The following is a 144,179-nucleotide window of genomic DNA, read 5'->3' on the forward strand; positions in this document are numbered from 1 at the left end:
AAAGGTTAAAAACCAGAATAACTACTGGTTTGAATTGGAGATCTAAATTATTAAATATGTATTAATGGGTTTTTTATGGTACATTCTCATTTGTTATAATTATTTTAGATAGTGAGTGACTAATTACCGTAGATAAAAAATATGTTTTCTGCATTTGGATATTTGCTGCATATTGTGTCATTTGGCTATGAATATTATGTCTTTGCCATTGGCATTTGTTTTTAACTAGCTTGCATTATTTGATGTAAAGGGTTATGGCCATTTTCTTTAGAGTTGTTCTGTAATAGTCACTGGTGGCTGTGATAGTTGATCAGCCCATGTCTATGCTTTATAGAGCTTAGGATGTGTTAACAGTCTATGATTAAGAGCGCTAATGCTCAAAATGCATATGATGGACTTGCCTTGTTTTTAAAAAATGATTAAGTAAATTTGATTTTATTGAGTGCTGGACTTTGCACTGACGAGGGCCAACAGCCCGAAACACCGTGTCTGCAAATTGAGATTCTGATTTGGCTTTTATCCTAAGTCATATTGTACGACTTGTTAAAGGGTTGATTGTGACTTGTAGGACTGCTACTTCCAATAGGTGGCGCTATAGAGTACAAGTCCTCTTTTTCTCTGAAGAGGCAAGTTGCATATGGACTTTTGAAAGAAATTTATAGCGCTTTTATGTTTTTCCTGTTAAAATGGGTTTCCTCCCACAATCTCACTACATTATGACAGGGAATTTAGATTGTGGAACATGTTGGTGATACATAAGCATGCATAATAAATGAATAGAGACCCAATTTCCAACTAATATTTTGATGTCAGATGGGTCCTTGACATTGACCACCCCATTTATGGCTCTTCAGAAAATCACTCACCGTTGCAAGAATCCAGTAGTAATTGTGAGGCACGGCCGGATTGACCATTGCCCTTTGTATTATTTAAACAGTAAGCAGCATTGACCTTGGTAATATATTGCTTCTAGTCATTCAACAGTAGAAATCCAGCGTGGAGGAGTAATTCACCCAGCAATAAAATAATAACTTGAGCAATCTTCCAGTACATTCCACTGGGGTATGAAGCAGAGGCGTACATAGAAATCATGGGGCCCCGTAGCAGAAGTTCTAATTGAGCCCCCCCCAAAAAAAGAAAACAAAATTGTAATAATTGTCGGAGTCACAGAAAAGCATATTTCATAACTTTCCAGCCTTTACATAGTAATTTTCCTCCTGCTGAAGTTCTAGATTCCTCTTTCATTGCCCCCATAAAGTATGATGCCAGCAAAAGTGCCTCCCAAACCAAACACAGTATGATACCCCCATAGTGAATTCCTCCACATTAGCCTCCACATGCACAGTATATTGACCCTACTTTACCCCACCTCAACTCCCGACCAAAGGTATGGTGACCCCAATAGAGTATTCTCCTCCAACTGTGACCCCCACACAGCCCTCCAAACAGTATAATGGCCCCCACACAGTATGATAGACCCACACAAACCTTAACACTGTATAATTGCTTGCATACAGTATAATGGCCCCACATAACCCTCCAAATATTATAATGGCCCCACATAGCCTTGCATATGGTATAATGTGTCCCCATGGTCCTCCATAGAGTATAATGTGCCCCCATGGTCCTCCATACAATATAGTGCACCCCCATGGTCCTCCATACAATATAATGCACCCCCCATTGTCCTCCATACAATATAATGCACCCCCCATGGTCCTCCACGTAATATAATGCACCCACCATGGTCCTCCATGCAATATAATGTACCCCCCATGTTCCTCCACACAGTATAATGCAACCCCCATGGTCCTCCATACAGTATAATGCAGCCCCCATAGAGTATAATACGGCCTCTATAGGGCATAATGCAGCCTCCATAGGGCATAGTGCAGCCCCCATAGGGTATAGTGCAGCCCCCATAAGAAATAGTGCAGCCTCCATAGGGCTTAGTGAAGCCCCCATAGGGCATGGTGCAGCCCCCATAGGGAATAGTGCAGTTCCCATAGGGCATAGTGCAGCCCCTATAGGGCATATGTCACGCAAGGTGTGTGCAACACAAAGGGAAGGGAGAAAGAGAACCCAGACTCTAGGGAAAGGGGGGAGTGAAGACCTCCTAGCCTGATCTGATGTCACCCTGTCTCCACTAACGTCCTATATTGGTTCCTCACCAATCGCCGAATGCGAACCTAAACCCTATATTTCACTAGCGCTTGGCCCGGGATGAACACTAGTAGATCCCCACTAACGACTAAAGACAACAAGGGAGACAAGCCCGGGGGAAAGTAGCTTAGCTTTAGCCGACTTTAGAGAGCTAACATCAAGCGATCTCCTAGCACCACAGTGGAAGATAGCAGTCTGAGAGCTCCAAGAATTCACAAGGAAACATGTGAGTATCACCGGCACCCTTCTGCTGCAAAGTGAAAGTATTTAAATACCCAGGCCAGGGTGTCAATTAGCAGGCAGGAGCTAGCCGCTGGGTCCTAGAGTGAAACAGCTAAGAAGGTGTCTGTAATGCCAAAAGAAGAGATCTTCTGCAACCAACTGCAAGGCGACTGTCTGTCACATCTGATACACCCGTGACAGCATAGTGCAGCCCCCATAGGGCATAGTGCAGTTCCCATAGGGCATAGTGCAGCCCCCATATGGCATAGTGCAGCTCCCATAGGGCATAGTGCAGCCCTCATAGGGCTTAGTGCAGCCCCCATAGGGTATAGTGCAGCCCCCATAGGGTATAGTGCAGCCCCCATAGGGTATAGTGCAGCCTCCATAGGGTATAGTGCAGCCCCCATAGGGCTTAGTGCAGCCCCCATGGGGCACAGTGCAGCCCCCATAGGGTATAGTGCAGCCCCCATAGGGCATAGTGCAGCTACCATAAGGCATAGTGCAGCCTCCATAGGGCATAGTGCAGCCCTCATAGGGCTTAGTGTAGCCCCCATAGGGCTTAGTGCAGCCCCCATAGGGTATAGTGCAGCCCCCATAGGGTATAGTGCAGCCTCCATAGGGCTTAGTGCAGCCACCATAGGGCATAGTGCAGCCCCTCATAGGCCATAGTGCAGCCCCCATAGGCCATAGTGCAGCCCCCATAGGGTATAGTGCATCCCCCATAGGGTATAGTGCAGCCCCCAGAGGGTATAGTGGATCCCCCATAGGGCAAAATGCAGCCACAGTCCTCCATTAATATGGGCACCACATACTCATTGATCTAAAAAAAATAATACATACTTACCGCTCCTCATTACCCCACTGCTTCGGTCTCGGCAACACGTCTCTCTCAGTAGCTCCACAGCCTGACCCAGTGTGGAGAGCGATGAAGTGACGTCATCGTGCCACTGAGTCAGATGCAGAGGAGGAATGATGGGAGAGGGAGTGTCACATCACGCTCCGTACTCCATCATTGCTTTCAACTGTATCGGCATCTGCCAATACAATTGAGTGCGGGTCGGGGGGCGGCGCTGGCTGTCCAGAGGGGGCAAGATGCGGAGACCCCATAGCAGTCGTGTGGCCTGCCGCCATTGGCGGTACACCACTAGTATGAAGCATACCATATGGATGAGTTCTCCTTGTCCAGGTAGAAGACAATTGGTCTTTTTGTCCCCAAAAATACAATTTTTCCCTTTTTTATTTGGTACATGACTTAAAGGGGTTGTCCGGGACTTTAGCATTGATGACCTAATATTATAATAGGTCATCAATGTCTTATCAGTGAGTGGGCGACACCCGGCATCTCCACCGATCAGCTGTTCCTGGTGTCGGTGGCAGAAGTAAGTGCTCAGTTATGGAGCTGCCCAGCACAGCTCCGTCAACGGAATAGAGGCTGCGGCCGGGTACTGCACATTCATCCCCATTCAAATCAATAAGGGGTATATATGTAGTACCGGGCAGTGGCCATAATTCCGTTGACAAATCTGTGCTATGTAGCTCCATAACTAAGCACTTCCGGCTGCCACTGACACCAGGAACAGCTGATCGGCGGAGGTGCCAGGTGCTGCACCCCCACCGATCAGACAGTGATGACTTATCCATTGGTATAGGCCATCTATGTTAAAATCCAGAATAACCCCTTTAAATGTATTTTCTACATCCTAAAACATGGTGTGAAGGCATCACAGGTAAGTGTATGGCATGACAGGAAAAACAATTCATTGTCTCTTATGGTATTGATTTGTGTTATACCTACACTTGGTTTTAGGCTTGGCACCACAGAGCTGTAGGGCTCTATTACTTAAACTTTTCCCTAGAAACAGTTCTAGGAGAGAAATGCTCAGTAGTATGACACCAAATTATTCATGCTAATCAATGTATGGCAAATAGTGGTACAATAGGGAGCCACAGAAGTCTACGTGAGCCATAAGAAATTTGTGAGTATGAGGCCTTAAATGCAATAAGGAAGATTTATTAAAGGAGTTTTCAGAGTTTATGGAATTGTCCACAACTGGACAAACCCCTATTAGTGGGCCCAAGATAGAGAAAAAAAAGGACTGCAGAGGACTGGGGTAAAGTTATTTTCTCTGATGAAGCCCCCTTCAGATTATATGGGACATCTGGAAAAATGATTAGAAGAAGAAAAGATGAGTGCCACCATGAGTCCTTTGTAATGCCAGCAGTAAAGTATCCTGAGACCATTCAGGTGTCATCCATGCAGTGGGGTCACTCACAATTTTGCCTAAGAACATTGTCAGGAATAAAGAATGGGATCTAAACATCCTCCAAGAGCAATTTCTTCCAACGATTCAGGAGTAATTTGGTGATGAACGATGCTTTCACGAGCATAATGAAGACCATGTCACAAGACAAAGTGATATCTAAGCGGCTCAGTGAAGAAAACATTGACATTTTAAGTCTATAGCCCCCGTCTCACATAGCGAGATCGCTAGCGAGATCGCTGCTGTGTCACGGTTTTGGTGACGCAACAGCGACCTCACCAGCGATGTCGCTATGTGTGACACTTTGCAGTGATCAGGCCCCTGCTGTGAGGTTGCTGATCGCTGCAGAATGTCCTGGACCTTTTTTTGGTCGTTGCCCTCCCGCTAGTCAGCACACATCGCTGTGTGTGACCAGCGGGAGCAGCGATCAGGCTGGTAACTATAGTAAACATCGGGTTACTAGGGGCACACGCGCACCTAGTAACTCGTTGTTTATCATGGTTACGAGCCTGCTAAAGTGAGCGGTAACCTCCCGCTCACTGTAGCAGAGTGGTAACCATGATAAACGGGTTACTAGGAGCGCGTGTGCCCCTAGTAACCCGATGTTTACCATAGTTACCAGTCTGCTCCTGCTTCAGCGGGCTGGCAACCGGAGCAGGACATCGTGGAAAGATTCTTTCCACGATGTCGCTGCTCCCCTGATCGTTGGTGAGCCTGCCTGTTTGACAGCTCACCAGCGACCACATAGCGACGCAGCAACGATCCCTGACAGGTCATATCGTTGTCGGGATCATTGCAGCGTCGCTAAGTGTGACGAGGCCTTATGGCCAGAAAACTCCCCAGATCTCAATCCCATTGAGAACCTGTGGTCACTTCTCAAAAAGCAGGAGGACAAACAAAAACACAGAAATTGTGATAACATCCAAACAGTGATTAGACAACAATGGGCTGTCGTCAGTCAGGATTCGGCTCAGAGCCCGATATCCAGCTGTCTGGGCAAATTGCAGAAGTCTTAAAAATAAGGGACAACACTGTAAATACTCAGTCTTTGTACAAATCTGATGTATTTGACAATAAAAGTGTAAAAACTTCTGAAATACTGATAATTGTACTTTAGTGACCATAGAAACATCTGACTACAAATCTAACAACACTGAAGCAGCAAATGTGAAAGACAAAATTTGTGTCAAGTCTCAAAATTTTTGTCCAGGACTGTACATTGGAGTGGTAGTGCTGAAGTGGTGGGGGATTACCAGGCATCACATATATATATATAGATAATCTATATATCTACAGTACAGACCAAAAGTTTGGAAAACCATTTCCGGTGACTACCTCTTGAAGCTCATCAAGAGAATGCCAGGAGTGTGCAAAGCAGTCATCAAAGCAAAAGGTGGCTACTTTGAAGAACCTAGAATATAAGACATATTTTCAGTTGTTTCACACTTTTTTGTTAAGTATATAATTCCACATGTGTTAATTCATAGTTTTGATGCCTTCAGTGTGAATGTACAATTTTCATAGTCATGAAAATACAGAAAGATCTTTAAATAAGGTGTGTCCGAACTTTTGGTCTGTACTGTATAAAATAAATATATATATAATCTATCTATATTTATGTGATGCCTGGTATATATATATATATATATATATATATATATATATATATATATAACTGATGTCCCTAATTAATTAATTTTCACTCGATTATTTTTCTTGCACTGAGCCATAGCCCGAGGTTCACACTTTTCCCTGCTTTGAAGCTTGGCAATAACATAGTCTGATTCCATGCTCTTACACCAGTGCAATGAATGCATTGGGGACTCTGGTGGTCCTAGAGCAGTGAGGTGGGATCATTTCACCACATGCACTTTACAGTATTCCAGCACTGCTACTACAAAGTAACTAGCCCTAGCCGGGCCTACTACTGGGGCTGCTGGCAGAAATACAAGAGCACACACAAACGGACACTCTCCCGCACGCTAGCACTTCTCAACAAAAGAAATCCACGCCGTGTTTAGCTTCTCCCTAGCGTTGACGCCAGTCACAAGATGGCGGTTGGCGAGCATGCGTGTACATTGTGGTTGGCAACTTGAATTAGGATTCCGGAAATCCTGCCTGATGCTCCGAGGCAATATGGCTGCTCCCAGTAACTAGCAACGTGGTTTTGCTGCAGACGAGAAAGTGGACTATAATATATAGTGATACAGCTTCCTACCTCTCATCAGCCATGAAGGGGAAGTCATCTCACCATAAGGCCGAGAACACCTATAAGGTAAGTCAGTGACCGAGCAATGGCTGCCGGGGCTCACGTGAGAGACCATGTATACATGGTGGAGTGGGGCTGAAGATTCAGTGCTGCAGCGCTAGGGGTCCCCGCCTGTTCTAATGGGGGTGCCCGGCTGCGCTAATGGGGGTGCCAGGCTGCTCTAATGGGGGTGCCAGCCTGCGCTCCATTCTGGACAAGCCTTGTGTTTGTGCTGTTAGTAAGCACAGTGCACGGCCAGTGTGTGCACAGCTAGCTGGGGGGTTGTGCTGGATATTACCATGGGGTATGGCCCCTATTACGGTGTCCCCAGTGTTTTTGTACAGCTCCATAGTCACCAAGATGAGGGATGTCCATAGGCTTCTATGGATATTTCACTGCTCTTGTAATGAACAGCACAATTTGTGGACTCCTTATGAGTGCTGCTCTTGGGGAGCAGACTTCTGCAGAAGCTACAGTTAAGGCTGTGTGCCCATGATGCGTTTTTCAAGCGTTTATGCTGTGGAATTTCCGCAGCGTAAACGCTTGGTAAACCTTCCCCCATGGTCTCCAATACAATTCCGCACTTTCAATGCCAATGCTGCGGATTTTTCCGCAGCGTTTATGCTGCGCTCAAAAATCCGCAGCATGTCCATTAATTTTGCGGAAGCGCTGCGTTTTCGCCGCCATTGACTTGAATTAGAACGCGCCAATTCCGCAAGACTGCATCTGTACTTGCGTAATTGGCGCGTTCTAATGTGCGCATGGTACCCGGGTGTGGAGGACAGGAGACTCTCCTCCACACACAGGTACCATTAAAAGCTGTAAAAAAAAATAAATAAATAAATAAAGATTATATTCACCTTCCGACGGCCCCCAGACTCCTTCTCTGTGCTTGCGGGCAGATCTGTAGGACCTGCGGTGATGTCAGTCATGTGACGGCAGGTCCTTCAGTACAGAGCACCGTGAGCTGCCGGCAGCCAGCACAGGAGCGCAGCAAGACTCGGGGGCCATCAGAAGGTAAGTATAGGTTTATTTTTTTATTTTTAACCATTCTCTCGGGTCACACTATATAAATCCATGCCGGTTGCATGGATTTATATAGTGTGACCAAGTTGTCAAGCACTTTCCAAGTGATGCTAAAATCTCCTGGAAAGCGCTTGACAACCCGCATGCGGAAATGCCAGTGAAGAACGCTTCACATCTGCATTCCCTGGCAGGAAAACGCATGTACAATCCGCATGCGTGATGATTGTTTTCTCTTATGGAGAAATTGAATGTTGGGTATAGGTACAGAATGTATATGAAAGTTTCTCTGTATAAGTGATTATAGGGATGGTACACTGAAGACAAGTCATCTATTCTTGAGATAGGTGATAACTTGCTGAGGGGTGTGGGTCCAGGCAATGGGATGTGCACTGATAAAGCAGAACAGGGAACTTTTAGTCCCATTACAAAATGTAGCGACAAGTTGGACTCCCAACTGCCGCTCCATTCATTTTCTATGGAGCTGCAGGAATAAGTGCAACGTTCAGCAGCTCCATAGGATGTGAATGCAGCGCAGGCCACACATGTGCACTACTGCTCCATTCCAATGATTATAACAATATCCTGCTGTCGGACCTCCATCAGTCAATAACTTATCACCTATACACAGAATATGTGATAACTTATTGATCCCCTGTCCCATGGATAATAACTTGTTTTAACTGGACACCCCTTTTGATGTTTGATCTGTAGTGCTCCGACCTCTGGCACTCTGGCTACTCGCTAGAGCATGTACGCTGCTTACTAATACCCTACTGCAGGCATAAAAACTTCCATAACGTCTGGATTGAGCGTCCATGCATAGTCACTCATTCATACATATTTTCACAACGGTTTTGGTGTGTGCAAAGGAAAAGGCTTTGTTCTAATAATCATTGGGGGTTCCTGCAGTTTGACCTTTGCTGATCCAACATTTATCACTTCTGGATAGGTGATTCATGGTTGTGATTTGAAAATCCCTCAAATAAAAAATTAATTGTATTTAAGGGGTTGTCCAGTTGGAAGAAATTATCACCCATCCACAAGATAGATTAGCGGAGATCTGACCACTGCGATCTCCATTGCTTGCCAGAACGGGGCACCTTTATCCCCATTAGAATGGAGCGGCAGTGGGCGTACCGACCTCAACTCCATTCATTCCCTATTGAGCTGCTGAGCGCTGCGCTCTTCTTTTCCATCAGCTCCATAGTGAATAAATGCAGCTGTGTTTGAGCATGAGCACTATTTTTATATTCTAAAAGTGAATGGCCATGTTCTGATGATTGTGGGGAACTCTGCGCTTGGTCCTCTAATGATCTAGAAGTTATCATCTTCCATTTATTATTTCATCATTCAATAAATGATATACTTGCTTGTAAATTAAGGTGAAACCTCTGCCCAAGACCTACTGGCTGAGAAGACCAACCCCTTATCCAGACCAGATTTCCTGGGGCACATTTTCAGTTCCATCACATATTCAACCTCTTGGCCAGAAGACCACTTCTCAATGCCACTTTAGGTGGTCATCTCAAAGAGGTTTCACTGTATTCTGCTGATGAGCTTCTGATGTGATGAAAAGTTTCATTCTCATGTAAGATTGTCAATTCCGTAGACCTGTGTCATATAGCAAAACAACGAAATTAACGGCACTGCTGGAGCCACCACGTGACTGACGTCAGCGGTGCTCTTATGAGCGAATGGACTATAATGGGGTCTGTTGGGTTCCACCATGGGATCCATTTTACTGTATAAAATAGTGCAGCATGTTGTACAATTTTGTCTGGTATTTTTTGGAAGAATCACCAATTCAATGCAGATGTGAACAGAGCCTTATCTGTTTTGATATTATGTATGTCCAGTTTTGGTATCATATATTGTTTTCTGCTTTTTATCTTTTAGTTTCTGACGTTTTCAGAAAGATTAGCAAATGTGAACATTGACATCATACATCGCATTGACAGGACTGAAAGCTTTTCAGAGGTAAGATATACATTTGTGATATACATCTGTCTTAACTTTAAGCAGATAAAATGGTTTTTATGTAGTGTGATATGTCATCAAATTATTTATATGTTTATCACACCATATCGCTGTATTGTGTGTAAACTAATTGTGCTATATACAAGCTACTTGTACTCCTATAGACAGGGCCCTAACTACTCTGCTCAAAAAAATAAAGGGAACACTAAAATACCACATCCTAGATATCACTGAATGAAATATTCCAGTTGCAAACACAGTGGAATGCGTTGAGAACAATAAAACATAAAAATGGTCAATGTAAATCAAAATTAATATCCCATGGAGGTCTGGATTTGGAATGATAATCAAATTACAGGCTGATCCAAGTTCAGTGGAAATTCCTCAAGACAAGGAAATGAGGCTCAGTATTGTGTGTGGCCTCCACGTGCCTGTATGACCTCCCTACAACGCCTGGGCATGCTGCTGATGAGGTTGTGGATGGTCTCCTGAGGGATCTCCTCCCAGACCTGGACTAAAGCATCCGCCAACTCCTGGACAGTCTGTAGTACAACGTGGCGTTGGTGACGAGGACATGATGAAACGAGACATGATGTCCCAGATGTTCTCGATTGGATTCAGGTCTGGGGAATGGGCAGGCCAGTCCATAGCTTCAATGCCTTCATCTTGCAGGAACTGCTGACACACTTTAGCCACATGAGGTCTGGCATTATCATGCATCAGAAGGAACCCAGGGCCCATTGCATCTGCATATGGTCTCACAATGGGTCTGGGGATCTCATCCCAGTACCTAATGGCAGTCAGGGTACCTCTGGCTAGCACATGGAGGACTGTGCTGCCCTCCAAAGAAATGCCACCCCACACCATTACTGACCCACTGCCAAACCCCGATTATGCTGGAGGATGTTGCAGGCAGCAGTACGTTCTCCATAGCGTCTCCAGACTCTGTCACTTCTGTCACATGTGCTCAGTGTGAACTGTTCTCATCTGTGAAGAGCACAGGGTGCCAATGTCGAATCTGCCAATCTTGGTGTTCTCTGGAAAATACCAATTGCCCTGCACATTGTTGGGTTGTAAGTACAACACCCACTTGTGGACATTGCGCCCTCATACCACTGTCATGGAGTCTGTTTCTGACATTTTGAGCAGACACATGGATGTTAGTGGTCTGTTGGAGGTCATTTTGCAGGGCTCTGGCTCTGTTCCTCCTGTTCCTCCTTGCACAAAGGAAGAGGTAGCAGCTCTGCTGCTGGGTTGTTGCCCTCCTACGGCCCCCTCCACGTCTCCTGGTGTACTGGCCTGCCTACTGGTATCTGCTCCATGCTACTGAGATAATGACTTTTGTGTTTTCATTGGCTGTAAGCCATACTCATCAACATTAACAGAAATAAACACTTGAAATAGATCACTCTGTTTGTAATAACTCTATATAATATATGAGTTTCACTTTTTGTATTGATGAACTAAAATAAATTAACTTTTTGATGATATTCTAATTTAGTGAGATGCACCTGTATGTAGAAGAGCTGTGATGTATTGCAGTGCTGTGTTTGTATTTATGCAGGAGATCTGTGTGTGCATTTAAGTTCCTTCTATAAATGTATTGGATTCAGGTCAGGTGGTGATTTGCTGGGTCATTCTTACAGCTTAATTTTCTTTTTCTGAAACCAATTGAGAGTATCCTTGGCTGTATGTTTGGGATCATTGTCTTGCTGAAATGTCTACCCTCGTTTCATCTTCATCATCATCATCCTTGTGGATGGCAGCAGATTTTTATCAAGAATATTTCAGTACATTTGTCTATTCATCCTCCTTATATGAAGTTTGCCAGTGCCGTATGCTGATAAACAGCCCAACACCGTGATGTTCCCACCTGCAAACTTCACTGTTGGTATGGTGTTTTTGGGGTGATACGCAGTACCTTTTGGCCTCCAAACGTGTATTATGGCATCCAAAGAGTTAAATTTTGGTCTCATCTGACCAGACTATATTCTCACAGTATTTCACAGGCTTGTCTAAATGTTGTTGAGCAAACTTTAAACGCGCTTGAACATGCTTTATGTTCAGCAATGGAGTCTTGTGTGGTGAGCGAGCATACAGGCCGTGGAGGTTGAGTGCATTATTTCCCATGATCAGGAACCATCAGCGCTTTGGATGCAGTGTATTTTCACTGCGTTCTAATCACGCAGGTAAATCCGCATGTGTGCACTGGCTCCCCACATCTGTTTGAATCTGTGTGTTTTGGCTGTAGCGGTGACGTCACATCAACAGCAGATATCACCTCTGTAGCCAATCACGGAGCTCAGCTGCTGTATTGAGTAGATGTCACCAGTGGCTGAGCTCAGTGATAGATTACAGTAATGCATGATGTCAAAGTGACGTCACCACTAGTGTTGAGCATTACGATACTGAAATATTGGGTATCGACCGATATTCGCGGTATCAGAGTTCCGATACTGAGTTCCGATACTTTTACAATATCGAATACCGGAATCGGAAGTTCCCATAATGCCTGCGCTCTGCAGTGTCTCTGAAGGATGACAAGCTGGATGGCAGCGCTCAGCTTACTGTACTTGTCATTTAGTGTAAAGGATTTATTTAAAAAAATATTAGTGTTTTCATGCACCGTCTCTTTAAAAAAGCCGGCCGGCAATTCAGCAGCGGTACCTGACAATTTAGAATAGAAAGAATAGAGCATCACACATAGATTAGATACATAGAAACATGTCAGTCACATATATAAGAAGTACACAGATAGTGTTGATCACTGTACTTGTCATTTAGTGTTAAAATAAAGGATTTATTTAAAAAAAAATTGGCTTGGGGTTCCCCTTAATTTTAGTCTCTAGCGGAGGTTAAGCAGACAGCTGGGGCAGATGTTTGAAGCCTGGGAAGGGGGTAATACCCACTGAGCTTCCCAGGCTACTAATATCAGCCCCCAGCTGAATACCTAGCCTTTACTAGCTATTAAAATGGGGGACCCCCCCCCCCAAAAAAAAATGACGTGGGGTCCCCCCTATTTTAATAGCTAGCAAAGGCTAGGCAGACAGCTGGGGGCTGATATTAATAGCTCAGGAAGGGTGCCATGAATATTGGCCCCCTCCCTGGCTAGAAACACCAACTGTCAGCCACCCCAGAAATGGCGCATCCATAGGATGCGCCAATTCTGGCACTTAGCCTCGCTCTTCCCACTGCCCTGTAGCGGTGGCAGTGGGGTAATAGGGCTGGGGTTGATGTCAGCTTATAATGCCAGCTGACATCAAGCCCAGGTTAGTAATGGAGAGGCGTCTATAAGACACCCCCATTACTAACCCCATAGTCAAAGTTAAAAAAAAAAAAACACAAACACCCAGAATAAAGTCCTTTAATTGAAATAAAGACACAATTCTTTATTGTTCTAAATTAAACCATACTTACCATCACGCCCATTACAGCTGAAGCCAACAATCTCCTGCAATAAAAGTAAAATAATAAAGCAACATCATCCTTACCTTTCCATGGTTCCCACGACAGCTTCAGCTCTGCTACATTCACATGACAGGCTGCATCGCTGCAGAAAGCTGCCATCCAGCTTGACATGCCGCAGACACTGAGAAGCGCAGGCATGCTTGCGCTCCTCAGTGTCTCGCTGTGACGGCATCCAGATGAGCCGAGTTCATGTCCAATGAACTCAGCTCACCTCATGCACGTCACTGACAGCGTGGGAGAATTCTCCTGCACTCAGCGCTTCAGCGTGAGAATTTTCCAACGCTGTCAGTGACGTGCATGAGGTGAGTTCATGTCCAATGAACTCAGCTCACCACATGCACGTCACTGACAGCGTGGGAAAATTCTCCTGCACTCAGCGCTTCAGCAGGAGAATTTTCCCACGCTGTCAGTGACGTGCATGAGGTGAGCTGAGTTCATTGGACATGAACTCGGCTCATCTGGATGCCGTCACAGCCAGACACTGAGGAGCGCAAGCATGCCTGTGCTTCTCAGTGTCTGCGGCATGGCAAGCTGGATGGCAGCTTTCTGCAGCGATCCAGCCTGTCATGTGAATGTAGCAGAGCTGAAGCTGTCGTGGGAACCATGGGAAGGTAAGGATGATGTTGCTTTATTTTTCTTTTATTGAAGGAGATCTTTGGCTTCAGCTGGAATGGGCGTGATGGTAAGTATGGTTTAATTTAGAACAATAAAGAATTGTGTGTTTATTTCAATTAAAGGACTTAATTCTGGGTGTTGCGTTTTTTTAAATACTTTACTAGAAATTCATGGCGGTCATGTCAAATATTGGCGTGACCCCATGAATTTCGGGCTTAGGGCCAGCTGATAATACCAAGCTGGCCCTAACCCCTTTATTACCCAGTGAGCCACCGCACCAGGGCCCTGGATGAGCTGGATACAGCGCCAGAAGATGGCGCTTCTATGAACGCGCCATTTTCCGGGGTGGCTGCGGACTGCAATTTGCAGCAGGGGGGGGCCCAGAAAGCTTGGGCCTCCCTGCGCTGCAGATTCCAGCCCCCAGCTGCCTAGTTGTACCTGGCTGGACACAAAAATAGGGCGAAGCCCCACGGATTTTTTTTTTAATGATTTCATGAAATTCATGAAATAATTAAGAAAAAAAAGGGCTTCCCTATATTGTTGTGTCCGGCCAGGTACAAATAGGCAGCTGGTGGTTGGGGGCAGCCCGTTCCTGCCTGCTGTACCTGGCTGGACACAAATATAGTGTGAAGCCCCACGTCAATTTTTTTTAATTATTTCAGGAAATTCATGAAATAATTAAAAAAAAAAAAAAAAATACGTGGGGCTTCGCCCTATTTTTGTGTCCAGCCAGGTACAACTAGGCAGCTGGGGGCTGGAATCCGCAGCACAGGGAGGCCCAAGCTTTCTGGGCCCCCCCCGCTGCGAATTGCAGTCCGCAGCCACTCCGGAAAATGTCGCGTTCATAGAAGCGCCATCTTCTGGCGCTGTACCCAACTCATCCAGGGCCCTGGTGCGGTGGCTCACTGGGTAATGAAGGGGTTAGGGCCAGCTTGGCATTATCAGCTGGCCCTAAGCCCGAAATTCATGGGGTCACGCCAATATTAGACATGACCGCCATGAATTTCTAGTAAAGTATTTAAAAAAAACACAACACCCAGAATAAAGTCTTTAATTGAAATAAACACACAATTCTTTTTTGTTCTAAATTAAACCATACTTGCCATCACGCCCATTCCAGCTGAAGCCAACGATCTCCTGCAATAAAAGTAAAATAATAAAGCAACATCATCCTTACCTTTCCATGGTTCCCACGACAGCTTCAGCTCTGCTACATCGAGATGACAGGCTGGACCGCAGCAGAAAGCTGCCATCCAGCCTGTCATCCCGCAGAGACTGAGAAGCACAGGCATGCTTGCGCTCCTCAGTGTCTCGCTGTGACGGCATCCAGATGAGCCGAGTTCATGTCCAATGAACTCGGCTCACCTCATGCACGTCACTGACAGCGTGGGAAAATTCTCCTGCACTCAGCGCTTAAGCGTGAGAATTTTCCCACGCTGTCAGTGACGTGCATGAGGTGAGCCGAGTTCATTGGACATGAACTCGGCTCATCTGGATGCCGTCACAGCGAGACACTGAGGAGTGCAAGCATGCCTGTGCTTCTCAGTCTCTGCGGGATGACAGCTTTCTTCTGCGGTCCAGCCTGTCATCTCGATGTAGCAGAGCTGGAGCTGTCCTGGGAACCATGGAAAGGTAAGGATGATGTTGCTTTATTATTTTTCTTTTATTGCAGGAGATTGTTGGCTTCAGCTGGAATGGGCGTGACGGTAAGTATGGTTTAATTTAGAACAATAAAGATTTGTGTGTTTATTTCAATTAAAGAACTTTATTCTGGGTGTTTGTGTTTTTTTGTAACTTTGACTATGGGGTTAGTAATGGGGGTGTCTTATAGACGCCTCTCCATTACTAACCTGGGCTTGATGTCAGCTGGCATTATAAGCTGACATCAACCCCAGCCCTATTACCCCACTGCCACCGCTACAGGGCAGTGGGAAGAGCGAGGCTAAGTGCCAGAATTGGCGCATCCTATGGATGCGCCATTTCTGGGGCGGCTGACGGCTGGTGTTTCTAGCCTGGGAGGGGGCCAATATTCATGGCACCCTTCCTGGGCTATTAATATCAGCCCCCAGCTGTCTGCCTAGCCTTTGCTAGCTATTAAAATAGTGGGGACCCCACGTCATTTATTTTGGGGGGTCCCCAATTTTAATAGCTAGTAAAGGCTAGGTATTCAGCTGGGGGCTGATATTAGTAGCCTGGGAAGCTTCGTGGGTATTACCCCCTTCCCAGGCTTCAAACATCTGCCCCAGCCGTCTGCTTAACCTCCGCTAGAGACTAAAATTACGGGGAACCGCACGCCAATTTTTTTTTTAATAAATCCTTTATTTTAACACTAAATGACAAGTACAGTAATCAACACTGTCACTGTACTTATTATATATGTGACTGACATGTTTCTATCTATCTAATCTATGTGTGAAGCTCTATTCTTTCTGTTCTAAATTGTCGGGTACCGGTGTATGACGCTGCTGAATTGCCGGCTTTTCATGTTTCACTGTGAGCACTGTTCCCATCGATTTGGGCAACCACCTCCCCCAATACATTCTACATTATTGTTAGTTGTTTTACTTCATGTAGAATTAGCCTACAAGGAAAGAAAGGGTTTATTTTCATTCCGATATTTGTGTCACATTGACTTGCATTGGTTTCCGGTATCGGAATCGGCGATATCTGATACTTTTTGAGTATCGGCCCGATCCAATCCGATCCGATATTTCCTGATATCGGAAGGTATCGTTCAACACTAGTCACCACTGCAGTCAAGACCCAGAGATCCAAGCAACGGTGGGGGCCTGGCGCTTGATCCAGGGAGGGAAAGTACCTGCTCTGTTTGTTATTTTAGGTATTTTACTGCATTTGGGGTCCACTTTCCTGAAGGTGGGAAAACCCCTTTAATTGCTAGGGTCCAATGGAAGAATCAGCTACTTTTCAGTACATACATTGAGCCCTTTGTAACTGACAAAAAAGAAGACATGTTTAAAATAACTTGTATATGTTTTTTTTCTGGTGGATTTAGGAAGTGGAGACCTATTTCTATGAAGGTTTGCAGAAATGGAGAGATCTCAACCTCACTGAAAATTTTGGTATGTACACATTTATAATACAGTATAGTACTTTGACATGGAAATATTGTTCTGAGTTCAACAAATGCATGTCCCAGTCTTGCTTGCAATATACATGGAAATATTGTTCTGAGTTCAACAAATGCATGTCCCAGTCTTGCTTGCAATATACTTTAGTTGTCTTGGCTTGCTCTATTGGTGTACTCTTTTAGTGACCAAATTTATTGCTAGTGGATACAAATTATTTGTTACATTTGTTTCTTGATGCCAATGGCATTACTGTAGTATGTAAGATGCCCAAGTAAATGTTCAGTAAGATGTTCCTTTTGGAATACCTAGAAATGGATATAATGCAGAGCTTGCCATCGTTATCCTTTTTGTCTTTCTATGGGAAGACAAAGCACTGGAATTACATGTAATCTGAAAGTGGCTGGGTCTGCATTATATTAACTTTAATGTGAAGTGAACGGTACCGCCACCTCTTCTTTTGTCTGACAATGACTGCTCCAGTATTTGTACCAATCAGCAACTACAATGCCTTGATAAAGTATTCATACCCTGTGAACTTTTAAACATTTTTTCATGTTTAAAAAATATAAATCTGAATATTGTGACGTGCATTTGTATTCAGTCCCCCTGAGTCAGTACTTTGTAGGACCACCTTCTGCTGCAATTACCCCAGATGACTTGCAGCAGTATGTCTCTACAAGCCTTGCACATCTAGAGGCTGACATTCTTCTATGTAAACTAGCTCCAGCTCAGTGAGATTGGATGGAGGCGTCTGTGATCAGACATATTCAAGTCTTACCACAGATTCTCAATGGGATTTAGGTCTGGACTATGAATGAGCCATTCACACACATGAATATGCTTTGATATAAACTATTCCATTATAGCTCTGGCATAATGTTTAGGGTCGTTGTCCTGCTGGAAAGTGAACTGAGACCCCAGTCTCAAGTCTTTTGCAGCCTCTAACAGGTTTTCCTACAGGATTTCCCTGTATTTAGCTCCATCTATCTTCCCATCAACTCTGACCAGCTTCCCTATCCCTGCTGAAGAAAAGCCTCCCCACATCATGATGCTGCCACCACCAGTGGGTTTGCAGTTGTCATACTCCTTCCATTTTTGAATGATGTATTGAACAGTGCTCCCTGAGATGTTCAGAGCTTGGGCTGTTTTTTTAAAAACTAACCCTTCTTTACTCTTCTCCACAACTTTATCCCTGACTTGTCTGGTGTGTTCCTTGGTTTTCATGATGCTTTTTGAGCCTTAATTTTCTCAAACAAACCTCTGAGGCTTTCACAGAACAGCTGTAGTTATGCTGAAAATAAATTACACATGTGGACTCAATTTACTAATGATGTGACTTCAGGAGGCAATTAGTCATTCAGCAGTGGTTCCGCAAGTGTTCTAAGCATCCATTAACCTTTGCAATGCAATCGCAGTGTGCCGATTGGTTCCCATGACAGCCATGGGCCTTCTGAAGATCCTCATGCCTGCCATGAAAGGCAGCGCTTTACAGATGTCTTTGGCACTGTCCCCATTGGGGCTCAGAATCGAAATTCCCTATCAGTATGTCTTTGAAGTGTGGGAGGAAACCGGAGAACCCGGAGGAAAACCCATTCAAACACGGGAAGAACATACAAACTCCTTGCAGATGTTGTCCTTGGTGGGATTTTCAGTTGTAACCACTGAGTCACCGTTCCTGTGGCTAGTGTTCATAGGAGACTTAAACCTGCAATCATTCATACTATATGCTGTAATCGCTTTCTTCTAAGGGGAATAAAGTAGTTTAAAGAAAAAAAAAATTGGAATCGCCCCTCTTTTCCTCCCATATTTGGTATCTAAAAGTCCATTTTTTTTTTTTTTGTTTTTTTTTCAAAATATAAAATGAATCAACCCGATTAATAATGGTAAAGAAAAATAATAAGAAAATGTTCAAAACTCCAGAATTGCGGGTTTTTTTTGCTTCACAATGAAATTGCATCTTTTTGCACAATTTCTCCACCCTTGGAATTTTTTTTTTCACTGTACGTTGAATGGTAAAATTAATTTTGCCATTCAAAATTAAAACTCGTCCTGCATAAAACCAACTCTCATACAGCTATGCGAATGGAAAAAGTAAAAAATTTTATGGTTCTTGCAAAAATGAGAAGGGAGAAAAAACTAAAATGCAAGAATGGAAAATCATCCTGCTGGGAAGGGGTTAAGCTGAATGCATCCAATGTAAATTGCTTCTGTCAACTTTTTCTTCAAGTATCCACAGACCTGCATTATCTAAAAAGGGTCACTTCAATCTGTCTTAGTAATGTGAAAGGCCTAATAGACTAATTTTTTGTTTTTCAGTCACATTCTACAGGGAAGTGTGCAGCAAATGCCAGTCATTCCACCTGCTCGTTTACCACCAGAATACCATAGTGCAAAGTTTAAAGACGCACCTACAAGTGAAGAATAGCCTTGCCTACCAGCCTCTGCTTGAGTACGTACAGGTCATCATATGATGTTCTATAACTGTGGGATCCAATCTTCTACTTTATCTAACATATTTATATGGCACTGATCTCTTAAGGGGAATCTGTCAGCAGGATTTCACACCCCAAACTATTTATATATGTATGTAGCTTTTTCAAAGCCAAGTCCAGCAATACCTTCACATGGCCAGTCCTTTCCTCCCTTATTGGGAAATCATCTTTTTCATTGATATGTAGCTCTGAAGCCTCTGTCACTACAGCTCAATTCCCTTCCCAGTACAGCTGCCCCTTGCTTGGCCTATTAGTCTTTGGTGTGTTACTTCAGGTAAAGGAGCCATCAGTCAGGCAGGAAGAGGCGGCACTGTGCAGAAAATAGAGCTGGAGTGACAGGGGCTTCAAATCTGTTAAAATGCTGATTTATCAATAACTGAGGAATGTATTGACCATGTAAAGATATTGCTGGACTTATCTTTGTAAGAGCTACATGAACATATAAACAGTTTGGGGTATGAAATCCTGCTGACTGTCTTACATATAAGTTAAAGCAAAATCGAATGATAGAGATGCTACTCTGCTAATGGATTCAGTATGAATCCCCTCCTTCCTTCCTCGTGGCCTCCTCTGGGACCAGAAGTGATGATGTTGCATCCATACAGTCATCTGACCACTGACGTCACTGATTGGATGCAGGGTCCAGTGACTGATGGACGGTTGTCATTATATCTGTTTCTGGTGGTGGAGCTGGATTGGTGGGGTTTGGGCTGGTAAATAACAGTTCTTCCTTTATTTGAAAGGAATCATTTCATTCAGTTAAAAAAATGGTTTGAAAACGATTTTGTGATTTTAATCCACTGAATTGTTATACATCCCCCTACACAACTTTGGGGTGAGAATAATCACCTGAAAATGTGCCCATTTATGGCCATTCCTTTTCGTAAAAGCACTCATTGCTTTGTTGTCTCAAATCATCCCCTACCACTCCTTTATATACAGTGGGAGAAATAATTATTTGATCCCTTGCTGTTTTTGTAAGTTTGCCCACTGACAAAGACATGAACAATCTATAATTTTAAGGGTAGGTTAATTTTAACATTGAGAAATAGAATATCCCCCCCAAAAAAATCAAAATCACATTGTATAAATTTAGATAAATTTATTTGCAGTGAGAAATAAGTATTTGATCCCCTACAAACCATTAAGTTCTGGCTCCTACAGACCAGTTGGACGCTCCTAATCAACTCATTACCTGCATTAAAGACAGCTGTCTTACATAGTCACCTATATAAAAGACACCTGTCCACAGACTCAATTAATCAGTCAGACTCTAACCTCTACAACATGGGAAAGACCAAAGAGCTTTCTAAGGATATCACGGACAAGATCATAGACCCGCACAAAGCTGGAATGGGCTACAAAACCATAAGTAAGACGCTGGGTGAGAAGTAGACAACTATTGGTGCAATAGTAAGAAAATGGAAGAAATACAAAATGACTGTCAATCGACATCGATCTGGGGCACCATGCAAAATCTCACATTGTGGGGAATGCTTGATCATGAGGAAGGTGAGACATCAACCTAAAACTACACGGGTGGGGGGGAGGGTGAGGGGGGACTTGTTAATGATCTTAAGGCAGCTGGGACCACAGTCACCAAGAAAACCATTGGTAACACATTACACCTTAACCCTCCGTCAGGGGCAATATGTTTCATAACGAGTTTAGGGGCATTGCGCCTGTCAGGCACAGGCTACAAAATTGGCTATATTTTCCTTTTTTTTAAATTTCAATGCTCTAAAAGTTATCAGTTACCTTAATAGGAATGTAATAAATGGCTTCTCAGGTTTCACACAGCCTTTAAAGTTAGGAAGGTACTGGGAGGAAGGTGTTTCCCAGACAAACCACTGAAAATAGAGAAATGAAACTAAGTGAGCTGCCCCTGTCAGATCAGTTGCCCCTGACGGAGGGTTAAAGGTTTAAAATACTGCAGTGCCCGCAAGGTCCCCCTGCTCAAGAAGGCACATGTGCAGGCCCATCTGAAGTTTGCCAATGAACACCTGGATGATTCTGAGAGTTATTCGGAGAAGGTGCTGTGGTCAGATGAGACAAAAATTAAGCTCTTTGGCATTAACTCAACTAGCCGTGTTTGGAGGAAGAAGGATGAGTACAACCCTAAAAACATCATCCCAACCGTGAAGCATGGTCAGGGAAATATTATACTTTGGGGGTGCTTTTCTGCAAAGGGGAAATGACGACTGCACTGTACTAAAGGGAAGATGGATGGCGTCATGTATCGTGAGATTTTGGCCAACAACCTCCTTACCTCAGTAGGAGCATTGAAGATGGGTCGTGGCTGGGTCTTTCAGCAAGACAATGACCCAAAACATACAGCCAAGGCAGCAAAGAAGTGTCTCAAAAAAAAGCACATTAAGGTCATGGAGTGGCCTAGCCAGTCTCCAGACCTTAATCCCATAGAAAACTTATGGAGGGAGTTGAAGCTCTGAGTTGCCAAACGACAACCTCAAAATCTGAATGATTTAGAGATGATCTGCAAAGACGAGTGGACCAAAATTTCTCCTGACATGTGCGCAACCCTCATCATCAACTACACAAAACGTCTGACTGCTGTGCTTGCCAACAAGGGTTTTGCCACCAAGTATTAAGTGTTGTTTGTCAGAGGAATGAAATACTTATTTCTCACTGTAAAATGCAAAAAAATGTATCTAATTTATACAATGTGATTTTCTTGATTTTTTTTTTTTTTTTGGGGGATATTCTATCTCTCAATGTTAAAATTAACCTACCCTTAAAATTATAGACTGTTCATGTCTTTATCAGTGAGCAAACTTACAAAAACAGCAAGGGATCCAATACTTATTTCTCCCACTGTACTGTATACTTATACTATTCATCTTGGTTGTAGTCTTCATTGTATTATTTCTGCTTTCATTTAGTCTGGTGGTTCAGCTGGCTCGAGATCTTCAGGCTGACTTCTACCCTCATTTTCAAGATTTCTTTAAAGCTATTTCTTCCTTGCTTGATACGAAAGATACTGAACAAATAGAATGGGCGTTTACATCCTTGTCTTACCTGTACAAGTACTTGTGGAGAATGATGGTGAAGGACATGCCAGTAATATACAGGTATTTACCAATGACTATTGCCACTTTTCGTAATGTGATCTTCTAAATAGCAGGGCTGTGGAGTCAGTCTGTATAAAATGGACAGACTTCTAAAAATATATAATGAATTGGATTCATTAGTACAATGCAGGATGTGCTGTAAATGTTTTCATAAGAATTTGGGAAAGTTGTGAAATGTCTTATAAATGTCTGTTCTGTTCCTGATCTAAGGATCTCGGCTTTTAGTTGAGATGAATCTGTGCTGCACTTTATGTACACGCTCAGTAGTGAGGCAGGGCTGTGGAGTCGGAGTTGGAAGTCAGGGAAATTGAGGAGTCGGAGTCAGTGGTTTGGCTTACCGACTCCACAGCCCTGCTAAATAGGGCGATATGGTAGTTAATTTAATTTTCCTTGTGACATTACTTTTTTACTAATCTATTTTAACCCATCATTTCTTCCTTTCAGATAGAGAATTGATGGGTTTATATTAGTGATATGCGAACGTGCTTGGATAAAGGGGTTAACCGAGCATGCTCAGGTGTTATCCGAGTATCTTCGCCGTGCTCGTATATTATGTTCGAGGCCCTGCGTCTGCATGATTTGCAGCTGATAGGCAGCCTCAACACATGCAGGGATTGCCTGTTTGTTAGGGAATCCTCACATAATATACGAACACGCCGAGGATACTCAGATAACACCCGAGCATACTCGGTTAACCCCTTATCTGAGCACGTTAGCTCATCACTAGTTTATATGTATTCCTTGCTTCATCTAGTCAGTAGTTTGAGTAGATAGTAAAAAAGTCAACTTGAGATAATGCACTGATGGCAAAAACTATACCTGCAGTGATCTAGTTTGATAGAATTGATAGTTTTATTAGAAACGTGGCTTAGTGTCATTAATATTCTCCATCCAGAACCGACCGGTTGTTCTGAGAGACAGAGCGGGTTGGACAGTAGAGTTGCCAGTGCAATTCTTTATGGCACAGAACTCTGGGCATCTTATTCTGTGTCTTTCCATGACTAATGCTAGGTCCAGTGACAGGGCAGAGCTAGACTTTAATTTTAACATAACATTATTGGCACTTGTGTCATGATGAAAAATGTTGAAAGTGTAGAAATATTAACACATCTTTCTTTTAGCTTATACAGTGCATTGTTGGCTCATCAGAAAGAGCATATCCGGAACTTTGCAGCAGAGAGCTTTTCATTTTTAATGCGGAAGGTAAGGACCAGAACGTTTGGTTTTAATGCATTGTATACTATAATGCTGCTCGGCATATCAGGAGTTATGTCTCCTTATGTTCCAGATCACCTGTTACTCACCTGATTGCCTATCACACTCTGCACTTCTTTTATATTGTACTTCCTAAAACTCAGCCTCATCTTTTTTTCCCATTTTATTTTATTTTCTGCTATCAGTCCCATGATGCATCAAATGGGCATCTAGAAGCCAGTACCATCTTTTCCTGCTGTGTAGACAGTGTGAATATTCTTATTTACTCTCCTAAATAACCTAATAAATTAGAAATATATAGTCAGGGAGGCTGAATTGTTATCCCCTACATTATAACTGACAGGCCCTTTCTAGGCATCATCAGTAACTGTGATAGGAATTTCTCGCTCCGCGGAAAACTTCAGTGGTACACAGGGACGGACACTGACCACTTGAGGCCCCTGTGCAAGAAATTTGTTTGAGCCCCCCTCCTTTTATGGCAACCAAGTTATAAATATATATGTCTATTACATAGTCTCCTCTCATTATGAATATCGCCGCCCATTATTACACAATGCCCTCTCATGTACAGCACTGTCCCTTACATAACAGATTCTCGTTATTTTTGTTGTTTATAGTGGCCTGTTCTTTATTACATGCCGTTCTTCATTATATATGAACTGAAATGGCGGCTGATGGGGCATGGGAAAGCTTCTTTTCTGATGGACTGGTCTTCTCGTCACTGGCTGCTCCATCAGCAGTTATTTTATATCTAACAAGAGAAGACTATGTAATAGAGAGGGTGCTGTGACTGACCAAAAAAACAAAAATAATGAGAATACGCTATGTAAGGGACTGTGCTATATATAACAAGACATGATACTATGTAATAATGGGACAGCACTGTATAGAACAGAGGAAGGGCGTTACAAAATACGGGACTGCCGCTTGCATAACCAGAGAGGATAATGTGTAATAAGAGGTGCCCCTTCCAGTAATAATGTCCCCCTTCTTGGTATAATGTCTACCATGCTTGTCTCCATCCTGGTATAATGTTCCCAACTCCAGCATCATGTGTGCCCCATCCTATGCCAATGCTGGTATATCCACCATCAAGGAATATATGCGTTCCCCATCCAGGTATGTATGTGTCCTCCGCACTGCCATGCGCCCCCAGTCATGGGCCCCCTCTCCACGTCCGGTACCCAGTGCAGTTGTACCGGCAATATGTCTGCTCCTGGTGGTACAGTCTATGGAATTTCTGTTGTCTGAGATGTCAACCCCAATTCATAGAAGTAGATTATAACTCCAAGGGACATAAAGTGTTCCAAAACCTTGTCATCTATGGTGCCAACCCCTGCTGCTAGGCAGGGCATCTAGACATTGGTCTCAGAGATGTCGACCCCTTCAGATAACATAGACGTGTAATCGCATAGGGGTTGGAGTTATCACCATAAGATTATGTCCCAATAGAAGATAAGCACACATTGAATTTTCAGAATTAAAGGAATGAGTAAAGTCAAATTTTATTTATTTATATATGGAAACGAAGTGACAGGATGACGGGATGCTGGAGTGCTGCTTAACAGATTTGAGTATTGTCATTTGGCATCCTAAGGCTGTGTGCCCACGTAGCATTTTTCAAGCGTATATGCTGCGGAATTTCCGCAGCGTAAACGCTTGAAAAACGCATGTATATCCGCACCCCATGGTCCCCAATGGGATTCCGCAAGTTCTATGCACATGCTGCGGATTTTTCCGCAGCGTTTATGCCGCGTTCAAAAATCCGCAGCATGTCATTTAATTTTGCGTTTCCGCAAGCGGAATTGCCTTTGTCCAATGCATAAAAAACGCAAGGCAATTCCGCATGTGGAAAACGCGTGATAAACGCGCAAAAAATGCGCGATAAACGCGTGCGGAATTCCGCATGCGTTTTTCCGGGAGAGGACTTGCATTTATGCAGCAGAAATTTTCTGCTTCATAAATGCAACGTGGGCACATAGCCTAAGGCTATGTGCCCACGTAGCAGATTTGATGCAGAGCGTTTTTGCCTCTCTCTGGCAGAAAAAAACGCATGCAGATTTACATGCGTTTTTTCTGCCAGAGAGAAGCGTTTTTTCAGCGTTTTTACATGCGTTTTCGCATGCGTTTTTTCAAGCGATTTTGAGCATCACTTGGAAAGTGCTTGACAAGTTGATCACACAATATAAATCCATGCAACCGGCATGGATTTATAATGTGTGAACAACTTAGATGCTTTAAATGCAGCATCTATAGTAAAAAAACAAACAAACAAAAAAAAAAAACAACTGTATATTCAACTCTCCGGTCTCCTCCGGTCTGCTCCCGGTTGCGTCTTCTCTCTTCAGCGTCCCACAGTGTACTGTCAGAACCTGCGGTGACGTCATTCAGTCAGCTGATGGTCACGTGACCATCACCTGACCGCCGACGTCAGCGGTCGCGTGACCATCAGGTGACTAAATGATGTCACCGCAGGTCCTGACAGTACACTACGGGACGCTGAAGAGAGAAGACGCGGCCGGGAGCAGACTGGAGGAGACCGGGGGCCGCCGGAGAGGTGAATGTACAGGTTTTGTTTATTTTTAACCTTTTTATTTCTTTTTTTCACCGCGTGGTAGCCGGGATGAAGAGGAGTTGTAGTCTCCTCTTCATCCCAGGTACCACACGTACTGCGATTACGCTGCAAATTCGCGGCCATTGAATTTAATTGAAACGCAGCAAATCCACATATACCTGCGGGTTTGCTGCGTTTCAATGTTCCTCAATGGCCGCGAATTTGCAGCGTAATCGCGGTAGAAATGGTCATGCTGCGTTTTGCAATGCGAATTCGGCGCGCTAATTAGTGCATCATGTGCACAGCACATCCGAATTCGCATTGCTTTGCATGGCAGACGGTTTTACAAGCGTTTTCGCGGCCGTAAAAACGCTACGTGGGCACATAGCCTAATAAATAAATCTTTCAGTACAATGTGTATAAATAGCATAAGCATATTAAACACTAGCAAAATAACATTCATTGTGTTATGCTATGAACTGTTTCTTAGGATAGATGTCAGGCTTCGTGCGTAACCAGTCTAGACAAAGAATGTCTGTGTTCCTATTGCAGTCAATTCATTTTTACTTTCCTAGTGCAGGTTTAAAGGTAAAGGCAGCGATCTAAATGTTAGCAGCATTGACTTTTTTTTTGTATGCCATCATTTTTTCTTTTTCTTCCAAGTAATCTAAAGCTCAAGACCTAAAATATCTTAAATTACTATTAATGTAGACCTCTACCCTTGCTACATTTAGCCTTACTTTGTACAGGTTGAAGTATTCTCAGTAAGCATGATCATATTTTATAGTTTTCAATGTACGTTAGGCCTGTAATTACAAGTACAGTGTTTGTCGACTATTCAGTAGGGCAGCATGACTGCTTCTTATACCCGCAATGCTTAGTTATTCAGGTCTCTGACAAATGGGAGTTCCTCTGGTAATGTGTTATCAGAATTCTATTGTGCTGCACTCAACATTGCTTCTTTTTGATCCTTTTTCTGAAATGTAAACTGGTTTTCCATTTTGTTTTAGGTGCCTGACTTGAGTGGACTATTTAACTTCATGTTCTTAGATCTCAAGGAACATCCCCAGAAAGCTGATGGTTTGGGGAAGCTGCTGTTTGAGACATGTAAAGGCGTCAGAAATATGTTTCACTCTTGTGCCCCAAAGGTAATAAAGTGTGTCCTAAAGAAACAAGTATGATTTGAGTTCCCAATGAGTTCCCATCTGGAGTGTGAAATAAAGACTTGCAATCTTCTTTATCACAGATTTTGCTAATTTTTCTCTATATAGCTAAGAACTTACAGGTGGGTAGTTGCTAGTCACCTGCCTGTGCTGCTAGGTGCCAATCTCTGCTGGCTCAGGGAGGTCACGGACCACTCCTGCCAGCAATTCTGCTACTTTACTGGACTCGCGTCAACAGAGCAGCTCCTCCTCTCCCGACCTGGTCTGCTGCAGTTAGGCCGCGGAGAGCCGGCCATCAATCAGCATAGCATCGGCAGTAACACCCCATCTATGGAGCAGTGGAGAAGAAGCTGTTGTGTTGACCTGATCTCACCGGAAGTAGCAGGATTGCCGGCATAGATCGGCGCTGGGCAGAACAGATAATTTATAACTACCTGCCTGTAAGTTCTTAGCTCCACAGGGTAAAATAAGCAAAGCCCGCTTCAAGTATGTTTTATAAGCTATATACTGGGTATTCCTAGAAAATAAGACCCCAATTTCCCTGGTCAGCTTTCATTGTAACAGAGCCGTGTAATAAATCAATAAGGCCCATCTTATTCTTTCAGTTCCTAGTTCTTTGTGGAGGGTTGCATTTATGTGTGTGTCCAACACTCCACATTCAGTACAGCAAAGACTTGTGTTAGTGGAGTCCTGTTTACCCACTTCCCCATTCACAAAAACACAGGACTGTTTAGCTGGACTTTCCTGTTCCAGCAAAAAAAAAAAGTATACATAAGTGCATTAGTGGCATAACATAAGGCCGTGGACAGTACAAAAGAAAACAATCGTCAGTCCCATGTTCAAGCACTTGTCATAACCACTAAGACACATGTATGTGCATGGCGGTCGTTTATTCTGGACTATGGGATTTACAAAGGCTGTACATTTCACACTTTACAGTTTGCCTGCACCTTTCCTATTGTTTGGTAGGCAATTCAACTCATTCTACAGAAGATGGGACCGATTACCGAGGAAGAAGTCTCTCTTCCCTGGACTTTGGTGGGAAATGTTTTCAAGCAGTTTGTGGATTCGGCTGCATCCTATATCCACAAAGAGCAATTTGAACCACTTTTTAGTAACATTCAGGTATGATCACATATAGAAAAAATTTAAATTCAAAGTGTTAATTATGGGTGAATAATAAACGATGAATTCAACTAAAAATCATATAGAGCCTGACCTCTTCATCGTCATCCTTTGTATGTGTTTTCTTTGAAAGTAGGCATTAGTGTACCATAAGACAATGAGCCTCCATTGTTATGCGAAGACTAGTTTGCATCTGTTTTTTTACTTTGCATCCAAACTGACCTGATATATGTATTGAGTAGTTTTGGCATATATTTAGAGCCCTATGCATTTACAGCTGTTTGGAATAGCACAGCTGGATATTCTGTTTATAAAAAAGAGTCCCCCAAAAGTGTAGACATTCTTGCATATTTTTGCTTTTTTATTCTTAAACCTCTGGGTACTTGCAGTGTAAATAATTACGTATAGCACTGAACAAATGTACTTGAATATAGTAACTATTATTAAATGTGTTTTTTCTTCTTCAAGAACGCACTTATGGAACTGGCGAGGAAAATGACTCCAGATCAGAGTGCGCAATGTTCAGATCAAATAGAACGGGTACTGGATGCACTAAATATCTTGGTAAAACATAGCCAGGGTTCAAAGGTCGCCTATCCGGAGCGTGTATGTACGGTAAGTCCCCCTTGCCCTCTGCTCACCTTGCTAAGCTTTCAATCTAACGGAAAACAGTAAAATCATTTTATTTGGTTTCTTCTCTCCCTAGACCTTGACAAACATGCTGCGAGTGCCACAGATGGCGTCTACTTGCTGTTGTAAACTTCTTTCCATTATTGCGACTTTACTTCTCAATGAAAACATGTCCCTGTCCACCTCCGATATCCAAGATGCTGTTCATAAGGTACATGACATGGTTCAAAGTAAACTTTTTATTTTTGATTCATTATTTTAGTAGTATCAAGCAATACAAAATGGTTTACTGAGAAATAAGGCCTGAAAAAAGAGACAGAGGAGAAAAAGAGAAAAAAAAATATTTAAGAATTAACAAAGTTAGACCATAATGACAACATATCCCATGAAGCTTGATCTAAGTTGCCAGGATTTTCCACTTTCATATAGTTGTAACATGGTCTAAGAATTTGGACCCGAAAATCCGGCAATAACTTACGAGGTGTAGCCTACTATTTTACTTAATGTAACCGTGGCCATTCCATATATCCCTGTGCAAACATTAGTGCTGGCCAGACTCATAGTGGAGTAGTAGTCTTAACACGTTACTGATCCATCCAAGGATCCATCTATCTGGTCCATCAAGCGACACTTTCATCTCATCAGCCAATAAAATCTTTGAAAAATCTGTCTTCTGATATTTCTGGGCCCAGTCTTGACATTTTACCTTCTGTGTCTTGGGGTGATTGGGTTTCCGCCTTCCTTACCTTGGCCATATCTTTGAGCACTGAACACCTTGTACTTCTGGGCCCTTCAGGGAGGTTATAGTTCTAGAATATGAGACTCGGCCATGTCTCTGAGCACTGAACACCTTATACTTCTGGGCCCTCCAGGGAGGTTATAGTTCTAGAATATGAGACTCGGCCATGTCTCTGAGCACTGAACACCTTATACTTCTGGGCCCTCCAGGGAGGTTATAGTTCTAGAATATGAGACTCGGCCATGTCTCTGAGCACTGAACACATTATACTTCTGGACCCTCCAGGGAGGTTATAGTTCTAGAATATGAGACTCGGCCATGTCTCTGAGCACTGAACACCTTATACTTCTGGGCTCTCCAGGGAGGTTATAGTTCTAGAATATGAGACTCGGCCATGTCTCTGAGCACTGAACACCTTATACTTCTGGACCCTCCAGGGAGGTTATAGTTCTAGAATGAGACTCGGCCATGTCTCTGAGCACTGAACACCTTGTACTTCTGGGCCCTCCAGGGAGATTGTAGTTCTAGAATATGAGACTCGGCCATGTCTCTGACCACTGAACATCTTGTACTTCTGGGCGCTCAAGGAAGGTTGCATTTCTGGAATATGACAGCACTGGAGGATGATGGGTTTCTGGATGTTTCACGTTTGATTCTTAAATCATTGGCAGTTAATGTACATCTTTTTTTTTTCTCAACGTGTTTTTTGTGACCCTTTTTTGACAGTTCTGTGATCACACCATAATATGTTAGCAATTTCAAGAGAGCTGCATCTCTCTGTAAGACTTAATAATTTTGGACTTTTCAGAGTCTGTTACATTTTTTCTGGCCCATTTTGTCTGAGTAAAATAAGCTTCCTAATAATTCTGCATTCCTTGATAAAGGATGTTGTATCCTTAGATCGCACCCCCTCTCCATTACACAGATATACATCATCTGATCTGCTTCATCGAATAAGCATTCAAGTTTATACAGTTTGGAGTTGGAAAATTTGCATAAAAATGATAAGGTCAAAATACTCACTTGCCTTTTAATCATCCACACAATGTACATATGCTTGTGTATATATAACAATGTAGTTGTAATTTTTTTATAGTATTAAAATTCCATGTCACATACTGTACCTACACTAGAACATGTCTTAATATTTTGTAGGCACCTAAAGAAGGTCTCAGAACCAGGACCCCCACTAATCAGCAGGGCATTTAACGAGGTTGTTTAGGCTTGGGACAAGTCTGCAGTCACACTATGTATCTGCAGTGTGTATTCTGTCAGGATTCCCTGGTATTGCAGGTGCAAGCTGGCGACCGCATGTATACAGTGACTGCAGACTTCTCTCTTGAGTGTGAACAACCTCATGAAATGCCCTGCTGATTAGTGGGGGTCTTGGTTCTGAGACCTCCTTTGATCTCTCAAAACACTATTCAGAAGTGCGCTGCTCAGGAGGCAAAAGCACTTAGCTCCTGCATGAGTGTGCGTACAGGAGGGTGAAGGGTCTCATATCTTTCTGTTAAAAGCCCCATAGCCCCACTTATCGCTAGGCATTTCAGCTCCTACAACATGTGTATATAAAACACAATGGATTGTGATCTCCAATGGCGACAGTGATGATTATGTAAAGTGCTGCGGAATATGATGGTTCTATATAAGCACAGCATAATAAATAATATGTGGAGTACAAGACAATATGAACCTCTAAGCCACTGTGATACATTTGTTTGGCAAGCTGTAAACTTGCAGCTTTTTGATTGTCAGTCACTCTATATGCCTGTTTTTGTTTTTTTTTGGAAAGCGCATGTAAAGGAATAATAAAGAACTAATATTTAGGCTGCAAAAGGTGATAAACTGGGTTAGCATATAACAAATGTGTTTATTACATTATCTTGCAGGTTCTTAAGAGTGATATTTCGAGGGGATTACTATTGGACTTTTCGGAAAAAGTTTTCAAAATGAAGCAATTTGAACAGGCAAGTATTACTGATGTTTTCTTGGATACTGCTGATTCTCTTATGGGTTTTCTCTACATTTAATATTGCGAAGTAAGCCATCACAGAGTGATAGGTGAGAGTCACTTCCCTGCAGTAATCGCCTCTGCATCATCTGTGCACATGCCGCTCTGTCTGTATCCGGTACTACTACTCCATTGAGTGCCGCTGCCCCGTTGTTGTGCTTATAGGTGGGGGTCCCACTAAACTTACTATGATTACTTATTCCAGGGATAGGCTCTTAATGTAAAATCACAGAAAACCCATTAAAGTGGTTGTCTGCGATCAGAAAATACTGTTCTCCTGCACAATTTGTAAAAAAAAGAAAAGTGTTTTACTCACCTTCCCTGGGTCCACTACTCTATTTCCACATCTGTATCTGATAATGGCTGCAGTGCTTATGTTATGGAAGCAGCATCAGAGACTGCACACTGGACCTGGGGCTGGTGAGTAAGGCTCAGTTTGTTTTTTAATAACAAAGTGCACCCAAGGACCAGGATTTTTTGAATGGAACAATTCCTTTAAGTTCATTTGCTTATTAGGCTTTATTTCTGTAATTTTAGCTATTTGTGTTTATATTAGTGACATTCGCTGTTTATTGTGCTCTGTTTTCACCTGTGTCGGAGGCTACGTCTCAGATTCTGCATATTTGTCCGAAAAATAAAGTGCAACAGGCAGCTCTATTTTCCTCCAGTGTATTGATTAATATGTTGACCGAAACCAACATTATTAGTCAATGGGGTCTGTTGGGGTCATGAGACAGATCAGCCGCAGCTTACAGTCCCTTTTTATTGCTTTTCGAGAGCAATAGAAAAAACCGAACTTCTTATGCAGTTAATGATTGGGCGTAAAACAGTTCACAGAAACTGTACCCTGGACCAAGTTTGTAATACAATGGGGGGTAATGTACTATTCTGGCTTAAAAAGTCACAAATTATGGCACACTATATTTACGCAAAAATTTTCATTTTTTTCTTTTTTGCTTATTCTTACATTTGATTCACTTTTTGAAAAGTGGACAGAGGGGTAGCAAGAAGGGTTTGGGGCGCGTGCAGTCCATCTGGTGTAAATTGTGGTGCAAATCCATTCAATTTTATGGCGCACTCACAGCAAAAGATGTGTCTCCTTTACTAAGAGGCATGCACCTCATAAAGTTAGTATCCTCCGACTCCAGCGGACTTTGTACTGAATGGTTTAATAAAATGTTTGTCTTAATAGATTCCCCCCCAGTGTTTTTTTTCCTCTTGATTGTCTGTTTGCCACATGGCGTTTCAGTGGGAAAAAAAATTCAGTTAAAACAGTGACCTCTTTAAGGAGGTGAACGATTCGTAACGTATCGGCTAGTTATTAAATTATCTAATAAATGTGCTCTAAACTATTGTCTAATTTACACTTTTCACACTGTTAAGGGATTATCCAGGTCCTAGTTAGTCTGTTTGCCTCCCTACTACTGAGCATGTGCCGTCTACCAGCATTACTGCTGCCGCCAATTTATCTCCTTGAAGTCTGTATGTATGGCACAATGCCGCTGAGACCAGTGATTGGCTGCAGTGGTCATATTAGTAGACTGGATGTGATCACCTGCAGAAAAGTAAACAGATGAGTGTCGCTGGAGCCAAAAGCAGGATTGGATACGGCCGGTTGAGTGCATGTAATGAGATCACTAATAACCTGGGTTTTGAATGGAGGCATATTACAGACAGTATCTTTGTAATAGTTTCCTCCGTTTGTGTTTCAGCATTTCCTGCCCAGCTTCTTGCAGTATATTCTGCAGTTCTTCACTGAGGAGGATGGCACAGCCAGAAGCCAGGCTCTGGCCATCTTGACAAAGCTGATATTGGAAAAGGCTGCGCCCCCTGCAGTTGGCTCACTGGCATTTGAGAAATATCCCCTTGTGTTTGTGGAAAACACTGAGCTGTAAGTTTGTGTATTTAACATGGGAAATATTGTCAGTTTTGATTATAGCAGTAATTGCCTGCAGTTGCTTTTCTTAATGGAAAATAGCATAATAATCATTTTATACGTAGAATAAACACAATTTCCATTGCATTGTGTGTATGTAAGAAGTATTTAGAGATTTGGAACAAAGATGATTTTCTTGACTGTCGTCATCCTTTGATATTTGGTTAATATAAGGAAGAGATTGGACCTCTGGGCCTTTGTCACTGTTATCATTCGTTTCATGCTATCTATTTCTTATTATATACATGTGCTTGTTATATAAGATGGATTTGTATCCATAAAACGTGTGTTTGGAAGTGTGGGCAGATATTGGAGTTATTCCCACTGTGCGCATAAATGCCTGATAGGTGACAACCCCACATCTGGGACCCTGTCCCTGTGTAGCTCACCATTATAGTCAATGGAAGGTACTTTTAATGCAATAGTAAAGGCAGCTGTTGATGGATGTGTTACATCAGAAAACGGGGGTCACGTTTCCCCTATTCTCACATTGGGTGCTTTCCAGAAATGTGTGTGTGCCATTAGTGCTATAGATGGGAATGCCCCTTTAATTGTAACTTTTCAATTAACCTTTAACTAATTCTTTTCCAATTAGTGTGAAGCTGAAAAGTTGTGACAGTCAGCAATCCCCAGTGCTAGACTACGTGCTATCTTTGGTGACCCTATCTTCCCATGAGGATGTCCGTGAATTGTCCTATTGCTGGTCTGCTTTGGTTCTTTTACCTCATTTAAGGTAAATGTAATATGACGACACATGGGAAATTCAGTAACTGAAAAGTACAAATATCTAATATACTTTCTAATATCTTGTTCTAATTGTCCTCTCTTTTTTTTCTTGCTGCAGGCCTCTAGAAAAGGAAATCATTTTTCCAGTTTTATCCCAGTTTCTGGAAAATGTGTTCTCTTTGATGAACCAAACGCAGTTTTCTCAAGGTGAGGAGCAAAATCTAGAAATCAACTGTAGCGTTAGTGGTTATTAGAGTTGAGCAAAAGAAATTCGTAGAACCCTGATCCGGCGTCCACGTTGCTATGCCAGAGACGCCTTTGGTTGTCTGCCCTCGAGTACCAGCCGAGGAGATTGGCACTGCCCTGGTCAGGCTGACATGGAGTAACAACGTGGATGCTGGACCAGGATCCTGCAAAACTTTGTGCTCAACTTTAGTGATTATGAGCAGGTAGAAAAAGCACCTTTGTAGGTCACACAACATCCTTCGAGAGCATGCTAAACTACGTATGCATGACCAAAAGCTGCATGTGAATGCATATTATTAATTATAATTAATGCTTGTCCTACAGTTTTGCCGAGGTAGAGCTTTTTCTTCTTTATACATTATTAAAGAAAATATTCCAGGAACTGCGATTATTGAATACTGGTACCGCATATACAAAACTTTGCTTCCCAATGTTCGTAAAACAGATAATATAGTTGGGTTAAAATCAGGTAGAAGATAATTGCTCCTCTTCAATAACACTATGACAATATTCTATATTAGTTTCCTGAAGCTCATTCTTATGGTTAAATTTCATAGTCTTAATTTCTGGCTTTATTATTAAGGGTTGTGTAAGTTTTGGAAGTCTCGGCCATTGGTGTAGTGATGAGGGAATTTAACCTGATGTGCCAACGCGTTTCTGTTCTAGGTGTCCTGTGTGTAGCCTGCCAAGCTGTGAGTACGCTCCTTAGTCTCGATGACTCCGCTGAGATTCTGCAGATGCTGCCCGTGGAACGAGTGAAAAACTTGTTACTGTAAGTCTCAGAAATTGTTTATATCCATGTTATAAAATGTTTGCTATTTTTGTGATTGGAATGGCTCTATAAAATACCCCAATCCTCTGGGCCCTACTCTAAGTAAGTTACTTTGTCCTAATTTCTAGCTCTTGGTGCATGACTGTAGAGTAGGACTAGTACGGCCTAGGCCCATACTTGATTACTGACAACTATGATAATATGCTTGTGTAGTCAAGGTTTTTTTTTTTCACCTTTTTTTCCTTCCTAGTAAAGATAATGATCCACCCTCAATTTTAAAGGGAATTTGGGGCACTTGTGCATTTTTCCATATAATTGGTTTGACCTTGGTAACCTGTTCCTTGTCCTTGATTGATTAATATGAAGAATATTTGCATTGATTGTTTCCTTGTAGTGCTGCTCCCTCGGATCCATGTGCATTACTGCTGGCTGATCTTTACTTCACTAGACTAGTTTTCTGCGGCTATCAAGAGCAACTTTCTCATGACATCCAGATGGAGGTTTTTCTCCAGTTGCAATTTAATATATCAAGCAACTCATCAAAGGTATCTTACCACTAACTGAACACACTTGACTCTTTATCCTGTGTCTTGGCTATTAGGGTATGTGCACACGATGCAGAAATGAAGCAGAAAATTTCTGCATCATTTCTGCATGTCCCTGGCAGAAAAAACGCATGCAGATTGTACATGCGTTTTTCCTGCGGAATACATGCGGATTCACATGCGTTTCCGCGTGCAGATTGACAAGCGCTTTCCAGGCGATAGCATCACATGGAAAGTGCTTGACAACTAGGTCACACTATATAAATCCATGCAACCAGCATGGATTTATATAGTGTGACCCGAGAGAATGGTTAAAAATAAAAAATAAATGTATACTTTCCCCTCCGATGGCCGCGCTGTCCTGCTCAATCCGTTCTCCCTCGCCGGCAACTTTGAATTGAAAGACCTGCCGACGTCAGCGTCACATGACTCTGACGTCAGCGCAGGTCCTTCAACTCACTGCAAAGTGCCGGGAAGCAAGCAGGAGCGGTGCGCGGGCCGACAGAAGGTAAGTATACATTTATTTTTTATTTCATTCTTTTTTTACAGCTTTTTTAATGGTACCTGGGTGTGGAGGAGACTCTCCTCTTCTCCACACCCGGGTACCATCCGCACATTAGAATGCGCCAATAGCGCAAGTACAAATGCAGTCTTGCTTAATTGGCGCGTTCTAATGCAAGTCAATGGCGGCGAAAACGCCGCGTTTACGCAAAATTAATTGACATGCTGCGGATTTTTGAGCGCAGCGTTTACGCTGTGGAAAAATCCGCATCATGGGCACAGCACATGCGGATTTCAATTGGGGAACATTGCTGCCCTTCTACCATGCGTTTTTAATGCGTTTACGCAACTGAAAAAACGCAGCGGAAACGCATTAAAAACGCATCGTGTGAACTCGGCCTTATACCATTTTTTTTCTTCTTAACATTAACTGATTATGATATTTTCATTGCATAATTGAGAGAACTTGGAAACTTTGCAATGTTATGTGCCAGCGTTGCAGGGGGAAGCCTTCCTATTTCTTTAGAAAGTTTTGATTAAAGAGAATACACTTTTGTTAAAGGTATCTTTTCAGACTAAAACAAAGCTTATTGTCGTGAGTTGAGGTCCATGCAAAATGTAATATCACTATAAGAAGCATTGTTGCTACCTTGCGGCTCAAACGTTTGCACGAGTAACTAAAGACGTTTCTTAATAGTAACATTCCATACCCTTAGAACATATTCTGACCACAGGCTCAGAGATCAGTTACTCGGCTTATTTTTAAGATGAAATTCAAGTCTATAATGGTAATCGGTGCAATGATTCCGAGACTATGGCATTAAGTTTTTGTCTAATTTTCATTATAATTAAGGGAATCAATCAGGTGATCCATGCTGCCTGAACCGCAAACAGCATAAAACTTGGACATGCTCCCTACTCACAGACGTTTGTTCATAGTATAAAAGCTACATGGGAGAGGGGAGAATAATCATCTGACCTGATGCCCACCAGATTTTCTCTGCCCCCTTGTCAGTTAGATTGTCCAGTCTCTCTCTGTGTTTATGGAGAAACTTGTCAATTTATGCTGAGCTAGAAAACCTCATTCAAAATAATACATTTTATTACATGTGGATTGATTTTATTGAAAAGCCTTTTCCCGCATGATTCTAAGAACTGCTCACATTAGGGTATGTGCGTACGTTAAATATTAGCAGATATTTCTGCACCAAAACCATGAATCATGGCAGGAAATATGCTGCATAAAATATGCATGTTTTTGATACATTCTTAGATTTTTCCCATTCATTTGAATGAGGTGATACTGCAAAATCACTTCAAGAATTGAAATACTGCAGAATTGAAACTGCAAGGTAAAAATTAGCAGCATGAGATTTCAAATCTCTTGTTCACTTTGCTGGTACTGTAAAACTCTGCGTGGTTTTTTTCTTGGCAGAATTGCAATGTGTGAACAAGCCTTTAATGTCACTTTCTGCATATTATTATCATTGGAAACATTTTACCTATGTGCACAATCTCATTTAGGTGCGACTGTTGACTATCCGGATCTTAAATCACTTCTGTAACCAGCCATCTGCAAGGCTAGAGGTAAATGAATCTTTTAGAGGGTCTGTTTTGTAGGTTTAGCATGAAAGGCTTCACCAGTACTGGTCTGATTTCTAGGAACCTAGAGAAGGTGAAGACTCAGTGTTTTCTGTCCTCCTGCAAGCAGAGCTTGTCCCTGCTACTGTCCATTTATATCGAGAAAAATTACTTCATCTTAGGAAACTGAGGCATGATCTTGTCCAAGGAGCAGCAATGGAAGATTTTCAAGAGGTTAGATGTATATTCATTCTCCTGTATGTGTCCGGTTTGCATGCTCTACCTCACATTGCTTCTTCCAGTTTTTGGCTTTTTGCTTTATCTATTTCTTTCTTTTAATGTTTTTGTTTTATCTCCAGGTACCTCTGAGATATTTACTGGCTATGCTTTATATAAACTTCAGTCCCCTTTGGGACCCAGTGATTGATCTTATAGTGTAAGTACAACTAATTAATGAAATGTCTCATCTGTAACCCAACACATGCTAGTCTTCTATAACTTTTCAGGTGACTGATGTAACAGCCCCTATAGACAGGCCATCGACTGCTGACCTGCCACTTATAAGCTGATTGGCGGTCTGACGATTGTTCTATGTGGACGCAATGGTCATTAATACAATTATTCTATGTCCATAGAATGTCTTGTCATTGGCAGCACAGCCCCTATTTACATGGGGAGATGTGCATTGATAGTGATAATTTTTAAGCCAGCCTTAAAATTACTGCTGATTTTTATTAGCAAAATTAAAGCAGTTAAGTCTTCTCACTTTTGGAAGTTATCACCTATCCATGGAATAGGTGAAAACTTGCTTATTGAGTACTGAATTTGCTGACTGAGTACAAACATTGGGATCCCCACCAATCATGAGAATGGGGCTCTGAAAAACCCTGTCTGAATAGGGCAGTAGTTACATACTATGACTGCCAAAGATAGCCGAGAACTTAGATTTTTCCAACAGTCTCATAGAAAATAAATTGGCTGTGGTGCACATGCCCGGCTACCGCTTTATTCAGACTTATTTAGCGTCCCATTCTCAAGATCGGTGGGCATCCAGGCGTTTGGACACCATGATCAGCAAGTTATCACCTATCCTATCAATAGTTGATGACTTCTAAAGATGGGAATAACCCTTTTAAGAGAACCTGTCCAGTTGATCAAGCACCCACACTGCTTATATTGCCATGTAGCTGCTTGAAAGATGAGCCAATCTATACCGCAGCCAATTTGGCAGTGTAGGCAAGCCAAAGAGCTATCAGTGATGGTGCGAGGAAGGGAATAGAGCCGGGGAGGCACAGAGCACTTCAGCCTCATTTGCATTTTTTATTTTTTTGTTTATTCAGTCTCAGATTTTATAAATAGAGGTTGAGTGGCTAATTTTTCAAGGAGCTGCATGACCATATAAGCAGTTGTGTGATTGGTCATCATGACAGATTCCTTGAAGGAGGAACATTAAGGATCTGAATGGAGGAACATTAAGAGGATATATATTGTTTGGCTTGCTAGAATAGTGCGATATCACAGGAATACTTCACAGAGATATGTGAATAGGAAATGTTCTGGTGAAGTCAAATTGTGTTCTTATGGCTGACTTCAGACAGGAAAGAGCTGGCAGCCGAGAGGGAAGGTGTGTGATCCTTTCCACAGCTCTGGTCCAGAAGTGAATTTCTTCTCTCATTTCTTGTTCATAGTTCTCATGCAAATGAGATGGAAAACAAGACTTTCTGGAAGGTGTTTCATGAGCATCTGGAGAAGTCGGCTACTTATGCTGGTAATGTACTGTGGATTGTAATTTAACATCCTTTTCTTGACGTTTGAGTGTTTCCTATAGACCATACTTAAACTGTAGATAGGTTGGCCTACTTGATTATCCATCCATAACTCTGTCCCCTTTAATGTCATGAAATGTTAGTTCACATCAGATGTGTTTGTGTGGTTCGTGTGCATGCAGACCCAAATTTTGAAGTTTAGTGCTCCATATGAAATAATGCTTAGTCCTTTGACGTACATGATTGGTAGCTAGACCAATGCTATGTCTTGTTCTACTTTTCATGAGTGATATCTTTTCATGCAGAAAGAGAGCTACAAAATGAAGAAAAGAATGATTCCGAGCACAATCAGGATTTCCCTGGCTTTTATGCAGGAGACATTGGAGTTTTGTATGGTGATATGCTGAAAGGTAGAGCCGATGTAACTGAGAGGACTGATAATACCAATTTTCGGTTTCTTCTCTGGAAAGCAATGTCACACTTCCCTGACAGAGTGGAACCCCGATCAAGGGAACTTTCCCCTCTTCTCCTGAGATTTATAAGGTAGGTTTTCTCTGTCATCCTCACGCTGATTGTTTTTCACTAATTTGGCGATCTTCTAGGATTGTTACTAGATAAATGCATTAACATGTCTACAGTAGTAGTTTCAGCCATTTTAAAAGACTGAGATCCTTTAAAAACAAAAAACTTTGCAACCTTTTAACTCCTTGTCATACTTGTGCATCACATTAACCAGGTTTTCCCCACGAAATGGCATATTAGTTTGCCATGGTGTTGGCATGACCATAGGACTGACAGCATCAGACATACTCTGATCCTAGCCATTTAATCTCTTCAGTGCTGACTGTGGCCTCTGAATGGCTAGACATCGGGGTCTGTCTGCTACAGAGCTGGGCTCATCTTTTCAGTCCTATATACAGTGAATTGAACAGTTCTGCCAGTGCTGAACCGCAGCTCTTTTCAAAGTTGGGATAGAAAGCTAACATTCTGAAGATCACAATTACAATTTTGTTATATTGGCCTGTACTGTTGCAATGTTTATTGAAATGACCATTTAAAAAGGTTATCCCATATTATATATTTGTAGCTTATCCACTGAATGTCATAAATATCAGAGTGCGGGTTCTCCGAGTAACTGCATCTGCAACTGAATCTTTTCCCAGAAACCTATCATTCTGCTCAGCTTCCCCTTCTTTATACCATTCTGTCCACAGATCAGACTACATGTACAACATGGCAGGTTTACTTTAAAGGAATTGTCTACTACTAGGACAACCCCTTCTCCATTCCCATGTTTGGTCCCAATAAAATAAAAACACCTATACACGCCTCCTGTGCCGGCGCCATTCCAGCGGTGTCGGCACTTTCTCTCTTGGGGTTCTTGAGGTTGACACGTAAGCCCTGGGCCCAATCAGTGCCTGCGTCACTGTACCTGTTTTCAGTTGTACATTAGTAATCAAGAGGAAGTGATCGGTCAGCCGCAACTTCCATATCCTCTTGATACATATACGTCTGATGGTGGGGACAGTGACACCAGCGCTGATTGGGCTCATGTGTCCTAACAACCACACGAAAGGCCTGGGAACGCAAGTGTCGACACTGCTGAAATTATGGTAGATGAGTATAGGTGTTTTTATTTTATCCGGGCCAAACATGGGGATCGGAAGTTGTCCTAGTAGTGGACAATTCCTTTAAGATGTCTGTAGTGTGCTGTTAATATTCATGAATGATATATTCAGCTTCTTGTCAACTTTATTTCCAGCAATGAATACTATCCAGCAGACTTGTTAGTGGCTCCTTCTCAAGACCTTCGGAGGCTTGATAAGACAAAGGATTGTACTGTGGATGGAGGCATTGCCGAGGATGTAGCAATGGAAGAAGAAGGCAAAACGGATTTGGATGAGATTGATAATATTGGATCACAAGGAAAAAGGACCAGAAGAGCTGCCTCAAAGTGAGTGGGGTGTACTTAACATTAGACAGTTTCAATTACAGATTACGGCTGCATCTTCAGGTTTACTTTAGGTTAACATTGCACTTATGTTTCTGGCATGCAGAATTTTTGGCATCATAATTAAGTGCAGGTCCTATTAAAGTCCTTGTATTTGTGTTCTTATGATTAATATCAATACTATTTGATAGAGGTTTTGTAGTGTGATCATGGTTTTACCTACTCCATTATAATAACTGAAACTATTCCAATCTTAAAAGTGACCATGTCAGCGCTGAATGACTGCTCAAGCCAAATATAGGCACTCTGTGCACTCTTGGCGTGGTCTAACATTTAAGTGCACCTTTCCACCTACTTGTTTTCCGTCTTTATCCAACCGTTGTCTGGCTCTATAAAGCTAGAGCTATTAATCAAAGCAGGGGGGAAGGTGCGCCTAAATGTTTGGCCCCGCCAAGGGTACACTAAGCGCCTTTACTTGATTGGAACAGTCATTCTGTGCTGACAGACTCCCTTTAATAACAGTAATCATATTGAGAAAGGTGCACGTTTAGCAAAGCGTTTTTAATTCACATATATTAATTTCAATTGCTCGAAGATCTGAATGTCAAGTAGATGTCATTGTATAATACGATGCAATCCAAAAAAGAAGTTAATCAGTGATGGTCCAGCTCCAAGATGACTGAAGAGGCCATGGTGCATTGTTGAGTATCGTGTCCGATTAGTCGTTTATCAGGCATAGGTATGCTCAGTATTTTTGGGTCAGTCCTATTTACTGTCAATACAAAGTGTACAATGGTGTATGGTACTTGAGTCAGCTGATTTCGTGGGGCCATGTGTAATCTAAACCTCACCCCTGTAATATTGATGTCCTACCTTAAAGGGAATCTGTCAGGTGATTTGGGTGTAGAATAGTAATAGTATCCTGAAATAGAGCTTGGGCAGCCCTTTCAATGTATGTAACTTTCATTACTGTAAATGGCCCCCTTGTGTTGCTGTAAGCTCCTGATAAATTTATAGTCTCGCACCGGCAAGTCAAACATATGTAAATGCTTAATGAATATTCACCCCTACTGACCGGCGTCACTGATTGGGTGCAGTCAGACTGCTGTGTTACTTAGGGAGGATCACATCGCAATCCTCGGACTGGCTGTCTGCTCTCCTGACCTGAGAGTGACAGCATGTATTTCTATGCAGTTGTCACTCTCAGGTCAGGAGAGCAGACTGCCAGTCCGAGGATTGCGATGCGATCCCCATTAGAGTGACTCGTCAGTCTGACTGAATTGATGACGCCGGCCCAGAGGGCTGGGTGGGGATTATGGGCGGGGGGAAGGGGTGGATATTCATTAAAGCACACCTGTCAGCAGGATTGTTCTCAGTAAACTACATACACTGTCAGGTGGGCGACATTCCACTGATTAAAATGATACCTTGGTTGATGAAATCCGTCCTGTGGTTCTTGTGTAATCTTTACTTTCAGTTTGGCGATAATGATATGCCCGTGCTTCTGGGCGACCTGTGGGAGGCGCTCTATCTGGTGCTCTGCTTACATATTCATCTGTATGCTCTTATGACAGCTCACTGTGCCTTCACTGACCTGCCTCCTATTTTACATAATGCATCTAGTAGTGCGGGGCTAGGTAAAATAGGAGGCAGGTCAGTGAACGATCAGTGAGCTGTCATAAGAGCATACTGATGAATATGTAAGCAGAGCACCAGATAGAGCGCCCCCCACAGGCCACACCAAAGCACAAGCATATCATTCTCTCCAAACTGAAAGTAAAGATTACACAAGAACCACAGCATGGATTTCATCAACCAAGGTATCGTATCATATATATATCAGGGTAATATCGCCCACCTGGCAGTGTATGTAGTTTACTGAGCACAAGCCTGCTGAAAGGTGCACTTTAAGGCTAAGTGCCCACGATGCAGAAATGCTGCATATTTTTTCCGCTTCTCCCTGGCAGGAAAAAACGCATGCAGATTTTACATGCGTTTTTCCTGCCAGGTAGAAGCATTTGTCAAGCGTTTTTGCATGCATTTCTGCATGCGGGTTATCAAGCGCTTTTCCAAGCGATTTTAGCATCACTTGGAAAAGTGCTTGACAACTTGGTCACACTATATAAATCCATGCAACCGGCATGGATTTATATAGTGTGACCAAGTTAATAGTTTATAAAAAAAAAAGAAAGATTATACTTCTCTTCATATGGCCCCTGGTATTTTCTCCGCTCCGTCCGGTCTGTTGTATGGCTCGCGATGGTCTAAAAGGACCTGCGGTGACGTCATTTAGTCATGTGACAGGTCACGCAACCGCGACCCATACAACAGACCGGACGCATCGCTGAGGATACCGGGGGCCAGGTTCTATGGTACCTGGGTCTGGAGGAGAGTCTCCTCTTCTCCAGACCCGGGTACCATCCGCACATAGAATCGCATGATATCCGCATGTGCAAATGTGTTCACGCGGATATTAAACGTTTCAATGCAAGTCAATGGCGGCAATTACGCTGCGTGTCCTCAAAACTAATAGACATGCTGCGTATTTTTCCACAATGATAATCCGCAGCGGAAATTTCCTCAGTATCTGCACAGCACATGCGGATTATCATTGGGGACCGTGGGGCACTTATTACCAAGCGTTTTTTAAGCGTTTTTGCTGCGGAAATTCCACGGCAAAAACGCATAGTGGGCACGCAGCCTAAAGGGAAACTGTCACATCGTTTTTCGCTGTTAAACTGGCCCCGGTGTGCGGTTAGTGATGCAATGTGCATCACTAACGTGGTTTTCTCACAGAAAAGCTCCAAGTGTTATGTTTAAAAAACACTTTATATCATTAGGAGATTCCCTCACATACCTTTTCTTTCAGTCATAGTGATGGCGCTTTTTATAGTTTCAGGCATGATCAGTCAGTATCCTTTCCAAATTATGCACATCCACATCATTGCAATTGTTGTGACTGGCCCGACATCATGGTAACCACCTAGAAAATCCCACGCGTGCGCACTGCCCATCTGCTCCCCGAGCATGCGCACTGACTGGGTGTACAGCCTCCACTTCATATCAGATGTGAGCATGCGCCGAAGCCGTCACACGTCATGTAGCCACAGACACTCAGCGGCTCCGGCGCATGCGCAAATCTGATATTAAGTGGGTGGAATTATGGGTGGGAAAAGGAGTGAATATTCATTAAGCATTTACATATCTGTATTTGGTATGTAACCCCTTCTTATGTACAGCGCCATGGAATCAATGGCACTATGTAAATAATATATATATATATGCTTGACTGTCTAGCGCGCGACAATAAATTTGTCAGGAGCTTACAGCAACACAACGGAGCCATGTACAGTAATGAAAGTTACATACCCTGAAAGGGCTGTTCAAGCACTATTTCAGAATACTATTACTATACTACACAAAAATCACCTGACAGATTCTCTTTAAAGATAAACCATTGTATCTTAACAAACCTTAAGGCTATGTGCGCACGTTCAGGATTTGAAGCAGAAATTTATGCTGTGGAAAAACCGTGCAGTTTTGATGCGTTTTTGACCCGTTTTCTGATGCTTTTTTGAAGCGTTTTTGTACATCAATGAATGCTTTTTGGAGCTAAATAAAGTTATTTGGTGGGACATTGCCTTTTGGATTACCGTCAGAACTGGGGTGAGTATATTGGTTAATTTAAATGATTAAAGAATGTGTCTTGCATATCAAATAAAGTGCTTACTCTGTGTCTGTGTGTTTATTTAACTCTTTACTTTACTTAAATTATGTTTGGTGATGAAAGGGTTTGACACCCTGTCATCACCAAGCAAAAGAGCTAGGTGCCAGCTAATCCCATTTACCCAATCTCATTAGCATTTCCATTCATGGAATTTCTGGGGCAGCTGTGAGCTGCTATTTTTAGCCTAGGAAGGTGCCATTAGGCAAACCTGTTCCCTGGCCATTAATAACAGCTCATTGCTGTTTCGTTAGCCGCTACGTCTCCATGAACAGCAACAAGCAGGGCTTTGAACGCACCGTATTTTTACTTTTGTTGTCTGTACATGTGAATGCACCGTATATAATGACACTTCAGTTGATCAAAATCTGCAGCGAAGACTAGCGTGTCTGCTACAGAAATTGACTTGCTGCAGGGGAGTTTGGGTACGTGGCCACGATCAGGAGACGCTGCAGTTTTGACGCTGCGTGTTTTTACAGCGTCAAACCTGCAGCGTTCAGATGTTACAGCATAGTGGATGGGATCTCTAGAAATCCCATGTTCACTGTGTGCATCAGAGGCTGCAAATCACCCGCGGACACTGACATGTGGTGCTTCTTTCAGGACGGCAGCTTGTCAAATTCTCTTGCGGAGTCGCTAGTCTCCGCAACAGAAATTTGACCACTAGAATGTATTGAATGCAGTAAATCCGCATGGTTCAGTGAACACATGTGGATTTACCTGCGTTCTATAGAATGGAACGTTTTTAACGCAGCAAAAAATGTGTCCAAAGCGCTGCTACGTCCGGATCGTCGGCACAGAGCATAAAAATTCAAATAAAAAAAAAAATTGCGTGTTCTCCCGCATCATTTTTATAACCAGCTGAGGGAAAGCCGACCGTTGGGGGCTGATGTTAGTAGCCGGGGAAGGGGCCATTAACCAACAATGTTCCCTGGCTATTAATATCAGCCCACAGCTGTTTGTTTAGCCCTTACTGGCTAGATTACAGGGGGACCCCAGAAAAAAAGTGACGTGGGGTCCCACTATAAAATCTAACCAGAAAAAGGCTAAACAGCTGCAGGCTGATATTAATAGCCAGGGAAGGGGCCATGAATACTAGCCCCCTCCGCTGCTATTAATATCACCCCTCATTAGTCCCAGAAATGGCACATCCATAAGATGCGCCAAATCTGGCATATAGCCTCTGCTCTTCCCACTGCCCTGTAGCGGTGGCGAGTGGGGTAATTGGGTTGGGGTTCACGTCAGCCTTGTATTGGCGGCTGACGTGAAGCCCAGGTTAGTAATGGAGGGCGTAGACGCCCCGGTTAGTAACCACGTAGTAAAGTGGTTGCCGCTTTTTCAATAAATACACGACCAGAATAAAGTATTTTACTGAAATAAAAAACACGCTTTTTTTTTTTTACGCTCTGAGTCCCCGAATCCCTTGATCTTCAAAAAAAAAAAGTAAAATAAAAAACAACCATATCCCTCACCTGTCCGCCGTCACGATGTAGTCTACGATTCTGCCAACGATTGTCCCTCAGCGATCCGTGTCACTTCTACAGCAGTGACATCAGCAATCACTGATGTCACTGCTGTAGAAGACAGCAATGTATACTGACAGGGGTGTAAAATCACTCCGGTCAGTATACATTGCTGCTGCAGGAGTGAAATCATTGGGGTTCATCAGCTGAAGATCAGCTGATCAACCCCGGTGAGCTCACCACCAGTACTGGTGGGAACAGTCTTGAGACTGTTCCCATGGTGAGGTCATGTGAGCTCTCAGCTGATCTTCAGCTGCGAGCTCACGTGACCGCAGGTCCTGGCAGCGCAGTACACTGCTGGGGGGGTGCCGTACAGGTGAGTATAGTTTTTTTTTACACTGCGTGGTACCCAGCTCAGCTGAGGAGACTACTGCTCCCCTCAGCCGCACCGCTCTCACTGTTATCAGCGGGAGCGGCGGTCGGATGAGAGGAGTAGTAGTCCTCTGCCGACCCGGGTACCCCCGCAGCTAGTTTCTGCCGCGAATTCGCGCCCATTGGCTTTAATTGAAACGCAGCAAATCCGCAAGTATAGATATTATACTTGCGGATTTGCTGCTTTTCAATAGACCTCAATGGGCACGAATTTGCGGCAGAAACGAGCGCACAATAAACATGCTGCGTTTTTTTCCACAATGGTAATCCTTAGTCCGTTCATCCATTATTGAGAAATCAGTGTTTGAATTGATATGCTATTTAGGCTGTAGGTCTGAAGCCTTGGTCACTCCAGCTCTATTCCCTCCTTTTGCTTGACTGACAGCCGCTATGCTGTGTGACTTCAGCAAAAGGATTTGTCAGTGGAGGAGAAGGTGGCTCTGGGCAGGGAATAAAACTGGGGTTATCAGCTTCATATGTAAAGCCTATATTCTAACACTGATTTCTCAGAAGCTGAGGAATGATTTGGTCATGTAAAGGTATTGTTGGACTTGAAAGAGCAAGTTAATGAGTATATAAATAGTTTGGAGGGTAAAATCCTGCTGACCAATTCCCTCTAAAGATTTCAACCTCGTTATGAAGCAGTGTTAAGAATTCCATATTCCCAATATCTTTGCATGAGCAGGGGTGGACATAGCATTGGTGCAACTTGTGCAGTCACATAGGGGTCCAAGGGGTAAGGTGGAATTGTACATTATGAGGAGCTATTGGACTGCAAAGTCTGTCTGCCCCTGTGCAGGAGTGTAGGTCCAACAGTGACGGTACTTGCATTCTTGTTCAATGTTTCGCTTCTAAACATTTGTAGCTGACAAAAAGTGGAGTAGCATGGCAGTTTTTTTTCCCCTAATGGAAAAGGTGAAACTTTAAGGAGGTAATACATAGGATTTAATGGAATCCGTATGACCAATACTTGGAAAATTAGGTTTAGATGAAAAACCTCCATCCAATAATTCTGGAAAAGTGCATAAATGAATCCATTTGGCACTCTTGAGATTGTGGTGCTCGTGTCAGTGGATGGAGTTCCAATTAACTATAGTGAAAAATCTATAGTCACTCACTGTTTATTCCATAAAATGAAATATCATTAATGAAGCATTTCGGCTCTGCCAGAGTATTTTTCAAACGTGTTTTGAAAAACGTGAGTGTCAGTCTTCTGCTATTGCCTATAATTCTGGATAAGGGTGGAAGCCAAAAATGTGGGTTGTATCTGCCCTTTATTTCCTCACACTGCCAGCACCTATCTGAAATATTTGGCTTAAAGGGGTTTTTCCACAAACAAACTACAGTTTAATAGATCTTGGAATAATAATTTCCACAATTGGATGTGCTAAAAAAATATTCATGTGCTGAGATAATCTTATAAATGTTCCCTACTGTGTAATGGCTGTGTCTGACCGTGCAGAACATGGTCTGTTCATACCACATCTCCTGGGCAGGGAAGGAAGAAAGAGTATACAGACAGGACAGCACGGGATCACAGCTGAGTCTTTTGTGAGGTAAAACATTTCCCTGCCTGTTTTTAGCAATGTTTTACCTCACAGAAAGAATCAGCTGTGATCCCCTGCTGTCCTGTCTGTATACTCCTTTACGTCTTCCCCTGGAGGGGAGAAGAGATGTTCCATGTCGGTGAGTCACAGTGCACAGCAGGGGCACATTTATAAGATTATCTCAGCACAGGAACATTTTATTAACACATCTAATTGTGGAAATTATTATTCCAAGATCTATTGATTAAAATGTTGATTTAAAATTAACTTTGTTCATGGGAAACCCGTTTACGTTTTATGGAGAAGAGCTATACCTCTCTGGGCATTAGGATTGGAGAAACGAGGGGTTTAGCGTAACTTCTATCTCAGGTATGTACACGATCGAGGGTGATGGACTTTCCCGTCTTGTAGACCCGCTATTATATGCCACCTGCCCGGATTTTCTGTTACCTGCGTTTCAAACATGCAATGACAATTGCATGCGAGGCTGTGGAGCTTGCCTATCTTTCCCACCGTAGAACTGGTGCTTATCCCTCCCATATCCCAGTTGATATCTACCTTTTATTCAATACACATTTTTTTCAAGTCAATTTTTTTTTCAAGTTTTATTCAAGCCCAGGGAATCTTCCCTTCCCTTTTAAGGGAGAAATGAGAAACAGATATGGGACATCTAATGGAAGAGGAGTGGGAGGAGGCATTAGCTTTACCTAAATTAGTTTTTTCGAATCACACTGAATGACTTGTGCAACTATATATCCCACGCAGTGCTTATTACACTGCTTCATGACTAGCCAGATTTAGACCCGAATACCTAAATGAGAGCCCAAAATGTCACACAGCCCCTGGCACGTTCTTTCATCTTATTTGGAGTTCTCCATTGATCCTGAGGTTCTGGGATCAGATGGTTATATTCTTAAATTACATAATTGATCTCTGGTCCCTCTTTGCCTGAGAAAAATGTTATATATCAATTTGGAAACATGTAAAGATGCATGCATACCTCTTTGTTAAGAAAAAAAAAAAAATCTGATTTATGCAAAAAAGGCTGTCTGTCTTGATTAGAAGTGGCTGGCAGCTCAGTCCCCAACTATATTTGAATGGATCTTGCCATTTAATGCTATGTTACTTCATAAGAAATGTTTTTTCGTCACTGACATCACACAAAGTTTTTTTTATAAAATTTGGGACAAAGGTGGTTTGCTGTGGAGTCGTTAAGCCGAACCTCCGACTCCTCAATTTGCTTGACTCCGACTCCACAGCCCTGCTTCACTACTGAGCGTGTACATGAAGTGCAGCACAAATTCATCTCAGCTAAAAGTCGAGATCCTTAGATCAGGAACAGAACAGACATTTATAGGACATTTCATAACTTTCCCAAATTCTTATGAAAACAATTACAGCACATCCTGTATTGTACTACTGTACCCAATTTATTATAGATTTTAGGAGTTTGAGTCCATTTTATACCAACACAGACTCTACAGTCTTGCTTCCCACTCAGGATGAATGAATAAAAAAAGAAATGGGATTTGTTCTGCGCTGCCAGGGAATACTGGTATGGAGACCAAAGACAGTCGGTGGATGAAGCCAGGAAACCAGGAGAAATTTAATTGTGGTTTTTATTGTCCACTTGTTTAGAAGTTAACAAACTTCTTCCTTAGAACAAACCACAGACTTTATTCATTCATCCTGGATTATTTTGTGGGTCTACAGCAGCCGTAATCAAATGCTTTTGTGGTGTTGTGGTCCCACAACTTCGCCACGTGAGCAGATTCCCTAATTGCTACATCTTCTATCACTATGATAACACTATGATATTGTGCTTTTGTTTTTTCCAGGCCTTCCTCATTCAGTCTCAGGGTCTGGTTTATCACACTGATATCTGATCCTTTAGTGTAAAGGCCCGGTCACACTTAGCGACGCTACAGCGATCCCGACAACGATATGACCTGTCAGGGATCATTGCTGCGTCACTATGTGATGGCTGGTGAGCTGTCAAACAGGCAGGCTCACCAGCAATCAGGGGAGCAGCGACATCGTGGAAAGAATCTTTCCACGATGTCCTGGTTACCAGCCTGCTGAAGCAGGAGCAGGCTGGTAACCATGATAAACAGCGGGTAACTAGGGGCACACGCGCACCTAGTAACCCGCTGTTTATCATGGTTACCACTCTGCTACGGTGAGCGGGAAGTTACCGCTCACCGTAGCAGAGTGGTAACCATGATAAACAGCGGGTTACTAAGTGCGCGTGTGCCTGTAGTAACCCGCTGTTTATCATGGTTACCAGCCTGATCGCTGCAAAGTGTCACACATAGCGACATCGCTGGTGAGATCGCTGTTGCGTCACCAAAACCGTGACACAGCAGCGATCTCGCTATGTGAGACGGGGGCTTTAGGCTATAAATGCCGATCTTTGCCTTGGCCTCGGCTTTGTCAACCTGAATTCCACATGTAGATTTCTTCACACATTGTTTCTTATTGGTGGAACGTCTCCATATCGAACAGTGTTTGATATAGACATGGTTCTTACTAACATATATTGATAGTTATTCTTCTCTTACACATCCTAAATGAAGTTATTGTTTGAATTAAAAAAAAAAAAAAGTTTGTGGAGAATAGAAGGGGTGCGAGGTTTAGTTGTGGGGCTGTTTTCGCACTTTTCTCCCTCATCTCAGAGCCTTGTTAACTTACAGCATTTTTCAGTTAGTTATCTTATTAAGTTACAGTCTAAGAAGTGTTCTCATTAACATTTTCCGTATGAGCAGTTTTAGGTCTGTGTTTTTTTTTTTTTTTTTTTTGCTTAATGGCATCAACTTTCTTGTAGTGCTTATGAAACCGGTACATGCTTACCCTTTAGATGATCGCCTAGATCTAAGCAGTGGAGCCTATTATTTAAATGACATTTGTCATTAAGTTAAATTGTTTTTCCAGTGATATGATATTAATGACCTATCCGTAGAATAAGTTATCAATATCAAATTGGTGGGGGTACAAATCCCAGCACTCCAACTCATGAGAATGTGACTGAATGGAAACAGTGTATGGAGCTAGAACTGACCTGATCATATTTACTCTAGACCACATATGCAAACTCTGGCCCACAGGGTGACTATATTTGGCCCGCGATGCCAGGCAGGTCTCGCGAGTATATTTGACACACCATGCCCCTGCCCGGCATCACACTTTCAACTAGTATCGGCATCCTTGATGCCGATATAATTGAAAGCAATTATGGAGGAGGGAGCGCAGCAGGCGCTCCCTGTCCCATCATTTCCCCTCTGCGTCTAACATATTACAATGTGCCCGCTGTAACAAGCGGTGTAGAGGATCTGTGGACTCCATGAAGAGACCAGAGCAGCAGGGGAATGGGCAGAGGTGAGTATTTCTTTATTTTTTTTTTTAACATTGGGTCATTATACTGTATGGAGCACTATGTGGGGCCATTATACTGTATGGAGGACTGTGTGGTGCCCATTAAACTGTATGGAGCACTATCTGGGGCCATTATACTGTATGGAAGGCAATGCAGGGCCCCATTATACTGTATGGTGGACTATGTGGGTGCCCATTATACTGTATGGAGCACTTTTTGTGGCCATTATACTGTATGGGAGGCTGTGTGGGAATTACAGTTGGAGAATCCTATTCATTGTTGGGGAGATTGAGGTGGGGTACAGTAGGGTCATCATACCGTGCATGTGGCCGGGTACTGTAGAGGAATTCACTGTGGGGGTAACATACGTTGTTTGGGGGGTACTTTTGTTTGCATCATACTTTATTATTTGTATTATTCAAGGTTTTTTATCCTGTATTACATATTTAAATTAGGCCATTGGTCCATATGCTTATTACTGCGGTTATGACATATTATTCCAATATTTTATTCTAAGATCTATTAATTAAAATGTATCTTTTTTTTTTCATGGGACCAACCCCCTTACGTTTGTTTCCACATTAAAAAGTTCATCGTTGTATTTGATAACGAAAAATTTCCTCAATTGTAGACACTTTTTTTAAAATAAATATCAAGATTGGCCTGCTACTTTGTCCAAGCTTTTAATTTTGGCCCTGTGTGTATTTGAGTTTGACATCCTTGCTCTAGACAGTCATAAAGTGGTCGTAAGCGTGACCATTTTACCATTACTATATGAGTGTGCTTTGCACATGCTGTCTACAACCCCATTCACACGCTGGATTTTGGGCCTCCTTTTCTTGGTATATGTGAGGTCTCAACAGCCTGACCCAAGGGATCATACATAATATCATCTATCCTTTTGATTAGTCTAATATATTTTATTTTCTGTGTTCAACATGGTGCTCCCTGTGTGTTTAATAGTCCGTAGATATGGTAATCTAATAATTTAACGTGAAAATGGTTATTAAGCCTTTTGTCTTTTTCTTAATCTTCAGGCAACTTATTGCTCATCTAGGAGTTTTTTCCAAGTTTTCAAATCCACGTGCTTTATATCTGGAACCAAAGTTATATGAGCTCTACACTCAGGTAATCGATGTGGCTACAGTGGGATATCTATATGTATGCTTCTGAATTAGCTTCATTGTCAATCCCTATGACATCGTATGTTTTCTTATAACTGATGTAGTTGTATAATTTTATAGCCCGCACTACTTGGTGTCAGTAAAGATAGAACAGCCTATTAAAGTTAACGCCATCTGTGCACTTTCCCTATCTTGTGTTTTCTAGTTTATTGACATTAGAGCATGTACCTTGTAACACACATCATATATCCACTGCTGTGACGACTTAGATCCCAAGTTCAGCTCTGTCATCAAGTAACTTCTCAGTCCATACATACAGTGTTACATAACAATTGTGTTATGTATTAATCTCTCTTAAAGGGCTCGTCAACTACATTTAAAAGCTTTTCAGATTTATATTCTTTAAATTATTAGAAAACTATGTATCATTTCCTTTACACTTCACAAATACTTGCTACTTTGTGTTGGTATATGCCAATAAAATACATTTAAGTTTGTGGGTGTAAGGTGGAAAAGTTCACGGGGTATGAGTTATTTTTCAAGGTACTGTAAATAAACAATATAATAAAAATGTATTATGTATTATTCTCTCTTAAAGTCCCTTTCTAGCTTGTTTTATTTTTTGTTATCCCCCCTCCACATTAGCTATCAGAAATGTATGTTACTGGTCTCCCTCTTCTGCTGTTTCATGATCCTACAGAGGAACAGAGCAGCGCTGGAAATGGCACAAGACAGCGGCCAATAAATATTGTAATTCACATACTGAACATACTTTACTGATGGCTAACAAATTCAGAAATAAAAAAACCCCACTGTAGTGGTACATTAAGTGATCAGAGCTTGATTTTTCGGGTGCTGACTTCCAGATTTCCTACACATAGGAGGGCATATTTATTGTAAGTGTTGCCCTCCATTTGTATGCTAATTTAAAAGTAACAAGTAATATGGCTGAACTTCTTGTTTTCATTTAAATAAACAAAAAAAGCCAATATCTCCAAGTTTATAAAACGCACTTACAAACTGTTTTCACTTTCTCTCTCCAGCTATTGTGCCATCAAGATCAAAATGTCCAAAAATCCGCCTTGGAATGTGTTCTGAGCTACAAACACCCTCATATTTTACCCTACAAGTAACTATTGTCAATCATTTTTTATCAATTTTGAGAAACTTAAAATCTTAAGTAGCAACTGGATCAGATAACTATGGACTAGACACCTACAGATATATAAATAAATAAATATATATTTTGGTGCATTTTCTGTTAACGCCATTTTTGTACAAAGTACAAGTTGTGTTGTCCTGGACTTTTACTTTGATGCTTTTTTATTCAAATAGGGGGCGGATATGTAATATCTTGCCACGTCCACTTTACAGTTGACAACTGAGCACTTCCGGTCAATGCCAGCGCTGGGAACAGTTGATCAGCTTGGTGCCAACTGTCACACCCCCACGATAAGATTTTGATGATCTATCCTAAAGACGTCATTGGTGTAAAAGTCCCAGACCATCCTGTTAACATGGATGGGTTCCAGTTTCTTTTTTTTTTTTTGATGTGCAGTATTCCCTACACTTCAATCATTAGCAACTATGGAAATGTCTTCTGTGCTTAAATAATCACCTCTTTAGTGGTAATGGAAACCAGTCAGACACCTGGCTCCCCCGCCGATCAGCTGTTATCGGTGGTGGCCGGAAGTACTTGCGGAGCTGGCAGTCTTCTAGTAGTAGCCGAGGCTTAGTACTACACATCTACCTCCTATTCTAATCAAGCTCCGCAAGTAAATACTTCCAGCCACCGATAACAGCTGATCAGCGGAGCTGCCGGTTGTTGGACCCCAGCCAATCAGATATTGATGATCTATCCTAAGGATAGGCCATTAATGTAACAATAGTGGAAACACCTCTTTAAATAAATGCTAGAAAGATGCTAGGGTTTTTTTTTGATAAAGGTGCAAAATTTACTCAGGTTCTCTTAATCCGTGTCAAGACTTCTTCAGTTGGATCACTTGGCATCTGGAGTCCACACACCGTAGACTTTATTCTTTTCCAGAATAGTTATTTAACGGATCTGTTTTCCATTGACTTCAATGTTAGAAAAACGGAACCAGTTGAAGTCAGTTTTCTTTAGCTGGACAAAAAAGATGTATCTGCAAAACTTTTTTGCTAACTGATTGCTGCTGTAACTGTTCTAATTGACTACTGGACTTGTGAACATAGTCTTACTGTATTGTTGTATTGTCGTTTCTGTCCTATGTCATCTCCCCCAAGCATATAATTATCCATAACCAACCAATCCCATGTCCATTGAGATTTCTTATACTTGGCCTATACGTCTCACCCCTGACCCTATGACATGGTTTCAAAATTAGTTAAAAATTAAAAAAAGAGCACTGTTTAGTTGTATTGTTTAGTTCTGTCACATTCTGATTATATATTATTTTAAACAATTAAATTATTAAATATTAACAATTTTACATATTACAGGGAAAACTTGCAAAGGTTGCTTGAAGATAACAACTTTAAGGGGGAAATTGTCCATTTCAGCATTTCAGAGGAAAGCTCTGTAGTCAAGCCTATGCATAGAGCAGACCTAATGCCCGTGCTCATGAGGTAAGTGCTAAGTACAGACTGACAATATCATCATGCAGAAACACAAATGTTTTAAAGGCAATGTGTCATCAAAAAAAATTACCTGTTATTTAATTTAGGTATTTGTTAAATGTATTTAAAAAAATGATTTTTAATTTTCCATATTAATATATTAAACACAAAGTTTGGAAATCTTGTATTTTTTCACACTGCCCACAAAGCCTACTACTAGACCCATGCTTCCTGTTTTGTTCTAACGACTTTTGATAACACCTCTATGTATAGTAGATAACACAGGATCCACCAATTACAGTAGGTAATGTTATGGCTCCCATCGTCTTTCTCCATTCACATTGACATTTGCCAAGGTCAGATCATGCTTAGAAAATACCTGCTCCAATCTATAGCATCTTAAAGAAGTTGTCCACTACTAGAACAACCCCTTCTCCTACCCCACGCTTGGTCCCAATAAAATATAAAAGCTTATACTCACCTCCCGTGCTGGCGCCGTTCCAGCGGTGTTGGTCCTCGCTCTCCCCAGGGCTCCCGTGCTGTTGTGACACATGAGCCAGGTGCCTAATCAGCACTAATGTCAATTTCTCCGCCCCCTGTCGAATTGAACATGAGGAAGTGAGAGATCAGCCGCAGCCCAGACTTCCTCTTCATGTTCGATTTGTCCGAAGGCGGAGACAGTGACGCCAGCACTGATTGGGCGCAGGGGTCACATGTCACAACAACAGCACGGGAGCCCTGGGGAGAGCGAGTGCCAACACCACAGCAACGACACCAGCACGGGAGGTGAGTATAGCCTTTATTATTTTATAGGGGCCAAACATTTAGATCAAGAAGGGGTTGTCCAAGTCGTGGACAACCCCTCTAAGTCTGGGTGGCTGCTAGTGATAGGTTCACACAAACATAAGCAAAATTGTCCTGTTTATGTCCAGAAAAAAATGACAAATTTTCATCAGTATTGTCGTCAGCATTCCATCCGTGTGTACCTTATTTTTTTTTTTACTTTTGTATGCAATCCTTTTGTCTGCTTTGTGCACCCATATGCCATTCACTTTTTACGTTTACAGTTTACTAAATAATAAAAAAAAAAATTGTTTCCTATGTTTATAATTGTCATGTGTCTGAAAAACACATGACATATGGATGGTAACCAACATGTGAATCATTCTTCATGTACCCATTGGCTTATAATGGACAAATCTGATCCAGAATACAGATCAAAGTAGTGCATGCTGTTATATGCTATCAGTTTTGCTTTTGCATACAGACCTACGGACTTTTAACACATTCATCTGAACAAACCTTTAGATAAAATTTTGCAAGAACCGTATAGTATACATATTTATATATACTCCGCAAGCCTAACACATTTACCCATATCGCATAATCTTATCCCTAGAGGTGTGTGTGTTTTATGGAAGATTTAAAGCATCAATTTAAAAAATAAGAGACCTTTAACTTAAAAACTTGTCTTAAACTACTTTTTTTTTTTTTTTTTTTTTAACATTTTTGTAAAATCATTGATGGAAAAATTTAATTTTGACAACTGTTCCACTTTATTACTGTTAGGCTGTGTGCCCACGATGCGTTTTTTAAGCGTTTCCGCAACGGCAAAAACGCTGCAGAAACTCTTAAAAAACATATGGTAGAAGGCCTGCCATGTTCCCCAATGATAATCCGCATGTGCTGTGCACATGCTGCGGAAATTTTCGCTGCAGATTATCATTGTGGTAAAAAACGCAGCACTACCAATTATTTTGCATAAGTGCTGCGTTTTCGCCGCCATTGACTTGCATTAGAACGCGCCATTTCCGCAAGACTGCATCTGTACGTGCGTAATTGGTGCGTTCTAATGTGCGGATGGTACCCGGGTGTGGAGGAGAGGAGACTCTCCTCCACACCCAGGTACCATTAAAAAATCTGTAAAAAAAAAAATATATATATATATATTTACCTTCCGGCGGCCCGCGCTGCGCTCCTCCTTGCTTCCCGGCACTTTGCGATGGAATGAAGGACCTGCGCTGATGTCAGAGTCATGTGACGGGTCACGCGACGCTGACGTCGGCCGGTCTTTCAATCCACCGCTGCTGGCAAGGGAGAACAGAGTGAAGCAGGACATCGGGGGCCATCGGAGGGTAAGTATACATTTATTTTTTTATTTTTAACCATTCTTTGGGGTCACACTATATAAATCCATGCTGTTTGCATGGATTTATATAGTGTGACCAAGTTGACAAGCACTTTCCAAGTGATGCTAAAATCGCTTGGAAAGCGCTTGTCAACCCGCATGCGGAAATGCAAGTGAAGAACGCTTCACTTCCGCATGTCCCTGGCAGGAAAAACTTATGTACAATCCGCATGTACTATCCGCATGCGTTTTTTTCTGCCAGGGAGATGCAGAAACGCTCAGGAAAAAATCCTGAGCATTTCTGCATCGTGGGCATATAGCCTTAGTATAGTCTTCACTTTACCTCAAGATTGTAATATGTACACTCATTACCGATCTATGTTTATCTTTCTCCCCTTTATAGAATATTATATGGGCGCATGAGAAGCAAAACAGGCAGGAAAACGCAGGGCAAGTCCGCTTCTAGCACACGAATGTCAATTGTTCTCCGTTTCTTAGCTGGTTCCCAGTCTGAAGAGATCCGGATGTTCCTAGATCTTCTGTATGAGCCAGTCAAACATCTGAAGGATGGTATGATACTATTCACTGCATGCTTTGCTTAACCTGTTAACGTGTACCCATTGTATAGATGACACCTGCCTGTTATTTTCAGGGGAAGCCAGGCATTATAGACCATGTAATATTACTTTGTGGCCATTCAGGTGAACTTAGCGGCTCTCAGCTCTACCTTTTTAGTCCGAGTTTTGGGAGCCCCCTTTTCTAATGGCTGTCCCCAGTAGATTATATGTAAGGGAGTTGGATATAAATCGCATTGAGCTTTATTGTGCTCAGTAGCTTATCCATACTACAAGTTTTGAAGTGGAAAATGATAGCAAATGCTCAAATGCCATTTCATTATTAGAAAGTGACTATGAAGTTTGCACAAACAGCCTGCCAGAGATACGATCTTGTTTTGTAGAATAGTTGTCACATTTATATACATCTGTTAAATTTGAGGACTATAAAATGTCACAACAGGTAATTTTAAAGTGGAAGTTGCTTTAAGCCAGGCTACAATGGCATTTTCATCTATTTCTGTTGTCCTTGCTGACGTCCTATTCATTTTTACTTTGCAGGAAGCTGTCTGGCTGTGGTACGGCAGTCAGTAGAACTGATGGACCTCTCTAAGGTTCTTCCTCTTGGGCGGCAGCACAGTTTGTACAATAGTTTGGAGGTTGTTCTTAAAAATTTAGGTCACCTGATCAGCCCTTACTTACCCAAGATATTCCAGATTTTACTTTGTATGACAGCCACTGTGTCTCATATTCTAGAACAGAAGGAAAAGGTAGGTTTGTGTCTTAAACATTCTGCATTGTTAATAATCCTTACTGTATAAATTATTTGGACCCTACCCAAGTAACCAAACTTGGGTAGGGTCCAAATAATTTATATATCTAATTATTTTAATACCACTATTTCTTTCACACTTACTGCTGTAGCTGTGTTTTAGTGCACATTATAGTTACATAGGTTGAAAAAGACCTAGGTCCATCAAGCTCAACCTTCCTCCACCAATTATACATTTTGTCAACAATTTAACTATAACCCACAATGTTATGTGCATTGAGGAAATCATCCAGCCTTTTTTTTAAAAGATGTTAGTGTCTGCCATCACTACCTCTTGTGGTAGAGCATTCCACAGTCTGACTGCTTTAACTGTAAAGAATCCTTTTATATTTAGCTGCCGGAATCGCCTTTCTTCCACCTGTAAGAAGAGCCCTCTGGTCCCTAGTATGGTTTTTTAAAGAATAAGTCATGTGCCAATCCTTTGTATTGACCACACATGTATTTATGTAGCAAGGAATGTTATGTGCAGAAATATTGTTATAGTTAATAATCCTATTTTGCTGCCTACCTGCACAAAACAAATTCAGGACTGTGCTGTAACAACTGCTTAAAGAGGACGTTTCAACAACGTCTGCTGTGACCTTATCTGGAAGGTGTTAGTTATCTGTGCTCTACACCCAGCACTTTCTAATCATGCACAAGGTTTGACCAAGAGATCAGGAACGTCTTTCATTACATTTCACGCTCTGAGAAACATGGTCTGAGTTTTTGTGGGGCGTGTTCTTTTTCTACTGTGTGTTGCTGCTTCTTTGATTGGTCAGAGTCATGCAGAGGGAAGAAGTACACGCCACCCCAGTGAAAAATTAGATAATGCCCACTTGGACTTAACTAAAATTAACTTATTGGGTGCCAATATGTTAGCAAAGGAGAAGCGAAATAAAAAAAAACAGTACGTTTGTCTGCTCTGCGTGCGTACGCATGGTGCATCTTTGTCTGCTGTGCATGTGTGCTTGCTGTGCGTATGTGCAGCACTGTGTTGTGTTCATAATGTGAATGTTGCAGAGAAACCCTAACAGGAGCTGACTGTTAACCTGTCTATAACCTCCCTATAAAGCTCCATTGAGCATTTTATTGACCCTATGCTAATTTACACCACCAGAGGAGTTTTAATAGTAGGAAATGTATTTTTCCTGTTTACTGGTGTCTAAAATTGGGTTACATGTTATAATAAGGTGAGTCCTATGGTTGTCTATCTGGCAATGTTAAATGGGTAAAAAGGCTATGGTTATGGAGTGTCAACAGTATTTAAAGATGAGATTTATACGCAAAGTGTTTCTGTTCTGAAGTTTCTGAAAATGACTCTTTAATGACCTTCATCACATAATAAGGGGAAAAAACTTCTACTTAGAAATGATGGCAAAGGTTTTTTGTAAAATTCAGTTTGACCTGTTTTTTTTTGTTTTTGTTTTTTTTCCACAAGTAATCGCTTCACTTAAACTAGATGTTACTTGTTCACCAAACTTTTCTAAACATTATTATAAACAGGCTTACATTGATCATCATGTAATGTCCATACTCAGAATTGTTTAACTTTGTTTTTATAGCAGGTTTTCAGATTCAGTAACTTGTAGATATGTGCCTCGTATGCCAGGCAGTCATTTGCGGAGTACATTTATCGCTTCATTAGACAGCAAGGTGTTAAAAGTTCAATAAGTTAAATACCACAGGCTACAGTCTGGGTAATGATTATGAAAGGTTCTAAAGCCAGATCAGGAAAAAGATGATTTAGTTAAATTTCCACTTGTTTTAGGGCAGGTCTCTGACCCCGAGAATCCAGATACTGGAAGTTTTTAAACTTTGTCATTGCATTTACGACTTGTGAGTAGGAACCCGTGAACTGACATTCTGCTAAATCATTTTTTATATGTCAACCACAACGTAAGATCGAAGTGAGAACTTATCATGCATCCTTAAGTTGCTATGCAATATATTTGATAAACTGTATATAGAAGACAATGCACCAAACCCATTAAGAATATCAATTATAAAGTTGATCTTTGGGTAATCTTGAGTTTTTTCTTATAGGATGTCCACATTATGGCAAAACAACAGAAGAAAAAAAACACGAGCCACCACTCCCCTTTGCAGTTGTGTAAAAGTTTTGAATACAGTACCCACTGCTACTTAACTGATTTCAATAATTAAAGTTTGTTGGAAATTTTCAAAACCTGCAGAGGGAAGAGGTTGCTCCATGCAGGAATATATGATATTCTAAAATTCTATGCAGTTGTTTCAAGTTAGAGGAACTTTCAACAAATTTTTCATGTTAAACTGTACAAACGATGTATCAGTGGCTGCAGAGGAGAATAAAACTTTTTGTTTTGCCTTATTGTTGCAGAGATATTGGCAATCAAAGTATTTGGCACCCAATGAGTTAACACCCACATGGACTTACCAAAAGTTATCAGATAGTTTTCACTGGAGCCATCTACTACGTCTAACTGTATGATGCTGACCAATCAGAAGCAGGCGGAAGAGCGGGGCACAGGTAGTAGCGGTAGCAGGCTGCTGCAGAGATCACATGTGCCTGCTACTAAAAAAAATGAATATTCACTCCTCTCCACACCCATAGGAGTGGATAGGAGTGAATGTTTATTATCCTTAATAGCGCACACTGTCAATCGCAGCCGCCGACTTCCTGGAGCAGCTCAGCGATCCTCTGTGCCCGCTATTGGAGAGTATGAATATTCACTACTCCCCACTTCCAAGGGCGTGGAGAGGAGTGAATATTCATTCTCTTTAGTAGCGGGCACACAGGATCGCTGAGCAACAGCTGCGACTGACAGTGTGCACTATTAAAGAAAATGAATATTCACTCCTCTCCACGCCCATAGTCCCAGCGTGGAGAGGATTGAATATCCCCGCAGCTCACTTCAGCATCTGAGGGCGCATGGCAGTGATGCCATGCGCTGCTCAGCTGCTGGCCGAACAGGACTCTGTGCTGGAGCAGAGGGAAGGAAGGTGAGTAAAAGTGTTTATTTTTTAATGTGTGCATTGATGGGGGGAGCCATGCATACCAGGATTTGGGCGCGAAGGGGCCATGCATACCAGGATTTGGGCATGAGGGGGCCATGCATACCAGGATTTGGGCGCGAGGGGGCCATGCATACCAGGATTTGGGCGCGAGGGGGCCATGCATACCAGGATTTGGGCGCGAGGGGGCCATGCATACCAGGATTTGGGCGCGAGAGGGGGCCATGCATACCAGGATTTGGGCGCGAGAGGGGGCCATGCATACCAGGATTTGGGCGCGAGAGGGGGCCATGCATACCAGGATTTGGGCGCGAGGGGGGGGGCCATGCATACCAGGATTTGGGCGCGAGGGGGGGGGCCATGCATACCAGGATTTGGGCGCGAGGGGGGGGCCATGCATACCAGGATTTGGGCGCGAGGGGGGGCCATGCATACCAGGATTTGGGCGCGAGGGGGGGCCATGCATACCAGGATTTGGGCGCGAGGGGGGGGCCATGCATACCAGGATTTGGGCGCGAGGGGGGGGCCATGCATACCAGGATTTGGGCACGAGGGGGGGGCCATGCATACCAGGATTTGGGCGCGAGAGGGGGCCATGCATACCAGGATTTGGGCGCGAGAGGGGGCCATGCATACCGGGATTTTGGGCGCGAGAGGGGGCCATGCATACCAGGATTTTGGGCGCGAGAGGGGGCCATGCATACCAGGATTTTGGGCGCGAGAGGGGGCCATGCATACCAGGATTTTGGGCGCGAGAGGGGGCCATGCATACCAGGATTTTGGGCGCGAGAGGGGGCCATGCATACCAGGATTTTGGGCGCGAGAGGGGGCCATGCATACCAGTATGGGGAAATTTACCAATAGCTGCTGCTGTTCCCACCCTAGGCGTATACTCTAGTCAGTACGTTTTCCCAGTTTGTTTGTGGTAAAATTAAGTGCTTCGGCTTGTACTCGAGCATATACGGTAGCTAATATCTCCGGCAACGAGAAGTGAAATTTAAAAACAACAAAAAATGTTTTGTTTCCCTCTGCATTACATTGTGTGTGTTCAGTTCAACATGAAAAAATTAATGAAAGGTCTTCTTTAAACCATACCTGAATGGAAAGCTCCAAAGAGTTATATCACCCCGTTCTTCTAGTGTATGCTATCGGTCAAATTCCACGGAACTGAACACTGCGAAAAATGTAAAAATACAATGTGATCCATTGAGGGGTTAAAAATATGCTCCCTTTCAGGTTTTGTTTTTTTATATACACCTAATTTTTACAATTGTGCTTCATTAAAAAAAAAAAAAAAAAAAAAAACGTGTTATCTTTTATAGCCTCTATGTTGCATTGTGTATTGCTGGCTGCAGAATAAGTGAGCTGAGAATCCGTCAGTAAATGTGTTCTAATTGTAGAGTTAATAACCCTCCGAGTTGAATTAGTCACTTGAAAGATGAGTTGAACTATCATGGTCGTACAGCATCCCAAGGATTAGAGTTGAGCAAAAATGATTTGCAGAACACTGTTCCAGCAGACCAGACCCATGTGAATCTAGTACTTTGCCAACATCCGCAGCGCCACTTATGATTAGCAGGCCTGGCAGAAATTCATGCTCGTGTCACTAGCCTACTAATCAGAAGCGGTTCTGAGGATGGCCGGCAAGTAGAAGGAAGTTTGTAGGACTCTGGTCGGGTGGCCATGGAATACTAACATGTCTGGTGGACTAACGTCCTGCAAATCTTTTTGCTCACCTAAATCATCGATTTCTCGGGCCTGGATAAATTTGGTTACATGTAGAAACCTACATAGTTCAAAAACACCAGAAGATCATCCAGGAACAGCGGAAGGTCCTTGACCGTTTTTTTCTGCTTACACTTGCACCTAGTGTTTGAAGGAACTCAGCAGGGAGGTTGTTCCAAACATCTTGGAGTACTGACCACAGATCTTCTGAGGATGTAAGCGTTCTGAAATCCTTCTTTCTCCATGTAATTGCAGACCGTCTACTTTATAGGCAATTCTCATAGGCCCCCATTTACCTGGTGGATGTCAAAATGGTGTCCTTTTGGCCGTCAGTCTCTTAATACATGCTTGGGTGTACATGATTTTGCTTTACAGAATAGTTCAGCATTCTGTGCTATTGAATACAGAGGCAAAGTATGCAATTGTATTGTGAGTGTGTGACGGATACTACTGTTATATTTTCAGCATTCAGCATTATGCACCAGGATATCCTCTCAACGTATAGCACTTTTGTGAAAAAAACCCTAACACGTTTGGCATTTCTTGGGGTAAAGATATGTAGGAAAAATAGTAAAATAAGTCATTTTTAATTTGAATATTTTTTTTTCATAGATACAACTGAAACTTATTAATCCACTAAAAAATTTGAGGCGCCTTGGAATGAAACGCATAGTTGAATTTTTTACTGATTTTGAAACCTACCCCTACACTGCTGAAGAGATTGACGCTGTATTTTGTGCCGTGGTTTGGCCACAGGTAAATATAGTTTTAATATTCTATAATTGAGAATGGATTTACATATTTTAGGCATCACCTGCATAGATCTTCTTATGATTCCTGTTATTTTCTGTTACAGATTTGCAGGCTGGCGTTGGAAAGTCAGCATTCCCCTTCCTTTGTTCTGAAGCTGATTCATGTTTGGAGTCAGTATTCCAGGTAATACAGTTGTGCCAAGTAGTTATAGTATTAAATAGGTTCTTTTCTATGTTGATATTGTTGATCTCTCCGTTGCATAGGTTATCAATATCAGATTGGTTGGGGCCAACCCCTGGATTCCCCATTGATCAACTGTTTTCATCTCCAGCGGTGGCCACGGAATGTAACAATGTACAGTGCAGAAATGCACAATCTGTTTACTGTTTAGTGGCTGCTGCCAGGTACTGCAGATCAGCTCCTACTCTGTTTAGTCAGCGCTGATCTACAGTACCCTGATCTAAAGGAGAAGTCAGAAGTATAAAAGTAGTGAACAACCATTTTGAAGGCTTGTATATATGACTATACTTTCCCAGGTAGTGCAGCTTAGCTCCTATTCAAAACAATAGGCTAAGTCTTGGTAATTACCTAAGTCAAGGCTAGACCAATCTCAAGAGTTCAGAGTCCTGCATGCCTCAAAATTACCTTGTCGTCTTTTCATGTCAATGGAAGTTCTTATTATTGTTTCACTAAAGTAATACTTCCATTGTTCTGGCACTTTATATCGAATCTGTCAGCAGGATTTCACAGTTTAAACCATTTCATGTAGCTTTTTCCAAGACAAGTCCAGCGCCCTTCCATGGCCAGTCCATTCCTCTGTTACTAAGAAATCTGTGTTTGAATTGTTATGCAAATGAGGTTGTAGATCTGTGACTCCAGTTTTTTTTCCTGCCCAGGGCCCCCCCCTGCTTGACTGATGGTCTCTGTTGTGTGACTTCAGGTAAAGGAGCCATCAGTTAAGCAGGAGGAGGCGGCACTGCATGGGGAATAGAGCTGGAGTGACCAAGATTTCAGTTCTGTAGACTCATTTATTCAAGCACTGATTTCTCAGTTATGGTGGAACGGACTGGCCATGTAACAATATGGCTGGACCTGTCTTTGAAAAAGCTACATGAAGATATAAATAGTTTTTCAGTTGAAATCCTGCTGACAGATTCCCGTTAGGCTCGTAATTCAGGACCATGTTTGTTTTTTTTTAAATGTCCACAAAGCAATAAAATAACATCTATTGTTTGCCAAGTAATCTCTTCCTTGGCACACATAGTCATTTTGTTAAAGAGAATCTGTTATGTCCCCAAACTCTACTAACCTGCAGATATAGGGTTAATCTGAAGGCTAATAGCGTCCCCATGCTGTCCAGCCACATTACTGAATGTACGGCTATCGGAAGACAATAACTTTATTTTACCTGGGTGCCACTCGCTTTCAGTCATAGATGCGTGTGTGTAGTGGCTACGGTCTTCACTCAGTTCATAGTGAGAGGTGGCTGTAGGCATGTCCCCGGCACTTTGACAACTGGCACTGCAGCACATCTGTTCAAAGTGAGCTGTCAATCAAAGTACTTGGGTGTACTGACAGCCTCTGCTCACAATGTTATAAGTGGTGACTGTAGCCATTACACACACGCATCTATGACTGAAAGCAAGTGGCTCACGAGAGTCATAAAGTTCACTTTTTTCCCATTAAGCACACTTTCCATAAGGTGGTCAGACAGCATTGGAATGCTATTAATCTGCAGATTAACTTTATATCTGCACATTAGTAGTGTTTAGGGATACGTCAGGTTCCCTTTAACTGTCCTGCCGTCATGCTATGCCAGCCATTACAGCAAGACATATAATAAAGACTGGTGAGTAGAGTGGGTGTGAATCGATTCTCAGGACCTGGTCCAGCGGCCATGTCAGTAACCTGTGACTGTCGGACAGATGCTCTGCTTACCTGCTGGCAACCGCAGTTAGGTTTTTTTTTTTCTTTTTTTTAATTTAGCCCACTTGGCAGAAAGTCACATGTGTGTCATCAGGCACCAGGCCGGCTAATCAAAAGAAATGCTGGAAATGTTACATAAGGGCTCCCATCCCTGCTGCCACAGATTGACATGGCCACTGGACCAGGTCCTGTGTATCAATTCACACCATCTCTACTGGTAGGATCACCAGGGTGGCAGCACTGGAATAGCGGAGGATTTAGCCGGTGAGGAGTAATTATTGTTTTTTAATATTGCATTCTTTGCTTTGTCACCACTTTTATTACACAATAATTTGTTTTTTAATAAAGACTTCAAGTAAAACAAATTTGTAGCCGTACAGACAAGAGAAACTGAAATGCTCATTGACCCACGAGATGTGTCTTTATTTGTATTGATAATGTGGTTGTGTATCTTTTGTGACAGGTATTTTCCTTGTCTTGCTAAACAAAAGCCTGGACAGCCCGAGTTCGATGTACTACTGAATGCATTTGCTCTGCTATCTACAAAGAATTTATCAGACACAACAGCAGGTGTAGTCATTGATATAACCAGTAATCTGCTGAACTGCCCAGACTTTGAAGAATCGGAAAGCCTGTCTTCTCTGGTGGTCAATGACTGCGTTGTTCATGATGCTGCCTTCATTGGTGATGGTAAGCCAGTGCTTCATGTAGCTCTCTCATTGGCCCTGCACACCCTGCGGTAGCCTCCATCATAATAATGTGCTCCTCCTTTGTTGATCTAAGAGTGCCCAACTTTTGGCGTGAAGCTTGTTCTACCCCACGTGCCTGTGCTCCTCCAGTATCTCAATAAAAGCATGCTGAATGCGGAAAAAATGAAAAAGAGGAAATTTGGTAAACAAGTCAGCAAGGAGCTCAGCATACTTTCCAAGTAAGTACATTTTCAGACAATGAAAAAAGATATTCACCATATTTTATGTGGGCAAGTAACATTTTTTTAATATACCTTGCAATAAAATGGTTCTGGCATAATTGCTTTAATGCATCCTGGAAAACCTGTAATTACCTATTAGAGAATTCTTATTGAATAATTAATTTACTTACCCCGATATTTATTTAAGCACCACTCCAGTGTTTTTTTAATGCACCGCTGGAGTAGTGCTTTAAATGTAAGTCCTCTGCTCCCTGTCTCATACTCACTTGCTTTCATCCTTTTCCAGCGTCGCTCCTGTCTGTCTCTGGTGAAAAGTGACCTGTCGGTGTCTCCAGTGTTTCATGGAGCAGCGTAGAGGTCACTTTACAATACAAGTCTATGAGAGTCTCGTTCTGGCTCTCCTAGACTTGCATTGAGCTTTTGTGACTTAACTTCTCACTTCCAGCAAGTTAGAAGTTACGGGGTCAAGATGGCACCGCGGGACCGGAGCGGTGTCTGTAAAAGGTGAAGCCTCCGTAAGGTGAGTATAAGAACGGGGTCAGCGGGCTTACAGTTAAAGCACCACTCCAGTGCTGAAGAAAAAACAACACTGCAGTGTTGCGCCATTCCAGGACTGAAGAAAAACCAAAAACACTGCAGTGGTGCGCCACTCCAGTGCTGAAGAAAAAACAAACGTTGCAGTGGTGCGCCACTCCTGTGCTGAAGAAAAACCAAAAATGCTGCAGTGGCGCCATTCCAGTGCTGAAGAAAAGCCAAAAACGCTGCAGTGACGCGCCATTCCAGTGCTGAAGAAAAACCAAAAACACTGCAGTGGCGCGCCATTCCAGTGGTGAAGAAAAACCAAAAACACTGCAGTGGTGCGCCATTCCAGTGCTGAAGAAAAACCAAAAACACTGCAGTGGTGCGCCATTCCAGTGCTGAAGAAAAACCAAAAAACACTGCAGTGGTGCGCCATTCCAGTGCTGAAGAAAAACCAAAAAACACTGCAGTGGTGCGCCATTCCAGTGCTGAAGAAAAACCAAAAACACTGCAGTGGCGCGCGATTCCAGTGCTGAAGAAAAACCAAAAACACTGCAGTGGCGCGCCATTCCAGTGCTGAAGAAAAACCAAAAACACTGCAGTGGCGCGCCATTCCAGGACTGAAGAAAAACCAAAAACACTGCAGTGGCGCGCCATTCCAGTGCTGAAGAAAAACCAAAAACACTGCAGTGGCGCGCCATTCCAGGACTGAAGAAAAACCAAAAACACTTCAGTGGTGCGCCATTCCAGTGCTGAAGAAAACCCAAAAACACTGCAGTGGTGCGCCATTCCAGTGCTGAAGAAAAACCAAAAACACTGCAGTGGCGCGCCATTCCAGTGCTGAAGAAAAACCAAAAACACTGCAGTGGCGCGCCATTCCAGTGCTGAAGAAAAACCAAAAACACTGCAGTGGTGCGCCATTCCAGTGCTGAAGAAAAACCAAAAACACTGCAGTGGCGCGCCATTCCAGTGCTGAAGAAAAACCAAAAACACTGCAGTGGCGCGCCATTCCAGTGCTGAAGAAAAACCAAAAACACTGCAGTGGCGCGCCATTCCAGTGCTGAAGAAAAACCAAAAACACTGCAGTGGCGCGTCACTTCAGTGCTGAAGGAAAAAGAAAAACACTGATGGTGCTTTAAGACTGGTGCCTAACAAGGGGTTATTTAGGACAAAAAAAGGATTATTGATCACGATTGCTGGCCATAAAGGCTACCATGAGGTAATTGCCATGTGGGCTGTAGGATGGGTTGCTTTTTGCAGGTCACGGTTCCTTTCAGATGGTTGGCGATGCCAAGTTAAATTAGTTTGCCCACTGGGAGAAATGCTGCTAAAATAATGAAGCAATATATGCATACCCTCTGGTCCAGTACTGGGTCACCACCGATGCTCCCATCTTGCATACAGTTCATATTGGCTGCAGATGCCACAGCCCTTATATGCTACATGGTTATTGCAGTCATTTACTGGCCTCGTTTATATATGGCCCAAGACCGCTGAGGCCTTTGATTGGCTGCAGACATCACATGTGGTATAAGGGCTGTAATGTCTGTAGCCAGGGGTAGACGGTATGCCATCTGGGATGCAGTATTAGAACAGTGGGTGAGGAGATATTGCCTTTTTTAGCTGTTCGGCGGTCTTGGGCAGCATTTTACTTAAAGGGACTCTATCATAAGAAAATTACCTATTGTTCAAATCAGATTTTTGTGTTGGATGTATTCTTGGTGGGGGGGGTGTTTTTTAGTTTCCTAGTACAATCCTTATTTAAAAATAAATAAAAATCTTCTAGTTTTCACACTGGCTACTGGGGCTTTTTCAGACTTGTAATTCCTGTCCTTTCTTCAGAGACAGGATTATAGTGACCGGTAACACACCTCTATGCAGAGCTAGTAAATCAGGATCCACCATTCACAATAGGTTTTCACCCCAGACCCTTCTCAATTATTTTTGCACATGCTCATTAGACACACATAATACAAAAGGTAGGGTGAGGATATGTTCATGTCTTATTTCCTGAAACAGGAAGTTAAAATCTAAAAAAGCCCCAGTTGCCAGTGTAAAAATTGTAAAAATTTCTATTTTCTCATTATTAATAGAGATGGTCATATGTAAAAAAAAAAAAAAATTATTGGCAACTTTTGTTAAAAATTAAGTTTTAACACAAAAACCTAATTTAAACAATATGACTGTGCAGAATTCTCGATAAAATGGGACATTCCCTTTAATGTCAGAAATATTGAATTCTCATGTCAGATGTAAGAATTGTACAGTTAAAACAAAAAAAACTAACTTTCCATAGAAAATGAAAATGGTTATTAATTTTAAGGACTGCCTCCCTGTCTCCCTCTAGTGTCTGCATACAGACTGCAGCATGCTGTCATCCATCCCTGCTGTGTTCTAGGACTTCATAAATCTCTGTAGCAGTTTCTATTCTTTATTGCAGTTTACTGGTGCATAAATGAAAAAAAAATGCAAGAATTGTGCAAAACGCAGGAGATAGATAAAAATATATTTTTATTCATTTAAAATTAAAATCAATTGGTAACCATACAAGGTCAGACACACAAGCTTATTACAGTAAATGGGTGAGAAAAAAAGACTAAATATTGATATACAAGATATTAAATAATCAATTGCTATCACAGCACTGAAGACTGGTGCGAGAGGTAAAAAACAGAAATCTCCAAATCAATACATAGAAGAAAGCACAGAGAAACAAAGTGCCCTACATATTGAAATACAGTACATACCCAGTGGTATTGATAATGGCTCACCTAGACAAAAGCACCTGATGAGCGTTTCGCATCTAGCTTCATCTGTGGATCTACTCCCTAATGGTTTTTATGGAATGATTTTGAAGCTTGCCAAGCCAGAAAAAAAATTGACCCAGCCTTATCGACCCCCAGCACTGTGGAATGGAGTGAGTTGGCATGTGTTGGTAAATGATGTCGGAAGCCTTTATTCATCTGTTGCCTGGCAGAGAAATCAGTCTGCCAGAAGTTATAACCTCTTTTTCTTAACTTATCTTATTAGTGATGAACGCTCTTTTGCAAGAGAAATAGTCGTATGAATACATGACCTGTAAAGCAGTGCCCACCCTTTGCAGTGCCTCTCCTATATTGTATAGTCTCTTTTGAGTAATGTGCACCAAGGCATAGATGTTAAAATATTATTGGAATCTATTTTTTTTTCTTTTTTTTCTTGTATTTTAACTATAGGATTAGCAAATTTATTCAAGACAAAGAACAAAGTAATCTACTCATAGGACTCCTTATATCTTACTTGCATAAAAGTAACTTGTCGCAGGTGAGTGATTAAGTTATACAGTGTTGTTCTAGATAGGTAAGTTTCCATAGCCACTCTTTCCTCTTGTTAGTTTTCTCTGGTGGGGTTTCACCTTTTGCGGCATTGCTCTGAACCTTGCAACTATCCAATTATATTATGATTTAACTTTTTCCTTTTGGGTCACTCTTATTTTACACACACACCACACCACATTTATTTTGGTTAAACAGCAGCAATCCGAGCAAGGTTTGATCATTGCTATTAACAGCAGATGCCATCTGTAAAACACAGCTGTCACCCACTGTGTGGGGCAGGTTCAGCCTCACACCTGACATAGAATGTTATATCCCTTAGGGTATGTGCCCACGATGCGTCCAAGCCTGTGGCCCAGAAGCTGCGGGAAAGCCGCCGGCGGCTTCCACTCATTTTATACAAATGAGCAGCGCCTTTTCTTTTTTCACCTGCGGACTTTCCTCATAGAGGTTAGGTCTATGGGGAAAGCCTGCATGCGGACCCCCCGGAGAAATTGACATGCAGGAAAGACGCGCCGCATGTCAGTTTCCGCGGGTGATCCGCAGGTGCACGGAGACGCATAGTGGACATGGGATTTCTACAAATCCCATCCACTATGCTGTAACATCTGGCGGCTGCGGGTTTCATGCTGCATAAGTCCAAAGCGTCAAACCCGCAGCAACTCCGGATCGTGGGTACACAGCCTTAAACTGTCAGTTAAAATCCCTTACATAAAACATAACAATTTGAATCACCCTAGCTTTCTCCCTTTTAAATTTAAAGATATTAAAAAGTAGACCTATTTGGAAACATCAAGACTGCAAAAGTATGGTAAAATGCCATAAAGCAAAAAAATGTAAAACTCGAGAATTGTCATTTTTCAGTCACCACACCTCCACCAAAAAATGCAATATAAAAAGCGATCAAATGAAATGCATAACAAATCTGTTTTTTTTCCTATTAGGACACTGAAGTGGACATCCTGGAAACTGTGCAGAACTTGTTAAGACATTGTATAAATCCTTCAAGTTTCTTAAAGCCGCTAAGCAAACTATTTGCTATAGTTCAGAATAAATTATCCCGGCAGACGCTTTGTACTACATTTCAGGTAATGTATGCATTAGGTCTTTATAAAAAATTATACTTGCCATATTTTTGGACTATAAGACACTTTTCAGCAATAAAAAATGTTGCTAAAAAGTTTGTATCTTACAGTCCGAAGGTTGCTTCATATAATTGAGAAGAATGCTGATACAGCGGTCTTCCCGATCACTGAAAGTACTGCTGTCTCTCTTCCTGCCGACACTGATCTATCTGATTGGTGCAAGGTAGTAGAGAGAGCTGCCAAGACCTGCAGATTCTGCACATCCTTAGTAGCTGAAGGACCTTTTACTTGACTAGCTGACTTGACATGCCTGGGGAAAAGTTTAAACTATGGTAATGTATGCAAGGTGTGTGGATGTAGCCGAGCTGTGTGTGTATACATACACCAAAGCTGAGAGTGCATGTACTGTGCATGCAGCAGTGATGTGCATATTCCTGTGCTGCAGAGCGTGTGTATGCTATGTGTGCTATAAAGCTATATGTATAGAATACACTTTCTGCAGAAAAATACTAACAATAGATCTATTACCTCCCTAATCTACCTTACTGTGTTATGATTACGAAAGATGAACCTTCTACTTCTTTACACCTCTTTGGTAGTTGTAATTAGTATGAAATATGTTTTTCTTATTTTCAGATGCCTAAACCCGGGTTGCATCCTACAGCCTGAAAAATAAGAGATCCTTTAGTAGCTAATGTTTTTTTTTTGTTCTTTTTTTCAGGTCCTCTCTGAACTTGATCCTAAATTGGAGCGTGTCACTGATGTTGCTGTCAAGGTTTGTAGCCATTTGTTTTTTGAATGTCACTTTTCATTTCATGGTCAGGCTTGAATTAAACTCCTAATTTTTTCTTTTATACAGTTAAATGCCTTTGATCAGAAACATTTGGATGATATACACTTTGATGTCAGACTAACAGCCTTCCAACAAGCAACTGCCTTCATCAAAGAGATGAAATCTATAGATGTGAACTATATTCTTCCACTGATGCATAACTGCTTTTACACAATACAGGTAAATCTTCATTTTTAGGTTATAGTTCATAAAATGAACTAAACATGTCCATAATAATTGTATGCCTCCGTTTACCTTTACTTTTTTTTTTTTTTTTTTCAAGAAAGTGATATTATTTAGAGATAAGCAAATCGTTTCACCGCACCCTGGTCTAGCGGCCAGGGAATACTCAAGTGGCCGCTGGACTAGGGTCCTGCCAACTTATTCTCTCATCTCTACTATTACTACTAGAATTATATGTCCCTCCCCCCAAACTGTTTATTTTGGCTGCTTATCCCTCTTGCTGAGGACAGTGGGGACAGGCCCATTTGTTTACATGCATCTCTTACAGTATAGTGAACTACATTTCCCATACAGCAAAGCGCTGTTTTCTCAGCCTGTGCTAGGTATGCCTGTTAAAGTCCACTCTCCCAGCAGCATACCCGCCTCATCTGTATAGGTGTAATGCTGTTTTCTGAGCTTACACATAGCCCCTCCTTTCCCGCTGCACCATAGGTGTCTTAGGTAGCTGGTAGTCAGCCAGCCTTCTACACTTTACTGAGCATGCAGGTGTGAATATCACCTCTGAATGCTCCGTAATGATACCACACGCTGCGCCGGCGACAGCGATTGACACAAGGCATTGCAAGCTAGGAAAGTGGAGGGGACCTGAAAGGGAGAGAGGAGTGACAGGAACAGCAGAAATGAGCATGCATCTAAATTGCCAACTAGTGCATTGCTCTCTGGCAGAAGAAATAGGACCAGCCCTCGGCTCTGACACTGGTGATGACATTGCATTTGAAATTATGTTCTGAATGTTGTGACATTCAAACAGAGCGTCATCAAAAGTGTGGAGGAAAAAAAAAATGGGGATATCTCTGCAACAATAGTCATTTTTTAGTAACTGTAATAATAAAAATACTTATTTGTTTTGTAGGGATGTTTGAGAGAGGGTTTTACTATCTGACAACCTCATTAAGTGTAGTGTAAAACAGTTCTTGGGTTTTTGTTAGGCTTCTAGCATATTAGTATTACATTTCAGCATAACCTTGTGTGTACTTTGTTTTCTTATTGACTTCCCAATCACAATAATGCTGCAAAATGTTTTGTGTTTTAGCTTGGCGACATGTCTTTAAGTGACAATGCAGGACTTCTCCTTATCAGTGTTATGAAGCAGCTGGCTGCAGTAAAGCATACTGAGGACGAGTACCAGGAGATCATTCACCGCACTGTACTTGAGAGCTTGAGGAGCGGCCTCAAAAGTAAAGTTGAGGTACATGGTTGCAAGAATAATCTTTACAGTGGTAAAAAAGTGTTTATCTGTAATAAATATATATTTATCACTTGACATAGCCAGTTGTTAAAGGGTTATTCCCTTCTCTTAAATTTAATGAGTGTCCACATAATATGTCATAAATAGTGTTGAGCATTCCGATACTGAAATATCGGGTATACTTTTACAATATCGAATACCGGAATCGGAAGTTCCCATAATGCCTGCGCTCTGCCGTTTCTCTGAAGGATGACAAGCTGGATGGCAGCGCTCAGCTGCGATCCAGCCTGTCATCAGAATGCCATCCCAGCGTGGGAGAATTCTCCTGATTGTTTAAAAGCCGGCGCGCGGTAAAAAGCCGCCGGCTTTTAAACAATCACACAACCCCATACTGCTTCCCCGCAGCCTCCCACCCCGATCCTCCGCTCCCCTCGCCACCTCACATCCCGATCGTAAGTTAGGACCGGGCGGGGAGCGCAGCACCAAGGAGCGGGGAGCGAAGGACCCGGGCGGGGAAGCCGGCAGTGAAAAGACTTCACCGCCGGCTTTCCCGTTCTGTGCTGCGCTTTCCCGCCGGTTATTTCAAATGAACAGCTGCGGTATCAGGTGATGCTGATCAGCTGTTCATTTGAAGTCGCCGCGGTGCCCTCAGAGGGTTCATGTGAGTTCATGCTTGACTGCATTGCATGAACTCACATGAACTTTCCCACGGTCGCACAGGTCAGCCTCACCTCCCAGACCCGTCATGATTGGTGTGTGTGGGTGTCTGTGCGATGTCTGCGGGTGTGTGCGATGTGTGCGGGTGTGTGCGGTGTCTGTGCGATGTGCACGGTGTCTGTGTGATGTGTGCGGGTGTGTGCGTGCAGGCAGACATAGGCCGATGTGACACTACTACTCCCATCGGCCTATGTCTGTCCCCCGTCCACTCGTGCCAGCAGGATCAGCTCGATGGGAGCAGTAGTTCCCATCAGCCTGATCCTGCTATTTAAATTGCCCTACTGTGTCCCCAATAAATTTTAAATACATGTCATTGGTGGCCAGTGGTTGCCTACAATAAATTAGTTCATACATTACCTGTCCCCGCCGATCGCCACCTAAAATAAAGTAAAAAATAAAAAACTACACCTATACTCACCTAGACACCTAATTCCCCGAAGCCATCGATCTCCTGTAATAAAATATAAAATAATAAACCACAACCTTATCCTTACCCCTCCATAGTAGTCCACGAGTGTCCCACGATGATCTCCAGTTCAGAGCAGCCACATAGAATGTGACCGCTCTGAACCGCTGCCGCCGCTAGAATGATGGGGCCGTAAAGCAGCCCCGTCATTGCATAAGCGGGTTCACCGGAGTTCAGGCAGCGCTGCTCCGGTCAACTCCTTTACGGCCCTGCTGTATCGTGAGAAATTCCCACGGTACAGCAGTGCCGTAAAGGAGGTCTCCGGAGCTGCGCTGCCTGAATGCACTCCGGTGACCTCAGTCAGTGGCTCCCGCTGCCGGGAGCGGACGTGTTCCCGGCAGTGTGAACTTACAGCAGCCATGACAGCTGTCACCATCTCCAGATGTGACAGCTGTGCATGGGAGATCAGCGCAGGAACGTGGACAGGTAACTATTTTTAGTAAACTAAGAATTAAATAAAATGGTGTGTTTTATTTCAAATAAATTATTTTTTTCTGGGTGTAGTGTGTGTTTTCTTTTTAACACTTTGTAGGTTAGTAATGGGGGTGTCTTATAGACGCCCATCATTACTAACCTGGGCTTCATGGCAGCTGGCGCTGACATGAACCCCAGCCCTATTACCCCCTGCCACCGCACCAGGGCAGCGTGGAAGAGCGAGGCTAAGTGCCAGAATTGGCGCATCCTATGGATGCGCCATTTCTGGGGCGGCTGACGGCTGGTGTTTCTAGCCTGGGAGGGGGCCAATATTCATGGCACCCTTCCTGGGCTATTAATATCAGCCCCCAGCTGTCTGCCTAGCCTTTGCTAGCTATTAAAATAGGGGGGACCCCACGTCATTTTTTTGGGGGGGTCCCCCATTTTAATAGCTAGTAAAGGCTAGGTATTCAGCTGGGGGCTGATATTAGTAGTCTGGGAAGCTCCGTGGGTATTACCCCTTCCCAGGCTTCAAACATCTGCCCCAGCCGTCTGCTTAACCTCCGCTAGAGACTAAAATTATGGGGGATCCCACGCCAATTTTTTTTTTTAATAAATCCTTTATTTTAACACTAAATGACATTTGAGGAGTTAATAAAGATGCAGTCCCTAAATTATTATTTATTTTTTAATTAATTTTTCCCAAAAATTGACGTGGGCTTTGCTATATTTTTGTATGCCAGCCAGGTACAGCATCCAGCTTCTATGAACGCACCATTTTCCGGGGTGGCTGCGGACTGCAATTTGCAGCGGGGGGGGGGCCCAGAAAGCTTGGGTCTCCCTGCGCTGCAGATTCCAGCCCCCAGCTGCCTAGTTGTACCTGGCTGGACACAAAAATATGGAGAAGCTCCACGTATATTTTTTTTTAATTATTTCATGAAATAATTTTTTAAAAAAAGGGCTTCCCTATATTGTTGTGTCCGGCCAGGTACAAATAGGCAGCTGGTGGTTGGGGGCAGCCCGTTCCTGCCTGCTGTACCTGGCTGGACACAAATATAGTGCAAAGCCCCACGTCAATTTTTTTTTAATTATTTCAGGAAATTCATGAAATAATTAAAAAAAAATTGACGTGGCGCTTCGCACTATATTTGGGTCCAGCCAGGTACAGCAGCCAGGTACAGCAGGCAGGAACGGGCTGCCCCCAAACACGAGCTGCCTATTTGTACCTGGCCGGACACAACAATATAGGGAAGCCCTTTTTTTCTTAATTATTTCATGAATTTCATGAAATAATTAAAAAAAAAAATACGTGGGGCTTCGCCCTATTTTTGTGTCCAGCCAGGTACAACTAGGCAGCTGGGGGCTGGAATCTGCAGCGCAGGGAGGCCCAAGCTTTCTGGGCCCCACCCGCTGCAAATTGCAGTCCGCAGCCGCCCCGGAAAATGGCGCGTTCATAGAAGTGCCATCTTCTGGCGCTGTACCCAACTCATCCAGGGCCCTGGTGCGGTGACTCACTGGGTAATAAAGGGGTTAAGGCCAGCTTGGCATTATCAGCTGGCCCTAAGCCCGAAATTCATGGGGTCACGCCAATATTAGACATGACCACCATGAATTTCTAGTAAAGTATTTAAAAAAAACACAACACCCAGAATAAAGTCCTTTAATTGAAATAAAGACACAATTCTTTATTGTTCTAAATTAAACTATACTTACCATCACGCCCATTCCAGCTGAAGCCAACGATCTCCTGCAATAAAAGAAAAATAATAAACCAACCTCATCCTTACCTTCCCATGGATCCCACGACAGCTTCAGCTCTGCTACATCGAGATGACAGGCTGGACCGCAGCAGAACGCTGCCATCCAGCCTGTCATCCCGCAGACACTGAGAAGCGCAGGCATGCTTGCGCTCCTCAGTGTCTCTCTGTGACGGCATAAAGATGAGCCGAGTTCATGTCCAATGAACTCCGCTCACCTCATGCACGTCACTGACAGCGTGGGAAAATTCTCCTGCACTCAGCGCTTCAGCGTGAGAATTCTCCCACGCTGTCAGTGACGTACATGAAGTGAGCTGAGTTCATTGGACATGAGCTCACCTCATGCACGTCACTGACAGCGTGGGGAAATTCTCACGCTGAAGCGCTGAGTGCAGGAGAATTTTCCCACGCTGTCAGTGACGTGCATGAGGTGAGGTCATGTCCAATGAACTCGGCTCACCTCATGCACGTCACTGACAGCGTGGGAAAATTCTCCTGCACTCAGCGCTTCAGCGTGAGAATTTCCCCACGCTGTCAGTGACGTGCATGAGGTGAGCTCATGTCCAATGAACTCAGCTCACTTCATGTACGTCACTGACAGCGTGGGAGAATTCTCACGCTGAAGCGCTGAGTGCAGGAGAATTCTCCCACGCTGTCAGTGACGTGCATGAGGTGAGCCGAGTTCATTGTCGGCTCATCTGGATGCCGTCACAGAGAGACACTGAGGAGCGCAAGCAAGCCTGCGCTTCTCAGTGTCTGCGGGATGACAGGCTGGATGGCAGCGTTCTGCTGCGGTCCAGCCTGTCATCTCGATGTAGCAGAGCTGGAGCCGTCGTGGGAACCATGGAAAGGTAAGGATGAGGTTGCTTTATTATTTTTCTTTTATTGCAGGAGATCGTTGGCTTCAGCTGGAATGGGCGTGATGGTAAGTATGGTTTAATTTAGAACAATAAAGAATTGTGTGTTTATTTCAATTAAAGGACTTTATTCTGGGTGTTTGTTTTTTTTTTAACTTTCACTATGGGGTTAGTAATGGGGGTGTCTTATAGACGCCTCTCCATTACTAACCTGGGCTTGATGTCAGCTGGCATTATAAGCTGACATCAACCCCAGCCCTATTACCCCACTGCCACCGCTACAGGGCAGTGGGAAGAGCGAGGCTAAGTGCCAGAATTGGCGCATCCTATGGATGCGCCATTTCTGGGGCGGCTGACGGCTGGTGTTTCTAGCCTGGGAGGGGGCCAATATTCATGGCTCCCTTCCTGGGCTATTAATATCAGCCCCCAGCTGTCTGCCTAGCCTTTGCTAGCTATTAAAATAGGGGGGACCCCACGTCATTTTTTGGGGGGGGGTCCCCCATTTTAATAGCTAGTAAAGGCTAGGTATTCAGCTGGGGGCTGATATTAGCAGCCTGGGAAGCTCCGTGGGTATTACCCCCTTCCCAGGCTTCAAACATCTGCCCCAGCTGTCTGCTTAACCTCCGCTAGAGACTAAAATTAAGGGGAACCCCACGCCAATTTTTTTTAAAATAAATCCTTTATTTTAACACTAAATGACATGTACAGTAATCAACACTGTCACTGTACTTATTATATATGTGACTGACATGTTTCTATCTATCTAATCTATGTATGATTCTCTATTCCTTCTATTCTAAATTGTCGGGTACCGCTGCTGAATTGCCGGCCGGCTTTCTTAAAGAGACGGTGCATGAAAACACTATTATTTTTTTTAATAAATCCTTTACACTAAATGACAAGTACAGTAAGCAACACTGTCACTGTACTTCATATATATGTGACTGACATGTTTCTATCTATCTAATCTATGTGTGAAGCTCTATTCTTTCTGTTGTAAATTGTCGGGTACCGGTGTATGCCGCTGATGAATTGCCGGCTTTTCGCATAATACATTCTACATTATTCTTAGTTGTTTTACTTCATGTAGAATTAACCTACAAGGAAAGAAAGGGTTTATTTTCATTCCGATATTAGTGTCCCATTGACTTGCATTGGTTTCCGGTATCGGAATCGGCGATATCCGATACTTTTTGAGTATCGGTCCGATCCAATCCGATACGATATTTCCTGATATCGGAAGGTATCGCTCAACACTAGTCATAAATCCATGTTGTATGCAGATCCCACCAATGGGACCTGCATCCGTCTTGAGAAAGGGGCCACGATGCATTCCATGGTCATCGCAGTAGTGGTGGAATTCCCATGACTTTCTATGCGAATTCTGGCTACCACTCTGTAGACAAGAGCATTAGGGCTCTGATGTGCAGCTACGAGTCCATTGGGGCTCTGATCTGCAGCTGCGAGTCCATTGGGGCTCTGACCTGCAGCTGCGAGTCCATTGGGGCTCTGACCTGCAGCTGCGAGTCCATTGGGGCTCTGACCTGCAGCTGCGAGTCCATTGGGGCTCTGATCTGCAGCTGCGAGTCCATTGGGGCTCTGATCTGCAGCTGCGAGTCCATTGGGGCTCTGATCTGCAGCTGCGAGTCCATTGGGGCTCTGATCTGCAGCTGCGAGTCCATTGGGGTTCTGATCTGCAGCTGCGAGTCCATTGGGGCTCTGATCTGCAGCTGCGAGTCCATTGGGGCTCTGATCTGCAGCTGCGAGTCCATTGGGGCTCTGATCTGCAGCTGCGAGTCCATTGGGGCTCTGATCTGCAGCTGCGAGTCCATTGGGGCTCTGATCTGCAGCTGCGAGTCCATTGGGGCTCTGATCTGCAGCTGCGAGTCCATTGGGGCTCTGATCTGCAGCTGCGAGTCCATTGGGGCTCTGATCTGCAGCTGCGAGTCCATTGGGGCTCTGATCTGCAGCTGCGAGTCCATTGGGGCTCTGATCTGCAGCTGCGAGTCCATTGGGGCTCTGATCTGCAGCTGCGAGTCCATTGGGGCTCTGATCTGCAGCTGCGAGTCCATTGGGGCTCTGATCTGCAGCTGCGAGTCCATTGGGGCTCTGATCTGCAGCTGCGAGTCCATTGGGGCTCTGATCTGCAGCTGCGAGTCCATTGGGGCTCTGATCTGCAGCTACTGACGGAATGCAATTTATGATTTTTAGAATGTTAAGAAGCTGCAGCATTCTTGTAGTATGATTTTGAGTTTGTTTACAGAGCCTAGCTAATCCTTTTCCTTTAACAGACTATTCAGCAAGATTACACCACTTTGCTATCTAATTTGATCCGAACATTCCCTGGGCATGCAGAGTTCTCAGACTTGGTTAAGCTTACCGATTACAACGATCCTGAAATGGACTTCTTCGAGAATATGAAACATATCCAGGTAGCATTTTATATTATTTTCTGAATTGTAATTTCTCAGAATTTATTGGTAATGTGTTTTTTTTTTCTATAGATTCACAGGAGAGCACGAGCATTGAGGAAACTAGCAAGTAATTTAATTGAAGGAAATGTAATATTGTCCTCCAAATCCATGCAAAATTACATAATGCCATATGCAACCAGTACTATATTTGATGAAAAAATGCATAAGGTACGAAGTAAGCATAGTTTTTGTGGTATTCTATGACTTAAAGGGGTTACATATATTTGTTTTGCGGATTATAAGACGCACCCCAAATTTTGGGCCGGAAAATAGGAAAACATTTTTTAATAAAATGGTGGTGCGTCTTAAGGGCAGAAATGGACTGCTGTATTTCTCTTGTGAGGATCGCATGGTAAACCTCGTACTGGCCGGCACCTCTCCTGACCTGAGCTTGACAGCTGCATAGAAATCCATCACGCTGTCATACTCAGGTCAGGAGAGGTGTTGGCCAGTCCATGCAGTACAATGCGATCATCACAAGAGTTATACGGCAGTCTATCTCTTACTTTGTAGTCAGCTTTTACGGTTACAGGATCTCTGAAGATTTTTGGTATTGGCATAAAGAAGTTAGCAGGAGAGTCTATAAATCCTGTAGGATTCGATGTGGGGCCTCCATGGATGCAGGATATTCCACAGATTCTTAGTCTTATTCACAGCTGGGGAATATGGAGCTCCAATCAATGCCCCCTTCCATTATACATCCATTACTTGGCCTGTGTATATTTGATATATGTATGTGGGAAAATAATAATGGCATGTTTTATTGTTGAGAATGTATAGCTATTTAAATTCTGTTCTGTCTTCCCTCAATTACAAGAACTGCAGCTCTGATTCGCTCTCCTAGCTGATTGTTCATCATGAATTTCCTAATTTTAGGAGCATTAGAGATAAGGGGGTATAGTTTTAGATGGGGATATGAATAGAGGAAAATGCAAATGTTATATACCTTAGAATTGGGGACTAAAACTCAACTGGGTAAATGGGCCGCACATAAAAAAAAAATTGACGTTGAAGGGTCACATTCCTTGTGCGACAAGAGGACATTTTCAGTGATACTGTTTTTTATTTCTATACGAATTTTTGATCTTTTTATTCCATGTTTTCTCTGTTAATATAATGAAAAGCTATATTTTTGGTGTTTATTTTTTATGGTGTTCCTCGTGTGGGTGATGGTAAACTTTTATAGCTTAAGTTGTTACGGGCATGGTGATACCAAACGTGAACATTTTTTGTTTACTCTAGGTTTTAGTGACCAAATATATTTCCATTATTTTTTCATACTTTATTATAAAATAATAATTAGGCTTTTTTTTCTTTTCCTAGTCCCTATATCGGACTTTAATTTATTCTTGCCTGATCTAATATCCTGCAAGACATTTGCACTACAGGATATTAGCCATGTCATTTTTACACTGACATTTCATCTGTTAGACCCTGCTCATTGCAGGGCCTCCATGACAACTACTGGCAACCCATGTTCTTGAGGAGCCGATGGGACTAAAGTGGGTGCCTCCTCCAAATAATCATCTAGATACTACTGTCACTATTATTGACAGCGGTACCCAATGAGTTAAATGGTCATGATCGATGCTAATACCAATCATTGCCTGCAACAGAGTGCTAGCTATGCTATACAGCTGACATCTGATGATAGGGGTCAGTTCTGCTTGTGAGTTGGCGCCATTATCGCACTGTACATGTTCAGTGGTTTGTAGGAAGTCATCTGCTGCCCTATATATGTACAGCGGATGTTGTGAAAGGGTTTAAAAAAAAAAAAAAAAAAATCCCTTTCTCCATACTCACCGACCACAAGCGATCCAGCAGTGCGGGAAAAAGGCGCCTCCGCTCCCACACTGTGCTCTGGAGTGATCACCCACCCTCATCTTCTACCTGATCTCTGAAGGATGTCCCCAGAACTCCGGTGCCCTGCTGGCTGCAGATAACAGCCTCTAGAGATGCATGTGGCCCTCAAGCCACGTGTGTTAGACCCCTGCCTTACAGATTATATAGAAAGGTGTTAAATAGCTGCTTCCAAGCACAGTAATTGCTGCCATTATTGGTTGTTACCCAGTATACGGTATATTACATGGAAAATCCTGTTGGATTTCATTTATGTAATCCTGTCATTCTTGTTTTTCAGCATGAAAATATGGTCAATGCCTCGGTGGAAATGATTGGCTCTATATGTAAAAACTTGTCCTGGTCTGCATACATGTTTTACCTAAAACATTTCATTCATGTGCTCCAAACGGGACAAATCAATCAAAAACTGGGAGTCCGGTATGGTGTATATATTTGCTTTTTTAAAATTTGTTTATTTTCCATTGAATGGTTTCCTTAAAATTGAGCATGTGTTGCAGAGATGATGTAGGTTTTAGCAGTTTTTATGACCGTTTTATTTATTTTAGGATCAGGGCACTGAATTTGTTCTATGTCCAGAATTGCATTTAAATTATTGGATGTCTAGGACTTGGAACCACTTAAAGGGTTATTCCCACTACAACAATCATATTCCATATTAAAGAAGTTGTCCAATACTTTCTTGAATTGCCCCTATGTATTTAGCATGTGGCCATAAGTTTTTTTGTAAATACCTTTAGTTGTATGTATTGCCCATGAGTGGCGCTACCCTTGGCCGGTCACAGGCATCACGTGACCCCTGGCTTTTTCTTCCACTGATGTCACGTCAAGTGAGACGTGAAATCAGTGACGTGATCCCCGCGGTGGATGCTGGGCTGTGGGCGCTTTCACAATGAAGGTGGAGAGGGAGAGCGCACAGTGCATGCTGGGTGTGACGTGCGGGGTAACCCCGCCCACAGCCCATCACTCACCGGGGAACGTAGAAGAAGGGAGACCCCCGGCTGCAGCCGGAACTTGACGTGACATCAGCGGATGTCAGAGGCGGCTGCAGCCGGAGGTCACGTGATGCCTGTGAGCGGCCAGTGATGGCGCCGCTCACAGGCAATACATACAACTAAAGGTATTTACAAAAAAACTTATGGCCACATGCTAAATACACTGCTCAAAAAATAAAGGGAACACTCAAACGCATCCTAGATCTGAATGAATTAAATATTCTCATTGAATACTTTGTTCTGTACAAAGTTGAATGTGCTTACAACAAAATCACACAAAAATCAATGGAAAGCACAGTTATCAACCAATGGAGGCCTGGATTTGGAGTCACCCCCAAAATTAAAGAGGAAAAACACACTACAGGCTGATCCAACTTTGATGTAATGTCCTTAAAACAAGTCAAAATGAGGCTCAGTATTGTGTGTGGCCTCCACGTGCCTGTATGACCTCCCTACAACGCCTGGGCATGCTCCTGATGAGGTTGCGGATGGTCTCCTGTGGGATCTCCTCCCAGACCTGGACTAAAGCTTCCGCCAACTCCTGGACAGTCTGTGGTGCAACGTGACGTTTGTGGATGGAGCGAGACATGATGTCCCAGATGTGCTCAATCGGATTCAGGTCTGGGGAACAGGCGGGCCAGTCCATAGCTTCAATGCCTTCATCTTGCAGGAACTGCTGACACACTCCAGCCACATGAGGTCTGGCATTGTCCTGCATTAGGAGGAACCCAGGGCCAACCGCACCAGCATATGGTCTCACATGGGGTCTGAGGATCTCATCTCGGTACTTAATGGCCGTCAGGCTACCTCTGGCGAGCACATGGAGGGCTGTGCGGCCCTCCAAAGAAATGCCACCCCACACCATTACTGACCCACTGCCAAACCGGTCATGCTGAAGGATGTTGCAGGCAGCAGATCGCTCTCCACTGCGTCTCCACACTCTATCACGTCTGTCAGATGTGCTCAGTGTGAACCTGCTTTCATCTGTGAAGAGCACAGGGCGCCAGTGGCGACTTTGCCAATCCTGGTGCTCTGTGGCAAATGCCAAGCGTCCTGCACGGTGTTGGGCTGTGAGCACAACCCCCATCTGTGGACGTCGGGCCCTCATACCACCCTCATGGAGTCTGTTTCTAACCGTTTATGCCGACACATGAACATTTGTAGCCTGCTGGAGGTCATTTTGCAGGGCTCTGGCAGTGCTCCTCCTGTTCCTCCTTGCACAAAGGTGGAGGTAGCTGTCCTGCTGCTGGGTTGTTGCTCTCCTACGGCCCCCTCCACGTGTATTGGCCTATCTCCTGGGTAGCGCCTCTGGACACTACGCTGACAGACACAGCAAACCTTCTTGCCACAGCTCACATTGATGTGCCATCCTGGATGAGCTGCATTACCTGAGCAACTTCTGTGGGTTGTAGAGTCCGTCTCATGCTACCACGAGTGTGAAAGCACAACCAACATTCAAAAGTGACCAAAACATCAGCCAGAAAGCATTGGTACTGAGATGTGGTCTGTGGTCCCCACCTGCAGAACCACTCCTTTATTGAGGGTGTCTTGATAATTGCCAATAATTTCCATCTATTGTCTATTCCATTTGCACAGCAACATGTGAAATTGATTGTCAATCAGTGTTGCTTCCTAAGTGGACAGTTTGATTTCACAGAAGTTTGATTTACTTGGAGTTATATTCTGTTTAAGTGTTCCCTTTATTTTTTTGAGCAGTGTACATTGGGGCAATTCAAAAAAGTACTGGACAACTCCTTTAATGTAGTTTATAGCACTCTTTAATGCTATTAAATTAGATTAAATTAAGATCAGAGTAAATTAGTCAAATAGAAAATTGGGTGCAGAGTTTTAGAAACATAAACTGCATACATCAATCATACCTAATTAAAATGGCCCGAAATAATGTTTACTAACCTAACCTTCAAAAAGGAAGCAAAAGGGCAGGTCTAATATAGTAAACATGGTAAAACTTTTATTTGACTGTATGTATAGGGGACAAAAAGGAGAGATATACTGCAAGATGAGCTGCATATAGAGGGGACAGAATTGAGTTATAATGCAGTATGGCCTATGTAGAGAGGGAACAGAAAGCCGAGATTTTCTTCAGGATTGACTATATATGAGTTGCTCAGAGGAGAGAGAAACTGCAAGATGGCGGAGCTCTGTGTACAGCGGTTGAGCTGTGTTTCTTACCTACTGCTGAGGGATTAGTCATGTGAAACCGCAAATCCTGCTCTCTTGATGTCTATGATAGAGGATTCTCTTCTACTATATGCATCAATAGAGTGGTATTTGCAGTTTCACACCACTGAACGTTCTGTCTTCAGCAGGCAACAAAAACAATAGTGCACTTCTGGTTTGAAGAAATGCGGGGCAGTTGAGTTCACCCCCATTTCCTTGTAGATTGTAAGCTTGCGAGCAGGGACCTCACTGCTATTGTAACTGTTTAAACTGTCTTACCTTGTATTGAATTTATTGTCTGTACATGTCCCCGCTTAATTGTAAAGTGCGTGGAATATGTTGGCGCTATATAAATAAAAAAATATTATAAATTATTAGCTCTGATGTAAAAGCCATACAGGCAGCTGTACTGATGTAGATGGCAGAAGATAAAATCGGTCAGGCAGGGAACTGTACAAGAGTACACTTAGATTAGCTTGCTGATATCTCATAGGTGGGGGTTAAGCCCCCGTCTCACATAGCGATATCGCTAGCGATATCGCTGCTGAGTCACGGTTTTGGTGACTCACCAGCGACCTCACCAGCGATGTCGCTATGTGTGACACTTTGCAACGATCAGGCCCCTGCTGTGAGGTCGCTGATCGTTGCAAAGTGTCCTGGATCATTTTTTGGTCGTTGGCCTCCCGCTGGCCAGCACACATCGCTGTGTGTGACCAGCGGGACCAACGATCTGGCTGGTAACTATGGTAAACATCGGGTTACTAGGGGCACGCGCGCACTTAGTAACCCGCTGTTTACCATGGATACCACTCTGCTACGGTGCGCGGAGGCTCCCGCGCACCGTAACAGAGTGGTATCCATGGTAAACAGCGGGTTACTAGGGGCACACGCGCACTTAGTAACCCGATGTTTACCATAGTTACCAGCCTGCTCCTGCTTGCAGCAGGCTGGTAACGGGAGCAGGACATCGTGGAACGATTCTTTCCACGATATCGCTGCTCCCCTGATCGCTGGTGAGCCTGCCTGTTTGACAGCTCACCAGCGATGTATTAGCGATGCAGCAACGATCCCTGACAGGTCGTATCGTTGTCGGGATCGCTGCTGCATCGCTTAGTGTGACGGGGCCTTTAGTCAGGAACACACTTAGAAGTAGGGGTCTGCAGCACTGAGGAGAAGCATGTGCTGCTGGAAAACGTCGATTTAGCAGATAAGAATAGGACCTCCCATTCTGCTGTGTGAAGGTGGGTGCATTGAGAGGCAAATCGAGATGAAAAAAAGACAAAGGTAGAAAACCTTATGTTGGGTTTAGTCTGTATTTTTAGCAATAAATATGCATTTACTGTACTTTGTGAAAAATTATTCATTTCCAGGAAAAACTCATTAAAGTTTATCTGCATGGTTGTTTTCGTTGCCCAAAAAGACTTGTACTAGCAAAAACCTCTTTAACATGTCCTGAAGATTGTCAGTTTGGAGCACCTGTATAGTTGAGCCACTCGTCTGAACTGCATGTTTTCCAATATTGCAAACAATGGCAGCTTTGCCTCTGCAACATTGGATGAGCACAGGGACATCCAGCGAGGTGAAAAGGGGATAGTTGCATTGCTAATATAATTTGAAGAATGAGCAGGCCTTTGAAAATAACAAAATCCTGAGGAAAGGCAGATACTGGCATGGGTATGCTGTTCAGCAAGGAACGTGTTACATACTGTGTATAAGAGTTGGGAACAGCATCAGGTGTCATTCACACTTCTGTAATTCTTCCTGTTTGTAACTATAGGTGGATTGGTCTTGACATCAGGCAGTGTACAGAAAATTAAGGAAAAAAAGGGAAACATCTAATGGCCATAACTTATTCACTTCCAAAAAGCGTTGTTTATGTCTAATACACTCTGGGTTGCGTCTACACATAGGTTTGTTGAAACAACAGTGAGCATTTAATAACACTGTTCCCTCTATATTCAAAGTCAGGGAGCCCCCTCTGTCTGCTGTGTTAACCTTTATGACGTGACTGCTTTAAAAATGTTGGTTAATATCAGAAAAAAAAATTCTGAAAAAAAAAAGCCTGTTTTTAAAAGTTTGTGAAATCTGCTGCAGAATGTTAATCTTATTTCTTCTCTGCGCAGCTTACTGGTGACTGTGCTGGAAGCTTTTCACTTCGATTACGTGACTATGGAGAAGCAAATCCAAGCAGCTGAGACGAGAGACAGTAAAACTGGTAAGCATTTTACACTTCATAGAAAGAAAAGCTCTCGCTAAAGAAACTTGTGAAGTGCTATTTGTTATTATGGTGCTGCCCTGCTGCTTATTTTATAGATGTAGAGAGCAATGTCGAAGATGAGTTAATGGAGTTAGAGAATGAGGAGGAAGAGCAGATGGAAACTCAGGATGTGGCCCACACCAGTAAAGCTAATGAGGCCCCTTGTAAAATGCAAGAAACAAATGCTTCAAACAAGCATGTCTTGAACTATCTTCCAAGAAACAAAGAAGATCTGGCCTCACTTTTTAGTCGTATTCAGACAACTGTGACAAAGACCGTAATACCCAAGCTGCAGAGATGTCTTGATGCAAAGGTTGGTTTCTGTAGATTTTTAGGCTGTGTGCCCACTATGCGTTTTTCAAGCGTTTATGCTGCGGAATTTCCGCAGCGTAAGCACTTCAAAAACGCTTGGTTATCCGCCCCCCATGGTCCCCAATGACAAGCCGCACTGTCAATGCCCATGCTGCGGATTTTTCCGCAGCGTTTATGCTGCGCTCAAAAATCCGCAGCATGTCCATTAATTTTGCGGACACGCAGCGTAATCGCCGCCATTGACTTGCATTGAGACGCATATAATCCGTGTCAGTACATTTGTACACACGGATTATATGCGTTTCAATGTGCGGATGGTACCCAAGTCTGGAGGAGAGGAGACTCTCATCCAGACCTGGGTACCATAGAAACTGTAAAAAAAAGAATTTAAAATAAAAAATAAAGATTATACTCACCTTCCGATGTCCTCCCGGTGTTATCTCTGCCGTGTCCGGTCTCTTGCAATGCTCGCCCTGTTATGAAGGACCTGCCATGACATCACTGAGTCATATAACCCATCACATGACTCAATGACGTCACCGCAGGTCCTTCACACCACCGCGAGCAATGCAAGACACCGGACGGAGCAGAGATGACACTGGGAAGACACTGGAAGGTGAGTATAATCTTTATTTTTTTTATTTTTTACCATTCTTATTCTTTTTTTTTTAACTATTACTTGGTCACACTATATAAATCCATGCTGGTTGCATGGATTTATATAGTGTAAACAAGTTGTCAAGCACTTTCCAAATGATGCTAAAATCGCTTGGAAAAGCGCTTGATAACCCGCATGCAGAAATGCATGTGAAGAACGCTTGACAAATGCTTCTACCTGCCGGGAAAAACGCATGTAAAATCCGCATGCGTTTTTCCTGCCAGGGAGAAGCGTAAAAAATATGCAGCATTTCTGCATCGTGGGCACATAGCCTTATACGGTAATGTTAATATGCTCTTTTTTTTTTTTTCTCCTTTTCTTACAAGCCTAGGTTCATTTTACATTTTCTTTATTTTTTTTTGTCTTTACCCTTTTTTTTTGCCCCCCATCGAGAACTGCTTCTGATACACAAATATATGTATATAATATGTGTGTATATGTGCATGTGTGTGTGTATATAAGGCATCAAAACTATGCATTAACACATGTGGAATTATATACTTAACAAAAAAAGTGTGAAACAACTGAAAATATGTCTTATATTCTAGGTTCTTCAAAGTAGCCACCTTTTGCTTTGATGACTGCTTTGCACACTCTTGATGAGCTTCAAGTGGTAGTCACCGGAAATTGTTTTCACTTCACAAGTGTGCCCTGTCAGGTTTAATAAGTGGGATTTCTTGCCTTATAAATGGGGTTGGGACCATCAGTTGTGTTGTGCAGAAGTCTGGTGGATACACAGCTGATAGTCCTACTGAATAGACTGTTAGAATTTGTATTATGGCAAGAAAAAAGCAGCTAAGTAAAGAAAAACGAGTGGCCATCATTACTTTAAGAAATGAAGGTCAGTCAGTGTGAAAAATTGGGCAAACTTTGAAAGTGTCCCCAAGTGCAGTTGCAAAAACCATCAAGCGCTACAAAGAAACTGGCTCACATGAGGACCGCCCCAGGAAAGGAAGACCAAGAGTCCCCTCTGCTTCTGAGGATAAGTTTATCCGAGTCACCAGCCTCAGAAATCGCAGGTTAACAGCAGCTCAGATTAGAGACCAGGTCAATGCCACACAGAGTTCTAGCAGCAGACACATCTCTTCAACAACTGTTAAGAGGAGACTTTGTTTTGCAGGCCTTCATGGTAAAATAGCTGCTAGGAAACCCCTGCTAAGGACAGGCAGCAAGCAGAAGAGACTTGTTTGGGCTAAAGAACACAAGGAATGGACATTAGACCAGTGGAAATCTGTGCTTTGGTCTGATGAGTCCAAATTTGAGATCTTTGGTTCCAACCCCTGTGTCTTTGTGCGACTCAGAAAAGGTGAACGAATGGACTCTACATGCCTGGTTTCCACCGTGAAGCATGGAGGAGGAGGTGTGATGGTGCGGGGGGTGCTTTGCTGGTGACACTGTTGGGGATTTATTCAAAATTGAAGGCATACTGAACCAGCATGGCTATTTCATCCGGTTTGCGTTTAGTTGGACCATCATTTATTTTTCAACAGGACAATGACCCCAAACACACCTCCAGGCTGTGTAAGGGCTATTTGACCAAGAAGGAGAGTGATGGGGTGCTACGCCAGATGACCTGGCCTCCACAGTCACCAGACCTAAACCCAATCGAGATGGTTTGGGGTGAGCTGGACCGCAGAGTGAAGGCAAAAGGGCCAACAAGTGCTAAGCTTCTCTGGGAACTCCTTCAAGATTGTTGGAAGACCATTTCCAGTGCCTACCTCTTGAAGCTCATCAAGAGAATGCCAAGCGTGTGCAAAGCAGTCATCAAAGCAAAAGGTGGCTCCTTTGAAGAACCTAGAATGTAAGACATATATTCAGTTGTTTCACACTTTTTTGTTAAGTATATAATTCCACATGTGTTAATTCATAGTTTTGATGCCTTCAGTGTGAATGTACAATTTCCATAGTCAAGAAAATACAGAAAAATCTTTGTATGTATATGTGTCTGTATTATAAATAATGTTGTGTTACAGATTATTTAAATCCAGAGGTTTTTAATTGTATTGAAGCATTTACTTCATCTTTACAGGTTAAAAGGGACGAAGAGCACAAATTGGTGAAAAGCAAAGTAGTTAATGAAGAGGAAGTAGTCCGTGTTCCGATAGCATTTGCTTTAGTCAAGTTGATGCAGACCCTTCCTCAAGAAGTTATGGAAGCCAACCTACCTGGGTATGAAGCTAAAACAAACTAGAAGAACTATATAAGTATATCTATATTTTTTTACAGTTGTACTGTCCTTCTTTTGTACTGGATAAAGGAAAATGGCTAGGTGTATGTTACAATCTGGCTTTGGTGCAGAAGGGGGTGGAGAGTGCAGCACCTTAGTCAAACTGAGTTTTTAAGGGATATTTCATGAATGAGTACAATAAATCTCACTACTTTTTTTTTTTTTTATAGAATAATCGATAATTTTATTTTATTTTTCTTCAATTACTTTTAATGACTTAATTAATTTAATTGTACATTTTCAGCATACTGTTAAAGGTGTGTATTCTCCTGAGAAACAGAGCGCAGGAGATTCGTGACATCGCAAGAAACACTCTGATTAAGATCTTAGAAACACTCGGGCCTCGCTACCTGCACTTTATATTAAAGGAAATGCAGAATGTCTTAGTTAAAGGATACCAGGTAATGACTGACTATTGTGGACCCACAAGTAGGCCATGGTGCGCTGAAATTTATAAATTTTATATATGGGTGTGTGTAGAGATAATATAAATAGATATATAAATATATATAATTATACACGCACACTTCTAATATGGTTGTATCTTCTTGCAGGTTCATGTGCTAACATATACAGTAAATCTACTGCTGAAGGGCCTTGCTGCCAAACTGAAGAGTGGAGACTTGGATGGTTGCATGGAATCTTTGATTCGGGTAATTACCTTTAATTCTGGTGGCTTTCCAGTGTTTAAGTCTACGTAGATTGTTTTCACATTGAATTTGCCGTAAGTATATTTCAGGAGGATTTTCTAATGTTTACATCTCACGCATATTCATACACTTACCGTAGCATATGTTGTCCTTTAGACCATCATATAAAAAAACTTTTATCACATACACTACCGTTCAAAAGTTTGGGGTCACCCAGACAATTTTGTGTTTTCCATGAAAACTCATACTTTTATTTATCAAATGAGTTGCAAAATGATTAGAAAATATAGTCCAGACATTGACAAGGTTAGAAATAATGATTTTATTAGAAAGAATAATTTTCTCCTTCAAACTTTGCTTTCGTCAAAGAATGATCCCTTTGCAGCAATTCCAGCATTGCAGACCTTTGGCATTCTAGCTGGTAATTTGTTGAGGTAATCTTGAGAAATTTCACCCCATGCTTCCTGAAGACCGTCCCACAAGTTGGATTGGCTTGATGGGCACTTTTTGCGTACCATGCGGTCAAGCTGCTCCCACAACATCTCAATGGGGTTGAAATCTGGTGACTGCGCTGGCCACTCCATTACAGATAGAATACCAGCTGCCTGCTTCTTCCCTAAATAGTTCATGCATAATTTGGAGGTGTGCTTTGGGTCATTGTCCTGTTGTAGGGTGAAATTTGCTCCAATCAAGCGCTGTCCACAGGGTATGGCACGGCGTTGCAAAATGGAGTGATAGCCTTCCTTATTCAAAATCCCATTCACCTTGTACAAATCTCCCACTTTACCAGCACCAAAGCAACCCCAGACCATCACATTTCCTCCACCATACTTGACAGATGGCGTCAGGCACTCTTCCAGCATCTTTTCAGTTGTTCTGCATCTCACAAATGTTCTTCTGTGTGATCCAAACACCTCAAACTTTGATTCGTCTGTCCATAAAACTTTTTTCCAATCTTCCTCTGTCCAATGTCTGTGTTCTTTGGCCCATATTAATCTTCTCCTTTTATTAGCCAGTCTCAGATATGGCTTTTTCTTTGCCACGAAGGCCAGCATCCCGGAGTCGCCTCTTCACTGTAGACGTTGACACTGGCGTTTTGCGTGTACTATTTAATGAAGCTGCCAGTTGAGGAGCTGTGAGGCGTCGATTTCTCAAACTAGAGACTCTAATGTACTTGTCTTGTTGTTCAGTTGTGCACTTCTTTCTACTCTGGTTAGAGCCTGTTTGTGCTCTCCTCTAAAGGGAGTAGTACACACCGTTGTAGGAAATCTTCAGTTTCTTGGCAATTTCTCGCATGGAATAGCCTGCATTTCTAAGAACAAGAATAGACTGTCGAGTTTCACATGAAAGTTCTTTGTCTGGTCATTTTGAGAGTTTCATAGAACAAACAAATGTAATGCTCTAGATTCTCAACTAGCTCAAAGGAAGGTCAATTTTATAGCCAAGCTGTTTTCAGCTGGGCTAACATACTTGTGCAAGGGTTTTCTAGGGTTTTCTAAACATCCATTAGCCTTCTTACACAGTTAGCAAACACAATGTACCATTAAAACACTGGAGTGGTGGTTGTTGGAAATGGGCCTCTATACACCTATGTAGATATTGCAATAAAAACAAGACGTTTGCAGCTAGAATAGTCATTTACCACATTAACAATGTATAGAGTGTATTTCTGATTCATTTAATGTTAGCTTTAGTGAAAAAAAATGTGCTTTTCTTTAAAAAATAATGACATTTCTAAATGACCCCAAACTTTTGAATGGTAGTGTATTTTCTTTTTTCTTTACTGGATGCCTCTTTTTTATGTAAGAGAGCAGCAAAATCTGTAGACAAATACACTGCTCAAAAAAATAAAGTGAACACTTAAACAGAATATAACTCCAAGTAAATCAAACTGTCCACTAGATAGCAACACTGATTGACAATCAATTTCACATACTGTTGTGCAAATGGAATAGACAATAGATGGAAATTATTGACAATTATTAAGATACCTTCAATAAAGGAGTGGTTCTGCAGGTGGGGACCACAGACCACATCTCAGTACCAACGCTTTCTGACTGATGTTTTGGTCACTTTTGAATGTTGGTTGTGCTTTCACACTCATGGTAGCATGAGACGGACTCTACAACCCACAGAAGTTGCTCAGGTTGTGCTGCTCATCCAGGATGGCACATAATTGCGAGCTGTGGCAAGAAGGTTTGCTGTGTCTTGTCAGCGTAGTGTCCAGAGGCTGGAGGCGCTACCAGGAGACAGGCCAGTACACAAGGAGACGTGGAGGGGGCCATAGGAGGGCAACAACAAAGCAGCAGGACCGCCACCTCCGCTTTTTTGCAAGGAGGAACAGGAGGAGCACTGCCAGAGCCCTGCAAAATGACCTCCAGCAGGCCACAAATGTGCATGTGTCTGCACAAACGGTAAGAAACCAACTCCATGAGGGTGGTATCAGGGCCCGACGTCCACAGATGGGGGTTGTGCTCACAGCCCAACACCGTGCAGGATGCTTGGCATTTGCCACAGAACACCAGGATTGGCAAAGTCGCTACTGGCGCCCTGTGCTTTTCACAGATGAAAGCAGGTTCACACTGAGCATATCTGACAGACGTGATAGAGTCTGGAGATGCATTGGAGAGCGATCTGCTGCCTGCAACATCCTTCAGCCTGACTGGTTTGGCAGTGGGTCAGTAATGGTGTGGGGTGGCATTTCTTTGGAGGGCCGCACAGCCCTCCATGTGCTCGCCAGAGGTAGCCTGACTGCCATTAGGTACCGAGATGAGATCCTCAGACCCCTTGTGAGACCATATGCTGGTGCGGTTGTCCCTGGGTTCCTCCTAATGCAGGACAATGCCAGACCTCATGTGGCTGGAGTGTCAGCAGTTCCTGCAAGATGAAGGCATTGAAGCTATGGACTGGCCCGCCCATTCCCCAGACCTGAATCCGATTGAGCACATCTGGGACATCATGTCTCGCTCCATCCACCAACGTCACGTTGCACTGTCCAGAAGTTGGCGGATGCTTTAGTCCAAGTCTGGGAGGAGATCCCACAGGAGACCATCCGCAACCTCATCAGGAGCATGCCCAGGCGTTGTAGGGAGGTCATACAGGCACGTGGAGGCCACACACAATACTGAGCCTCATTTTGACTTGTTTTAAAGACATTACATCAAAGTTGGATCAGCCTGTAGTGTGTTTTTCCACTTTCATTTTGGTGGTGACTCCAAATCCAGGCCTCCATTGGTTAATAACTGTGATTTCCATTGATGATTTTTGTGTGATTTTGTTGTCCGCACATTCAACTTTGTACAGCACAAAGTATTCAATTAGAATATTTAATTCATTCAGATCTAGGATGTGTTGTTTGAGTGTTCCCTTTATTTTTTTGAGCAGTGTATCTACAAGCCCAACTGAGGCGAAGAACATTCTCTTGCCTCCATCAGGTGAATGGGGGCATGGTCCACTTTTATTATATGCATTTGGAGTTTTCCACACATTTAGGGCTCGCTGGCACAACCGATGATTCTCTCTTCCAAGAGAATCGCATTGATTATGGTAATGACACTCAGCTCAAACTCTGATCCTATTGTCTCATCTGAAAGAATTGTATCAAAGGTGCGGAGAAGACTGAGAACTTAATTTCTCCATTGTCTGTGTTCGCGTAAATCGGAGTGAACTCAGATGATGTGCAAATGCAGTCCGATGCTTCACACGCACCCATAGACTTTTGCCTGTTGTCTAGTAGAATCAGCCAGAAAATATGCTAGACTTGTAGCTTGAGCCCAGGGGTGGATTAAGAGTAGCAAGGGCCCCAGGCAGTTTAGAAGGCGTGGGACCCCCACACACACATCTGTTGTATCACGTGACATGTCACATGATCCCCCTTTGATAGTTCATGTGAAATTAATTCTGCACAATATTAATATATTGTAATTATTTTTTTACATTAATTGTATGACTTAATATTGAGCACAATTAAGTATGCTGACATCCCCCTATATACAGTAGAAGACACTACATACAATATGAGCCCCCACATACAGCATGAGCATCCACATAATCCTCTTATACACAGCCAGAGGCCGCACTGCGCCACCTCCACACAGCCGCAGGCCACACGGCACCCCCCAGATGCAGCTAGAGGCGTCACGCACACAAACCTATACAGACATATACAAAGACATATACATACAGGCATAAACACATTTGAAACACGAAAATACATATAAACAGACATCTCACACAATGATATCTGCACACACAGTGCCACACACACACACACACACCACTCACCATCCCCCGGCTAGGCTTCTGTCGTCCAGCTCCTCTCCAGTGGTAAGTAGCAGTGCAGCGCACACTGCGTGACGTCACGCTTGCAGACACTGCCGCGCACAGGGCCGTGTCTCCTAGCTGTGACTCGGCCGGTCCAGCACACAAGCAAGTTTACAGGTGCAGGGCTGGCCCGGCTGAAGAAGAAGCAGGGCCCATGCGCAGCTGCTGGGGGAGCGGTCCGGGGGCCCCCCGCCTGCTGGGATATGTGCACCGCCAATGGCGCTGCACACATAATAAGGCAATCTGGCCATGGGCCCCCCTGGAGCCTTGGGCCCCGGGCGGTAGCCCAGATTGCCCTCATTATAATCCTCCTATTCTTGAGCCCATTGTAGTCATGAAGAGAGTTTTTCCTCTGCCTTATCCACCTGATTTACAGGCTACTGTGTTTGCAGACATACAGTAAATACCGTCCGAAAAGCTGGGGAGCACTTTACTCATGAATACACAGCACTTGGAAACTGTCTAATTTATTTTCTAAATACTCCTTTAAGCTAAATGATGCAATATTTTTCTGGGGTTGATTTGGCTGTTAGAGTGGACCTTTTCCATAGTATGCTGCATGTAGTACATAATCAGAATAAAGGCCTAATCCTCTCTTAAGAAGGCAATAAAGGTACTTAAAAACCCAAAAAGAATACTATATACAGAATTGGCACTTGCAGATAAATATTTAACAATTTTTAGGGAGCATTATATATGTATAAAAAAATTAATACTTAAGACAGACCATGTTAAAAGCTAAAGAAATAAAGCTGCACTTTCTTTTTGGGTTTTTAAGCAAGTTTCCTATTATGTATTGAGCGCTCCTCCTTGCTGATATAGAGCCTGCCTTTTCTAGCACAATAAAGATAGTTTGTTCCTTTATTTTTTTTTTTCTGTTTTATTAAGATATTTAACCATGAACTTTTTGGGGCCATTGCGGAGGAAAAAGAAGTCAAAGGAATAGTCTCTAAGCTCATGGAAGCCCGAAGCAGTAAGAGTTATGACTCATATGAATTTCTTGCAAAGTTTGTTGGAAAGGAACATGTTGTAAAGTTGATCCTTCCGTTGAAAGAGGTAAGATAAGTGTAGTTGATAGAATGGTGAGAGTAGTAGTTCATTAACTGATAGCACACTATATGCTGATGAAATATTAGCATTTCTACATTTATCAGATTTTTTTTTTTTTTTAATGATCTTAATATATAGATATTGGTGGAAACTACAAGTTTAAAACTATCTCGTAAAGTGGCTGAAGCTTTCCGTAGAATAGTTTTTGGTTTGATAGCCAATGAAACCATGAACGCGCAGTCCATCCTTCTACTCAGCTATGGCCTCATCAGTGAAAACCTTCCTCTCATAACAGATATAGAAAAGTAAGTTTCTTTTTTTCTGACGTCATGACACAGGTTATGGGTATACCTAAGCATGCGTATTTGAAATACTAAGGATGCAATATTTTTTCCCCCTTTTAACCAGGACTTTTTTTTTTTTAATACAAGAAAATACATGGTAATTTATTTGGTTAATTCTTATGTGTGAAAGTAACAATTTGATTAAAAAACGTGTGTGTGTGTGTGTGTGTGTGTGTGTGTGTGTGTGTGTGTGTGTGTGTATATATGTATGTATGTGTGTATATTCATATGTATATTGCAGGTAATATTTCTGAATTAGGTGTGGGATATTCTCTGTGGATAACTTTCATGAGGAATCATCGGGGTTTAAAACAAATGTTTATAGTCATGGTTGAAAGTGTTGGCACCCTTGAAATTGTTCCAGAAAATGAAATATTTCTCCCAGTTGTTTGCCTACAATTTTGTCCGGCCCATGTTTGGTGTTTTGTGTAACATTATGTCCAATTGTTCTTATTTTCTGATTTATTTTTTTGTGTTGTTCCAATACACACAAAGGAAATAAACGTGTATAAGAAAACATGTGTAATTGCAATCATTTTCTGGAACAATTTCAAGGGTGCCAACACTTTCAGCCATAGCTGTGTGTCTGTTGGGTATTTCCATCAATACCATGATAGTATATGTACAATCTCCTTGGACCAAACATGTCTAATATATTATGTGTTAATGGGCCTTTACATCAATGGAGACTTTCTTCCTCAATCTAGATATATAGACCTGTTGCAGGAGGATATGATTAACATCCAGTGGGCAGGAATTGATAATTGTAATAATATTGTAAAATCTATATATATAAACTTTTATTCCTTTTTAGTAAAAATTGATGGGCTATAATTTCAGGTTAAAAAAAAAAGAAATGCCGCCCCCAGATCCTCGCCTTCAACCAAAGAGCTGTTTGTTAATCCAGCGTCCTCCTCCACGTGGTGGGGTAAAAGCTGCTGTTAGCACGAAGACTAACATGAATATTCTTGTAGACACTGGGCTGAAGGTTAGTTGTACCATTTTAATCTTAATATTTCTGTAGGTATTGCTATAAATGTATATTATTGTATACTTCTATTTATTCATAGAACTGGAGTATTAGTAGCCATTGTTTGGAGGCGTCTGGCCTATGTTAGAATGAAATATTACAAGTCTACACGCTTTTTGGAAGACCTCATTGTCAGATTTACTACTCCTAAGTGGTTCAATAACCTTAAAGGGGTATTCTCATGTCAGACATGAAAGGCATATTACAATAGCAAGGAAAAAAGGGGATTTAATACCAATGGATATTCTGGAGAAAGAATCAGGATCCAGGATAATGGAATGCGGTTTATTTTCTACTCTTTTCAAAGTATAACAGACTTCTTCAGGACAACCCACTTGTCACGGGTGCCTAATTAGTCAGATATAAATTAATGTAAGCTTAAATTAATGTAAGCTTTATTGTTTTATTAATGTTTACAACGAAGATATCTTGTTACATGTAGATATTTTACAGTGTTCATGTTCGCGCTAGTAAGTGTACTTTTGCATTTTCTCTTATGATTTAGCTTCTGCACTTGAGCTTGAGAAGATCCAAAGTGAACTCCTCTGAGGAGCGTGCCCTGGAAATGCTGGATCCATTTGTTGAGATGTTGATAGGCTGTCTGCAGGCGATGGATGTACAAGTTAGTAATTTCACTTCTGTGATTTCCATCTTTTCTATTCAAAGGAAAATCTACTCCCTGCCCATCCTGTCCTTAGTAACATACAGAATGTAGTAGATGAGGAAAATGAGAGGGAGCTAAATATATTCACACTCTGCAGAAAGTTCTGTGGCTGGAAAAAGTTTCCTTTATCTGAATGGGGATATTACTGCCACCAGCGCATGGATTTCTGCAGGCCCCATTAAGTTGATAGTAACATTTTGTGGATTGGGTTTTGTATGTAAAATTTAAGAAAAAATCTCATAAGAACTCCAAAAAAGGGGTACAGCTTTCTGGTGCTTCCCTGATCAAATTCTAGTCTCTACCTCCTATTCCCCATGACACAGCGACCCACCTCAGACAATGATTGACTGGACGATTATTTACTGTGTGTCAAACCAGAAAATATAAATGAGACTCGGAGCGTGGCAACTAGAGATGTAGTGAATATCCCTTATTTTTTATGCAGTTTAGTCCCTTATTAAAAAAATGTTATTGGCTGGACAAGCTCCTCAAGCTAATTGAAAGTTTCTTTAGTTTTTTATTCAAGGAATTAAAGGGAATCAGCAGGAACCCTCTTCCCCCCCTTAAACTGTTTTACATGTGCATGTAGCACTGTCAAAGAGAATGCCAGCAATACCTTTTCATGGCCACTCTGTTCCTCAGTTACTGAGAAATCAGTGTTTGCATTTATATGCAAATGAGGCTGTACATCTGAAGTCTCGGTCACTCCAGCTCTATTCCTCGCCCAGCACCATCTCCTCCTGATGGCTAATTTGCTTGAAGACACACAGAATTGTGGCTATCGATCAAGCAAGAAGAGGTGTGACTGTGCTGGATAGGGAATAGAGCTGGAATGACAGAGGCTTCAGACCTACAGCCTCATTTGCATGTCAATTCAAAAGCAGATTTTTCAGTAATGGAGGAACGGACTGGTTATGTAAAGGTGTTAGCGGACCTGTCTTTGAAAAAGCTTCATACACATACAAATCGTTTGGGGGTGAAATACTGCTGACAGATTCTCTTTTAAATAAAATTGTTTGAAAAAGTGCCGATAATCTTTAAAAAATACTCACTTCTAGCATATATACAGTATATTATATTATGTATGTATGTGTATATAGATAATGTATATAGATGTGGATATATCTATAGTTGGATATAGTGTACAATGAATCTAGAAACCTTGCCAGTGTTCTTACGACAGTGCATAAAACAGAACTGTGGAATCGCAGCTAGTTTTAGATGCTTCAATAAAATTTTACCTACTTTAGCTAAAAAAAAACAACATTTTTTATTTAATATTGGTTAATTTATTGACTCATGACTTCAGACAAGTAAAAGTGGAAACTGTAATAATATAAATATATTTTATGCTCTATTAATCTTATTCCTGTTTATAAAGAGCACTAGTACAGTGATGTTACTATTTTCTTACAGTACATTTGCTATTACTAATTATTGGCCGTTAATGAAAGAGATGAACCTGGAGTCGGTGTAGAAAAATAAACGAGTCCTAGTCAGTACATTTGCCTTGGCTTACTGACCCCACTACCCTGGTGGAAAAATGATTGGCATAAAGAATGTTTAGAAGAAATGTGATGATTTTTAGTTAGTCTCCGCAGCACTATTCCCCTGAAGATGATAATATTGCTCTGCATTACATTCTAATATGTAATGCGCAGTCATCATCATTATCTTTGATACGAGCTTCTGTCTGCTCCCCTTTTGCTCCACACCTCCTTTCCATCATACAGGAACTCACACTGACTTAGATGGTTCTAACTTCAGAGGACATAAAGCCATGTCATTTCCAGAGGGTCACCATTTTATCACCTGACCTAACTGAGGAGACGTATACCATGAATTTCTGAATCAGAAGGAACAACTTAATAAGAAAATACCAGCTGAGCAATATATATTGCAGGATTTGTGACAGAACAAATTAAAAAACAATACAACTTTAAAGTGTGCACCATTTGTAGCTTTATATCTGTTTTCTGCCTTGTATACTGTAACTGAATACAAGATCTGATGCTTTCTCTGCAGGTTATCACAGGTTCTTTGCAATCTCTCATCTGGATCTTGAAGTTTCCTTTACCATCTGTCCATAAGAACACGGAGCAGATGATTAAACAGCTTTTCCTTTTGCTGAAAGATTATGCTAAAGCAGGAGTAGCCAGAGGGCAGAATTTTCACCTGGTGGTTAGTTGTTTTAAGGTAAGTGATGTAAACCTCAGTGTAGACACTATGGTTTGTATAGTACTTAATAGGAACATATATTAGCAAACCTTTTGCCTGAATTAGATGCAAGTCCACAGTAAAATGTTACTATAATTCTGGTATGCTACTGAAGAATTACAACAACTTGAAGGGAACCTATCATGTTGCAAATGACATCTGATCTGCAGGCAGGATGTTATAGAGCAGGAGGAGCTGATCAGATTGATTTTACATTTTTGTAACAAAAGTTTGTTAAAAGTGCTTTGTATTCATCGAAATCCCTGGAATTGTATAGGAGTCCAGTGGGCTGTCCAGTGGTTGACAGTATCACTTGTATGACTGTGCAAGCAGATAGTTGTCAATCACTAGTAGGACTGCCCACTGGACTCGTATATACATACAAACACCAAGCATTACAATGGATAATATACAAGTTATACAGAATCTTTTTACAAAATCCTATATATCATTCTGCTCAGCTTCTCTTCCGTTATACCATGCTGTCCACAGATCGGTCTGCATGTACAATGTGACAGGTTCCCTTTAAATTTTATTGATATCGCTTTGTTAGACTAAAATTAATACATTCTCAAATGATAATTCTCAGTGCGATTAATCTGATACTTGATTATATAACTAAGGTGGGGAGGATGAGGTACTGGAGTCTACAAGTATATGTAGTGGGCAACTATAAGATAAAACTGCCTGCCAAGTTATTAAATTGATCTTTTTCATATATCTTCAAATAACTTGTAAAGTATACATAATCCATGGCACGTGATCTGTTCTGCAGTGTGTTACCACTTTGGTACGACAAATGAAGGGAAACATTACTGAGAAGCAGCTACAGGTCTTACTTGGATATGCCGAGGAGGATCTTTACGATTCATCACGTCAGGCCACAGCTTTTGGTTTGTTGAAAGTAAGTTACTGTTTGCAATATAATGTTACCCTATGCTTTACTGCCTGTAATTGTGGGAGCTTCCAGTTACAACTCCGGTAACTGGGCTTCCCAGAAGACTTAGGCTTTCTAAATGCTAATGGCAGTGTGCAGACAGGTTGTAGGCCCACCAAAACGCGGACATAGGACTCTTTACAACAATAACATTTTAGGAATACCTGTATGTAAAACATGTCTGCATTGTAGTACTACATAAATGTCTGTCTTTCCTTAATTATGTGTAAGTCCTAACTTACTATATACAACGTATACAAACATGGATTTTGAAGTCTCCACTTTCCATTGAGTTGAACTTGTTTCAAGCGAGGGAGAGGCTAGATCATGTCTTTTGGTGCTCCAAAACCCCCACAATACTTAAGATCTTACAGACTGTATCAAACGAGGCCTTAAGGGGGTTGTGCACAAATGATCCCTTTCAAAATATGGGAATGGAGGCAATTTGCTGATCACTCTGGGTGCTGCTCCCAGCACACCCTTGCCAACAATACATTTTGCTGGGGTAAGACCATTACCCTGCAAGTGGGAAGATGTAATATTACATAGTGACCATTTAGATGAATGGCCTCCATGTAATATAACAATGGCTCGAGTGCATTAGAACTGGAGTGGCTCCTGCAGAGTGGGGTTGATGGCCATATCCCTTAGTAGGTCATAAACACAAGGATTATATGTATAAGAAGCCCCTTTTGAATATCAACCCGTTGTTATTTCTACTTCTAGAAGTAAAAGAAATTGGTTGGTTTGGTAGATGAATACACAAATTTCTGCGAACAATTCTTCTTTAACAATTTGTGAAAAAATATGTTGTTTACTCACTTTTATGGGTTTTAGACAGTTCTTTACTTTGCCAAATGGCCCTGGGTCAGCAGAAAGAGTGGGCTTGGCTTAACATGTGACAACACGCACCACAAAGTGCCCCAAAAATTTGGCATTATTTTCTGTCACTAAGTAAGCCAATAGGTGGTGTAAAATTAGACTAGACAGTTCTAAGAAGCATCAGATTGTACAAACTACAAGAAACTCTTAAATTTGGCACATTCTAAGACTGTCTGGTCTAAGTTTGCACGGTCTAACAATTAGTATTAATAAATCTACCCTATTGTTTTTGTCTGATTTTAAAGGCTATCGTGTATAGAAAACTTCTTGTTCCAGAGATGGATGAGGTGATGAAGAAAGTAGCAAAATTAGCAGTGACTGCCCAGGGTGACCCCGTCAGAGTCCAGTGTCGTCAGGTGAGTGCCACATTGAAACCCAAGTCTAAGATGGTTTTGCTGCAAATGTGCTTCCAAATACATCCTTTCCCAATTCTCCTTCCAGATATACCTCAGCTATTTGCTGGACTATCCACTTGGAGAAAAGCTCAAAGTCAACTTGGAATTTATAATTGCACAATTAAAGTAAGTTCTGTCTTCTATCATAGTATGGAATCTTAAATTATGACATCTCCCCTAGAGATGAGCAAATCGTTTTTCCTGACCTTTGTCCTGCGGCAACATCAGTATTTCCTTGGCCATGGGAGGTCTGTGTGCTACTTCCTACCTACCATCATCCCCAAGGCATCTTCTTGTTTGTAGGCCCTGCGCGATGTCATGCATGTCTACAAATCAGAAGAGGACCTCGGTATTCCTCCAGGTAGGAGATGGCTTGCAAGTCTCCCCCATCCAGCAGCCATGGATTACTGCTGTATGTGATGTTGCAAATTTATTCTCTTCTCTCTAGTCTCCTCATATTTATTCTAAAAATCAAGGGACATGTATTAGTCCTTTTAATAAGAAGTGGTATCTAGAAACAAATAGTACTTGTCTGCAATCATGAAAGTAATCTAAACTTCTCTTAGGTCTAATATTTCATCCTGTTTTCTCCAAATTATTCTCTTTATAATGCACAATTGTGTTTGGATTGGACAGGGAGACCAAAAGACAGACTGTACATAGTAGCCCACATCCATCATTTTGTGTGCTTAGTTTTCTAGCATCTTACTGCAAAATGTTTTCTGTCCACAACTCATTAACCATTTCACCATTAGTGGTCTTAGTATACTACTTAACCAGGATTTAGACACATTTTATGAAAAGCTTTTTGAGGTAGCCCAAAATTGAGTCATATCTCTACTCCACACGGGAATATAAATTGTGGTGATATGTTGGCTCGTAGATTAAAGATGGCTCAGGCAGACATACTCATGTCAATACGTCTTCCTTGCTTTAACTCTCACATTTGTAAAATAATAGTTATTGCATGGTAGGTGAGTGGAGGGTTGTGTAGGTGCCCATACACCTGAAATGACTATCTCTCCTGACACTCACACTTGAGCTTTTGGCTCGGCCTAGTGTTCATGTGTTTTTAGTGGTTGAGGGGGAGGACAAAGGGATTTTCTGTTCAAACTAAAAATGATCCATCTTTCCAAAAATCATCTCAAGGGGGAGTGGAAGCAAAATCAGCACATTCAGTCCACTTTAATCAAATGTGTATGTGGACCTTTTATACCTGACGTATAACAGAATAGATAATCTTAGGGGATCATATCAATTTTAGCCTCCTGAAATGTAGCATAATGCCTGACATTACAAATAGTGGGGATGGACAGAATGTGGCTAAACAGTGTATTAAAGGGTATCTGTCACCTGAGAGCAGCATGATGTAGGGGCAGAGACACCGATTCCAGTATCGCTTACTGGGCTGTTTGCTGCAGTTTTAATAAAATCACTCTTATCTGCTGCAGATCTAACAGTTCTCTGAATACTGAGCTCTGTATAATGCCACCTGCATCACTGATTGGCAGCTCTCTATGTACACTGTGCATAGGCAGAAAGCTGCCAATCGGTGGTGGGGACGTGTTTATACAGAGCCCATGAATATGGTAGAGTACATGGCAGCAGGTTTACTTAGACCTCTAGTGATAATCTGCTGATTAAAACGGTGATTTTATAAAAACTACGGCAAGCTGCCCAGTAAGTGACACATCACTGAAATTAGGGTCTTTGTCTCTACATTACGCAGCTCTCAGATTAGGTGGCAAAATCCTCCTTGTGTCAGAATTCCTTGCAGTGGGTGATCATAAAGATGGATTGCTAATTGACTATGTATGGGTTCGGAGAGACTGACTCCTGTATAAAATGTTTATTACCAAGGGATATAGTAGGAAATGGTGTTCATAAACTGTTACTGCTCTCAGAAAAAGGGATATCGTTCTCACTTTGTACCATATTACCTTTTATTGTGCTTTGTTTCTCTCATTTTTACATGAAATTACAGGAAAATGATCATGTGCTAAAGCCATTTCCTGTGTGATCAGTTAGGTTTATTATACAAGTGTGAAAGTGGCACAATTAAATTGCTTTATGTGGAATATGATACAAAGTGTGTTTTAGGTAGACTGCGTCTCTGGTTTGTAGTTTATGGCGGTGATGAGTGTGTGTTTGCTTTGACATTGCAAACATGTAAACCACAGGTGTGAATATTGGAATTGGTGATGATACCCCTGATGAAATGAGATCCATTTTCTCACTATCGTCTATATATAGATTTTAGCATGCCATTAGTGCTATAAAACACATTACACTTTCTTTCTATCAGTTACAGTGGTATTTACAGCCATCTTTTTATCCCTTTACCAATGTGTTTGTTTTTGTCTTTCTGTCCAGTTATGAGTATGAAACTGGCCGGGAGTCTGCCTTGGAAATGGTTGCTTATCTGTTCCAGACTTTTCCAGTGGTAAGTAAATTACAGTTCATGTACGTTTTTTAGCATAAAGACCTTTCAGCTCTCCTGACAGTGACACACCCTTTTAACACATGGAATGGTAACACCCAATTGTCATTTTATTCATTCATCTAAGTATTCAGGAGAAATAAGAGGAACAGCATAATACAAAGTTTTTAAAAGTTTTGATACTGAATTATTTCATAGTAAACACAAGTATTTCCTAAAAACAGACCTGTATTGCATTTGGATGTCAAAGTGTACGCTGGCTGAATAAAATCATCTCCTAAATTTATTTAGAATATATGACTGTCAATGACTTTAAGTGTTTAAAAATTTGTCATTCTACATCAACTAAGGAATGTGACCATCAGACTTGTGAGGTCATCATAACACTGGACCTAGTGACAGGACAATAAAACCTTCACACTCCTTATCTATTAACTGATAAAATATTTATAGCCAGAACTGTTTATCTCTCCCATAATAACTCTGCTTTCCGTCACCTGTCTCATCTATTGCATTGTTTCTGTGTCTTATTGTGTCTAAATATGCTCAAATTTTGCGTTATACTAGCCTGATGAAGAGACCTGAGTAGTCTCGAAAGCTTGCAACTTGTTACCTTTTAATGGCTAACTGAAAAGATGGTATCAACCACTGAGGACTCTCAAATCGAAGTGTTTTAAAAAAAAAAAAAAATCGTGCTCTTTTCTTTCACCAGGCGATACTTGATGTATACTGTGGACTTATGTTCGTGCCCCTTGCCTTGATGATGGTGAATGATGATTCCTCAAAGTGTAAGAAAATGGCAGCCTTGGCAGCAAAAGCCCTTCTTGGCAAAGTCAGCGGTCAGCAGAAGGACTTGATGTTCTCACTTGCTACACAATGGCTAAATAATAATAAGGTAATCGCAAAGCTGTACAACATCCTGTGTTAGCTAAAAAATACATTTGTCCACAATTATTACCTATTCACAGACTAGTTAATATCCCTGATTTCTAAAAGCTCCACCAATTAGGAAAAAAGGAGTCCCTTGTTTCTGGGTTGTTAGCAGGGCTGTGGAGTCGGGAAGCCAAACCACCGACTCCTCAGTTTCCACGACTCCGACTCCCTCATACATGGCTCATGTTTAAGTGATAAATTTACTGTAGCACAGATTCATCTCAGATAAAAGTCTAGACCCTTAGATCAGGAATAGGACAGACATTTATAGAACATTTCATAACTTTCCCAAATTCTTATGAAAAAATATTCCCCACAAACTGCATTGAACTACTGTACCCAATTTATTATATATTTTAGGAGTTGGAGTCGGTCCATTTTATACCGACGCCGACTCCACCAAAATGGACACCGACTCCACAGCCCTGGTTGTTAGCATAGAATCTTAATCAGAATTCCATTTTAGGCTAGGATTATTACTAGTGATGAGCCAAGTGCTCGTTACCTGAGTTTGCCTAGGGTGCTCAGGTATGCACAGAGTATCGCGGGCGCTCGAGTGACATATTCAAGTCCCCGCGGTCGCATGTTTTGCAGCTGTTAGACAGCCACAAAACATGTGGGGATTGCCTGACACATAAGAGCAATCTCTGCATGTTTTATGACTAATTGCTGCGAAACGTGGCTGCGGGGACTCGAATGTCACTTCAGCACCCGTGATACTCGGTGCATTCCCGAGCACCCTAGGCAAACTCAAGTAACGAGCACTTGCACTCATCACTAGTAATTACTGCGGGTGAAATATTAAAATGCTGCATGCCTGTTGGTGAAAAGTTGCAAATTATGGCATATTCTGTTCTCCGCTGCTCTTTGCAACTTTTTGAAAAATGGACAAGGTGCTTATTGTTTAGTGTGTGGGACCTCCCTTGACCCGAGAAATTTGCCATGATTTTTGATAAAAGTTGTAGCGTAGATCCATATGAGCTCATAGCTAGCTGTTCATTGAGAATCTTATTTTAATCGCAGTCAATTTATTTTTCCAAATGCAATATGTTGGGACTTCAGAGCAATTTTAAAAAGTATGTGCTACTTTATTCCTGCATAGAGTATGATGACTATCGCTCTGAAATGGCCTGAAAATGTCAGTAATGTTTTAATTAGCCCTACTATACAAAGGGTCAGTGTAGCCAAAGGCTCAGGCTGTAGAAGGCCACATGAACAAGCTGAAGGACATTTTCCCCCATGCAATACAGCGCCTATCCCTACAAGTTGCTTTGTGCATAGCATTTTGCAGGGGCGTACATAATCATGGGGCCCCAAAGCAGAAGTTCTATTTGGGCCCGCCCTCAACAAAAATAAACTTTAATATTCGGCAGGGTCAACGAAGGACATATCTCACAACTTTGCAGCCCTTGTAAAGTCATTTTCCTCCTGTTGAAGCGCCTAGATTGCCCTTTCATTGCCTCTATAAAATATGATGCCAAGTGTAGTGTCCCCCCCCCCCCTGAAACTGAGTATGATACCCCCACAGTGAATTCTTCCACAGTACCCTCCTTTCTTTCTTATAATCCACCTTTCTTTCCAGTCTTTTGGCACTTCGTAGTTCTATGTAATCAGGAAAAAGTAGAATGTGGGTGTCTGATTCCTTGTCTTCTTCTCTCTTAGTCCTCCCACAAGAGGTTGGGAGCTCTGACCTGCGGATTGTTTGTAGAAGTTGAAGGAGTTGAATTTGAGCAGAGACTTAAACCTGTTCTCTCAAAGATTGAAAGTGAGATGAACCCTATTCACTTTGAGGATGTAAGTATCTTAGTCTCCACACTTTTCATTATAAATACTCTGGTCATTACTTGCCACTTCATTTCTTGGTTTATTGCAGATAGAGGAGGAGACAGAAGAAAAGGCAGCAGACAGATTGCTGTTCAGCTTACTGACCCTTGTTACAAAGCTGATCAAGGAGTGCAATGTTATGCAGCTAGCAAAGCACCGAGAGATCACGCACAAAATATGCGGTAAGGGTTCATATCTCTTCTACATTTACAGGTGACTACCACGTGCAACACCCTATGAAAAACAACTACCAATTTACTGCAAAAATGTATTTTAGCTTTTCCAATCAATTTTAAAGGCTTTTTTGCAATTTCATTATTTTCATCGTTTTTTTTCAAGAACCTTTTTATTTTTCTGTCTACATAGTCCCAGTAAGTTAGTGAAGGGAGTACAATTGGGGGAGAAAGATTGAACTGGATGGACCTAGGTCTTTATTCAACCTACATTACTATGTTACTATGACATAGACGTGTGAGGGATTATTTTTTGCGGGAAACATTGTACTTCTGAATGGCAACCTATAATGTACTGAAACAGATGAAAGAAATTTCAAGCGTGATAAAATCGTAAAAAAAAAAAAAAAAATGCTATTCTGGCATTTTTTATTTTTTTTTTAGTTTTGCTTTTACAACGGTCATTGTGCAATAAAAATGAGCCCTGAGCATGATTGTCCACATCAGTCTGAGTAAGGCTGTACCAAACATGCATTCATTTTTTTGTTTCAGTTTTGCAAAAAAAAAATAATAATTTTTTTGTATTGTCACCATTTTCCGAGAAAATGCTGTATGTGGAGGGAGCTCAGCTACTAAGCACCCTCCACACCTGAGGACCCCTTCCCTACATGGATATTTCCTTCTGCGGGAAGCGACTAAACCTAAGTGGATCCGACAAGTTTTTTTTTTATTGAACCCACTTTGAGAAACAAACATTTTTCAGTGTTTTATAGCGTTACACATGTCACCAGGCGCCTTCCTTTTGTCATTTTTGGCTCTCCAGAGGCTTGTTTATTTGGGTTGTGGTCTCAGCCAAGTGATGGACTCCTTTAAGACTGGTGTGCTCACTTCTTTTAAAGGGAGCCATGTGATGTCCAATGCCTGGCACTAACTGACAGAGCCGGCTGTGAACCAATGGTGGTGTGATTACAGCCGCCGCTCTCGGTGCTATGAGCATTGACTAGCCACGTTAGCACACCTGCATGATTGAAAGCCGGCGGCTCCAAGGAGAAATAAAGTTAATTTTCTTCCGGGTACTGCTTGTTCACTACTGCAGCTGATCACCTTTATAGGATTAACCCTATATCTGCAGGTTAATAGCGTTATCCAACCTGACAGGTTCCCTTTAACCACTTCACATCTTTTGAAACCTGTAGCTGTTAAGACGCTCAAAAGACTGAGCTTATGAACAGCGAGTTGTTTTGACTTAGAAATATATATATATATATATATATATATATATATATGTTCAATCTCTTGAGCATTTTTAGGGTGATTTTCAGAGCGGACCTGCCTGAAAAAAAAACCTTGTATGCAAATACACTTAAAAGTTGATAAAGAATGCTTCACTGAAATAAGATACCAATGGTTGTCTCAATTAGTAAGGTCCCTGTGTGTGTTTCCTAGGGTATAAAATCTCACATTTCTTTCATATTCCTTAATAAGAACGAGAAAAAAAATAATGAAATTAGTCCAAGTAAATGAAAGTGTATATACATAAAAGGGACAGTTGTCAGAGTCAATATATTACCAAATGCCAATAATAACAAATCTATTCTTCTCTCTGATTTCTGACCTGCTAAGCTGATAGCACTGATTGCTTGGCCGGCTAGTGTTATTCATTACTTGGCTATGCATGAAATGAATTAACCAGCAATTTAATTGATAGTGAATGTGTCCTCAGCATTTCTGTTGGGTTGCTTCGCTCGACTAATTTAGTTGCATGGCAAGTAATGAATAGCACTAACTAGCTGACCAAGCAATCCGTTCTATCAGTTTAGCAGCCCACAAATGAGAGAGTGAAGAATAGAATTATTGGTTATCTTGGTATTTGCAGTGAGTAATACGGACTCTGACAACTGTCCCTTTTATGTATACACACTTTCATGTATTTGTCTTAATGTAATTATTTTGCTTGTTCTTTATTATTAATTAAAAAGAACATTACATTTTAAACTAATTAAATATCAGGTTAGCAAGAAGAATCTGACAGGTGGCGGGCAGCATCACTGCAGGGTCTGACTACACAGGGTTTGGTTGTTGTCTGTTACTGTAGCGATGCATAGATCCGCACAGGAGCTGTAATCACAAATCGGAAATGTTCATTTCATATTGAAACCATCTAACAATGGCTGCAGTCTCTGCATAGCTTTAGATGAATACATGAATGAACATGGAAAACAATATTTTCTATTTAATAATGTATTTGTATTACGGATTACATGGCTTTCTTCAGTCTGAGTTACTGATATGCAGTTGGTGCTGGCTCTTCCTTCATGTTCTATGTAGCCAATGCTCTGTGGTAATCATGATATTTGAATGTACAGCTCAATCTAATGTCCTATTCCTTAATATTACAGCTCATGTTCAGTCCCATTTATGGTACCCCCATAGTTGGGTCTGGCTAACGTCTTCGCAGATTTTTGGACAGTTGTTTTCCCTTCAAAAACCAGAAGAACTGGTCAGTAAATGGGTTTCCAGGAAGGCAAAGAAGAAGAAAGCTGAACCCTCTGAGTTTTTGTTAGCCGATCAGCTAGAAGCAAGGGTAACTAAGCCTCTTGTGTTTTTGGCCGCATGTTTAATTTTTAACTGATTAACTCATAAAAATGTGAGATATTTAATTAGATGTATTTTTGTTTATTTTTTTTATTAAAAAAAAACAGTATTTGATGAGACAGAATATTTTTACATATTAAGTTTTGATCACAAAATCACATTGAAAATTTGATATAAAAACCAAGGCAGTATCCTAATGATTTCTGTAACAAATCTTCGATCTCATTCTTTTTTATTATTGCAACAAGTATTATAATATGTAAAACTGTAATCCAGTATAACATAGTCCTCATATTCCCTCAAAACATTTTTTTTAACCGTTTTTGATCAAATAGGGTATAAGCCATCCACTAACTACAAGGTGACCTCAAATGGATGGGACCATAGCTGTAGTGACTCATCTATGTGCCTCAGAGACTGGGGAAGAGTGGATCCTGCCTGGCTCTAACTAAAACCTGTCTGAAGATGAGTGGATAAGGGTGCACAGCCCACGGTGCATGCACCCCCTGATGCCTATTGCATAAAATATACAGATATTGCTAGCACTCCTATAGTATTAAATTGCTGCACATGTGCTCATATGTCATGGCCAATATACAGACATATATACAATACTATGCAACAACACCCTGAAATTAACAAATTCCTAAATTCCCCTATTGCTACACATGTTAAAAAGAAATACGTACGTACACAAATGTGCAATAATTTCATAGTCTAGGAGTGCTGGCTTTGTCCGTATATTTCTTAAAAAAGCATTCAGGTTTTTCTTTCTTGCCAACTTGATTTTGTCACACGCTGCACTTTTCTAATACACTCCTCAACATTGAAATTGCAACACCAAGAAGGAAAAGTTGTAGAGTTATGGAAATCACAGGATTGATAGACATGTTAATGATATGCAAATGATGAAAAAAAAATGGAAATGTTCAATAGTGTTGAGCGAGCATGCTCTGTTAACCCTTTCACCAAGCATGCTTGGGTGCTGCCCGAGTATTTTCGGCGTGCTCGGCATCTATATTCGAGCAGCCGCAGCTGCGACACATATAGGGATTGCCTGTTTATTAGAGCTGCGACACATGCAAGGATTGCCTAACAGCCGCATAAACACCTGTAGACATGACACACAGCCTCAATATAGTAAAATGTTATATTTATTTAACAATACAAAAATGTAATAAAATAGCCAAATTACATACAAAAAAATGCCCAAAGAAACAAGCACGGTGTTAACAGTACAAATAAGGACTACAATGTTAATATACTGCAATTGGATGGATAACAAACATGAACATGTGCCAAATAATATATCAGCCGTACCCTGGTGGAAACTACATATATGTAAAGTGCCTAGTGCTATATAATCAAGGGATACCAACAGTACTGAAGATACGTGCCAAAAAGTACAATTCATGAGAGGTTATGTCCAAAAGCTGGAGTTAAAATATAATGGTAATGCCAAGGAAAAATATTCCAACTATGTCCATTGCTATTGACTGAAGGTAATGCAAAATAAAGGCATAATTATGCCATAAACCAGATTGTATACCAGAGCAAGGAATGAGTGCTGAATACTAACTCCAGGATACGGCACGGACATTCGCACTAGGAACTTTACATATATGTGGCTTCCACCAGGGTACGGCTGATATATTATTCGGCACATGTTCATGTTTGTTATCCATCCAATTGCAGAATGTTAACATTGTAGTCATTATTTGTACTGTTACCCCAGTGCTTGTTTTCTTTGGGCATTCTTTTGTATGTAATTTGGCTCTTTTATTAAATTTTAATATTGTTAAATAAATATAACATTTTACTATATTTAGGCTGTGTCATGCCTATGGGTGTTTATGTAATTTTGGTGGACACACAGCACATATTTACTGGCTTTATCTGTTGATGTCTAACAGCCGCGACACATGCAGCCGCGGCGGCTCGAACATAGTTGTCGAGCACACCGAAAAAACTCGGGCAGCACCTGAGCGTGCTCAGTGAAAGGGTTAACCAAGCACGCTCAACACTAATGTTCAAACCATCTTTACTTATTCAGAATGAAGTATGAGCGCCACACGCAGAAATTCACACATCCATACACCTTGGCAATGCTGTCTTTGAGATTATTAATGGTTGTCTGAGGAATGTTTTCCACGCTGAATACACTTGGACATGCAAATCATCAAGATCCACTGCTGGCAGCTCCCTTTGCAATTGCCGACCAATGATGTCTTAGATGTGCTCAACGGGAGATTAGTTTGCTTACAGTAGCATGAGCAACATGAAGCTGGGCGTTGTGGTGTTAAAAAATGACTCATGGAAAACTTTAGAGACTTGGCCGTATCATTTTTCACCAAATCAATTGAACAATGAGCTGTTAGTGTACCTTTAATGAAGACTAGAGGGGTCTGTCACCCATGCATTGTCATCCCACACCATAATCCCGGGAGTAGGACGGGTGCAACGTTCCCTAGTGAAGGCCTCTTCCATGACCTCATATCACCTCTCTCAAAGGCTAGCATAAAGCAGAACAAGATGGCAGTGAAGGCTTAAATGTAGGTCTAGCCTCTTCAGAAATGTCTTGGACGCAACGATTGCCAGAGATTGGTCTGGAAACCTTGTGAGAAACCTGAAGATGCCTTCATGAGGGAACGTCACATCAGTCCTACTCCCAGGATTATAGTGTGGGTTATCACCCCCTTTAGTCTAATGTATGTGTCTGTTTTATTTATATTTTAACTGAATTAAAAAAGGTTAGTTTCCATCATTTCTTTTATTAAATGTTATTGAACCTAACTGTTTATAAAAAAAAAAAATCATGACTGATCTTAGAAAACAATGGATGTGCATTTATAAAATGCCGTGAAATCACTGTTATATAAATGTTTTCACAGATGAAAGATCTTACTCTTGCCTTCTACCATCAATTGCAATCAAAATTTCTTGACCAGACACTAGGGGAACAGGTATAAGTTGTTGTTTTTTTTGTTTTTTTAAACATAGGTAAATAAAAAAAATGGATGATTACATATTGCCATGTTATCACATTGCTTGGGCACCTTGGAAAATATATGGGGATTATAACCCAAATAACCGTCTGGTTAAAAGTCCCTTTTACAGCTGTTTCCCACTTAAGTTGCAGTAGACTATAAAATCTTCTGCAATAGAAGATCAAGAATTTCCAGACCTACATTTTAAGTGTACTTTTTCGTTCTAGGTCATAAAGAACTTGTTGTTTGTTGCGAAAGTGATCTATCTCCTCCATCCAGAAGTGGAGAACACCCAAGACAATACTGAAGAGCAAAATGATGATCACGGTGAACAAGAAGATGCTTCTGAGGATGAGGAAGGCAGTACAAAGGAGACGCGGGATGAGAAACCTGCCACCTTAATGTGGCTTATGAAGAAGCTGTCAGTACTAGCCAAGAGAGAAGCAGCGCGCACACCAAAAAATCCATTAAAAGTCAGTTTGAAATGTCTCACTTCATTTATTTTATGTAATGGCCTTAGATTTCATAATATATCTTTACAGAGCTCTACATTTCCTATACAACCATAGTTAAATGAAACCATTCATGCTTCCTGCCACTGCCACTACAAGGAGCCTACAGAACTATAGCGTTCTGAGGATTTTAGAAAAAAAATGAGCTTCAAGATCCATAAATATATTATTAATACATTAGTCATAGATTTAAAAAATGAGTAAGGGATAATTATTCTATTTGGAAAGAAAGTACATCCCATTTATGAAAGATTGTGGAATCATTACATGTCTTATTGTGTCGGGGGGGGTGATTTTTTTTCTAAACACAGCACTCTATTTTTTAATTTGGACATTTTCCTAAAATACATGTAACCTTATTCATTTTTCTGTGCTTCTGCCATAGAGAATATGTGTATTTAAATTCCTGGGAGCAATAGCAGTAGATCTTGGAGAAGAGAAAGTGAAGCCATTCCTATCGACAATCATTGCTCCACTATTCCGAGAGCTGAACAGCACGTATGCAGACCAAGGTGAGAAGCAGCCGTATGGCAATTCACTGTTTTTTCAGGTCATAATTCTTTCTGGTTCCATTAAAGTTTTTTATTTTTTTTATTTTCTCCTATCCCAATGGTATTCTATGTCTGCAATAGTCTATAATCAAATACTGGTCATAACTGTAAGTTTGTTTCAAGGTTGATTGATTCCGTAAGGTCTTGCATTTACTATGTCTGTAATAGTTCCTTGGTTCACAATGCCTTTTAGGTTTTCTATAAGTTATTATAGCATGATAAAGTTTTTGATAAAGTGCTATTCCACTACTCTGGTAGTTTTCCCACAAATCTGGCATAGTAGTATTTTCCTTTCACTCTGACTTAGTAGAATTTCCCGACCATAGGGTGACTGACTAAAGGAATTTTTCAATAGGATTTTCCAAAAATGATGGTATGTATTGTAATATCAAAATAATTAAATTACAGAAATGCAGGGGAGAAAAAGAAAAGTTAGTACACACCTAAAAAGCAGAAGTGTGACAAATATTTCTTCACATAAACAGTGTTTTCTACTACTTCTATGCAATAGGGAAAAAAAATATCAATTGATAAGGAAAATGACTCGCCTTGTGGGGTTGTGTGACCACAACCACTTATTTCACTTAGATACTGGCTGCTGCAGACCCACAAAGATGCAAATAGTGGAGACGAATTGGTTAATCCTGCGCTGCCTCAATGGAGAAGGCCATTAAATGCCGTCAGAGACCCGTGCAGATTAAATGAGATTTTCGAAGTTACACACTTCAGGACAAACCACAGTGTGGGTTATCCTGAAGAAGTGTGTAAGTTTGGAAATCACATTTAGTCTACACGGGTCTCTGACTCTATCCATTTAGCGATCTTCTCCATCCAGGCAGCGCAGGAATTACCCATTCTTCTCCACTATCTGTATCTAGACTTCTATAGCATCCTTCAATGGATCCTGTCAAGTTGTACATGCAGTCAAGATCTGTGGACAGCATGATAAAGATAAAGAGAATCAGAGCAGAATGATATACAAGTTTTGTGGAAAAGGATTCAGTATAACTTGTATTTTATTCATTGATATCCAGGTATTTATATACAGTTAGGTCCATATATTTGGACAGAGACAACATTTTTCTAATTTTGGTTCTAGACATTACCACAATGAATTTTAAACAAAACAATTCAGATGCAGTTGAAGTTCAGACTTTCAGATTTCATTTGAGGGTATCCACATTAAAATTGGATGAAGGGTTTAGGAGTTTCAGCTCCTTAACATGTGCCACCCTGTTTTTAAAGAGACGAAAAGTAATTGGACAATTGACTCCAAGGCTATTTCATGGACAGATGTGGGCAATCCCTTCGTTATGTCATTCTCAATTAAGCAGATAAAAGGCCTGGAGTTGATTTGAGGTGTGGTGCTTGCATTTGGAAGGTTTTGCTGTGAAGTAAACATGCGGTCAAAGGAGCTCTCCATGCAGGTGAAACAAGCCATCCTTAAGCTGCAAAAACAGAAAAAACCCATCCGAGAAATTGCTACAATATTAGGAGTGGCAAAAGCTACAGTTTGGTACATCCAAAGAAAGAAAGCACTGGTGAACTCATCAATGCAAAAAGACCTGGGCGCCCACGGAAGACAACAGTGGTGGATGATCGCAGAATAATCTCCATGGTGAAGAGAAACCCCTTCACAACAGCCAACCAAGTGAACAACACTCTCCAGGAGGTAGGCGTATCAATGTCCAAATCTACCATAAAGAGAAGACGGCATGAAAGTAAATACAGAGGGTTCACTGCACGGTGCAAGCCACTCATAAGCATCAAGAATAAAAAGGCTAGACTGGAGTTTGCTAAAAAAAACATCTAAAAAAGCCAGCACAGTTCTGGAAGAACATTCTTTGGACATATGAAACCAAGATCAACCTCTACCAGAATGATGGAAAGAGAAAAGTATGGCGAAGGCGTGGTACAAATCATGATCCAAAGCATACCACATCATCTGTAAAACACGGCAGAGGCAGTGTGATGGCTTGGGCATTCATGGCTGCCAGTGGCACTGGGTCACTAGTGTTTATTGATGATGTGACACAGGACAGAAGCAGCCGAATGAATTCTGATGTTTTCAGAGCCATACTGTGTGCTCAGATCCAGCCAAATGCAGCTAAACTGATTGGTCGTCGTTTCATACTACAGATGGACTATGACCCAAAACATAAAGCCAAAGCAACCCAGGAGTTTATTAAAGCAAAGAAGTGGAATATTCTTGAATGGCCAAGTCAGTCACCTGATCTCAATCCAATTGAGCATGCATTTCACTTGTTAAAGACTAAACTTCAGACAGAAAGGCCCACAAACAAACAGCAACTGAAAACCACCGCAGTGAAGGCCTGGCAGAGCATCAAAAAGGAGGAAACACAGCGTCTGGTGATGTTCATGAGTTCAAGACTTGAGGCAGTCATTGCCAACAAAGGGTTTTCAACCAAGTACTAGAAATGAACATTTTATTTACAATTATTTAATCTGTCCAATTACTTTTGGTCCCTTTAAAAACAGGGTGGCACATGTTAAGGAGCTGAAACTCCTAAACCCTTCATCCAATTTTAATGTGGGTACCCTCAAATGAAAGCTGAAAGTCTGAACTTCAACTGCATCTGAATTGTTTTGTTTAAAATTCATTGTGGTAATGTCTAGAACCAAAATTAGAAAAATGTTGTCTCTGTCCAAATATATATGGACCTAACTGTACATAGGAGTCCAGTGGGCTGTCCTATTCAGTGTGACAGCTAATTCTGCATGCACAGACATACTGGTGAGACTGTCAATCACTGAATGAGACAGCCCACTGGACTCATAGCTATACAAACACTAAGGATTTCAATGAATAAAATGCTAGTTTTATAGAATCTTTTTCCACAAAAATGTCTATCAATTTAATCATCTCTTCCTGCTCTATAACATCCTGCCTGCAGGTCAGATGCCATTTTCAACATGGGTTTGCTTTAAAGAGATGGGATACCACAACCCCTTGAATAAGATTAGTCATTGAAATATCCTAATGGAGCATATGACATTTTAGTAAATCTGGTGGTGGCCTTTGGGTGTTACATTTAGAACAGACAATTAAATGTGTAAAATACTTGTTTGTATAAGGCATGTTGTGTGATTTTTTATTTTTTTTTGGCACATTCCAACAATTTTTTGGACTTATGGGATAGCAAGTAAAAAAAAAAATAAGTAAGTGATGTCGTTAGTTATAATGTTATCAGATTTTTGACCAAATTTTGTCTAATTGTTCAGATCCTACATTGAAAAACCTTTCTCAAGAAATCATTGAGCTTCTGAAAAGCTTGGTTGGATTGGAGTATTTCTCCTTGTCTTTTGCTGCCGTACAGAAACAAGCCAATCTAAGGAGGGTTAAGAGGAAAAAGCAGAAAGCATTACAGGTAAAGTATCTGTTTCTGGTGGCAAATATGGGCAAGGAATAGAGGAAAGAAGATAGTTTAGAACAAAGTCTACTCCAATATAATTTGTGTATTTGAATATAGCAGTAGTTTGTGGCATTGTACCCATAAGAATGTGTCTGTCTTTTAGGCGGTCGCAAACCCTGATATGGCAGCCAAGAAAAAGCTTAAGAAGCACAAGAATCAAATTGAAGCTAAAAAGAGGAAGATAGAATGCCTGCGACCTGGATACAGAGCGAAGAAGGCTCGGACCCATGCTCTCAAAGACTTGGCAATGGTGGAATAATACCATGATACACAGAATACATGAACATTGTCATGGACATGTATGAAAACAAGCAAACAGGAAAAACATTAGCATTTGCCTGTGAAAAAAAGAATTGAGACTGGTTTCTAAGGGCAATAACAATCTTTCTCTATGAACTAAATTTTATACTTGGATCCGACTGTGTTGGGCTGCTATGGAAAAAAAGATATTAAGTACAGTTTAATGTACACCTTGAAGTTTTCTTATTAAAAACTTCTAATTCTTATCAAAAATGTGTATATATTTTTTAAATGTATGCATTTAAAACTGTGCATCACCAGACACTTTGTCAAGCTTTTAACACCGAGTTCATTAGCTTTTAGCTGTTACTTTATTTTTTTTATGTATCTTTTATTCCACAAAATGATTGATTTTCTTGGTTAAAACAAAAGGCAGATGAGAAGGACTTCGAGTTCACATTACCTATTAAAAAGAATGTTTCATATGCATCAGGGTTATGCATATTAAACTAAAGGTATGGCCGTAATGGCACTTGTATATGGATTTAATACATCTTTTCAGTGAAGAAATCGGCAGCCCGGTTATTTTCAAATCATCATTAGAAGTTTTGGTCTCCGTGCATTGGGGCAGGACTGTGGGTAGGGTCTTAAGCGCTGCTTCAGCCCTTTCACTACCTCTGGTGTCTTTATCATCTTTCTTATTTAAAGTTCGTGCCTGCGCCATCCTAGCCACGGGCGGCGCTTGCTCAGATTGATCTTGCAGTGGGCTTCAGTAAAGTGGCGCTGGTAACTGCGCATATTGACCTACAGTAAAATGGTGGCGCATGCGTAGATTGAGATCTCTGCTTGTCTTAGTCGCGGGTGGCGCTTGCTCAGAGTGATCTTGCGGTGGGTTTCAGTAAAATGGCGCTGGTAGCGGCGCATGCTATGACGGTCTTCAGTAAAATGGCATATGTGTAGATTGAGATCTCTTCTTGTCATTGAGCCGTGATCTTAATCTGCGCATACGCCAACATCGGCCATTCGACAGAATAACATGCTTCAGTTCTCCACTACCTGACAGATATATTGAGGTATAATTCAGGAGGTTAGATATACATCACTAGCTTTGTGCATTGAGCCTGGTTTTTGATTTATAAATGAGAATTTGCATAAATCTGGAAAACTTTCTGTAGCTCATGCTTCCAACCACCCATGAGAGAGTGATATGTCATGAGAAAAACTTAAGAATTACTCTGTCGCCTCATTGGGGGACACAGGACCTTGGGTGTTATCCTGCTGTCCACTAGGAGGCGACACTATGCTTATCTGAAAAAGATTAAGCGTGGCTCCTCCTCTGCAGTATACACCCCCGGACGGCATCAGCCTACTCCAGTTTTTGCTTAGTGTCGCAAGGAGGCACACCTCAGACCTTCACTCGTCCCTCGCTTCAGCACAGGATTACAGATGAAGAAAAGAGTGTCTCTTAAGAGACCCCCGGCATGGCTCCTTCCTCTGCCCCCTACTACGGGGTGCACAGTTGAAGTTGAGATGGCGTGGCCACCATGCTGCTCCTTCTCCGGCCCCTCGGGTCAGGCTCGAAGTTGAGAACCCCCCTCCTTCCCCAATTCCCTCGGTCTTGGTCCGAAGTTGAGGCGAGGACAAAGCCCCCTGACAGGTGACAGCGGCACCCTCCCTAATCCCCCCTGGGGGTATTAGGTTGAGACACTATCAGGTAGGGCCTGGACGGCAGCATCTGCAGCTCTCACCAGCCAGCACACCGCAGCCGAGGACCAACAGCAATACAGGAGCCCCAGTCTGTCTGACCCTGTAGGAGCCGGGGGGAGTACAGGCAGCCATGGCACATACAGGCACAGGCCCTGCACCTGCGGCAGCTTTTCATCTTAAGCGCCTAATGGGGACCCTTTTCAGAGACCCCCTTCCACTTATGTCCCCACCGCCATTCTGCCTTTCAATCCGGGGGGGTTCGGTTCTGATCCGACCCCCCCCCCCCCTCCCCTGGACTACCGCGCTGGCCTGGAGCCCTTTTGGGCATAGAAAATAAATTTACACCGCGGTTTCGGCCTAGCCGAAGCCGCCGCCCATCTTCCACCCCCCGGATGACGATTTTTACTCACTGCGGTGTCACACAGGGGGCGGATCTAGGCTGCAGGGCGCGCATCTGCAGGACGCATACAGGCCAGCCAGGTCTCCGGGGAGGCACAGGACCCGGTTCTTTCAGCGCTGTTCACATGGGCACATTGGTGGGGTAAGTTCACAGTCTGAGTTACCTCAGCTGTGAATTTTATTACTCTGTATCCTCCTCTGCACAGTTGGCCCCCTTGCATAGCCACTCCAGGTGCACTATGCCGGGCTCAAAGTCTAAGAAAACCAGGCAGGACTGCTTTTACGCTTTCTGTACAGCTTGCAGTAATGCTCTTCCCAGCGGCAGCACATATCCACATTGCAAGGATTGTACTCAGACTACTGTGCCAGAGTCCCAAGTAGCCCCTACCAACCCTTCAGTGTCTAATGCTACGCCGGAATGGGTCACTCAAATGTCACAATCTATGACACAGTCCATAGATAACATGACCTCCAAATTGCTTCAGGCTCTGCAAAGCCGTACCTCGACTATGAATGCTACTCAACAAAGGGAAAGCCGGACTCAGTCACATACTGACCCAGGCACATCCATGTCAAGGTCAGGACGCAAGCGCACCCATAGGTCACGCTCATCTGCGTCATCCCATAGCACACGGTCATCGCTGTCTAGGGAGAGCTACCGTAGTCACAGGTCATCTACACAGTCCCCTACCAGGGACAGACCTGATATTTCTCTGCACCAATCTCCGTACAGAGAAATCCCTCATTCTGGGTCACCTAGGACACACCTTGGTGATACACAGGAGTCAGAAGGCGTCTGCGATTCTGACTCAGACAAGGAAACTGATGGATCCCTAACTCCAATCCCACCTAGCAATGCAGCGCTAGTTGAGGACATAATCTCGTCCATACATCGTTCGCTTCAGTCTGGGCAGCCAAGGCCATACTGGCTTGGGCAAAAAAATCTACAAACTGGCCTCCAAGCTTCTGCCCCTGAACTGTCGGACCAAGCAGTTCAGATAGCAGTTGTGGCAGATTACATGCTTCATGCAGCTCTGGATTCTGCAAGAGGTGCAGCGGGCGCAATATCACACGCCATCACAATTCGGCATATCCTTTGGCTGCGTGAATGGAAAGCGGACGCAGCCTCAAAGAAGTCCCTCACGCACCTTCCATACCTCAGGGGTCGACTTTTCGGTGAAAGCTTGGACACGATGATATCCAATGCCACAGGGGGTAAAAGTACCTCTCTTCCCCAACTGAAACCCAAGCGCAATTATAACAAGCGTAACCAAGCTCGCTTCCGATCCTTTCGGAACTCTTCCGGCTGGTCTGTTTCACGGCCACCACAAAATAACAGCCGCTTCACACGCAGGGAAGACTCGAGGCCGACACAAAAGTTGGACAAATCCTGGCAGTCAAAGGCATGCCACTCAAAATCAAAAGGAGGAAAATCTAAGAATTTCTCCTCATCATGACTCACGGACTCAGGAAGACACTCCACCTGTAGGAGGCCGACTTTTACTCTTTCATCAAGTCTGGCTACCTATTACAGAAGACAAGTGGGTCAGGGAACTAGTATCTTCAGGATACAAAATAGAGTTCACTTCCAACCCACCAAACAGACTCCTTATATCCGTTCCCCCAAAATCGACAGTAAAAGCTCGCGCCTTCCACCAAGCGGTCTCATCGCTTCTTCAAGCACGAGTCATAATACCTGTTCCCGCAGCCGAGCGCTTCCAGGGGTTCTACTCCAATCTTTTCCTAGTCCCCAAGAAAGGAGGAGGGGTACGCCCCATACTAGACCTAAAACAACTCAACAAATATGTACGAGTACGTCACTTCCGTATGGAGTCCCTCCGGTCAATCATTGCATCCATGGAAAAAGGAGAATATCTCGCCTCCATAGACATACAAGATGCATACCTGCATATACCGATTGCACCTGCCCATCAGAGATTTCTCAGGTTCGCAATCGACCAGGACCACTACCAGTTCGTGGCTCTCCTGTTCGGACTCGCCACGGCTCCCAGAGTGTTTACCAAAGTCATGGCAGCCACCATGCACGTTCTACACTCCAGAGGCATAGTAGTCTTTCCATACATGGACGATCTTCTCGTCAAGGCTTCTACCTTCAAGGACTGCGAGCTCAGTGTCTCAATCACAATCGACACCCTGAGTCGCCTGGGTTGGTTAGTCAACCTGCAAAAGTCATCACCAACCCCAAACCAGTCTCTGACATTCCTGGGAATGCTATTCAATACCTCCAAGGGCCTAGTGCTTCTCCCCAAAGACAAGGCACTGCCTCTCCATCTAGGAGTTCGCACCCTTCTCAGCAAACCCCCTCGATCTCCCCGGTTTAAATTGAGTCCTTGGCAGGATGGTGGCGGCAATAGAAGCGGTTCCATTTGCCCAGCTTCACCTCAGACCTCTCCAACTAGACATTCTCAAGTCATGGGACAGGAACCCTTCTTCTCTTGACAGGAAGTTCCAGCTGACATCGTCAACCAGGAAGTCCCTTCACTGGTGGCTCAACCGGACCTCTCTAACAAAAGGGAAATCTTTTCTCCCAGGTCAATGGAAGGTCCTGACCACCGACGCAAGCCTGACAGGTTGGGGTGCAGTACACCTACACCACAGAGCACAGGGCAAGTGGTCCCCAGCGGAAGCAACCTTGCCAATCAACATCCTGGAGATTCGTGCCATCCTCCTGGCGTTGAGAGTCTTCCATCACTTACTCGCAGCCTCTCACATCAGAATACAATTGGACAATGCCACAGCCGTGGCATATGTCAATCACCAAGGGGGAACCCGCAGTGCCAGAGCGATGCGAGAGGTGACACGCATCCTTCACTGGGTGGAGAAAACGAGCTCCATTATCTCTGCGGTCCACATTACTGGGAAGCAGACTTTCTCAGCCGACAAGGAATAGACTCGGGAGAGTGGGCTCTCCATCCCGAAATCTTCCAACAGATCTGCCATCGTTGGGGCACTCCGGACGTGGACTTAATGGCGTCTCACCTCAATGCCAAAGTCTCCAACTTCATGGCCAGAACACGCGACCCGAGAGCTCTAGCAGCGGACGCCCTGGTTCAGGACTGGACCCAGTTCCAGCTCCTGTACATTTTTCCACCTCTCCTCCTGATTTCCAGAGTGGTGAGAAAGATCAAACAGGAGGGAGTTCCAACCATCCTAATCGCACCGGACTGGCCCAGGCGCCGACATCGTACGACTTACAGCAGACGTTCCCTGGCGTCTTCCCGACCGCCCGGATCTTCTGTCACAAGGCCCGTTCTACCACCAGAACTTAGAGGCCCTCAATTTGACGGCGTGGCCATTGAGACCTGGGTTCTAACCTAGGCAGGTTTTTCGCCAGATGTCATTAAAACCATGATCAGAGCATGAAAACCAACCTCTGCCAAGATTTACTACCGTACCTGGAAAACTTTCTTTACCTGGTGCGAATCTCGTAACCAGACCCCACTCCCTTATTCCCTACCCAGGGTACTCGGTTTTCTCCAATCGGGTCTGGAAGCCCGACTATCCCTGGCCTCCCTTAAGAGCCAGGTGTCAGCTCTTTCAGTGCTTTTTCAAAAATGCATTGCTCAGAAACCGCAAGTAAGAACATTTCTCCAGGGGATTTCCTGATTGGTTCCCCCCTACAGACGACCTCTAGAAGCGTGGGACCTCAACCTGGTGCTGAGAGCATTACAGGAAACACCCTTTGAACCCCTTAGGGAAGTCCCACTCAGTCTTCTATCCCAGAAAGTGGTTTTCCTCGTGGCAATCACCTCGCTACGCAGGGTGTCTGAACTCACGGCACTCTCCTGCAGACAGCCTTTCCTGATTTTTTTCCAGGACAAGGTAGTCCTTCGTACGGTTCCATCCTTCCTTCCGAAGGTTGTATCCAGCTTTCATCTCAATGAAGAAATTTCACTACCATCCCTCTGTCCGGTTCCGGTTCATAGAGTGGAAAAGGCTTTGCATACGCTTGACCTTGTCAGGGCACTGCGTATCTGTGTCTAGGACTACGCCCTTCCGGAAGTCTGATTCTCTTTTCCTTCTTCTGGAAGGCGGCCGCAAGGGTCTACCAGCTTCCAAAGCTACCCTTGCCAGGTGGATCAAATCCACCATACAAGAGGCCTACCGCCTCAAAAATTCGCCTATTCCAGCAGGTATTACGGCACATTCTACACGTGCGGTAGGGGCCTCCTGGGCCCTTCGGCACAACAAGTGTGTAAGGCAGCCACTTGGACTAGCCTACACACGTTTACAAAACACTACAACGTTCATACCCAGTCCTCAGCAGATGCGAGCCTGGGCAGACGTGTTCTGCAGGCGGCAGTACCCTAATTATAGGGACCCGTCTACACCATATTCGTCCATTGCTTCCCACCCAGGGACTGCTTTGGGACGTCCCAAGGTCCTGTGTCCCCCAATGAGGCGACAGAGTAAAGGAGATTTTTGTGTACTCACCGTAAAATCTTTCTCTTAGCCTCTAATTGGGGGACACAGCACCCACCCTGTTGCCCGTTCCGGGCTGTTAAGTTGAGTTCTCATATTGGTTTTCCTTTGAGTTCTTACATAGTTGCCTTCTTATAGGCATGGTTATGTTATCTATGTTACGTTCCTCCTACTGCTTTTGCACAAAACTGGAGTAGGCTGATGCCGTCCAGGGGTGTATACTGCAGAGGAGGAGCCACGCTTAATCTTTTTCAGATAAGCATAGTGTCGCCTCCTAGTGGACAGCAGCATAACACCCAAGGTCCTGTGTCCCCCAATTAGAGGCTAAGAGAAAGAGATTTTATGGTGAGTACACAAAAATCTCCTTTTTTGGGATTTGCCTTATAACCCTTCCTAGATTTATGGACATCAACCAATTGCTTCTCTAAGATGATTGTGGAAGTATTTCCTCCTTGGCACTGTCTTATCATACCTCTTCTCCAGAAGAGCAAACTTCTGATTTTACAGAGGTGGTCACAGTTGATAAACAATCAAGTGCATTTGCTGCTACTTACTCTCTTAAATCTTAAAGAAGCAGAAAAGGTGTACTTAATTTTTCACCCACTGCTCCTGCATTTTTCCTAGTTTTGTTAAATATACAATGACAGTGTAATTATTATTTGTGCACTCCAGAGCATGAAAAGTAAGTATGGTTCACCTAGCTTGGCAGTCAGTACTTTAGCTCACAGTAACAAGCTGAATGCAGTTTCTTTTTTTTCCATCTTTTTATTTCCATCTTTAATTTATAATTATGAAAAGTGACAAACTGCAACACAGTGGGGAGAGGGTAAAAAGGAGAATGTGAGGTGGGGGGGGGGGTTATCCACAGTTTTAAGTGGTTGATATCCGCTGTATGTCACTTGGTTCCTGGCTTACACCAGATAAATGAGGCTAAGTTCAGACAAGCACAGATCTTTGCAGACAATTTAAATTGCAGATGTGACTGGCTTGTCCACATAGTGGACGGGTACAGAATCTGCCTATACGTATACTAGTCTGACCTGTAGCTTCGACCAGACTAATGCACGTTGTGATATTTTACATGTGGTCCTGAAGTCCATGTGGGAAAATAGCCCATTTTGTCTAGCACATAGGCTAAGATTGGTTCATGTGCTGTCTGTGTACAGTCTGTTGCTCTTACTAAAAGCACATGGATCAGGGATGTCAAACTCAAACACACAAAGGGCCAAAATGAAAAACTTGGACTAAGTCGTGGGTCAACCAGTTTACTGAATAATGGGCCCCACATAGTCCTCCATACAGAATAATGGGCCCCACATGGGGGTGGTGGTTCTGATGTCACGGGCCAAATATAACCACCATGTGGGCCGGAGCTTGATATGGATCAAAAATATGCTCATGTGAACTTGGTGTAAGACCGGGTTCAGACAAGCATATGAAAATTGTCTGATTTACATCCAGAAAAGATGAGATCCATGCGTATTGTCATACGTTTTACATCCATATGGCACTCGTTTTTCTGCATCAATAGGAAACTTTTTGGTCTTGTACATTTTATTTACTATGTTAATTGCAATGTGATTTATAGGAGATCTGTTTTATTTAGGTTTTTTTTGTGCACCCATATATCTGAATAGGCGAGTCTCATCGGAAATACAGAAGACACAAGTGCATGCTGCATTTTTAAGTGGCAGACAAAAAGTCAAGATACAATGGTATGTTAACTAGCAGATATAAACTATATATAGTCATTATAGCTCCTACCTATCCCAGTTTTATACCAGATGGAAATTTACAAAGTGCTGAAAGGTAGGAACAGGAAATGTAAAGTGAAAAAACTGCTGGAGAATTGCACGTCACTATTTACAGTAGTGTTCAAAATAGCAGTGTGTTCAAAAACATGAGTTAAGCATAAAATCTTTAGTAGTTTTTATTTCCATGCATTGGGAACATTGCACACTGTTTTCTAATTCAAAACATGAAGAGAAATGTATATAATCTTTAACTACCGTATCTTCCGGCGTATAAGACGACTTTTGAAGACTGAAAAATCTTCTGTCTAGTCTGGGGTCGTCTTATACGCCGGTAATGCTTTTGAACTTTCAGAAATTGACATGCGGGGATACTCTGGGGGTGTTAATAAGCTGCCGTGGCCGTATCCCTGCCATGTCGGAGTTAATATAAGGTGGAGGGAGTTAAAATACGGCGGCGGTAGGTCCAGACAGTCAGCGCTTCTTTGCTGAAACTGACACATCGCTGCGTATTCCCAGCTCCGGACACAGCGCAGGGCTTCTGTGCCGACAGCTTTCACTTGTCACAGAAGCGCTGCGCTGTGTCCGGAGCAGGGAAGTTCGCATCGCTTCTGTGACAATATATAAAAAGCCGGCAATTCAGCAGCGGCATAAGCCGGCACCCGACAATTTAGAATAGAAAGAATAGAGCTTCACACATAGATTAGATAGATAGAAACATGTCAGTCACATATATAAGAAGTACAGTGACAGTGCTGGTTACTGTACTTGTCATCTAGTGTTAAAATAACGGATTTATTAAAAAAAAAATTGGCGTGGGGTTCCCCTTAATTTTAGTCTCTAGCGGAGGTTAAGCAGACTGCTGGGGCAGATGTTTGAAGCCTGGGAAGGGGGTAATACCCACGGAGCTTCCCAGGCTACTAATATCAGCCCCCAGCTGAATACCTAGCCTTTACTAGCTATTAAAATGGGGGATCCCAAAAAAATGACGTGGGGTCCCCCCTATTTTAATAGCTAGCAAAGGCTAGGCAGACAGCTGGGGGCTGATATTAATAGCCCAGGAAGGGAGCCATGAATATTGGCCCCCTCCCAGGCTAGAAACACCAGCCGTCAGCCGCCCCAGAAATGGCGCATTCATAGGATGCGCCAATTCTGGCACTTAGCCTCGCTCTTCCTACTGCCCTGTAGCGGTGGCAGGGGGTAATAGGGTTGGGGTTGATGTCAGCTTATAATGCCAGCTGACATCAAGCCCAGGTTAGTAATGGAGAGGCGTCTATAAGACACCCCCATTACTAACCCCATAGTCAAAGTTAAAAAAAACACAAACACCCAGAATAAAGTCCTTTAATTGAAATAAAGACACAATCCTTTATTGTTCTAAATTAAACCATACTTACCATCACGCCCATTCCAGCTGAAGCCAACGATCTCCTGTAATAAAAATAAAATAATAAAGCAACCTCATCCTTACCTTTCCATGGTTCCCAGGACGGGTCCAGCTCTGCTACATCGAGATGACAGGCTGGACCGCAGCAGAACGCCGCCATCCAGCCTGTCATCCCGCAGACACTGAGAAGCGCAGGCATGCTTGTGCTCCTCAGTGTCTGACTGTGACGGCATCCAGATGAGCCGACAATGAACTCAGCTCACCTCCTGGACGTCCGTCACTGACAGCGTGGGAAACTTCTACTGCGCATGCGGGGAGCAGGAGAATTTTCCCACGCTGTCAGTGACGTGCATGAGGTGAGCCGAGTTCATTGGACATGATCTCGGCTCATCTGGATGCCGTCACAGTCAGACACTGAGGAGCACAAGCATGCCTGCGCTTCTCAGTGTCTGCCGCATGGCAAGCTGAACGGCAGCGTTCTGCTGCGGTGCAGCCTGTCATGTGAATGTAGCAGAGCTGGACCGGTCCTGGGAACCATGGAGAGGTAAGGATGAGGTTGCTTTATTATTTTACTTTTATTGCAGGAGATCGTTGGCTTCAGCTGGAATGGGCGTGATGGTAAGTATGGTTTAATTTAGAACATTAAAAAATTGTGTCTTTATTTCAATTAAAGGACTTTATTCTGGGTGTTGTGTTTTTTTTAATTACTTTACTAGAAATTCATGGTGGTCATGTCTAATATTGGCGTGACCCCATGAATTTCGGGCTTAGGGCCAGCTGATAATGCCAAGCTGGCCTTAACCCCTTTATTACCCAGTGAGCCACCGCACCAGGGCCCTGGATGAGTTGGGTACAGCGCCAGAAGATGGCGCTTCTATGAACGCGCCATTTTCCGGGGTGGCTGCGGACTGCAATTTGCAGCGGGTGGGGCCCAGAAAGCTTGGGCCTCCCTGCGCTGCGGATTCCAGCCCCCAGCTGCCTAGTTGTACCTGGCTGGACACAAAAATAGGGCGAAGCCCCACGTATTGTTTTTTTAAATTATTTCATGAAATAATTTAAAAAAAAGGGCTTCCCTATATTGTTGTGTCCGGCCAGGTACAAATAGGCAGCTGGTGGTTGGGTGCAGCCCGTTCCTGCCTGCTGTACCTGGCTGGACACAAAAATATGGCGAAGCCCCACGTCAACATTTTTGGGAAAAATTAATTACAAAATTAATAATTTAGGGACTGCATCTTTATTAACCCCTCAATTGTCATTTAGTGTTAAAATAAAGGATTTTTTAAAAAGAAAATTGGCGTGGGATCCACCATCATTATAGTCTCTAGCGGAGGTTAAGCAGACGGCTGGGGCAGATGTTTGAAGTCTGGGAAGAGGGTAATACCCACGGAGCTTCCCAGGCTACTAATATCAGCCCCCAGCTGAATACCTAGCCTTTACTAGCTATTAGAATGGGGGACCCCCCCAAAAAATGACGTGGGGTCCCCCCTATTTTAATATGTTTATGAGTGACAGTTTTCCTGCTATATACCTGCATGTCATAAGAATTTAAATTAAAAAAAAGGACAATGTTAAATTCAAATCTGTTTTTTTTTTAATTTTTACCGGTGTTTGGTATGCGTTGGAAAAGGGGTAGTCTTATACGGTGAATATATCCTAAACTCGATATTTTAACAGGAAAGTAGGGGGGTCGTCTTATACACCAGGTCGTCTTATACGCCGGAATATACGGTACTTTACAGAAAATAAAAAAAAATGAACATTGGGCTGTTCTAAAAAAATAGCAGTGTCTGCATTTATCTTTATAAACTCACAATATGTACTTTTTTTTTTTTTAGGATTTAGTATTCATTTGAATCACAAACCTAATGGTTGTATACCCACAGGTTTTTTTTAGAACTGCTTCACTATAAAGAAAAAACCTGGGAGTCTGAACTGAAACGTAAATTGGTGTGCATGCATAATGTTAAATGCATGTTCACATAAGGCCATTAGACAGAAAAAAAACAAAGACAAAAGCACCATACACAAATATTCCAAGGTAAATGGATAAATCGCAAAGTGCATAAAAATAAAGCTAAATAATAAAGGGTATTTAGTTACATTATTTCTCCTTCCCCCATGACGGCACCACGGAGAGAGGGGATCCGCCCTTCAAGGACAAGAAATCTACAGATAAAAGGGCGGTACCTCTCTCCCGCATCAGTTGGCTTCCTGTCCTTGACGGGATCCTACGGTTCCTGAGGAGGCATACCTGCGCGGTGCCAGAAGATGAACATCGTGGGATGCCCGGCCAGTCCGATCCAGGCAGCGGGGGTCCCCCTGCCTCGGCTGGTGCTGTGCCCTGATGCGCCACCGCTGGGATCAGTGGGCCTCTAGGGTGTGTGGGGGGGGGGGGTCCAGACGAAGAGGACAGAGCCTGTCGGGGTCCGCCGCGGTGCTGTGCTGGACCCCCCTGGTTGCGGCAGGTGGGAGCGCGGCTGCGTTCTTTTGAACTTCCGGGTTTTGCTGCGCGAGCGCGCCTCCGAATAACGCAGCGCCGCAATGCATGACTTGGTAGCCAGTCTGCGCCGGCGCGGGTGTCCTCCTGCAGGTGCAGGGGAGGAGGGGGCGCTGGGTCACCACAGGCACTATGGGAGGATCTCCCAGTGCCTTAAAAGACAGCGGAGGACGCCAGAAGATGCTTCTTAAAGCTCTGGCACACTGTCAGGAATAGGAAAAAAAAAATATATATATATATATATATGTCCAATATAAACTTTTCGCTGTATTGAAAAAAAAAAAAAAAAAAGTGACCAGGAATTGCTGGAGGAGCAAGAGTTGCATCCTCAGTCGCCATCACCACGGCCAACCCAGCGAAAGAAGAAGCCAGAAGAAACGGGGCACCAGGGTCGTAGCAGTGGAAGTGGACGCTCCGGCCGATCGTCGCAGCGCAGCAAAGACTCCACCTCAGCGTCTTCCAGGAGGACTCCGCCTACAAAGATGGCTCCACCTCCTGAACCGGTACCCGCTCTTCCGTCTGGTTGATAAGTGATCTTCGTGAAAGTCCACTTTGTAACTAGGGGCCCTCGCTCTCTCTCTCTTTTTGTCTCTTATTAGGGAAGGAGGAGTATGGGGAGATTAAAGAATAGGACCTGTGCACTTTGCACAGAAGCCCTACCCACTACTTGGGATAAGAGACTCTGCAGCTCCTGCATTGAGCAAACTATATGCGAGGGAACCCCGAAATTTGCCTCTGAGCTTAGAGACGTAATTAAGTCACAAGTCGAAAATACCATTAAATCCTTCCGGGGGGGTAAAAGGTTAAAAAAAGCCAAAAACATATCCCCCGAGTCCCGATCTAGCAGTTCTGAAAATGGCGAAGATTCGGACACATCCATCTCTTCATCTTCCTCGTCTACAGATAGAGGAGGACGGAGCTGCTTTACCATCGAGGAAACAGCCTCATTAAAGCAGTCAGGTCTACCATGGGGTTAGCAGATCCCCGGCCCAAAAAATCTATCCAAGACATAATGTTCAGCGGTCTAGAACAAAAAAAGAGGAGGTCCTTTCCACTAAATGAGCATGTTCTCTCTTTAATTAAGGAGTGGAGTAAAGGGCTTCCTTTCACCTAAACGAAAGTACCCGTTTGAGGACCCTGCGTGTTCCTTTTGTGAGAAAGCGCCAAAATTGGATGTCGCCATAGCCAAAGCCTCAAGGAAATACTCCATTCCTTCTGAGGACATGGGAGTCTTAAAAGTCCCCATGGATAAGAAAGCAGACTCCTTTCTAAAGGGTTCCTGGGAAGCCGCTGGGGGGGGGGGGGGCTAAAACCTGCGGTAGCAGCCACATGTACGGCCAGGTCATTATTGGTCTGGCTGGATTAGCTTGAAACGCAACTAAGGCAGAAAACTTTTAGAGACACAATTCTTGAATCTATCCTGGTGATGAAAGGGGCTACGGCCTTCCGTCAGATTAGGTGCTAGGGCGACAGGGCTCGCTAACGCAGCCAGACGAGCCCTCTGGCTCAAATGTTGGCCCGGGGATCTACAGACTAAATCAAGACTGTGCTCCATCCCCTGTGAAGGAGAGTTTCTATTTGGGTCTGCTCTTGATGACATCTTAGAAAAAGCAGGGGACAATAAGAAGCGTTTCCCTATCCTGTCTAACAATGCTTACAGAAAACCTTTTCGGAGTAAGCGGTTTATCCGTAGAAAACCCCCTAAAGAGCAGGATAGGTGGGAAGACAGGAGGAGGAAGACCAAAGGGTTCCTATTTAATAAACCCCCCAACGATAGCAGAAAGACCTCCCAATGAAGAATTGCCCCGGGTGGGGGAGGGGCTTTCAGGCTTTCTCCCGGCCTGGGAGTTAATATCCAACAGCTCATGGATTCTGAGCCCAATACAATCGGGCCTGAAACTCTAGTTCCTCACATTCCCTCAACAAAACTTTGTCGTGACCCCTGAAAGGTCCTCAAGCGAGGAGCAGCTGGCCTTGGAGCAAGAAATCCAGGGACTGGTAGGGAAGGCAGTCCTTCAGGAAGTCCTGGGGGAGGAGGAAGGCAAGAGATTCTATTCTCCGTTGTTCCTGAGGAAAAAGCCAGATAGGACGTACAGGACGATTGTAAATCTAAAAAAGCTAAACAAACTTTTAAAGGTGGAAGCCTTCAAAATGGAAACAATAAAATCATCAGTAAAAATGCTGTTTCCCGATTGTTTTATGGCCGTCCTAGATTTAAAAGACGCTTATTATCACGTCCCGATACACAAAGACTACCGGAAGTTCCTCAGAGTAGCAGTTCCTATGGGTGGAGTGGTCAGACACTATCAATATACGGCCCTCCCATTCGGCATCGCCATAGCCCCAAGGGTTTTCACCAAGATTGTTGCAGAGGTAATGGCTCATCTAAGGGAACAAAATACCCTGGTCGTCCCATACCTAGACGACTTCTTGGTAATAGGCAGCTCCTTCCTAGACTGCAAATCCCATCTGGGAAATGTCATGGATTCTTTGACTCGCTTAGGATGGCTTTTGAATCTGGAGAAATCCAAAATAGTACCATGCCAGATACAGGAATACCTTGGCATCGTGCTGGATTCAAAAAGACAGGAGTGTCGTCTCCTCGCAGAGAAAATTCGCAAAATCAAAGGCCAGATGTCACGGGCAAAGTCCCACCCATCCATGTCCCTACGGAAAGCCATGTCCTTTCTAGGTTCCCTGACAGCTTGTTTCCCGGCCGTCCAATGGGCTCAAATACATACCAGGACCCTACAGTGGGAAATTCTAGAGGCAGAAAAATCCCTAATAGGGCATTTAGAAGGGCAGCTAACGCTATCTGCAGAAACCACACTTTCCCTAGAGTGGTGGAGGAACATAGACAATCTAGGCCGGGGGATTCCTTGGACTATCCCGACACCTCAAATCCTGACCACAGATGCAAGTCCTGGGGGCTGTGGGGCTCACCTCAACAACCTTGTAGCTCAGGGGGTCTGGACAGAGCGCCTAAAACTAATGTCCTCAAACATGAAGGAGCTCCTAGCAGTAGAGCGGGCACTCCGGGAATTCATGCATACACTACAAAGACATCACGTGAGGGTCTTTTCAGACAACCGAGTAGTGGTGGCGTACCTGAACCACCAGGGGGGTACACGGTCCCATTCCCTAATGCAGACGACAGAGGTCATCTTTCGCTTAGCCGAGGAGAACTTACAATCCTTATCCGCTCTACACATAAAAGGGATAGAAAATCGCACCACAGGCTTTCTGAGTCGGACACAGCTGAAGCAGGGCGAGTGGGAATTAAGTCAGTCAGTTTTTCGGCAGATCGTACAAATGTGGGGCTGGTCCTCCATAGATCTGTTCGCCAACAATCGGATCCCAAAGGGAACCCCGTAGCCGTTGATGCATTCATGATGCCATGGAATTACCCTCTAGCTTACGCTTTTCCTCCGACGTCTCTGATTCCAGCTGTTCTGAGGAAAATCAGGGAAGAGGAAGCGAGGGTAATCCTGATAGCCCCCTTTTGGCCAAAGAAGGCATGGTTTTCATGGCTGAGGAGGTTATCAATCTCCGACCCATGGGTTCTTCCGAAACTTCCGGACCTTCTTTCTCAGGGTCCGGTTCTCCATCCTCGGGCTTCAAGCTTACACTTGACAGCCTGGAATTTGAGAGGGCTCTTCTGAAAGACAAAGGTTTCTCCCCAAATCTTATCACCACATTACTTCAAAGTAGAAAACCAGTGACCACCAAACTGTACGGTAAAACCTGGAAGAAATTCCTTTCAGTCTCAGGTTCCAGGTTGGATGGGGAGGTTCCATTGACAGCTATCCTAGAATTTTTACAGAGGGGTTTAGAGCAGGGTCTGGCCACAAGTACCTTAAAAGTTCAAGTCGCGGCCCTGGGAGCGCTCTATAATTTTGACCTAGCTAGGGATAGATGGGTATCTAGGTTTATTAAGGCATCGGCTAGATCCCGACCCGACCCATCCCATCCCGAAATACTACACCCTGGGATTTAAACTTGGTCCTTTCAGCTTTAACGGAGGCCCCTTTTGAACCCCTGTCGGAAGCATCCCTAAAAATTCTGTCCCTAAAAACAGCACTCTTGGTAGCTCTCACATCCGCACGTAGGGTTAGTGATATTCAGGCCCTATCGGCAGGTCCCCCCTTCACACAAATCTCAGAGGATAGGGTTACTCTGAGAACCGACCCTGCCTATGTACCAAAAGTGGCGTCAAGATTTCACAGGTCCCAGGAAATCACCCTTCCTTCTTTCTGCCCTAACCGTAGGAACACGAAAGAGAAGGTCTTGCATACACTAGACGTTAGAAGGTGCCTAATCCAATATCTAGAGGTGACACAAGAGTGTAGGCAGGATAGTTCTCTTTGTTTGCTTTCAGGGCCTTCGTAAGGGGAAAAAAGCCTCTAAGGGCACGCTGGCCAGATGGATAAGGGAGGTCATCACACTATCGTACTCCTCACGTGGAGAAGCTTCCCCGGAGAAACTGAAGGCCCACTTAACAAGAGCGGTGGCAGCCTCCTGGGCGGAGAAGGCCGGTGCTACGATAGAGCAGATATGTAGAGCGGCAACCTTGTCTTCCCCCTCTACCTTCTTTAATCACTACCGGCTAGACTTAACCTCTTCTTCGGACCTTACTTTCGGGAGAAGGGTTCTGGAAGCTGTGGTTCCCCCCTAATGAGTCACTTCTCTGTAATTCTCTCCGTGGTGCCGTCATGGGGGAAGGAGAGACGTAGTTACTTACCGGTAACGGGATTTCTCAGAGCCCATGACGGCACCCGTACATTCCTTCCCTTCACGTGTGGGTGCGCACACTTATTAGTTACCTGTTGTAGCCACGTGGTGACTCTGACGAGTTTTTAAATTGTAAAATTTCGTGTTACTAACCTGGTGGTCCTCTCATGCTCTGTAAACAACTGATGCGGGAGAGAGGTACTACCCTTTTATCTGTAGGTTTCCTGTCCTTGAAGGGCGGATCCCCTCTCTCCGTGGTGCCGTCATGGGCTCTGAGAAATCCCGTTACCGGTAAGTAACTACGTCTTTTGATCAAAATTTGTTAAAAGCCACGTCACGGCAACCCTTATGGGACTTACACTGAGAGCTTGTGAGTTGTGACATAACTTCTGACTTCCGATCAGTCAGGAGCTGCGGTCACAAGATAGCGGTGCGTGATCAGAGTGGCACTCGGAACAGCTGAAAACAGTGGTGGGTAATATTCCTGGGGACAGGGAATTTAGATTAGTGGCACCACTCCAGCACTAAATTGTAAAAAAAAAACAAAAAAAAAACGCTGGAGTGGAACTTTAACATTACAATGTATAGGACAAACTTTGTGGATTATTTCTTTATTTGTTCACATGTTAAAGTCACTGATGAAACTCCGATGGTAAAAACTGACACTGATCAAACACTGATTACACTGAAGAACAGTCCGTGTTTTTACATATGGATATCTGAATCAGGCCTTAGGGCGTGTTCACAAGTAGCGTTTTATCAGCATTTTGTCTGTGCACTTTTTGTGCATTTAAAAAAAGTTTTCTCTTACAATAGTAGCAAAATGAATGAGAATAAAAGGGTTTGTGCACACAGCATTTTTTTTCATGTGGATTCCACCCAGAATCCGCCTGAAAAAGCGCAGCAAAAGTTCTACATAAAATGATCATAATGCACAGCAATGTTAAAGGGAATCTGTCACCCCCTGGGACCTATCAGACCTCTAATATGGGCATACAGGTGATAGAAATGTGAATCTATACTTACCTATATGTCCCATATTAGAGGTTTGCTTTCTTTGTAATAGCTTTTTATTAAATTAGTTTTGACAAGCTTCCCATCCAGGGGACGCGAAGGAATCTCCGCCTATTAACTTAATTTCCATCCCCCCCCCCCTCCCCTGCACGTCACAGGGCCCTGTGACATGCAGTTCCCGGCTGGATCCTGTGCCTGCAGAATACATTTTGTGGTAAAAATGACCATGCAATATGATTTTCCTCATTAATATGATTACAGTGATACCAAACATGTCCAGTTTTATTATTTTAGTGGTGGAAAAAAAAAATGTTTGGGTTGTGTCACCATTTACCGCGACCTGTAACATTTTTATTTTTCAGCCGATGGAGCAGGGTGATGGCTTATTTTTTGCGGGGCAAGACAACATTTTTATTAGTACCATTTTGGGATAGATGTGACTTTTTAATCGCTTGTTACAGCCTTTTTTGTGAAATTACGGCGACCAAAAAAATGTAATTTTGTCATTCTTGATTTTTTTTTTCTATTTACGGTGTTTACCAATCAGGTTAATTGTTTTTAGATTTTGATAGATCGGACTTTTCTGAAAGTGGTGATATCACTTTTTTTTTTTTTTTTTTTTAAATCTTTATTTTCAATTGGGGAAAGTGGGTTGATTTGAACTTTTAGCTTTATTTTTTCCAAAACTTTTTTTTTTTTTTACTGTTGTTAGTCCCGCTAGGGGGACTTGAAGATGCCATCGCCTGATCCCTTGTGCTATATACAGTGATGCAACAGCATTGTTGCATATAGCAGAAATCACAGTCTCCTTTGAAGCCCGGCCATATTCGGGGTTTCAAAGGAGCTCCATAATGACAGGCACAGGGGGCATCAGCTGAACACCAGCTGTCATGACAACCCATGATCACATCACGGACGAGTCAATGGGGTGGAGAAAATGAAGCGTGCTCGTTGGCGCATGTTAAAGGTCGCAAGTCCTGGCTGTAATACACAGCTATCACCTGCCGGGTAAGGGGAGGGCTCCCTGCGGGAGCCTGCTCCATACACCAGCTTCCGAGATGTGCCATACTTGTACGGTGGATGTCGTGAAAGGGTTAAAAGTGTCATCCATTGTTTGGGCGGCTTCCCGAAGCTGCCTACTCTCTATACTTAACAGGATAGAGGGAAAGAAGCAAGCGGTGTTGAAAGAACCACAGTGAAACCAACGAAGCATATATTACAAACCCTAAAAAAGTTGAGTGGAAATCTCATTATATTATGTGCACTTTGGACATTTTCACACTGTGTATGGTTCTTGAGAACCACAAGGGTTGTCAGGCAGTGAAATATCTTAAGTAAAACAATTCTAATAATCAGCAAATAGAAAAGGAACAATTACATTTTATGGAAAAAGCTATTAATTTTGTACTTACACGTATTTATTTTAAATATGAGGATGAGTTTTACCTACAGAAGTGGGAGACCGCTATGGGATCTAGATTCGTTTTGCAAACCTATATGTGGGTTAATGGGAGGAGCACAACATCTACGTGGGTGGTGAACTGGTGCGCATTTGGTCCTGTGGAAGCTGTTTTAGATTACATCTTTTTTATTTGGTCGGGAAGTATTGAATCATTGAAAAGATTTTTAAATAGTCTCAATAAAAATGAATTTTATTTGAAATTTACAGAAATTCATAGTAATCAAACAGTGAATTTTATAGATATCACAATTTACAACAAAGGAAAAAAAAATAACAAAAACCTACAATAAACCCACTGACCCCAAAAGCTACATTCTCACAAGTAGCTGTCATTTACCAATATGGCTTAAAAATGTTCCTAGGGGTCAATTAATGAGACTTAAATGGAACTGCACTAGAATAGAGGATTTTAACAGGGAAGCAGGCTATATGTTAAGGAAATTTTAACAAAAAGATTGAGAAGGAAATAAAAAAACTAAGTGGATAAAAGAGAGAACTATTGTTACAAGATCAAAAAAACTGAAAATAGCAATAAAAAAAATAAACATATGGACACTAAAAGACAATAGTTCTAATTGAGTGGGTATTAATATTCCATTGATTACACAATACACAAAGGATCAAAAGTTGTTCAAAAAAATTATTAAACATTGGTCACTTTTATGGGAGGATAAAATCATGGGGAATCTTATTCCAAAATATCCCAGTTTTGTGTGCAGAAAGGCTAAAAATATAAAACTGTATTACACCCATAGTAGTAAAAAATCATAGTGATAAAGCAGATAAGAATACGAGTATAAATGATGGCTTCTACCCTTGTAAGAAATGTCTTGTGTACAGTGCCATGTAAAAGTTTGGGCACCCCTGATCAAAATTTCTGTTATTGTGAACCGTTGAAGATGAAATGATCTCTAAAAGGCCTAAAGTTAAAGATGACACATTTCCTTTTTGTACAGTAGTGTTCAAAATAATAGCAGTCCAATATAACTAACGAGATTAATCACTGTTTTTGGTATAAATTATATTTCCGCATGTCAAACAATTTACCAGTTGGTGAAGTAGATTCTAAGAAAACCAACAGACTCAGCATTCATGATCTGCATGGTTTTGAGTCTGTGTATTTGAATAATTAATTGAAAGGGGGTGTGTTCAAACGAATAGCAAAGTGGAGTTCAATTAATGAGGTCAATCATTCTGTGAAGAATCAGGTGGCCCTTATTTAAGGGTGAAGCCAGCACGTGTTATACATGCATTTTTCCTTGAAGCCTGAGAAATATGGATTGTTCAAGACATTGTTCAGAAGAACAGCGTACTTTGATTATAAGTTTTGCCCTCTCCAATCAACTTTTTAAAGAAGTGCAGACAATGATAGGCTGTTCAGCTAAAATGATCTCCAATACTTTAAAATGGAAAACAAAACCAGAGAGACGTGGAAGAAAACGGATGACTACCTTTCGAATGGATCGAAGAATAGCCAAAATGGCAAAGGCTCGGCCAATGACCAGCTCCAGGATGATCAAAGATTGTCTCAAGTTACCTGTGAGTACTGTGACAGCTAGTAGACACCTGTGTGAAGCTAATCTCCTAGCAAGAAATCCCCGCAAAGTCCCACTGTTAAAAAGAAAAAAGAAAGGCAGGTGTTGAAGTGCATACAATTTGTCAAAGAACACATCAGCTGGCCTAAAGAAATGGAGAAACATTTTGTGGACTGATAAAAGTAAAATTGTTTTTTTGTGTCCAAGGGCCGCAGTCAGTTCATCAGACGACTCCCAAACTCTGCATTCAAGCCACAGTACACTCTGAAGACAATGAAGCATCATGATATGGGCATTTTTCTCTTACTATGGTGCTGGACCTATTTACCGCATACCAGGAATCATGGACCAGTTTGCAGAACTAAGAGCTCCCCTCTTACCTTGTATTCGGGGTACCGATCATTGCCATGGTGACCCGATGTCGGGTCACCAAGCATCAGGAAGTTAGATAGATCGTGCGCAGTGCACGATCTATCTAACTTGTGCTGGTGCAGAGCTGACAGCCTGCATAGCACAAGGATGCTGCTGCATCCCTATGCTATACAAGTGATCACATTGCAAAAAATTAAAGTCCCATAGTGGGACAAAGTGTAAAAGAAAGTGTCAGAAAGTGAATATATATATAATCCCAAAAAATATATATACTGTACCCATAAATAAATTTTATAAAAAGCAAAATAAAAGTACACATATTTTATATCGCCACGTCTGGAACGACCTGACCTATAAAACTGTCCCACTAGTTATCCCCTTTAGTAAACATGGTAAAAAAAAATAAAAAAATTGATGCTTTATCATCATACCGCCAAACAAAAAATGGAATAAAACGTGATCAAAAAGATGAATGTGAATAAAAATGGTACCGCTGAAAACGCCATCTTGTCTCGCAAAAAACAAGCTGCCATACAGCTCCATCAGCCGAAAAATCAAAGTTATAGCTCTCAGAATAAAGCAATTTTAAAAAAAAAAATTTTTCTGTAATAGTTTTATGTAAAAGCGGCAAAACATAAAAAAAATGTATAAATGTAGTATCGTTGTAAACGTACTGACCCGAAGAATAAAGCTGCCTTATCAATTTTACCACACGCAGAACGGCATAAAAAAAAATCGGAGAAGAAAGCGATCAAAAAATGTCACATGCCCGAAAATGGTACCAATAAAAACATCAACTTGCCCCGCAAAAAGCTAGCCCTTACATGACTGTCGGCCGAAATATGGAAAATGATTGCAAAAACTAGTCTTTGCAAAAAAAAAAAAGCGTCTTTTAGTGTGACAGCTGCCAAACATAAAAACCCAATATGAATCTGGTATCGCTGTAATCATACCGACCTGAAGAATAAAGTCATCTAATCCCTTATACCGCACGAGGAACGGCGTAAAAAATAAACTCTAGGATTACGGTCGTGTTAGGGTTAGTATTACGGTTAGGGTTGTGTTGGGGTTGGGATTTTTTTTTAAAAGTAAAGGAAAAAAAATGATAATATGGCAACTAGTGTTGAGCGCAAGTGCTCGCTACTTGTTTGCATCGGGTGCTCAGGTATGCACCAAGTATCTAACAACGGAGAAACATGCAGGGCGGGGACTCAAGCATCTCACTCGAGCACCCGCGATACTTGGTGCATACCCAATGCAAACTCAAGTAACGAGCACTTGCACTCAAGTCTAATGACAACTTATTCAATATGATGACCTAATGTTATCAAATTCTGTGTCGTACCTGGATTCAAAATGTTCACTATACCCTTTGATAAAATCCTTGAGGGGTGTAGTTTCCAAAATGGGGTCACTTGTGGGGGGTTTCCACTGTTTAGGCGTATCATGGGCTCTCCAAACACGACATGTTGCCCGGTCTCGATTCCAGCCAATTTTCCGTTCAAAAAGTCACACAGTGCTTTTCCCTTCTGAACCCTGCCGTGCGCCCAAACAGTGGTTTTCCCCACATATGGGGTATCTGTGTACTCAGGAGAAATTGCACAACAGTTTTTATGATCCATTTTCTCCTGTTGCCCGTGTGAAAATAAAAAATTTGGGGCTAAAACATCATTTTTGTAGAAAAAGTTTGATTTTTTTTTTATTTTCATGGCTCTACGTTATAAACTTATGTGCAGCACCTTGGGGTTCAAGGCGCTCACTACACATCTAGATAAGTTTCCTGAGGGGTCCAGTTTCCAAAATGGTGTCACTGGTGGGGGGTTTCCATTGTTTAGGCACATCAGGGTCTCCCCAAACGCGACATGGCGTCCGCTAATTATTCAAGCAAATTTTACATTGAAAAAGTCAAATGGCGCTCCTTCCCTTCCGAATCCTGCCGTGCGCCCAAACAGTGGTTTTCCCCCACATATGGGGTATCGGCTTGCTCAGGAGAAATTGCAGAACAAATTGCATGGTGCAATTTCTCATGTTACCCTTATGACAATGTCAAATTGGAGACTGAAAAACATTTTTGTGGGAAAAATGTGAAAATTTTATTTTTACGGCTCAAAGTTATAAACTTCTGTGAAGCACCTAGGGGTTCAGGGTG

The 144,179-nt window shown here is 42.5% G+C and overlaps 1 protein-coding gene across 1 annotated transcript; it reads left to right on the forward strand.

The window, feature by feature from the left end:
• The first annotated feature begins 6,751 nt into the window (after nt 1-6,751).
• On the forward strand, nt 6,752-121,005 carry UTP20 (UTP20 small subunit processome component). Its single transcript, XM_073651470.1, has 62 exons — nt 6,752-6,921; nt 9,817-9,897; nt 16,994-17,060; nt 19,386-19,518; nt 22,462-22,650; nt 23,772-23,853; nt 27,430-27,567; nt 28,552-28,707; nt 29,176-29,322; nt 29,414-29,548; nt 31,966-32,043; nt 33,800-33,978; nt 34,619-34,756; nt 34,868-34,956; nt 35,662-35,767; nt 36,162-36,312; nt 38,338-38,400; nt 38,476-38,628; nt 38,754-38,830; nt 40,083-40,162; nt 40,466-40,703; nt 41,923-42,114; nt 53,688-53,778; nt 54,818-54,903; nt 56,256-56,381; nt 58,904-59,070; nt 59,616-59,824; nt 65,197-65,340; nt 65,441-65,520; nt 67,727-67,953; nt 68,047-68,191; nt 71,929-72,016; nt 72,972-73,115; nt 73,834-73,887; nt 73,972-74,124; nt 75,221-75,376; nt 81,879-82,019; nt 82,092-82,229; nt 84,202-84,341; nt 89,221-89,312; nt 89,411-89,667; nt 92,354-92,493; nt 92,796-92,952; nt 93,106-93,204; nt 98,413-98,580; nt 98,713-98,879; nt 99,759-99,906; nt 100,454-100,570; nt 102,638-102,808; nt 103,605-103,733; nt 104,894-105,004; nt 105,090-105,169; nt 107,417-107,486; nt 108,196-108,378; nt 110,079-110,210; nt 110,290-110,422; nt 112,813-112,997; nt 115,900-115,971; nt 116,223-116,468; nt 116,893-117,019; nt 120,302-120,447; nt 120,596-121,005. The coding sequence occupies exons 1-62, from the start codon at nt 6,877-6,879 to the stop codon at nt 120,749-120,751; spliced, it is 8,292 nt and encodes a 2,763-aa protein (XP_073507571.1). The 5' UTR covers nt 6,752-6,876; the 3' UTR covers nt 120,752-121,005.
• Nucleotides 121,006-144,179: the final 23,174 nt, after the last annotated feature.

This window comes from Phyllobates terribilis, unplaced genomic scaffold (assembly GCF_046119375.1).
Source record: "Phyllobates terribilis strain yellow unplaced genomic scaffold, ASM4611937v1 Scaffold_11__3_contigs__length_659146591, whole genome shotgun sequence".
Classification (NCBI taxonomy): Eukaryota; Metazoa; Chordata; class Amphibia; order Anura; family Dendrobatidae; genus Phyllobates; species Phyllobates terribilis.

Bases quoted from the DNA above. Each gene is read 5' to 3' on its own strand.
- UTP20 (XM_073651470.1), top strand. From the start codon at position 6,877: ATGAAGGGGAAGTCATCTCACCATAAGGCCGAGAACACCTATAAG. The intron at 40,163-40,465 runs GTAATGTACTGT...CTTTTCATGCAG, and splicing joins GAAGTCGGCTACTTATGCTG to AAAGAGAGCTACAAAATGAA. The intron at 117,020-120,301 runs GTGAGAAGCAGC...CTAATTGTTCAG, and splicing joins CAGCACGTATGCAGACCAAG to ATCCTACATTGAAAAACCTT.